Here is a 144,179-nt window from a genome sequence, read left to right as displayed (position 1 = left end):
CTCAAGTATAGGTCGAACGAGTGTTTTGTAAGCCACCTCCTTTGTTGAATGACTACATTTTCTAAGGACTCTCCCAATGAATCTCAACCTGGTACCCGCCTTACCAACAATTAATTTTATATGATTATTCCACTTCAAATCGTTCCGCACGCATACTCCCAGATATTTTACAGAAGTAACTGCTACCAGTGTTCGTTCCGCTATCATATAATCATACAATAAAGGATCCTTCTTTCTATGTATTCGCAATACATTACATTTGTCTATGTTAAGGGTCAGTTGCCACTCCCTGCACCAAGTGCCTATCCGCTGCAGATCTTCCTGCATTTCGCTACAACTTTCTAATGCTGCAACTTCTCTGTATACTACTGCATCATCCGCGAAAAGCCGCATGGAACTTCAGACACTATCTACTAGGTCATTTATATATATTGTTAAAAGCAATGGTCCCATAACACTCCCCTGTGACACGCCAGAGGTTACTTTAGCGTCTGTAGACGTCTCTCCATTGATAACAACATGCTGTGTTCTGTTTGCTAAAAACTCTTCAATCCAGCCACACAGCTGGTCTGATATTCCGTAGGCTCTTACTTTGTTTATCAGGCGACAGTGCGGAACTGTATCGAACGCCTTCCGGAAGTCAAGAAAAATAGCATCTACCTGGGAGCCTGTATCTAATATTTTGTGGGTCTCATGAACAAATAAAGCGAGTTGGGTCTCACACGATCGCTGTTTCCGGAATCCATGTTGATTCCTACATAGTAGATTCTGGGTTTCCAAAAACGACATGATACTCGAGCAAAAAACATGTTCTAAAATTCTACAACATATCGACGTCAGAGATATAGGTCTATAGTTTTGCCCATCTGCTCGACGACCCTTCTTGAAGACTGGGACTACTTGCGCTTTTTTCCAATCATTTGGAACCTTCCGTTCCTCTAGAGACTTGCGGTACACGGCTGTTAGAAGGGGGACAAGTTCCTTCGCGTACTCTGTGTAGAATCGAATTGGTATCCCGTCAGGTCCAGTGGACTTTCCTCTGTTGAGTGATTGCAGTTGCTTTTCTATTCCTTGGACACTTATTTCGATGTCAGCCATTTTTTCGTTTGTGCGAGGATTTAGAGAAGGAACTGCAGTGCGGTCTTCCTCTGTGAAACAGCTTTGGAAAAAGCTGTTTAGTATTTCAGCTTTACGCGTGTCATCCTCTGTTTCAATGCCATCATCATCCCGGAGTGTCTGGATATGCTGTTTCGAGCCACTTACTGATTTAACGTAAGACCAGAACTTCCGAGGATTTTCTGTCAAGTCGGTACATAGAATTTTACTTTCAAATTCACTAAACGCTTCACGCATAGCCCTCCTTACGCTAACTTTGACATCGTTTAGCTTCTGTTTGTCTGAGAGGTTTTGGCTGCGTTTAAACTTGGAGTGAAGCTCTCTTTGCTTTCGCAGTAGTTTCCTAACTTTGTTGTTGTACCACGGTGGGTTTTTCCCGTCCCTCACAGTTTTACTCGGCACGTACCTGTCTAAAACGCATTTTACTATTGCCTTGAACTGTTTCCATAAACACTCAACGTTGTCAGTGTCGGAACAGAAATTTTCGTTTTGATCTGTTAGGTAGTCTGAAATCTGGCTTCTATTACTCTTGCTAAACAGATAAACCTTCCTCCCTTTTTTATATTCCGATTAACTTCCATATTCAGGAATGCTGCAAAGGTCTTATGATCACTGATTCCCTGTTCTGCACTTACAGAGTCGAAAAGTTCGGGTCTGTTTGTTATCAGCAGGTCCAAGATATTATCTCCACGAGTCGGTTCTCTGTTTAACTGCTCGAGGTAATTTTCGGATAGTGCACTCAGTATAATGTCATTCGATGCTCTGTCCCTACCACCCGTCCTAAACATCTGGGTGTCCCAGTCTATATCTGGTAAATTGAAATCTTCACATAAGACTATATTATGCTGAGAAAATTTATGTGAAATGTATTCCAAATCTTCTCTCAATTGTTCTGCCACTAATGCTGCTGAGTCGGGAGGTCGGTAAAAGGAGCCAATTTTTAACCTAGCTCAGTTGTTGAGTGTAACCTCCACAAATAATAATTCACAGGAACTATCCACTTCTACTTCACTACAGGATAAACTACTACTAACAGCGACGAACACTCCACCACCGGTGGTGTAGCTACGATCTTCTAGAAGTGGTTGCCTGGACAGAATTGACATCCGTCTGCTCTCGGACTGGTTATATTACCATTTTGTATTTCCACAGATGGCCGACGTGCGTGACTGCCACTCACGTGACGTTTTTACCGCAGCATGTGGTCCATGGTATCTGACATCGACACGTCTTCGTCCATACGTAAAACGTGTATTAGTAGAACAGAATTATTCTGAAGGTATTCTTCAAAAATTGGAAGGTATACCCAATTTTACATCAATGTTCTATTATTCACAGTGCTTTAAAAAGTGGATAGTTACGTATACGTAACTCTAATATCTGTTAATATTTTCTGTTCAAAATTTTCTCTCAAAGAATAGACAGATGCTGTGCGACTCCATCCTTAATGAAGATTGAAGTGGGTGTTTTACGTACGAGATGCGACGATAAAGTAATGAGACGGATGTGTAAAAAGAGTTATTTACCGTTTTAGTCAAGTTTAGAGTTGTCTCCTTCAAAGTAGCTCCCTTCTGATTGCACACACTTTTTCCAGTGCTTCTGCCATTAACATTTCTGGAAGTCATCTTCTGTAATATCCTCCAAGACCCTCGTCACAGCTTTTTGGACATCTTGTGTTGTTTGAAAATGGCGTCGCTTGACCGCCGTTTTGACTCTTGGAAATAGAAAAAGGTCGCAAGGAGCGATAACTAGCGAATAAACTGGCTGTGGTAGTACTGAAATTTGTTTTGAGGTTTAAAATTGCTATACTGACAGACCAGTATGGGATGGCGCATTATCATGATGGAAGATCATCAGTTATTATTAGACGAACAGTTTCTCGATTGATGTCCAGTTCTTCTGCAATCATTTTCACGGATAATATTCTGTCAGATCGTACGAGTTCACGCACCCTGGCCAAGTTGACATCCATCTTTGAGGTTGATGGTCGTCCACTGCGGTCTTAATCTTCAACATTCGTTCTGCCTTCACTAAACATTTTATGCCAACGAAAACTTGAGCTCTTGACATAACATCCTCTACAAAAGCCTTCTGCAGCTTACCATAAGTTGTCATCACATTTTCACCCAATTTAACACAAAAAGAAATGGCATACCGTTGCGCAGTATTATGCGGTTTTATTTCCAAGGCGAGAGACACAAACATGTGTTAACTTATTACAGCACAACTCACGACTGAGCAGCTGCATCGATGTGCCGCTTGGATTAGAAGCAGCTTATAGACCAAGGTCAAAGATAATGTGCCTACGCAAGCCTGCAGGGTTGCCACATCTTGCAAAGAAAATCAGTCTCATTACTTTATTTTTCGCACCTCTTATATGTCTGATAACCAACATGGGGAACTACACACAGGAATGAATGTTTAGAGCAGTAAGGGTGAAAAACTTCCGCTACATCCATCTTGCCACCTACTGCTCTGTCTTTTTACCGTACACATTAGTGTGAGTTTTATTATTACTGTATTTCTGGGCCATTTATCAAAATGTGCATACCTGACTCCGTATTCACCACTTATTTAAGCAGAATTGTCATCATGCTTGGTCTACGCTACCTCATTGCATGTATGTGGATACCTGTTTGTTGCGCGGAATTGACCTCTAGATGTCATGAGACGAGGATCCTCCCCTTAAAAGGAAACGGGGAGTGTCGATTGTCAGAAGAGAAGCAGCCACAGCGGAATGGGTTGGTCAGGACAGCTCAGTGACTTCGAATGGGGGCTAGTCATTGGATGTCACCTCAGTAACGAGCCCATCTGAAACACTCCAACCCGTGTGAAATTAACCGACTGTTGGTGATGCCTCTGTGAAGTAGAAACGCAAAGGAACAACCACAGCAATACCCACACCTTATCTGCAGATGGACAGAGACCCTCGAAGATTGCGGATGGAGGTTGGAAGAAAACGAATGAAATCAGCGGAAGATGTCACTCGCAGCTCCAAAGCGCTTTCAGGAGACAAGTTAGCATAATGTCTGTGCATAGGGTGTCAAAAAGAAAGGGGTACAGTGATCGAGGAGTAAATGCTAAATGACACTTGAGCTGGTGTAGAGAGAGACGCCACTTGACAATAGATGACTGGAAACGAATGATCTGGAGTGATAAATCACACTTTGGCCTTTGGCAATCCGGTAGAAGGCTTTGGGTTTGGCGAATGACTGGAGAATTACATGTACCGTCATGTGAATTGCTAACAGTGAGGTATCGAGAAGGCTGTGGGGTGTTATAGGGGTGTATTTAGCGGTTATGGTACGTCCCTCATTGTGCTTCAGAAAACGCTTGATGAGGAAGCATATGAACAAATTTTGCAGCATTGTGTACTGTGTACAGTAGAGGAACAGGTAGGCGACGATAACTGTATCATGTCGTTAAGCAGCATCTTGAGGCAACGCTTTGTGAACAATAACGTTCTTGAAATGGACTTACGTGCCCTTAGTCTCGAGCTGGAACCAGTGGAACACCTCTGGTATGAGGTAGAATATCGACTTCGCTCCAGACCGCAACGCACATTATCACTACCTCCTCGGGTTTTGGTTGCTGAGGAAGACTGGGCCGCCATTTCTCCACAAACATCCAGATATGTTATACGAAGTGTCGCCTTCAGAGCTCATGCCCTCATAAAGGTTAATGGTGGATACGCCCATACTGTCATGTCGAAGCCACACTGAAATTCAAATCCGAAAGCAGGATCATCAACGATGTTCAACTGGAGTGATGAGTTACTGAAAGCACATTTAAAGTACAAGCAGAATCGAACTGATCTCGTGGACACAGAATGCAGCGCTCTGTGTAGAATATCCCACAAGCTGGCAATTACACAAACATAATAGTTATCAGGATATACTTAAGATATCTCAAGAACCTTCCAGAAATGAAGAAGCCACTAAATAACAAATAATTGCTGTTGATCGGGTTTCAACTGGCAACCTGCAGAAAGTCAAGCAGCGAAGCTATCCACTCCGGTGCACTTCATATACAACAACTTGCTACTGTATTAACATCCACGAGTAGGTCTCCAGATACATTTGATCAAATAGTGTACACCACTGAGATTGTGAAGATATGATCACATCACGCCTGCGGTACACTGTCCAGTCATATTAATGCAACCACCTGTCGAAAGCCTGAATAATCACCTTTAGCAGCACGGATCGCTGTGAGACCGGCAGGAAAAGTCTTGAGGTTCTGGAAGGTACAGTCAGGGAAGTGAAGCCATGCAGAGTCCAGAGCCATGGTCAGCTGCGCTAGGTTTCTCGGTTGAGCATCCGTGGTGCGAACTGCCCGACCGAGGTGGTCCCACAGATACTCGACTGGGTTTAAATCTGCGGAGTCAAGTGGCCAAGGGAGTATTCCTTGTATTCTTCGAAACATGCACTTATACTGCGAGCTGTGTGACACGTTGTCCTGCTGGAAGATAACATTGTGCCGAAGAGAAACCAACTGCATGTAGGGGTATAGATCTTCCATTATGATAGATGCATACTTCTGATGATCCATTGTGTCTTTCAGAATGACGAGATCACCCAGGGAATGCTACGAAAACATTCCCCAGACCGTAACGCAAAGAAAGGCATTTGCTTACAAACGTGTCACATTATGCACACCAACGGCCTATCTATCTGATAGAGCGTAAAACGAGTTTCATCTGGAAAAACTCGCCACTCAGCGGGCGAAAAGTTGCGGCGCTGGCGTACAAATTCCAGCCTTCGTCGCCAAAGAATAGCAGTCAGAAAGGGTGCATGAACCAGGTGCTTGCTGCATAGACTGCGCTACAACGGTCTCTCAACGGTCCTTGGGGAGACACTGATGGTTGTCCCCTTGGTTCATGGGAGTGGTAAGCTGCTCGGAAATTGCACGTCTGTTCGCCTGTACGCATCTCTGCAGCCGTCGTTCACTCTTGTCATGGACCATGATGCACCACAATAGCCTCGGCACCGGTTTTGGTTAGCTCGTGGAACGTATACATTAACCATGGAGACACGCGAACAGTTTACAAACTTAGATGTTCCGAACATGGTTTCTCCCTTGGCCCGAAAGCCAATGATCATGCCTTTTTGGACATCAGGTAAATCGCCCCATTTGCGCATTAGTCTTTTCCACATCCCACTAACTGGCTTTGCGTACCCTTCACTGCTAGTAACTAGACTGCTGTTACTTACCGGTGGAGGACTTGATGCTTTATTCACAGTCAGGGCAGGTTGTAGGGTAATGGTTGCCCCTTCCAAGCCACATAGCTTGGTAGAGAATATCGCTTTTCCCAGAAGATCTGTAAGAAAAGAGGTATTTCGTTATAGGAAAACTACAGTGAAGGGCCAAAGAAACTGGTGTACACCTGCCTAATATTGTGTTCAAAAGTGCCGCAACAGGACGTGGCACGCACTCGACTAGTGTCTGAAGTAGTGATGGAGGTAACTGACACCATGAATCCCGCAGGGCTGCCCCTAAACCTATGGGGAAGAAATCTCTTATTAACAGCTCGTTCAAGGCATTCCAGATATGATCAGTAATGTTCATGTCTGGAGAGTCTGGTGTCATCTGTGAGAGTCGTAACTAGACGTATTAGGAGTCCCATATCACTCCAACAGCACACGCCCCACACCAGTACACCAGTACAGAGCCACCACCAGCTTGAACAGTCCTCTGGTGACATGCAGGACCCATGGATTCATGAGGTTGTCTCCATACCTGTACACGTCCATCCGCTCGATACAATTTGAAGCGAGAGTCGTTCGACCAAGCAACACGTTTCCAGTCATCAACAGTTCAATGTCGGTGTTGACGGGCCCAGGCGAGGCGTAGAGCTTTGTGTCGTGTAGTCATCAAGGGTTCATAAGTGGTCCTTCGGCTCCGAAAGCTCATATCGATAATGTTTCGTTGAGTGGTTCGCACGCTGACATTTGTTGATGGCCCTGCAATTTGCGCAAGTTTGCACTTCCGTCACGTTGAACGATTCTCTTCAATCGTTGTTGTTCCCATTGTTGCAGGATCTCTCTATGGCCGCAGCCATGTCAGAAATTTAATGTTTTACCGAATTCCTGATATTCACGGTACCCTCGTGAACTGTCGCACAGGAAAATCCCCACTTCATCGCTACCTCGGAGGTGCCGTGTCCCATCGCTCGTGCGCCGACTATAACACCACATTCAGACTTACTCAAATCTTCATAATCTACCATTGTGGCAGCAGTAACCGATCTAACAACTGTGCCAAACACTTGTTGTCGTATATAGACGTTGCCGACCGCAGTCCCGTATTCTGCCTGTTTACACATCTCTGTATTTGAAGAGGCATACCTATACGAGTTTCTTTGGCGCCTCAGTGCATACGCCATTTTATGTTGATAATAGGAGGGCCATTCGAAATGTAAGTAAGGTCCAATCGATCGCCAAATGGCAACCACTGTGAAATTCAAAAATGTTTTATTTGAAGCAGTTTTTGAATTTGACAGTGGTTTCCATTTCGCGACCGATCGGACCTTACTTTTCGAATGCCCTCGTAGCTGTCGTGCGGCCTGAAAACGATGCCAAGTCGTATTCTAACAACTTTCCACTGCCGACAAGGGTAACCGCTTGCTGGCGCCACGCAAAGTCCAGCGAGCGCCGCCTCATGTGTTCAGGCAGGGAACGCGTCTGAGGGAGCAGGCGAAACGCAATTAGAGGCCGCCTGGGAGCGGCTGGCCGGACGCCGGCACTTCACACGGCCCCCTCTGTGCCCCATATCCCACAGGCAGTGTCTTGAATACGTTCTCACCACACTTGTTTGACCTTTTGCAGGGAATACATCAAGAAGACTTGTTAATAATTTCGTCAACTCCACAACAGCTACCGAACAGCCCTACCAGTTCCATCTCACGTACCGTCGTGTACTATAAAGGCGTGGTTTTTAATGGCATTTTTTGCCAGGAATGGAAATACTTGCTGCTCGTGCTTCGTAAGTCCCTCAACGTAAATTTCTTGGTCGCAAATCAGTGAGCCTCAATCAGAACAAGAGACCTTCAAATGTAGGGATCAGGTTTACCAATTATCAAGTTCCAAGGACTTCAGAATGAAAGTTACACATGTTTACCCACGCTAAGAATGATAGATAACTTTATCAGTACCCCTTCGTATGGATGTCATTTATTATATTTTGTTTGCTTTGGAATCAAGGTAGCAGCTTAGTTTTCTGCTACCCTTCATCATACTTCTATTCTGATCTTTGAGAAAGAATTCTTTGGGAAAAATTGTCTTATTTGTATTTCACACCAGAATCTCTCTTCTTTTCTTAATACGCATCATGAATAAGCTCTGTAATGTTTGCAAGTGTGGGTAATTTATTGTGGATATCCTAAAGATTTGCTCAGTTTAATGTGGACTTCGATGTTCAGTTTTTGTGCCAGGTCTGATGTTGAACACATGTTTTCAGCACGATCGTTAGTTGAATTCAGAAGTTGGTTCCATGGTTATTAGTTGATTAACGCATATATATGTCTTGCGAAATGACTATTTGAACAAATTTCTATTGTTTTCCGCGAAGTATGAGTGTTACATTTGTACCAAGTTCCCCGTTTACTAACGAATTATCTCTAACTTTTGTTTTCTATTTTGATCATTCTAATCATGATTCCATTTTCGTGTGCAACCATATACATTCAACTTGTACTTCTGTGTAGTATCAAACACAAGGTGTGTTTTGAGTACAGCTGTTGCCAGAGAGAAGAACGTATCCAAATTTGTGCATTTTTATGGCTTGGAGCAGAAACTAAGGTCCACTCACAAAGGACCCACATATATGAATCATGCTCAACTCATTGAATTAAATTCATACAAAATGGTTCAAATGGCTCTGAGCACTATGGGACTCAACTGCTGAGGTCATAAGTCCCCTAGAACTTAGAACTACTTAAACCTAACTAACTTAAGGACATCACACACATCCATGCCCGAGGCAGGATTCGAACCTGCGACCGTAGCGGTCGCGCGGTTCCGGACTGTAGTGCCTAGAACCGCTCGGCCACTACAGCCAGCTAAATACATACAAAAAAATGGTTCCATAGCTTGGCATTTTTTGGAGTTATTGAGCTTTGTTTTAAAAATTTGCTGACCGCGCGGGATTCGCCGAGCGGTGTGAGGCGCTGCAGTCGTGGACTGTGCGGCTGGTCCCGACGGAGGTTCGAGTCCTCACTGGGCCATGAGTGTGTGTGTTTGTCCTTAGGATAATTTAGGTTAAGTAGTGTGTAAGCTTAGGGACTGATGACCTTAGCAGCTAAGTCCCATAAGATTTCACACACACACACATTAAATTTGCTACCCTTGAATCTCTATGCTTTGGAATCCCTCATGCTCCCCACCTCCCCGCCCTCACTCGTGTGATGGTAGTGCATGCTACTTTGAATACTCTGAACACTTCCTCCCAAAGTTTTCTATCGTGTGAATGGCTGTGTTTCACGATACTCAGAGTTAATTCCTTTCGTTCATACCCACTCTCCCTATTTCTTCAACGAGGATTACAGACTGATGCTAAAGATAACGTTTTATTGATGTTAATCCTCCATGTGAATTAAGTGTTTTTCGTGCTGTGAGAGTGAGGGCTGAGAAATATCCATTTTATGGAATTCTAATCACTCTTACTCTCAACCCCATAGTCCGTCATTTCCTTGCAAAATCATTACCAAGAAAGAACATTCCGCTGGTAAATGCTTTTTAAAAATCTAAGGGAATATTTACTCTGTATCACTGTGCCGAAATCTTAACATTAATTCCTTTACCGTTTTTAGGTAATCTACAGTGTTACAAAAAAAAAATTACCCGCTTTTCGCATGAAATTGCGTTCACAATATGATTCAGAAAAAAGTGGTATTTCCCTCCAAATTCTAAGAGTCATACATCTAAAAGTTGATGGTAAATGGTGAAAGAGCTTTCCCGAGTAAAAATTATTCAATAAAAACTACAATACATAACGAAAATGAAATTCAAGGAGTTGCAGACTTCTCAAGGCCACTGCTCAAAACGAGTGGTGCTTTCTCAGAACAGAATACACGTTCCTGCCGACACAGTTGTGCTGTGGTATGGATGACAGGTACATCACTGTGCGGGAGTGAGATGGAAACGTACTCCAAAGGATGCGGGACGGTACAATTCTTGTGAGAAAAACTTCTAAAGTAGACACAGATTCACCGTGAAGTTCCGGCGGTATTTAGACTAAATGGAATGTTGTGTCCCGCATTAGTGAGAAGGTGCGAACAGTTTGGCCTAGGTCGCAGAGACGTGGGCGATGCTGAATCACCATAGAACAAAGATATGGCACTACGCGATGTCCACGTTATCCCCAAGCTAAGAGAACATCTGGGAGAAAGAAATTTTCCTACGATGTAGAAGTTTCCACAGCTCTTCTCGAATACCTTCGCAACCAAATAGCAGACATTTGTTGTCGAAGAATTACACGATTAGTAGAATGTTCCTACCATTCTTTTTTTACAGGGACATAGCACTTTGAGGCTTAGTGCAGCATTCAAACACGTTACTTGGCTTGCCATGATAACGTGTAAGTTACTTTTTGAAGTCTTCGTCTCGCAACATAATTTACAACTCACCTCTGGTCACAAAATACTTGATATTTTACTAGCGTACTGTGTCGACAATGACCAGGTTTTTTGGTAACTTGGAGTACAGCTTTTCGACATTGTAGTGATAATGATGACTGGGTTTCATTCGAGTGCGGGTGTATTTTCATAGTCACTGAGTAGGTGGAGCCTAGTGGAGGCGGTCAGCGTTTATTGAAGGGATGATACGACGAACGAAATGAGTATGAGGTGCGAGATATATGTAGAGTATGAGTGGAGAAGAGGAAACGCGATGAGAGAGAGGTTATTAATTAGCGTTACGGCTGAATATTTGGTAATAAGAAGTTAGTAAAGAAATGGTTTCCTGATTTAAAAATTAAAAATTGTCTGTTAATTGTAACAAGGAACAATAGTTACACGTAAAGGTTTCGTGTTCTTCGAGAGGAACACTCCATACTGACGCTAACTAGAACATTAATCTAACAATAGCTACGATTAAGGGTGCGAACTGGAACTGTTAGAGCTGAAATAATTCTCGAAAACTATATTTACATATTTTGCTCGTTTTGAATTATTTAATATAAACTATGTGCATACTAATATCCATCTGAATTAAAATGAATAATAATGATACTGTATTTAAATCGAAACAGCGACGAGTTTATCTGTACGTGAGTCCTACCCCTCCCCCTCACCACAGCAAACTAAACAGTTTCTGATTACCTTAATTAAACTCCGCGACCAGTGATATTCATTGAATATAAATTGGAGGGTGGGTGGAAGCTTACAGTACGTGCATGCCTTTATGCCAATACGAAGCACATATTCGACTCTCTCTCTCTCTCTCACTCACTCTCTCTCTCTCTCTCTCTCTCTCTCTCTCTCTCTTCCTCCTCACACATTAATTTTGCCACACAACTCACGTTCTGTCACTTCGCTACTTGATGTGCCCCGAAAGTGTGCATCTGGGGTCGTATACGTTATGCGGGGGAAATAAATTATGACAGAATGTTGGAACCAGCTTTGATTCCATAAGGTAGCGATGTGCAGAGTGACAAAAAAAAATGGCTCTGAGCACTCAACTTCTGTGGTCATCAGTCCCCTAGAACTTAGAACTAATTAAACCTAACTAACCTAAGGACATCACACACATCCATGCCCGAGGCAGGATTCGAACCTGCGACCGTAGCAGCAGCGCGGCTCCGGACTGGAGCGCCTAGAACCGCACAACCACCGCGGCCGGCTGCACAGTGACAGTAGATTAATCAAGGAAGTACAGTAACACAGCAATCAGTCGCAGTCCCACTGGTTTTTTGTTATTCTTCCAGATTTCGGCTGCAACTATTCATCTTCAGTGCACTAAATCGAAACAGAGACGAGTTTATCTTTGTATGAGTGCAGTGAAGATGGCTATTGATAATAGAAATCTGGATATGTAAAAATAATAAAAAAAACAGCCCGAATGCAACTGAATGCTGTGTTCCTACCCTTTCTTAAGAGTAGGAGAGGAAAAAAAATGAACTGTGCGGAAAAACAAAGTAACTGTCAAATCTGCGCAGTGAGAGATAATCGTCTCGTCGTTTCTTTTCTGTCAGTGTTAGGATAAACTCACATCACACCTTTGTAAGGCTATACAGAAGCGACTCTGCGTGTCATATTTCGACAAATCCTTTGGTAGATTTCGCCGATATGTGGCATCAGATGTCTACGCACAGGTCACTCATTTCCCGTAAATTACGTGCGGGTGTGATTTACTGGCGCCAAACTGTCGTCCAATAGCGTCCCAGATGTGTTCCTTCTGTTTCATATCAGACGAATTTGATGACCCACGTACCATTTGGAGCTCACCATCATGCTCCTTAAACGACTTTAGCGTGATTCTGGCCCCTTGACACAATTATTCTGTTGGAAGATGCTATCGCCGCCGTTCGTGAAGGGATCCAAATGGTTCCCAAATATGTTCACGTATTTTACATCAGTCATGGAGCGTTTCGTTACTACTAATGGTCACAGGGAAGCCAAACTGAATGTACCCCATAGTGGAATACTGCCCCTCAAGATGTGTATCCATTGCGCTGTGCTTATTTCGACCAATGACGGCATATCCCGACAGAAGAAGAGAGACTCATCCACCCAGGCTGTCTGCTGTGAAGGTATATGTATAACAATGTGCGCAGAACAGTGTTTTCTGAAACGCTTGTGCTCTGATCAGTTCTGCCACACACCACCACCATTTCTGATTTACAGAACCTCCAACGCCATGTGGCGTATTCGTATTTTCACTCTACTTCAACCACTTTCAACAGGTGTTAGCAGGCGAACAAACGAACAGCAGCCCTGTTACCGAGATGCTCGCTCGCAGGAGCGGGGCTGTAATAAGCTACCCTTTGTCAAAGTTGCATATGTCAGTAGCTTTTCCCATTTGTGACCGTATCGATGATAGTTTGATTCTCATTTATCTCTGTTGTGCTTATACAGGTTGTCTTAGGAGGAAAGGTACGTGCTTTGAGAGTAACAGTGCTAGTGATTCTGAACTAAAAACATCATATGGACGTATGTTCGTATTCCGAATGGCTTCCGAGACAGAAAACATTTACTATTATTTTTGTGCGTTCTTCTTGAATAATTCGAAAACTGCACATTTCAGCGAAAGCGTGTCGCACTAGAAAATAAAATTTCTACAAAAATGTCTTATTAACTTTTTCTCTAGGACTAATAGTCTGAGCGAATGGAGAGCGAGAATATTGACACTCTCGCTTCTATGTGCTCCAGCTTAGGTAGTTTTTGTGTCAGTTTGATGCAGTTTTCCGACCTGATAGGCCACAAGCATCCTATATCGAATTGTTCATCTCGACTTACTTTACACTAACGCGGTACGTTGCAAAGAATGACAATGCCTGAACAATACAGAAAATAAATAACAATGTGCATTAACTTGTATTATATATTGGAAACCATTCGAAATAGGGCGTATGTCCACACGAAATGTTCTGTTCAGAATCGCTAATACTATCACCCCTCAAAGTACGATATGTAATTTTCATGGTGACTCACGCTGTATACTTTCCTTATCGCCTCAGGTACCGACAAAGCCGCCATGTGACGTTCATTCTCGCGGTGCGCAGTATTTTCTAATGACGCCAGACAAATATCCTGTTACTATGTTATCTACACTAATAATAAAACTGTAAAACTGTTGTGTCTTTCTGTTTCTTTGGACAATGTAACCTCAAAAACTACTATAAGAATTTTCAGAGGATATCACACGTACCGTCGCTGTAGCTTGGGGCAACGTAGTTTTTCATTAAAATCGGAACAGGGCGAAAAAGTTATGGTAATTTAGTTTTATCTAAAATAGTCTGCGCATCTTAGAAGCTCACCACGGCTGGATGGAGCTGTTAGCTTTTTAACTCAGTGACAGATGAATTTTCAAAAGCTAAGTTCAGAGATAGAATTAAGCGCCGCGATCTTGTATGTACGGATACAAACGAACAGCGAATTTACTTGGTTATGATATACCGATTGTCTGATTTCGCTTTGTGTACTAAAAACATGCTTCCCTTCTGTCGATAGGTTTAATTTATATTTTTTGCTAGGAGAAACGAATTTATTAAATTTTTTGCTTTGTGATTTAGGTGGCTACTCATTACATTTTCATTTCGTTTTGTGTATGAATAACAAAACCTTGGAAACGTTCGATCCTTTATGAATGCACCGGAACGGCTAAAACACTGAGGAGTATGAGGTCCCAAGAATCCAATGAACATCGTGAGGCGAGACTTGCTGTGGCTTGAAAACATCAGGTTTGAACTCATTGTTTGGGAAGTCCTTCCGAAAGCGAGGTGCGCCTAAACATTGATAGCTCCTCAGAACCCTTTACTCACAGAGGCTTAAGTTTACTTCTCTCCAGTGTAACCTCACAGAAGCGGAAATATTGACGGGAAGTGAGGCAGGCAAGCGAGTTTTCGTACAATGAATCCCGCTTATTCCTAACAATTTACAATTTTGCTTTAAACCTGTACAATTCCCGGTGAGTGAATATTAAGACATGACAGAGCACAGGGCCAGACACAGCATGTTGCGGGTGTGGAGCTTATTGTCAGTTTTTTGTCGTATGGCCAGCACTATGTGTTAGTGAAGAAAACAATCTCTTCGTTTATGTCCTCAATCACACTTCAATAGTTGCACGAATATACAAACAAGCCTTATCAGTCAATAACAAATCTTAGGAACAGCTATAAATGAATAACAAGGCATCTCTGGGTTTCTCAGCTAGTGTTACATAGTAGTATATGTGTATCTAGTGGTACGGACTTTGAATAAAACAAATATAAAAAAAAACTCACTATCTTGCAGTGTGGTGCAGCAGATTGTCTTATTGGTACATAGGGAAGCACTGTACCATGTTATGATTAAAACATTGCTCAGATGTTTATGCACACGAGCAAATGAAGTGGAATAATCACGACTGCCTTTTACACTTCATACTGTTCCTCTTTCTGAATAAGACAGAGAAAATAATAAGCGGTGAAACCCTGTGAATGAACGTACACTTGCTTTTTCTTGACACTCACTAATAAACGGTAATACTGGTCTGCTGAAGAAGGGCCCTAGGTACCTGAAAGCGGTCAAGCAATAAAATTTATTTTGTGGACGGGTTGCTGAGTTTTCTTTTCAAGAAAGGCAGAAAGTATATATAACATTCGCTCGGAATTTATATGATATATTGTGGAAACAGCAACCAAACGATTATTCAAGTTAGTGTGAAGAATTCATTGGAATGGAAGCATGTAAATGCGAGAACTATCGGACAGTCACCTTATCAGCTCATACAGTTTAGTTGCTTATAAAACTAATAATACTCGAATGGAATAAATGAAGGTTTATTAGATGGGTGTGTTTGGCTTGAGGAAGGGTAAAGAAACCAAAGACGAAATGCTGTCGTTGCTCTTCATAAATGACGCTAGAAAATCAAAACATCTTGATAGGATGCGTAGTTCTAGAAACAGTGCTCGTCAACTTAAGATGAAATTTTCAGAAATGACAGATTTAAGCAAAAGGGAAAGATCGGTGATACGCAATATATGCAAGAAGTGAGATCATCTATCAATCAGAATGAAAGACTATGACAGATATGATAGAATTGGAAAGAGCGTAAGATAAAAATTGCTGCTTTCTCCTGATGAGATTGCTATTTTTTAGATTAGATTAGATTAGATGAAAACTTGTTCCATAGATCATGAATACGACGCTTCTTAATGATGTGGAACGTGTCAGGTTAATAAAAGGTGTGCCTCTGAGCAATATGCGACTTAACTTCTGAGGTCATCAGTCGCCTAGAACTTAGAACTAATTAAACCTAACTAACCTAAGGACATCACACACATCCATGCCCGAGGCGGGATTCGAACCTGCGACCGTAGCGATCGCTCGGTTCCAAACTGTAGCGCCTAGAACCGCATGGCCACTCCGGCCGGCTAATAAAAGGTGTCTATACAAGATATTACACTATACAAAATATTACATGACGCTTAATATTTTTAATTTTTTGGGGGGGGGTGGGGGGGGGGGGGGGGGGAATTACCCACTTACTACATCCAAAAATTCATCTAATGATTAGAAGGAGTTGCCATTCAAAAATTCTTTTAATTTCCTTTTATATTCTATATGGCTATGTTTCAGAATTTTGATGCTATTAGGAACGTGACCAAAGAATTTTGTGGCAGCATAATTTACTCCCTTCGGAGCCAAAGTTAGATTTAACCTTGAGTAGTGAAGATCATCCTTTCTCCTAGTGTAGTAGCCATTCTCAGTGAAAGTGAATAATAAGTACTCACTAAAGATGCAGAGTAAACTAAAGAAAGACAACAAATGAGGAGCAACAGAAATGAGACCAGCAGTTAACTTACAATCCTGGTACTACGGATTAGGTGAAACGAATGAATTTTAATCACGTGGAAGCTAAATAACGCATGACTCTCATGGCGGATGTCCATCGTTCGGGCGATTCGAATTCGCGTGTCTGCTTGGTGGCCGCCGCACTTGGGGGCGCTGATCAGCAGCTGGCTGTCTTCGAGGCTGCCGAGTGAGCGAGCTCTATGGCGGACACGCGGTGCACGGCCGAGGCGAGGAGCTGTCTGCCGGCCCGGTGACTTGGTGTGAGTGAGGCCCTCCTGCTCAGAGCGACTCAGGCATAACAGGGCAAAGTGTTAATGATTGGTGTCCATGGCCTCACAGTTGCACTGCAGGTTTTTCACATTCGTTTCCTCATAATTTACTTGTATTCTCCGTTCCATAGGAGGTTATTATAACAGTGTACGCGGTCGCTGAAGCAAAAGGCAGATATCTGGTTACTGAATGATTCTGGGCGTTTACACCATTGGTCGACTGCTTGTTGTGTCACTCCTGTCTACATAACGGCAGGAAACTATGATCCATATCAGTTGCTTAAATGGACTTTGTGCGCAGCAGACGACTCTGTTTGCCTGTCGCCCATCGCTTGCCACACCATTGTAAATTCAAAGTCAATTATTGTCGATCTGCTTTATTGAACTAAAACTACTAATGTTATTAGCTTGAATTGGTGTGCAGTATTCCGCGAACGCAGCATCCTTAGGCACCCTATAAGCGACTAGTGGGCAGGACCCCACAATGTGCACCTTTAACAGGTGCGGAACGAATTCAGCGTCGTTTGTGTCTGATGCCACGTGCTATCACGGGAGTGCAGCCCATGTCAGCTGTTCCAGCGTTGTCGCATGGTATTGCTGTTATTCTGTTTGCCTGACTTGATATCAATAGCAAGCGTCGGACCGCTAACTGTCTCCCTCTCTGTGCTCATTGCAAACAGCGTCCTGCAGCTGACGTTTTACACTCCCGTTGGGTGGGACGTGATTACAGATTTATGCATGCATATATCGCCTAAGACTGCATTGGCGATTATTTTTCATCCATTTTTTTACACTGCTATACTCGAGAGCAAAGCGAAGGATTGAGCCGCTAGAGTCAGTGCCTGTGAAAGTATTACACACCGTATGCATCGCAGTGAAATACACCAGGAGAGGTATTGGCAGATTGTCTCATTGAGTCTGAGCAAAAGACTATCGATTTGGTAAATTGCGATATGGCACAAACGACGTGGTCTTTTCATAGTAGTTGACTATGTGTATTTATTTGAAACTACGAGTATAAAAGATTTACTTGCACCTAAAAGGGCTGCCGCCTAAATTAAATGTGGTGGACCACGCTCCCTTAGGCGAGTTTACTATTTATTTATCTGGCATAAGTGGTATACATGCAAATCTTGTTAAGGTGGCCTATTTCAACTACTTATTTCTCGTAAAGCAGAACTTAAATAGCGTAGCACGCAATGAGCCGATGCTTTTGCATGTAGAAAACATACTCCGTAACCCTGTACCGCTAAGGTGGTGCACCTGGGCACCCGTAGTTCTGTGCGATGTTGTCCTGTGATGTTTGACGACCATAGGTTCGTTAACTGTTGAACGTGGTATAAACTGTTATGGTCTGTTAAACGTGGTGTAATTAGTTACGATGGGGGAGTTCTCAATGACTAGAATACATTGAATGTAGTTGGAATTTTCTTGAATCTGAATGTTTTCAGCTAGCAACCTGTTAAAGAAAAGTAGTGTTGATACTGATAATTTAAATTGAATTTTTATCGTTACATGATTGTAGTTAACTTTTGAAGTAATAGAAGAATTTAGAGTCAATTTTACAATTTTTATTGGATGAGAATCTGTTTTTGTAAAAGACTAAATAAATTTGTTAATACTGCATTCATGGAATTTCAAAAGTAAAATATTTTCAAAATATCGTTGACACTATGCCTATGGTTTTGTTGTGTTGTGTATCGTATTTGAGGTGTGGTAACGTGTTAGTGGATTTTCTTAACTAACTTCAGATACAGGAAGTCGTCGGCGGCTCAGTATTAGAGGTTCGATGGTGCCGACGTAGCCACCTATGCTGGTGGTTACGAAGGAATTTACTGTCGCAGATGAATTCCTTAATAAATGATATTCAGCTAAAGCTCGTCAATTGCTGAAATCCCAGTCCCCCACTCACAGGAGAAGCGCGGAGAATATAGAAAATAGATAAATGCAGATAAAGAGAGTTCCTTGCTAAAAGACACCTACCAGTATCAAACATAAGCCTTAATTTAAGAAAGAAATATCAGGAAATCTACATCTGAGACATAATTTAGTATTCCATAATGGGCACCGAACACTATGAGACGAGAAGTTTGTTGAGGTACATCTACATTTACATGATTACTGTGCAATTTACTATTAAGTGCCTGTAAGAGGGTTTATCGAAAGAGCTTTAAGCTACTTCTCTACTACATATATACTAAGATGGTATCTGTTCTTTCCGACAGGACTCGAACCCGGGATCTCCTGCTTACATGGCAGACGCTCTATCCATCTGAGCCACCGAGGACACAAAGGACATCGCGACTGCAGGGATTTATCTCTGGCACGCCTCCCGCGAAACCCTCATTCTCAACTTATTGTCCCGCACTACATTCGTAGTGCCCCCGCCCATTATACTCATTACTCGCGGCGCGTTGCCGATTCCCGTAAGAGGTCGGGCACTGTTTGTACATTCGCACAGAAGAAGAAGATGGTCAGGAGATCCCGGATTCGAGTCCCGGTCGGGGCACACAGTTTCATCTGTCCCCGTTGACGTATGTCAACGCCTGCAAGCAGCTAAGGGTGTTCATTTCATTGTAATTTCATTCTAAGGAGCTGCATGGTCACCGATGGTATCTGTTCTTTCGGTCTTCTTAGTACATATATATAGTTAAGGCTCACCGGCCACTTGACCATCTTCATCTTCTGTGCGAATGCACAGTGCCCGACCTCTTACGGGAATCCTCTGTGTCCTCGGTGGCTCAGATGAATAGCCGGCACGGTAGCTCAGCGTGTTCGGTCAGAGGGTTAGTTACCCTCTGTAATAAAGAAACTGAGTGAACGGATCAACAAAGAACCTGCACGTGTGTCATCGGACGTCCGCAACGAACAAGTCCAAAGAGCAACATAGAACAAAATGAGACTTAAAAAAAAAAAAAAAAAAAAAAGATGGATAGGGCGTCTGCCATGTAAGCAGAAGATCCCGGGTTCGAGTCCCGGTCGGGACACACATTTTCATCTGTCCCCGTTGACGTATGTCAACGCCTGCAAGCAGGTAAGGATCTTCATTTCATTGTAATTTTACTTCTCTACTGTTCCGCTCTCGAAGAGCGTGCGGAGAAAATTAACACTTAAGTTTTTCCATACGAGATCTGATTTCTCTTATTTTATTACAATGATCATTCCTCCGTACCTAGGTGGGTGCCAACAAAATACTTTCACATTCTGAGGAGAAAACTGGTGATTGAAATTTCATGAGAAGATCCTGCCGCAGAACAAAACGCTCTTGTTTTAATGACTGCCACTCCAATTGACCTATCATTATGTGGCACTCTCTCCCCTATTTCACGATAGTTCAAAACGTGATTCCCCTCTTTGAACTTCTTCGATGTCCTCCGACAGTACTATACCATTCCATAAGAGGCCAGACAAGTATAGTGTAAGCAGTCTTTTTAGTACACCTGTTAATCTAAGTTTCCTGCCAATAAATCGCAATCTTTGGTTTGCTTTCCCCACATCATTTACTATGCGATAGTTCCAATTAAAGTTATCTCCAATTATTTAGTTGAGTGTACAGCGAATACAATTGTGTGATTTATTGTCTAATAGAAATTTAGTGGATCGTTTTTAGTGCTCATGTGAATGACTCCACACTTTTCATGATTTAGAGCCAATTTTTGCGTCATTCAGAGATCTTGTCTCAATCATTCTACAGTTGGTTTTGTCGTCTGATGACATTTTATGACGGTAAATGACAGCATCATCTGCAAATAATCTAGGAAGCCTGCTCAGATTGTCTCATAAACCATTCATGTAGATCAGGAACAACAGAGGGCCTATAACACTTCCTTATGGAACGAAAGATATTACTTCTGTTTTATCCGATGACTTTCCGTCAGTTAATATGAACTATAAGCTTTCTGATATGAAATCGCGAATCCAGTCACACAACTAAGACGACACTCCCTAGGCGTGCAATTTAATTCGAAGTCGCTAGTGAGGAACGTTGTAAAAAACTTTCTGGAAAATAAAAGTATGGAATACATTTGACGTCCCCTGTCTATAGCACTCATTACTTCGTGAGAATAGAGAGCTAACTGTGTTTCAGAAGAACGATATTTTCTGAATCCGTGTAGGCTATTTGTCAGTAAATCGTTTTCTTCGAGGTGATTCATAATATTCGAGCACAGTACATATTCCAAAATCCTACTTCAAATCGACGTTAGCGATATGGGTATGTAATTCAGCGGATTACTCCTATATCCTTTCTTCGCTGTTGGTGTGAGGTGAGCAACTTTCCAGTCTCTGCTTACGGATCTTTCTACGAGAGGGCGGCTGATAAGTAGGGAGTTATTGTATTACCTTATACTGAAAGGAACCTGACTGGTACACATTTTGGTCAGGAGGCCTTGCCTTTCTTGTTTTAAGCTGCTTCACTACACCAATAATATCTCCTGCTGCCGGCCGCCTAAGTTCTAGGGGACTGATGACCTCAGATGTTAAATCCCACAGTGCTCAGAGCCATTTGAACCAATATCTCCTGCTAAATTATTCGTGTTGACAGTTGTTCTTGATTAGAATTATTTAATATTTACTTCGACGTCTTTTATTAAAGAATTTCGGGAAACGCGCATTGAAGGTATTACATGTATGTATGTACTAAACTGCAGACCTAGAAAGACCGTAGCACTCAGTGGTTCACAACCCCACAACAGGCCACAGCAGTCCACCCACCCCACCGCTGCCCCACACCGAGCCCAGGGTTATTGTGCGGTTCGGCCCCACGTGCTGCTGGGGTGAGTCTCACAAGGCTGGAAAGCGGAGAAGTATTGGGAGCTATACACTAAGTCCAAGTAAGCATTTGATACGGACCACGACAATCTGATAGCGTAGCACTAATCCCATTACAGACTGTGCGGATCTGAGCGGCCGATCTGAGCAGCCGAGGGTAGCAGGAGCGGATTTTATATTCACTTCTTCCAGGTGTCGCTCTTGGCACGGCGCAGTCCAATTCCGCGCACCATTAGCCGACGTTTCCTCACCACCTTCTCTGCTCTTACATTCCACATGTTCGTTCCAGCGCTTGAGGTTACACCAGAACATTCCTCCTCCCCCAAAGCGACGGAGCGTCGTCATGTATGGAGTGTGACTACGGCAGGGCTGTAAGCTGTGGCTGCAGGGGACATCAAACTTCCGGCCGTATCCCGCCATCTGGCCTGCGCTTTGGCGGAAAAGTCCCCCGGAAAACGACCAGGAGGGTAAGCGTCCACCTCCTGCTGCCACGAACCAGGTGAAGAAGACGGTGACTGCTGCTGTGTGGGCGGGTCCAGCTCCATCGGTAGGACCGAGATGAGGCGGAGGAGGTGAAGGCTCCGTCTGCATGGGGTCGTCCCGCGGTGTCGTTTTGACACCCTCTGGCGGCTGATGCGGCCGCGCTGTCCTCTAAGCCCGAGAATCTGGGAGAGAGACCATCATGTACGTGTCAGAGATGAAGTTGATTTTGATGGCTGCAAACTATCTGGACCTGAAAGAAGATACATGCAAGCGTCAAGTCGACGGACTATCTCGCCTCGAGGTTGGAGCAGGTGGAACAGTGTGCGATGGCGGGGGCCATGAAGCAATTGCGTCGGAGATGGTCCATCTTGTTGGTGCGAACGATACGAGGCGAGAAACAGTTGCAGTGCTTGATCCCTGGTGTGTGAGGAGCGAAGTTTGGCCATCTGCTGCTTGAATGTTCGCCGTTTCACTGTGGATGGAACGGTGCACTTGTTAGATGCCGTATGCCATTGCGTTCACAGAATGTTTCAAATTCATTTGACGTGAACTGAGGTCCGTTGTCTGGCGCTATTACTTCAGGTAAACCTTCTAGGCAAAATATCGATGACAACGCCTGAATTGTGCTACACGACGATGTCGAGTTCATTGGCACAGCAAAAGGAAACTTGCTATATGAGTCAACCACAATCAGCCAACGGGTGTTCCAAAAAGGTTCCACAAAGTCCATGTGCTCACGTTGCCACGGCTATTGCGACTACTGTAAGTTGGCTGTTTAGGTTCTTATATTGGTAACGCCACCGCCACGTAGCGCTCTGAATGAAAATCACTGGCTGTGCTGTGTGCAGTCTGTGGCTGGGTGGCATTTTTGGAATTTGCTATTGTAGTGTTGGGCACTTGGCTGTTAACAGTCGTAGCGTTGCGCAGTTGGAGGTGAGCCGCCAGAAGTGGTGGATGTGGGGAGTGAGATGGCGGAGTTTGGAGAGTGGATGATCTGGACAGAGACAGTAAATTTGTAAGACTGGATGTCATGAACTGATATATATATATATATATATATATATATATATATATATATATATATATATATATAATGACTTTTGAACACTATTAAGGTAAATACATTGTTTGTTCTCTATCAAAATCTTTCATTTGCTAACTATGCCTATCAGTAGTTAGTGCCTTCAGTAGTTAGAATCATTTATTCAGCTGGCAGTATTGGCGCTCGCTGTATTGCAGTAGTTCGAGTAACGAAGATTTTTGTGAGGTAGGTATTCGTGAAAGGTATAGATTATTGTTAGTCATGGCCATTCTTTTCTAGGGATTACTGAAAGTCAGATTGCGTTGCGCTAAAAATATTATGTGTCACTTTAGTGAATGTCTGAGTACGTTCAGTTTTGCTCAGCTGTTTGAAAATCAAATAACATAAGATGTTTATCACCACAGAAATTCATTAATTTTTCTACGGGGACGTTACATATGGCCATCTGCTGCTTGAATGTTCGCTGTTTGACTGTGGATGGAACTGTACACTAGTTAGATGCCGTATGCTATGCGTTCACAGAATGATTCAAACTCATCTGACGTGAACTGAGTTCCGTTGTCTCACGCTATTACTTCAGGTAAACCTTCTAGGCAAAATATCGATGACAACGCCTGAATTGTGCTGCGTGACGATGTCAAGTTCATTGACACAGCAAAAGGAATCTTGCTATATGAGCCAACGGGTGTTCCAAAAAGGTTCCACAAAGTCTATGTGCTCACGTTGCCACGGCTATTGCGACTACTATATCGTCCAAGTAGTTTGAACAGTTTGGCACTTGTGCAGTCTGCTGTTCCAATACCGATGGAAAATAGCAGGTGCGGAAGCATTGCCATACGGCAAATGCAAATATTTAAACAAGCCCAAATTATTTACTACACACTTTTTGAGATTCTACATCGAGCGGTGTTTGAAGATATGCATCGCACATATCAGATTTAGAAAAGTAGCGCCCAGCGCCTAATTTGTCGATCAGGTCCTCTGGGCGTGGCAACGGATAAGTATTAATGACAGTTTGTGGGTTGACTGTAGACTTAAAGTCAACACAGAGGCGAATGCGACATGAATGTTTGGGGAACAAAACCAGTGGACTTGCCCACTGACTAGCGGATATGGGCGCAATAACTCCGGTATCTTGCAATTCTTTAAATTCAGCAGCGACTTTGTTCCGTAATGCAATGGGAATAGTTGGTGGCCCGGCAAAATTTTGGCTGAGCACTGTCTTTCAGAGTAATACGTGGAAGAAAATTTTTAGCCTCTCCTAAACTTCCAGAAAAGAGTTCCGGGAATTCTTTTAGCAAGCTAGGAATACTGTTGTTTGACACAAACAATCCTGTTGGAAGAACATCCGCAACTGATCATTGTACCAGATGTTGGAATTACCACTTCTGTTGTAAATTTCTTTTATTATCACTGATAAGCCCATCCTAGTACAAGTCCACTGCGGCGCTCGGGGGGCCACAGCACAGTTGCGACACCTGAGGATAGGTTTACGAGAGCCCGAAACCGATCGTAATAATAAAAGAAATTTACAACTGAAGCGGTATTTACAACCGCTGGTACTGTAGTTTGCACTGAGTCCAGACATTGACAAAACATTGTCCTGATTGCTAAAGCCAAACAATTCAAAAAAGTCAAGTCCAAATATGTTCTCACACTCGCGTGATTTTATCATTGTAAATGTCACTGTTCGCGTAAGAGAGCAATACACGACAGGCAAAGTACATGTTCCAAGAACGGGAATGTCTTGTCCATTATAGACCGTCAGTTGTGTGCTAGCTGTAGATAGGCGTGGGGAGTTTGACAGTTCATATGTGCGACGATTAGCAGTGTCACAGAGGCACCCGTGTCCAGCTGAAATTTCCCATATTTCCCACAAATAAGTAAATGAACGAAAAGTTTGTTTGACAGGCGTAACATTGACGAAACCACATTCTTGCTAGTTGCAGACTTGGATAACACTGCGTTAATGACAAGGGCATTGTGACCAGATTTTTGTGTGTGGGCCGAATTCTGATGTTTGTTCCGTTGCAAACATACGGATTGCACATGTCTTGTCCTAACACAAGCATAACTCTGAGCTTGTCGGGAGGGGCAGTCTTGGCGTTTGTGCCTTGTGTAACAGCGAGCGGAAGACTTAATTCTGTTCGCCTGGGTAGCCACCTGTTTAGCGAACTACTTTCGCGGCGTGGAAGATGGTTTACCAGGCGTGGCTAGCGCACGCCACCAGTGCGAATGGGGCTGTCACACCTAAGGGACTCAACCTGACAAACAGCTAGGTGCTCAAATGTATGAGCCGACAAGGCACCGGAATCGCACTGATCTAATATTTGCACTACCTGCTGAAATAATGGATTGGACTGCTTCAAAATTTGTTGTCTGATTTTAACACTGGTTCATTGTACACAATCACATCACGCATTATAATTTCGGAATATAAATCACCGCAAGCACATTTGAATTTGCATTTCCCTGTCATACCTTGCAAATCCGTAACCCACTCGCGGTAAGTTTGTCCTGACCGTTTTTTGCAATTGAAGAAGTGATACCTAGCTGCCACCACATTCACTTGTTGGTCATAATAATTTATTGATTGGCGACTACATGGAGTGCTGTGTGCACAACGACCATATATGTTAAATTAAAAGGAAGGTCAGCTTCGGCCGTAATATTGATGGTTTATTGATAGCAAAATCGATTTCAATCACATAGTGATCATCTTCAGTGCTGTGGTGTACAAATTAAACTCATAGGCACTGGTATGAAGTTATTATCAGTAAGCAAAACTGAGAAACGAACACCTATAGGTGAATGTAAACAGCGGGCACGCAGCGTTGCCGAGTAGCTGCTGCACCGTATTGAGCAGGGTAGAAATCTTATTCAACTGAAACAGCTGCATTAGCTGTGTGGCATCTAACTCTTGCGGCTGCGGCGCCTGAGTAGTGGGAGGGAGAGGTGTGTGTGTGTGTGTGTGTGTGTGTGTGTGTGTGTGTGTGTGTGTGTGTGGGTGGGTGGGGGGCGAGGGGGGGCTCATGTTGGAAAACTCAAATGTATCAAATATACAAGTCAAGCAATGCAAAGAACGACAAAATCAAAGAAATTATCTGCAATGCCCACCTGAAAATATTGATTAGCAAAAACGACAAGAAACTGTTAAAGCAATATACGCATCTACAAAGTAAAGACAAGAGAGAATTAAGGCGACTGTACAAATTCAGAAGTCCGTGGCTGGCAGGAGGCACGTAGTTTGCTTCTAACACGTCATCGCCATTTGTGGGGTCTTGCCCATTCGTTGCTTGTAGGGTGCCTAAAGGATGTTGTGTTCTCAGAAGGCTATACAACAGTTCAAACAAATAACACTAATAGTTTTATTTCTCGAAAGCAAATTGAAAATACTTAACTTGAATTACAGCAAATGTCGCTAGAGGAGACATGAAAACAGCGAAGTTCTTGCTATACACAAAGTCCAAGTAAGCAGTTGATACTGATCACGACAATCTGATAGCGAAGCACTAATCCCGTTGCAGACTGGATCAATCTGAGCGGCAGAGGCTAGCAGGAGCAGAGTTTATATTCACTTCTTCCAGGTGTCGCTCTTAGCGCAGCGCGATCCAAATTCCGTGCATCACTGGCCGACGTTTCCTCACCGCATCCTCTGCTCTTGCGTTCCGCATGTTCGTTCCGGCGCTTGTGGTTGCGCCGCAACAGCCCCACCAGATACTGCAGCAGCAGTAGCAGGCAGAACGGGCTGCAGTTGCGCTGCAGGTGCTTTGACAGGTTGACAATCCTACGGAGTTCTATAGTGTTGCTTGTGGTTGGATCATGAAGTGCCACCAAGATGCTACATTCCTCTTCTTTACTAAGGAGATGATAGAGCCATTTCCCTGCGTAGAAGTAGGGTGTGCCATAGATGCGGCATTCCTTTTCTCCAAGGAGGAGAATAAGTCTTACTGGCTGCGTAAGAGACAACAATGGAAGATGTTGCACCTCCACACGGAAAAGAAGGAGGTGACATCTGAGAGGAGCGAATCTCAGAAATAACAGGAATCTGTCAAGGTCGTCAAGAAGAAAAGTGGAGTACGCGCCAAATTTGGCCTGCCCTGGCAAGACCAGTCTTGCAGCGAAACTTCCAGGACCGGAGAATTGGAGTACCGGTGTACCTGAACCAGAGGTCTGGAGAGGGAGCCTTGAGGGGAAGAGCCTGGCACGTTGCGGAGAGTAGAAGGCGCTAGCTGACTCAAGGACGACCATGAAAGCAGACCTCCATGACCTGGAACCAGGTCAGAACTGCACAAAATAGAGTCAAGGGAAAGGCATGTTGTGCATTTCGAAGTGGCATATTGGAGGAGGAACTCAGTGCATGAGATTTCCGTGAATCACACGCCGAAAAGATGCAACCGGGAGAAAGAAGCAGGACCCCGAAGATGAGGGTCTTACGGCAACAGGCAGAAAGAATGATGGAACGAAGGCCTCGCAATCAGAGGGGACAAAGTGTGGTTATCTAAGGCGATAGAAGACGGAGTACTGCCACCATTTGACGAAGTAGGTGATCGGAGGCAAAGCCGATGATATGGGAAGCCCCAGGAAGAGCCCAATGCTGGAGGATGGCGCTGAGGCCAGTAACAGGCATAAGGGCAGGATGTGTGGGCCAGAGGCGCTGGAGCTGGCGACACTGGACCTGGTGACGCTGGTGCCAGATGTGCTGGAGTAGGTGTCGCTAGAGCAGATTAATACTGTGTGATTGTCTAGTACCACGTGGCCTCGCGTTGGTGATGGCAACAGCAACACGATGTCCAGCAGGTGTTGGGCCTCCAGATAATGCAACGGCTGCCGCAGGCAGGATGTACTGCAAATGAATGTCCGTCTCTTGACACAGAGACAACCTGCAGCCGTCTTCTGTTTGGGATGTGGCTGAATCATGAAGTGAAACAAGGACTGCCGTAAACAGGAAAAGAAGATCGCAAACGTTTGAGACTTGACGTTAGGGGATGATCCTAAAAATGTAGTGGACTAATAACAATATAGTTTGGTTCCACGACTAGGTGCAAGTGTTCCATTTGGACGCCACTTCGGTGATTTTTGTATCCCTAAGCTGCGCCATTTATCCACACAGGAAAAGAGGTTCACAGTTTAATGTGGAATACTAACCATGTGTCTTTCCCGGCAACTTCTCACACCAGAACTCTAGATTAAAGGCAGTATAAGTGACTACCATAGTGAGCTGATGAGATAAGAAATGAGGAGGAAGTAAGTATGCGGAAAACACTAGAATGGAAAAGGTACAGTGTGACAGGACATCTAGTAGCACTAGTACTAGTAACATTAAGTAGCATTATTCATCTGTAGCTCACTTTGAGAAGGACATTGCTCAACGTGATTCGTATGTACATGCATTTACCTACTTATAGGTCTAGTTTGACAAGAATGTGTTGTAATTAACGGAAACAACCGAAAACTTAAATCAAGATGGACGGATGAAGATCTGAGACTACACCCTCCTGAATAAACGGCGATTCTGTTTAAGACTGTGTAGCTCGTTTCGTTTATCCCTAGTCTACAACGTTGTTTTACAGAGTCATTTGATAATGTAAAAGGATAGTGCTACACTCTTCATTGATTTCTCACTCCCAGTCACGCAAAGTAACACTGCACACACTATCAGCTGATGTCACGACCATAGCGACGACACATGATCTTGTGTATCGGAACTTTACATTTGCTAACCTGAAGGAACTGAGGCAACATCCTTCTATGACGAGTTAGATGTTAGGCTCATAAAGAGGATGAGTTAGTATTTTACATAGGATAGTTTTGGGAGGAAGGTTCTCCAGAAAAGAAAAAAATATAAGGAAAAGCATTTTGCGAAAGAGTTACGTAAAACAATATATGTTTTGTTATCGTTGTTATTCTTTATATGTGCTACAGTTCTTACCTAACAGTTACTCTGTATTATCTAAATAAGCATTCTGAGTACAGAATGTAATGCTTAACAGGTATTTCTTAACTGCCTTTTAAATAAGTTTACTTCAATAATCTCTGCACTCTCCTTGGTCAATTTATTGTACAGTTAAGATATCAGCGAATATTGTGAGACCATAGTTTCTCTTGGCATGTACAATTTTCAAACAACTTACGGGAATTCAGCCAGGTAGTAATAACTACCCGGCTGAATTCCCGTAAGTTGTTTGAAAATCAGCGAATGAGTAGGGGAAGCACAGACTGAAATACATCCAATAAGTAACTGACGAGGCTGGATGCCATTGCTTCGCTGAGATGAAGCGACTGGCACAGCAGGTCGTGTCGAACCAACCAGAAGACTGGTCCTCAACCACCCTCCCCCACCGCCACCACCACAACCACCACCAACACCAACACCAATCTCTATGTGAATCTCGTGAGTTCTGAGGTGCATCACAGGGCTCCCAAGAACAAACTTCCCTTGACAGTGGTGTAGTATGGGAATGAATGAGAAATCTAGCAAACACCGAGTGATTTGGAACATATTTTTACTGGTAATAGTGTAGAATGATATTTCTAGCGCGCTGATAGGTCCATGAATAATTTTTTATCAAAAGAATTGTTGTTTGGATACTGCACCATAATGTCAGATATGTCTTAATTTTCTGTTAATATATGAACATTGTACATTTTCATATTCAGGGTTCAACTGCAACATCGGTTACAATCAAACTAAAACATGTTAAGTTATGAATACAAGTGAGTGGATCACTTCCCTAGATCCACAACAAAGCTATAGAAAATGTGGCTAATATTATACGTACCGTTCTTAACTTGGGTTGGAGCATAGGCTGTAAAATACATTGCCACTGATTGCGACAGATTATGAAGTCAGCTATTGATAGTTTTGCAAAAGATCCGTCATCAGTTATCAGGTAAGGTTTAAGATACTGAAAAGAGCATGGTTGTACTCGATTTGTTGATAATCAGAAAGGCAAACTTTTGAACAATAAACTTTTAAGCGATGTTCGTCTCTCTGCAGTAGCTTACGGGAAACTAAATGATGCAGAACAGGATACATAGTATTGTCAACCATATTCCCTTACAAAAGAATCAGTACCAAATTATTCGTTTGTTTTTTAATTGATGTTCGTTCATAAGCTCTTACTAGATGCTACAGTTTTTCAGTGTAGATTTTTTAACAGCTATAGTTGGTGAGTTATAGCCTTAATTCACTGCAGAATGAAGTACAACATACACAGTTCTCGCACAAAATAACATTTGCGGCTACTCTAGAACTTTTACAATAGCAGCGCAAGCTGGCTAATAATTTTAAACTTGAGACCTTTATCCGAGAGCCATAAATGTTTTTCTTCGCGCTCCCCCGGGGCATCAACAATTTACTGCTCTGCACTTAACCGCCGCCTCCAGCGCCAGGACAAGAACTTCTAGAGGGCAGACAATACCGGCTTGCATGCAGTGTTTTCGCACTAACCTTGTGTGGTGGCAGGATGTGCGCGACTCGATGTTTCTCTTTATTTCCCTAGGCGCTCGTAAGAGCGTGGAGGTGCTATAAAGGTACAGCGGAGTTACGCACGTGAATGTTCGATTGTTCACCATACGACTTCAGAGCCACTTAGTGCGTCAAAAGATAGTCAATGTGTCACAAGTTATGGTACATCTGCGCCGGGAACATTTATGCTCGTATCAGCAGAAAAAAAGCATTCAGAATGATTAAAATGGTTATCGGAAAGTAATTAGTGATTTTCATAATAATCTAGAGAGATGTTCCAGTTACCTTTGTACTGAGGCACATACCCTACGGCGATGCGTTTGTAAGCTTGAAAATCAGCATTTCATGTTTCTAATTTACAATTTAATATAAGATTAGCTGAAAAAACTACTTACTACTCAGACCAATTGAGTATGATCCAATTTTAACTTTGTGTACTTCTTCCACAAAATTTGGTTTCATAAATAATAACACAGAGTAATACATGGAATTTCATTGAGCTAAATTCAGCAAGAAGTATTCACTTTTGCAGTTTTGAGGGTATGTGTCATGCAAAAGTGGAATTATGATGTAAATAAATATTTACTTCATTATTGAAGGAAAAAATTCATAATGTATGTATCGAAATTGAGGAGGGACGCAATCATGATTACGGCAGATATAAAAATATCTTCTTAACAGTACACTAAATACTAAATATCGCAAGTAGCAAACTCAGTGACGCAGGAATTAACTGTGCAGGTTATTAATGATGGAATTTGTAATGGAATACAAAATACGAACACTAAAGTGTGCTGAAAGGTTATGAGTTTCTTCGGGCATCATCACCTGAAACAACTTCGGTCTTTGATTATGTTCGATAATATCTCGTACTAATGGTTCTCAATAAGAAAAATGGCTTGATGCATCTCTCTCTGCTCGTCTGTCTGCCTGTCTGCATTTGGACTTCTCACTGTATTCAAGCGTTGGTTACCTTCTACAGTTTTTAGCCCCCAGTTACCAAACTGACAATTCCTGTATGCCTTAGGATGTGTCTCATCAACTGGTACCTTCTTTTCCTCAAGTGGTGGCACAAATTGTTTTTAACCCAACTTCTATTTCTCCTCGCTGTCCGTAATATTATCTTTGTTTGTTTCCTCTGTACAGCCCGTCCATATATCCTTTCCTCCTCCTATACTCCCTCCTATGCCTCGTACGATCTTGTTATTTGAGCCCTCTTCTATCTTTGCGTTTCTCCTCAAACTATTCTTCCCCTAATAGTTTGCACTTTCTTTCAACTTCATTTTTGAGATGTCTATTTACTGCTTTTCGTTGTTCATTTCCAGCATTTTACATCACCGCTTTTCTTCAGTAACGTTCGATATCTTATGAACTTTCCAAGGACTTGAAATGGGCTTCGATTTTTTGCCTGTTTCACCCTCTACTGCCTTCACCGCTTCATCATCGAATTCTATCCATTCGTCTTCCACGTCTTTCATTGTGTTCGTTGCCCCCCCTTCAGTTAATCGTTGCCTAACGCTCTCTTTGAATTTGACTACAACCAGCGGTCTTACAATTTTTTCGGGTCCTATATTTTTAATATCTGCTACGTAAGTTCACCAGAAAAAAATTTGTATTTCACAAGCAATAAATTATATCTGAGTCCACGAAGCCAACTGGAAACGTTCACAAATTAATATCTGGTACAACCACTGTCTTCCCATTAAATAGCCTGTCTGAAACATTGCGGTATTCCGGTATTCCTTCTTCTTTGATTATGAAACCAAATGTTAATAGCGATGATGTTGTGTCTCTGCAAAATTCGGACAGTCAGTTTCCTCTTTCGTTCCTTTCTTCTGTTTTATATAATCATTAATTCTTTCAATATCATCACGGCGCTTCTCTCGATTATACTATGACTGCAGGCTGAATTTAGTGTGAACATTCAAAGTGAAACAATCAGAGAGGATTCTCTTTCTAATGGCCTTACAGTTAGCTACCTATTCCCATCATTTGCTTCCAGTACTTGTCTAGGTTCCTCTAACTATGAATAAATGGCAAAGACTTGCTACTCCCCAATGAAACTACACCTGCTACATATCCTGCAACTACCAGCCGGGTCTCACTGGAGTTCCCATTAGTTTTCACACTACATTTGTTTCGTTGAGAGCATTTAGCGCTCATCTCCCCCACTCACACACCTGCAATTTACGTACTTCTCATAGTCAAATTTTATAGTATTTTAAACAAATATTATTTTTAAACAAAAATTCTGTTACATGCTACAAGGACAAATCTAACTTGCCCTACAAGAAGAACGAAGGCTTTATAAGATTTCGTAGTTTACCTTTCCTCAGCTACAGAATGAGAGATGTAAACCACTACAGCACTCTCTGTTATAGCTATCTACAAATGAAACAATAATTCACAAAAAATAGAAGAAAGATAATTTCTCAACATTGTGAAATCCCCTTACTTAATATGGGAAAGGAAAAGGACACATGAAAGGAAGCCCCACGATGATCGCATCATTTTTGCTTTGATAGTTCACATTTATTTACACAACGCATCGCACTAATAAACGGAATACAAATTGCTGCAGATTTCAATGCTGGACATCAGCAGGTGTCAGCGTGCGTACCATTCAACTAAACTTCATCGATATACGTTATCTGAGCCGAAGGCCTACTCTTTTACCATGATGACTGCACGACACGAAGCTTTACGCCTCGCCTGGGCCCGTCAACACCGATAATGGACTGTTGATGACTGGAAACATGTTGCTTGGTCGAACCAGTCTCGTTTCAAATTGTATCGAGTGGATGGACATGTACGGCTGTCGATACACCAACATGAATCCATGGAGACCCTGCCTGTCAGCAGGAGACTGTTCAAGCGGGTGGAGGCCCTGTAATGATGTGGGGTGTGTGGAGTTGGAGGGATATGGGACCACTGATATGTCTAGATACATCTCCGACGGGTGGCACGTAGGCAAGCATCCTGTCTGATCACCTGCAGCTATTCATGCCCATTGTGTATTTCGACGGACTTGCTTAATTCCAGCAGGACAATGCGACACCCAAACGTCCAGAATTGCTACACAGTGGCTCCAGGAACACTCTTCTGAGTTTAAACAGTTCCGCTGGCCACCAAACTCTCCTGACGTGAACATATTGAGCATATCTGGGATGCCTTGCAACGTGCTATTCTGAAGAGATCTCCACCACCTCGTACTCTTAGGGACAGCCCTGCAGGATTCATGGCGTCATTTCCCTACAGCACTACTTCCGACATTAGTCGAGTCCATGCCAAGTCGTGTTGCGGCACTTCTGCGTGCTCGAGGGGCCCTGTACGATATTAGCCGGGTGTACCAGTTTCTTTGGCTCTTCAGTGTATTTCAGAACGATCTAAAACACAGTTTGAAGAGGATGTGTTAGTTCGATAAAGTTCCTTAAAATAATTAAAAGGTTAAATAATAAAGCCAAGAAAACATCCCAAGGCGTTAAAAACGACCACGTAATACATCATATTTACTGAGAGGTTACGAACAGTGTAATAGCACTAAATACCGTATTTCATTAAATCCTTGGGTAACGACAAAGGCCATGCCGGCTCACAAGAAAAAAATGCCGATTTGAAAACCACCAGATTTAAGGTACTAGACAGCTTGTGACCTAAACAAGTAACAACCAGGTAAACATCAAGTAGCACTTATAATAGCAAGCAGCCAGAGTTACACCTGCTGAGCAAACATTAACCATTAAATGGACCTAATTGAAATGGACCAGTTGTGGTTAGCAGTAATCACAAGGGACGAAATTGTTTTTGAGATCTACAGAGGGAGAATAACAGAGGCGGGCATATCTCAGCGCGAGCGATACTAATCATTACCGCACCAAAAAGTAGTCCTTCCTCAAATTCAGCCCAGTGCAAAAACCAGCATCCAAACGTTCACAGCGTGGACATAAAAAGGCAATTCAGCTGAAGCACACTGAAGTGCGTGGTGAAAACTTCGATGCAGCCACTAACACTACACTCGCAACCAACCGGTCTCTGCACAAACAGTCACAAGGCCCACACAGCCGACGGCCCGGCAACCGTCCGTGCTGCCCTCTCACCACGTACCCAGACACTCCCCCCTCTCGACACTCTCCTGCCTGGACGCCAGCGCTAACACACGGGAAGCTAAGGCCAATTCCGTTCACCTAGCAGGGTGCCAGCAAATGAAAGGGAAGAAAATATGAAATGAAGCCGCCACGGTTCTTATTGGTCTATTTTTGGACAACATGGTTGTGGAGATGAAGCAACGATTAGTATGATTAATCAATTATTCAAAAACAGTCTTAATCGCATTTATTATTATTATACCGCCAACCGGTTTCAACCCGACGTAGGGGTCATCTTCTGGGCGTTTACACCATTGGTCGACTGCTGGTGGTGTCACTTCTGTCTACATAACGGCAGGAAACTATCATAGTTCCCTGCCGTTATGTAGACAGGAGTGACACCGCCAGCAGTCGACCAATAGTGTAAACGCCCAGAAGATGACCCCTACGTCGGATTGAAACCGGTTGGCGGTATAATAATAATAAATGCGATTAAGACCGTTTTTGAATAATTAATTTCTTATTGGTCAAGCCAGTACGAAAATTCAAAAGAAAGATGTCTTCGACACATAGTGCACCACCGGTTTCGGAGAAACAAGCCTGTGTCAACAAGTGTACTAAGATGAGTAGTGTAGATAATAATCACAGTGCTGGAAGGTTGATCACTCCAAGGAAAATCCTTGATAACGGCTTAACTGGCTGCAGTCGTTTTGTTCACAGCATACTCATCATTTAGATGTAGAAGAATGGGTAACATTTTGTCACCGAGAATGTTATTGTAAATATCTTGGTTTATGTTTATGGCAATCTGAATGAGTGCGTCCACACACAACTGGTTAGATATCTCTGTGAGCTGCGGTTGAACTCGACCCTGGTGTCGTTTGAAAAGAGGCAAAATTGCTTCTTGTTCGACCCACAGTACACGCCTTCAGTCCCTTACCCTCCAGTGTCTGTATTGTTTCCTCTAAGATATGTAGCTTTAGATTTCGCAAAGTGCAATAGCATGTTTGTTGCCACCAGTTCTCTTTACGATGTTCCCTCGGAAATTGGTTGTGATTGATAGCGGAAATACTTGTAGGTTTTGAAGCCGATTTTCATTAACAGAGTGTAACACTCGTCCCTGTTCCCCGTCGGTTAGGACTGCTACTTATGCTTATTGCGTGGCTTGAGCGACAGCGTTCCTTTTAGACACTGGATAATCCACACTAATGCATCAACTAATCTGACAACTTCAATCATAGTGCGGTTATGGATAGTTTCAAGCACTTTAGTTCCTTTGCGTCGTTTTGAAACATGTCCACATAGATACATTTTATTGTGCTGTTGCCATACAAGTGACTGACACATACATCACTCCATTTTCGTGGTTTACATCAGGGGTGGAGGTCACATGAACACCTGGTGCCAGGTCTACAGCATCTACAGAGCTCCAGAGCAATGTGTGTGGTTTTTCAATTTGGTTGAAACATATTTAGTTTTGAAGGGAAAATCTTCTACGATATTAGGCCATGTCATTCTCATCAATTTCTTGTATTCGATTAGAATAAGCTGAAGAGGAAAACGACATAGGCTTACATCCTAGAAAACTTTACCATTTATGACAATGGCCATGGAAGCTTGCTAACTGCATTGTATGCATCCATGCAAGGATGACCAAGTGAAACATATTGACAGTTATACAAGCATATCCTGGCAGGGTCGCCAAATGAAACACATTTAACTTTTTCTATACGTTTGGATAGCATTGTCAAGTACAAATTTTAGCTCTGTAGTGAAACAAAGAGAGTGAGTGGATGGAGTAAGTGTTTAAACTGAATATTTAGTGTGATAAATGCGTGAATGAAGTGAAAATATGGTGTAATAAAGTCCTCATAGAAATAGCTTATACAGTGTACATGTTTTTGTCTCCTTTATAAATGTGGAAATAGATTAATGAATAAAAGAATTTAATAGTATCTGACTATTTTTTTCGAGTGCACTCCAGGAGTTATATATCCAAAAACACTTATTGATTACTAGCTGGAATTGACTGCATGGTCACCTGTACGCAGTGATACTGTATAATGTGACTATATGTGGAGCTGGGCATTGGGTAAGTACATTAACCGAATGTGGTTTATGGTAGCTTCATGTGTCTGTAGCTATGAACACAGCTTTTGTTTAGGAACGATTACACATGTGTGTATCTGTAATACGTTTGATCCTGTTGAACTCCGCAGTTGACACCCATGCTAATGATTAATAAAAAACACATTGCCAATTAAAAGGTGTTCAACAACCGAAACCAGTTGGAACACAATAAACGTGTAGTGGTACTGGTGAGATGATTTTTTATTAATTATTAACACTATGTTAACCACCTCTGCTAAATGCTTAGATTGGGGAGAGCTGCACACATAATCAAAGGAAGGTGGATAACGTGATCAAAAACTAGTTTGATCCTTGCTCGGCCATCATTAACACAAATGAGACGAAAATGACCGTTCCTCCGATCCGATTACTAGTGAGTTATAGGTGGCATTTAATACCTTTATTCTCTGTATCATATTACAAATGTGACACTGGTAACACAGGCAGTTACGAGCTCACACTGTAACACCTCAATCACGTCAGTACGTTCAAGGAAGACTAAAATAACATTCATCATTTAGTTGTGCGATAGCAAATCGTAATGTTTGGAGTCCAATCTACATTAAAAGAACATAAGGATTTAAACAAAGAAATTATTCAGCTGAGATACTTAATAGACTGCGGATGATGAAAATGTGGACAAAGACATTATAAAAGATGTCGAATACTGTCACGTGAAAAATTGCAGAGATTCTTAATAACTTACACTAATTTGAAAATTACTGTTTAAGGAAGCTATCACAGCAGTTCGCAATTGATAAGGCACGACGACCCATATTCCGATCCACTCAATTCGCTTTACGATTCAGAGTGCCACAATTGTACAAAGGATCTCAATAAGGATCAACGTTTTAAATAAGAACAAATAGAAAGCTCACCTTAAAAGCAGCATTCTTCACTTTAAGGCACTGGACCTAACAAAATACTGTTACCCAATTACTTGGAATCCTTGTAAAGAGTTCATTTTTTTTACCAAGGTTCCATATACGTGATTGCGTGATTGCCGAAGTCGCCAGATAAAACTGTTGTCTGCCTACTATGTAGTTGAAAGATAATAGCAGCGTAGCCTTCGAGTCAGAGGCTCATTTTGCTTTGCCGAATCCGTTTCGTGTTATTAATATCGATGGAATTATGAAACGCTGCACACAGGAGAGCAATCACGTCTCTGTGTGCGTAATATTTTTACCAGTGAGCTTATATTAGAGACGTTGACGGAGATCCGTAAGCGATAATACACCCTTAATCGACCGTCACGAGGTGACCTGGAGACACAGTGACGTTATGCAAGTAATAGGGTAGCTTAGGATTCGTGGAAAGGACGTTTGCTAGGCATGAGGGGCTTAATGATGAAACTGATGCCGGGATAACTATGGAACCCGCAGAAAGGCTGTAAGCCCCCTCACTTCCAGGAAATGCCCCGTGCGGCCCGGTCCCTATGAGTTTGGACAGAACGGGCTGTGACAAAGACCAGAGTTGGAGCAGCTGTCGAGCCACTGCGGCAAGCCCTGCCGATCACAGAGGAACTAATTATAGCCGCTGGCGGCGAACCGCATTAATGAAGACAGGATATTGTCGGCGGTCGGATGTCTCCCATGGGGGCGGGAAGCGGGGGCGGCGCCATCCGCTGCGGCAGCCACATGGCTGGAGTAAATCCGCTAATCGTTCTCACCTCTGATGATGACCCAAGCAGTGAGGCGCAAAAGACTGTAAATTTACCAACGACGGCTCTGCAATGTACTTAACAGATAGACAATAGCACGTAGAAGAGTCAACCCTTGAACGATTTTTTCAACAGAAAGGACAAGCAAGATGAACGTGTAAAGGTTCCATGTATGTCGAAGTCCTGGTTTGTGTGTATGTGAGGGAGGGAGGGCGAGGAGAAATCGTGAATAATGGTCAGTGGGAGAGCTATCCGTCGCCGTCAGTGAAAACCACCTCCTAGAATCTACAGATACCTGGAGAGCCATTCTTCCCCCTCTCCGAATTCTCTTCTTTTTCTTGTGGCTTTGTCCCACAATTTCGCAGGATCGGAATGTTTAAGGTCGAATTTGGCATGGTTAATTTAAGAGGTTACAGAAGAATGCTGAAGATTAGATGTGTAGATCACATAACTAATGATGAAGTATAGAATAGAATTGCGGAGAAGAGGAGTTTGTGGCACAACTTGACGAGAAGAAGGGACCGGTTGGTAGGACATGTTCTGAGGCATCAAGGGATCACAAATTTAGCATTGGAGGGCAGCGTGGAGGGTAAAAATCGTAGGGGGAGACCAAAAGATGAATACACTAAGTAGATTCAGAAGGATGTAGGTTGCAGTAGGTACTGGGAGATGAGGAAACTTCCACAGGATAGGGTAGCTTGGAGAGCTGCATCAAACCAGTCTCAGGACTGAAGAGCACAACAACAACAATTTAAGAGGTGGCCTCATGTATTTCCTGTCGGCACCACAATGCAGGCAACACAACACCCAGTCCCTGAGCGGAGAAAATATGCAACCCATCCGGGAATTGAACCCGGGCTCTTTACATGACAGCTCGTCGCGCTGAGCTCTCAGCTATCGTTCGCCCTCTCTGAAGTGAGTTGCAGAAATGAGTAGAAGGGCTTATCCCAAAGAGACAGACAACATCATGACGACAGTGAACCAAACTGAACAACCCACTCCCATGCTATTTTGTCCAAAACTGGCATGGTGAGACGGTGGCTGTGTACAATTAATGTAGGCTAATTCTTACAGAGAAGGAAACAGCAACCAGCCACTATTAATACTGCTATTTATTTAGTTAAATAGCGCCGTTACCGGTTTCGAACTGGCAAGTTCATCATCAGACGGCTGTTGACATGATTTTAAGGATACACTTTACATTATCGTCCGTTTTCGATTTTTGTTATTCCACTGTGGGGAAGTATTTTTGGTGTGTTGTTGCCCTACGGTAGAAAAAGTGTTAGAAGCGCCCTATGTGAAAATAACTAACCTCCAAACGATGAAATACAGCGTAAATAAATATGTGAGGTTAAGTGGTTATGATACTTAGGTCGAAATTTCCGCGCGATTTTGTTGCGAAGTTGCAGGATTGTATTTTTCGCATATTCCTAAACATATCCAGTCCAATGTTTTACTTTGCGAAAACAAATGGGAGTGGTATTGGACAGTGGTAGATTAAGTGTCAAGTAACTACAAAAGAACATGAAGTTGATAGTGTTTGGCATTTACAGAGAAAAAATAACTTACTTCTGGTTATAGTGGACTATGACTTCAGTACTGACCATAATACTTACGTAAAAATACTCCACACTCATATGAGCGATTGTATGTCACTGAGAATAAGGAGCTTCAGCTGTGTACGGCTCGTTCGATCTCTCAGCCAGCATCTCCTCTCGCACCTCTGTTACGCGTCTGACCTAACCAAGCAGAAGCCACACCAATAAGAGCAGGTTAGTGATCGTTCATAATCACCAAGCAGGCAGGCGGCACCATGAGCCCCACCACAGGTCACTGGCCCCACGGACTTCTTGCTTCCACGGCCCATGTGACAGCAAGTAGTTCTGCTGTATCCTAGCGCCGGCAGTGTATTTAGGGGGGCGCAGAGCCGCTCTAGGTAGACATTTCGTCGTGCTGTCTGGGCGAGGTACCTACTACACCCACAGTTCACCATTCAGAGCTCTCGCAGGAAAACTTAGGAACCCTTTACGCCAAGCCGTTCGCCAGCCACTGCCGACCTGCCAATGACTATCTCAGACATCGCAGATACGTGAACTCCACACCGCAGACCGCAACGGAGTTTGATATTGGCCATCGCCCTTACCTTACAGAGCACTGTTCTACCTTCAAGTGAATCCAAGACATTTGACTTTGTCCATCGCTACGGCCGTCTTCTCACTCATGAACTTGCTTGAATTCAGTGTTTACCACGAACTACTGCAAGAAGTTCCTGCAATTAACTTTCTCCAAGAAGAAGCTTTAATTCAGGTACATAATAGTAAATCAGTTCAACACTGTTTGCCGGGGTATGTTCTCTTTGCATCTCAGCCGACTCAGATGCAAGAGATATAGTCTGAAAAAAGCTTACAATCAGTCTCAATGTGGTTTAATACAACATTTACTTAGTGTAAAATGTATCCCATAGAGAAGAATTCCGGAATTGTTTATAAATATAAACTTTTGCTTCGGAAAACAGAGTCCACATAGTATTTAGCATATGATTGAGTTCCTACTTGAATTTGAAGTAAGTGAAATAAGTTGCTTGTCAGATGGAAGAAATACAGAAACTACAACTCAGGGGTCACGTACAGTAACACCTAACTCAACCAGCCAGGAGAAAATGCAACGACATTCTTGGCTGATCGTACGTTTGTGAAATTAATCCAAGAGACACTACATAGCTAAATTGCTTTCTCCTGAATCAGTTTATCGTGTACTCATTATGTGCATATTAGTTTTGCAAAGTGACTATCCATGCAGAAAAGGATACCAACATCGTACCGCAGAGTAACTTACTGTTAGCACTGTTTACTTTACGTGTAGTGATCCCACACTACATTTGAAGTTAAAATTTAATACTAATAACTATATGCTCACAGGAAATCACAGACTTCCATGTCTGTAACCCATGTTGTATAATATGAAAGTATACTTAATTTAAAATATAACAGAAAACAGCAAAAAGAAAATACCGGAGTAATGTGGAATGGAGCTGTAAAACATGAATCATACAAAATCATACAAAAAAGACATAACTAACTATATCTTCCATCCTGCAACGAAGTTTTCAGTTATAGCAAAAATTTAAAATCTAACCCTCCTGACGCCGGCCGGAGTGGCCGTGCGGTTCTAGGCGCTACAGTTTGGAACCGAGCGACCGCTACGGTCGCAGGTTCGAATCCTGCCTCGGGCATGGATGTGTGTGATGTCCTTAGGTTAGTTAGGTTTAATTAGTTCTAAGCTCTAGGCGACTGATGACCTCAGAAGTTAAGTCGCATAGTGCTCAGAGCCATTTAACCCTCCTGACGTTTCACAAATGTTAAATTGCAAACTATTGTCAAGATTCCCCATCGTCCTAAAATTATGGGAACATCATATGGCTTAAACATATGGCAAGGAGGACGTCGATGAAGCAATTTTTAGTAAACGATATAACAAATATATCAATGTGCGTAAAACACAACGCAGTTACGAGATATATTTGAAAATCAGTTCAACAATTTTGATCTTTTTTCCAGATATGTGCGGGTGCCCTGAGAACACATTAGGAATGATTCCGAAAAGAAATTGAGAAATTGTTTAGTTTAACGAGTCCGAAAGCAAGCGGTTGTGTAGCTTACATAACTAAACACTAACTCTCTCGTTTCCAGAACGAGCGGATGACTACACAAAATACGCAGCTAATAGTACGGCGTGGCATCACAGGGGATGCTGTTGTAATGTACTACAGCCTCTGTAAGTACTTTTTCTCTCTTTAGTCTGTGCACTTCCAACAGTTCTAAAACATCAACGTATCTGAGTTTCATGAGCAGATGTGTTTATTATTTTAAATTATTTGCAGTCGTTTTCAAACCAACTATGGCTTTTACATGAACGTGACCATCTTATACTTACCACAGTATACTGTGCTACAATGCCCGAAGATGAAGCTATATCTACTTCTAAACCGACAGCAAACAAATAATTTAAAAAAATACATCTGATTGGAAGAAAAAAAGTACGGGGGCGTGCTAAAAAGTAATTCCTCCAAACTTTTTACGTGAAAACATTTAAAGCTTTTTAAAACAAACCTTATTAACGTTCTCCATACGTATTCTTCACGTCTACATATTTATGTCTCAACATAGGGACCCTGGTGACGAACACATTTCTCTCAACTTGAGACCAGTTTGTTGATACCGTCACCGTAGAACGTTTGACTTGTCGATGGAGCCACAACCTCACCTCTGCACCGCTTCTTCACTATCAAAGTGAAGTTCTAGAAGGTGTTTTCATGTTTTGAAAACAGATGAAAATCGGATGGGGCCAAGTCGGGACTGTATGGGCGTTGATCAATGACAGTGATCCTATGGAGTTGGATTGCTGCAGACGTTCAAAATTGTTCAAATGTGTGTGAAATATTAAGGGACTTAACTGCTAAGGTCATCAGTCCCTAAGCCTACACACTACTTAACCTAAATTACCCTAAGGACAAACACACACACCCATGCCCGAGGGAGGACTCGAACCTCCGCCGGGACCAGCAGCACAGTCCATGACTGCACTGCCTTAGACCACTCGGCTGCTGCAGATGTAACAGCGCCTGCGTGAGATGTGACATTGTCATGCTGAAGGAGACGGTGTGTCTTGTGTGGACGAAGTTTTAAAATTCAAAAATCGATGTCAGCACGCTGTATTTTACGAATCGACATATTACGTTACACAAAGCCATGCTACACGCTACAGTACGGTGCCCACTAGCGGCAGGTCGCTGCAAGTATGAAGACGTGAATAGTTCAGATGTAGATTTTTAATAACATTTATTTTATTAAAAAAGTCCTAAGAGCTATCACATAAAAAACTGGAAGCATTACTTTTCAGCACGCCCTCGTATACGAAGTACAAGGTCTAGTGTTATAAGTGGGATGATTCTGGAACCTGTGTATACACTGCTGGCCATTAAAACTGCAACACCATGAGGACGACATGCAATAGAAATCAAATCGGCATTAAATAGACTATATCCTTGTGTGTGCGAATAATGAATACTTCCGCGTTACCGCCCAAAGTATGTAGTGGTAACGCCATCTACACTCTGAATGTAAAGAAAGACTAGAAAGGGGGATTCTCAATCAGAAATATTGGGTTGTTGCAAAGTTCGTAGCGTTGTTTCATAAGTTTAATAAAAGATACACGTACAAATGACGGAGATTTTAGTCATTAATTAGTATATTCTCCTTCACTATCTACAACAGTCTACCAACGCTGGGGAAAGTTTTCGATTCCGCAATCGTAGAAATCACTTAGTTTTGAGGCGAAGAACACGTCGAGCCGTGTTCGGACCACATTTTCATGGGGAAAGGAATTTTCTTGAAGGTTGCTGGATAGAGAGCGGAAAAGGTGAAAATATGAGGGTACAAGATCAGGTGAATAAGATGGCTGCAGTATGAGTTCCCATCTCAACTCATGTATAGTGTTCATAATCAATCTTACAGAATGCGGGTGGGCGTTGTCGTGGAGCAGCGTCACTTCACGCTGTCTTCGTCGTCGTTGTTCTTGGATCGAAATTGCAAGACGTCCCAGTTGCTGACAGTAAATATCGACAGTGATGGTTACACCTAGGGGAAGCAATGCGTAGTACATCACACCGTCCCTGTTCAACCAGACGCATGCCGTTATCTTTTATGGATGCACACAGTTGTTGGTACAGTCAGCTGACTGTTGTCCAACGAGAACGTATGCCCGTGATAGCTATTACGTGACCAGTTAAAGGCACTGCTATATCTGTAACACGAAGGTTACTGGATTGGAGCAGTTTTGGCATGAATATGTCGTAGCGTAACGTCGAAACTGGTTGCCTAGAAATAAACCAATATAACGGCGATTGGTATTGTTTTTATTGAACATTGAACAGCCGTAGTCCCATACTCCACCAGAAGACGGAGTTACATTCATTATGTCGGAAATGCTCCGATTTCTCCAAATGCACTCCAATTTCTTGCGCTCACAGCTCCATTCGCTATCTCCAAATGATAAAAATGCCAGTATATAAATTCAAATAGCATCAGTGAATTACAAAGAAAATATGAGAATCGATAAATATGCCCATACCAACCGGAATATCAACATGCAAAACAAAAACTCTACAAACTTATGCACCAACCAATAGAATCTGAATGTTTGAATTTGTGCCAACACGACTCAGGAGTTACCTTGTATAAATTATTTTTATGTTTTGAGATGAGGAATGGCTGAAACGTTCTGGCAGTTCATAAAAGATTATCGCTATCTTGTTGAGAACAGACATTATAAGAAACGTAGATGTAACAGAATTATAAAGATTACGTTTTCAGTACAGCAGCCACTGTTAAAGTTCTTACAATAGAAGCTTTGTGGCCAAGACAAACACACAAAAATGTATAATAGCAACTAGAGCCACTTCATCTCAATTTGTGTTCACATAATACATTCCAGCGGAAGTTAGTTGTTTGTATCAGAAGACCGTTTTATGCCTCGTGAAATCTCGACCAGTACGAGTCGAAATTAGGTAGCGGGAGGACTGTGGGCCATGGACAGTGTAGTTTATCTTTTCGCCATACTGTTCGCGTCGGTCAGACTCCCACGATTCATGCGAATAGGAAGTCGACGGCTCCAGTACGGCCACAGTCAATGCCATCCAGCACCTGAACGGCCCCACGCGGCTAGCACCAGAGAGGACGGACACGTTGATCACCAGGCCGTGCAGGATGGAACAGCCGCGTCATGAGCCTTGGGTAAGGAAACGCAGTTTGCTTGCAGTATGAAATGTACAGACGTGTGAAATTATTAGACTCAAAACAGAAATGTCCCACACTTTCTCGATTTTTCACTCTCGAATTATTCACCCTCTTGATATTGGAATTTTCACTCAGCGACATCTATGTGGCGACATTTACCTTTGCTATTCTCAGTACTGTGCCAATAACAATGTTGGCAGCACTCCCCAAGCAGTCAATCGTTATTGTTGCGGCAGAGATTGTAAGATTCCGGCTATTTTGAGACAATTTAATTTAGCTGGGACGTACTTAAGGCGCTTTTTATGTTTAATGTTTCATCAAACAATAATTAATGAGTATTTCTACTTGAATTTTAGCTATAAAATATAAATATTTTCATTATTATCAATAATTATTTTGTTTGCCAAATATTTATTGGTTATGGGTCAGAAAAGTTGCTACGACAAAACTGTTAATCGAAGAAAATCAGTGTTGACAGTGAGAAATAATAAACATGTTACAAATTTCACATGAAACTGTAAGCCGCATTTGCCAGGCAGTGAACCATGACTTTAATTTCAATCCTACACGTCTAAGGGGACAGTGGACGCAAAAGCAAGCTGTCCCCTAGAACTCACAGCAAACGTGTCCAGATGGCGAAAAACAACAGAAAAGCTACCAGTCAAGATTCGAAGAAGGCTCTGGGGAACTTTGGGGCCGATGTTTGTACCTCCGCAGTCCACAGAAAGCTTATTAGTGCTGGGCTTCCCGCTCGTTGTCCACGCAGAAAAGCGGAACTTACCTCTGCAGTGAGTGCAAATCGACTTAAAAGGGCTCTCGAAGCTAAAAATCAGTTTGGAGAGGACTGGAGTAAGGTAGATTTAATTGAAACCAATTGAGAATCTGTACGTGAAAATTTCTTTTGAAAGGTGAATATTTGTTTTCAACGAAGTATTGAAGAAAGACATGAATAAATTTTCTTTTTTCCTTCTGTTCATGTAAGCATATAACGTCTGAAATCATGGACTTTTTATGATTGAACGATTTTTTTTTCCTTTCAGGTCTGCTTTTCTGATGAGTTAAAGAAAGTAGCCAGTATGTCCGAAGAAGAGTTTTCTGGTGCTTGTATAGCGCAAATCATCTGTTATGGCGTGGACGGTCATGTCAGCAAAAGTTATTGGCGACTTTAAATTGCGGAAGTCGCTATGAATCAAACTCAGTGTAAGAAAGCTATGGAAAAAACGCTTTTACCTCAAGTGAAGGAATGGTTTCCAGAAGATGACTTTGTGTTTATGCACTATGTTGCATCTTGCCATAAAGTGAAATCAGTTGCACAATCATTAGCTGAAAACAATGTCAAAACTTTGCCATAGCCTGGAAATAGACTTGAAACTTATAGAGAAGTTGTGGGCAATTGTTTAGCGCAAGTTGAGGAAGATAAACACTACAATGAGATTGCAGCTCACGAAGAAACTGATCCAAGTACGGCATCATAATAAAAACGTCAAAAATCCATGCTCAAGACTCATAGGAACAAAACCAAGATGTGCTGAATTCCTCATTTAACGACACACACACAAAGTACTAATTTATTACAAAATATACGTTGCCGTGTTGGAAGTGCGATTTGGAAGCTAGAGAGATCTACAGACGTTAAGTAAGGGTCACTAATCGTTTTTTCCACCAACCTGTCGTCTTCTAAAGTTGTGTTCCCAGCGCAGAAGACAGCTCGTCGGTCGTGGGATATTCTTCGACGGAGGCTGCTTGCTGTCATCTCGAACTTAAACCTGTGTTTGTGCTTTTTTTTATGGGATGCCACTTGCCAAGGTTAGTCTCTGTACCTACAGAGGGCAAGACCTGTAGTACTGAGAATGATGGTAGGCGACAAGTCTCATTAATGTATCCTGGTTGTTTATATTTTAATATATCACTTATTACACTGTTTCCTACAACACGCGACATGGCTATCTTAATAGTACGGTAAATTTTCTGACTGCTTCCGATATAGAGTACGACATGTCCGTCCGAAACAGGGATACGTTCGGCTCTGAAGAATACCCGAAACGGGGTGACTAGCGTAGCCGAAGTACTTTGTCTCTCAGGCGCGCCGAAGGGGCCCGGAAGCGTCCGAAGCACTTCGCTCGTAATATCATTACTCTTATGCTTCTCAAAACTAGTGAAATTTAATAAAAATACGGTAGGCTCGTAGGGTAACCATGAGAGATTGTCATACTGAGCCGGCCAGGGTGGCCGAGCAGTTCTAGACGCTACAGTCAGGAACCGCACGACCGCAACGGTTGCAGGTTCGAATCCTGCCTCAGGCATGGATGTGTGTGATGTCCTTAGGTTATTTAGGTTTAAGTAGTTCTAAGTTCTAGGGGACTGATGACCTCAGAAGTTAAGTCCCATAGTGCTCAGAGCCATTTAAACCATTTGTCATGTAACCTCCCCGCAAGAGTATGACAATCAAAATGTGAACCAAGCTTAAACTCCCCACAAAAATTAAGGAATGATAATTGACCATGAACCAACAACAATATTATTTAGATAATGAACCATGAACTGAATGTAACATCTCAACACAAATAATTAAACCTGATAAATCTTATAAGGGCAGCAACGCTGACCTTCGGCCCTGTGAAATAATTAAACCTAAAATTCTTACCTCAGTAAAACGGCATCTACATCTGCTCTTATTTTTCGGCACAGCTCCGTGCAATGCTGGCCTATATTTAATTTTGATTCTTGGAGGAAATGCATAGGAAATATTCTTTAAATTGAAATGAATCTTTTCCTTTAAATGAGGTACTTTATAAAAGGTTTTTATTGGGGCATCATCTTTTGAACAAATTAATTACAATTAACACACGTTATTAGCTGAGCGCAATGCTGCTTCATTACCTTTTACAATAATACACATCGTCCACCACAATCCTGACCAGATTCGGAAGAACAGCACGCCGTCGAAGCATGGCGACGCCCGCTCAGTACAACCGTCCACTCGCTACAACTACTGCCGACTGACTGCTACTACTCCCCAACTGACTACTCTCCCTGCCCACTCGCCACACACTACTGAACTCTCGCGCGGTCAAGCGCAGACTAGCAACGATAAATAACTCTCTGGTCAGAGATTCTGTCATGCCTCGCCATCGCTGGTAATGAATCCATACGTGTTTCATAACCCTCCACTGGGGGTGGGGAGTGGGGGCAAAAATTTGGCAGCGTTGGTGAGTCATTTGGACTTGACATGAGCAACAAATTTTTTCTTAACTAACTAACTTTACAATCACAGAATATACAGATCTATAGGTGTAGAACATGAAGTAAATATAGTGCACATGCAATGAGTACAGAACATATCAGGTAATGACAAAATATATATACATGAGTACAGAACATATCAGCAAATCACAAAAAATGTATATGCGATGAGTAGAAATCATGTTAACAAAATGATAAAAGTGCACATGCACTGTAGTTCAGAATATATTTGCAAATCACAAAAATGCGTAGACCATAAATACAAATCATGATAACAAAATGATTTTTTTTACTATGTCACAAGAATTAGGATAGGAAAGGGAAGGATTGCGTCATGGTTGTAGCACTTTAGGTTGCACGCAGCTGCACTGAATGTCCATATCTTTCTACAGAAGCACAACACCAAGTGAGGCAATCTAAATTTCTTTTCCCAGGAGTATTAATCAGCGTAGCCAAGACACTGAAATGCCGTAGTAATATTCCATGATATACTTTTGGTAATACATTAGGTACACCAAACAGTGGGACCATAATGGCATCTTCATCGCTCATGGTGGTGGACAGCATGTCGTGTCAACACCACGTTCTTGTCTGTTACAACAACGTAGAATTAGTGCAAAAACCAAATATAGTGCTCCATGATCATGAGGATATACAGGACAAACGGATATTGCAGTAATTCCAGGTAATTAGATTAGAAGGTGAAGGACATTAAGTCACAGACTAGTCTTCATTGAGAATTACACTAGTAATGGGTGGCACTCATTGCCCAGTTGTTGAACATTTCTGTACCATGTATGTAGTATTACAGAATAATGTTCATGAGTAACTTTACAGAGAACATTGGCACTCATTGCCTAATTGCAAACCATCAGAAGTCATTTACAGAGAACATTGGCACCTATTGTCTAATTACAAGCCATCAGAAGTCATCATAGTATTACAGAATAATGTTTACATAATAGTATTCATGAATTGTTTTTACAGAGAACATTGGCACTCATTGCCTAATTGCAAATCTTCAGAAGTCATTTACAGAGAACATTAGCACTCATTGACTAATTACAAACCATCAGAAGTCATCATAGTATTACAGAATAATGTTTACATAATAATGTTCATGAATTGTTTTTACAGAGTACATTGGCACTCATTGCCTAATTACAAACCATCAGAAGTCATTTACAGAGAACATTAGCACTCATTGACTAATTACAAACTATCAGAAGTCATTTACTATTACAGAATAATGCACATAATTAATCTAATTAAAGTAATGATTGCCATTCATTTTTTTTTTTTTTGCTAGCAATGCATTGCGTTAGGTAATTACTGGGGAATGACAATATTTGATTTTAAATTATTGCTTCAAATGAAGATGTGTAACGTCATTCGTCATGAGTCAGCTGTAGCAAGATTATGAAACAAGTAGAGTATATGTAATCACATTCATAAATGACATGGGTTTAATGAACAACTGCTTATAGCACATTAATTTCATAAATAATTTATCCTGCAAAATATACAAAAATGGATTATTAAACTGAAAGAAGAAACGCATTTTATGCTGAAAAGTAGTGAATTTCTAATTAACAGGTAGTGAAATGTGTATAAAAAATATGTGTGTTCCCTAGCTGTCTTTTCCAAAACCTTCAGTCACCCTACTACGCAGTATAACACATACTGTCAAAACGAACTGCAACAAATACTTAAATAACTACATAGCATAAATACATAAACTTCAACATCATCCTCATCTGTAAAGAAAAAACTTCATTATCCATCACTTCATTATCCATATTATCATAACTCCATTATTATCATCACCTGTAAAGAAAAACTTCATTATCCATAGTATCATACTCTTCATCGTTATTCATCACCATTCATTATCACCTGCAAAAAAAATGACTTCATTATTCATTACACAATTATTCCTTATTTCTAGCATATTTCATCACTAAAACTAAGATGTGAAGTTCTGTCTGACAGCCTGCATCAATCGCTTCGTATTCTGAAAGAAAAAATTAGTTAAGACTGCTAGTCTACGATGTGTATAGTATATTCATGTTAATGCTTGTTAATCTTTATCCATTTACTCTTCCTCATGAGGTATTGCATCTTCTTTCGTTTATTCCGTAGGTGAAATTCCCATTTCTGTTTAATTTATTTCCTTTACACGTTATTTCTTTCTGAAAATGATGAACAAAGATTAAAGTCTTGCATTTAAATCATATACCCATTAAATGAAAACTGGTTTAAAGTAACATAATTGAGCATACAGCATAGCATGACAGAAAAAAACGTAATATGTCAAAAAAAACGTAGACAGTGGTCAGATGCAAAAATGCACACAGAATATCATAATGCAGCAGCAAAAAATGTAAAATACTCACGATGTTGAGATATCATAGGGCAAAAATGTCAAAGTCAACTGGTGTGTGTTATATCTTAACTATTTCATAGTGCATACAAACAAAACATGAAAACAATCGTACATACATAAAAAATGGAAAATATGCACGGTCTGACGTGTAACGACAAGAAAAGCGACCTGCTAACCTTACCTTGCCGGGAACTTGCCAAGAAAAAATATGACAATCGTCTGTAAGTAGTCACATAAATATAATTGCATAAGTGGTCATAAAATGTGTAAGTTCATCTGGAAAAATATGCACGGTCTGATGTGTAACGACAAGAAAAGCGACCTGCTAACCTTACCTTGCAAGACACTTGCCAAGATAAATTCGATAATCATCAGCAAGTGTTCATGTGAATATAATTGCATAAGTGGTCACAAAAATTAGGAAATGGCATTACAGTGTGATAAATCATAAAGTATCTTCATTCAATAAAAGGTTTGACGTTCGACACGTGGTGGTTACCTTTGGTTTTTCTAGTTCTCAAAGTTTCGACGTGTACTACATTGGGGTGAGGAATGCTGCGAATCCGATATGGACCAGCATATAGAAGTTCAAATTTACTGCACCTACCTTTTATTTTCTTGGATAAATAGTGTATACGTACTAATATCTTCTGTCCAACGTGAAAGTCACGGCGTGTACAAACCTGTTTTTGTTGTCTTCTCCGGCGCTCTGCGGCACGTTTGATGTTGTTCAGCGCAATGTCAATTATTTCATGGTGTCGTAGTTGACGAGATGTAGGAAAGTTTACTAATTCTTTAATTTTGTTAGGTGGTTCAACATTTTTCAGTATAAGAGACGGAGATAGCATAGTGGATTCATTTGGTATGGAATTAATTACATCCTGGAATGAGTGTATGTGTGTGTCCCAATCAATATGTCTTTTATGGCAGTATATTCTACACAGTTTACCAATTTCTTTCATTAATCGTTCACAAGGGTTCGAAGAAGCATGGTACCTGGATATATAGATCGGAGAAATGTTTCTAGCTCGTAACATACGTGTCCATATAGCAGATCGAAACTGTGATCCATTGTCGGAAATTACGTTCAACACATGCCCTACATGAAATAGAAAATGTTTTACAAATGCTTTCGAAACAGTTTTAGCAGTAGCTTTGCGTAACGGAGTGAAGGTAACGAATTTTGAAGTGAGTTCAACAGCGACAAGGATGTAGCAAAAACCTCTATTAGTTATGGGAATCGGACCAAAAATGTCTACAGCGGCCATATGTCTCAATATTTCAGGTTCAATGGGATATAATGGAGGAATATGTGAAGTCGTGTCTGACTTAGCTTTCTGGCAGATTTCACATGACGCTAAAACTCTTCGTATACGTTTCTCCATGTTGGCAAAATAACAGTTCTGTCTCAGTATAAGAAAACATTTTCTAGCTCCGTAATGTGCGTAACTTAAATGAGTATACCAGATTAATTTGTTAACCAGTTCGTCAGGAATGCATAATAACCAATTGTTGCTGTCAGGATGAGAGCGGCGAAACAGAATGTCATTGCGTACAGTGTAATGGTTTCTAATCGTAACATTATTTCTATCTTGCCAAAGGTGTTTAATCTCTTTCCACACGTTGTCTTTACTCTGCTCTTGTGCTATGTCTTGTAATGACGACGAAATGAAATTTTCAAATGCAACTTGTTGAATGTACATGCGATGTCTTGCTGATTGTTGCCGAGAGAACGAGATAGTGCGTCTGCTACAACATTTTGTGTGCCGCGAATGTGAACAATTGTGAAATTAAATTCCTGCAAATAAAGTTTCCATCTGCTCAATCTGTAGTGAGTAAATTTAGCCGAAGGTAAAAATTGTATCGCTCTGTGGTCTGTGTAAACGGTGGAATGTCTTCTATAAAGAAAATGCCGAAATCTCGTAAAAGCCCAAACAACACATAATGTTTCCAGTTCTGTAACAGAATAATTTCGTTCAGCAGGTGACAGAATGCGACTTGCAAATGCGATGTTTTTAATTACTGTTGAGCCATCTACTTCAATTTTCTGAAAGATATGTACGCCTAAAGCGGTGTTAGAACGGTCGGTGGCAATGGAAAAATTTTTAGTAAGATCTGGGTGCGATAAAAGTGGTGCATTCAACAAAGCATGTTTCAAATAATATTCTCTTGAACAAGATTCTGTGTATCTGAAGTATTGCTTACGTTACTGGAATGTGCAACCTGTACTTTATCTAGTCAAATTCCATCTGACGTGTCATTATTTTCGGGAGGATGCTTTGGCATTTCAACTATTTGTACTATCCTATTATTTCTTCCTGACGTATTACGTTCTGGATGATACCTATTGTCTGGTTCATTCATGATAATGTGTTGTTGCTGATGTGCTTGCTGCTGATAAGATCGACTGTTATTAAATGTACGCTGAAAATTGTGCTCATTATTTTTAGGTCTGTCGTGATAATCATTTCTATACGGTGCATTGCGATAGGAATTGAAGTACTGTGTTTTCTGCACGTAGTTATTTCGTTGTTGCACTGCGTTACTATTTGTTGGAGCTGAGACTATACGTGCACGCGGCGAAACATTAAAGTTTGGTTGACCTTGCACATTACATTGTTACTTAGGTATGCTAACCGGCTGGCTTTGATGCTGTTGCGGTGAAAAACCTGCATTGTTACCAAAATGTGTTTCCTCTTGCTGATAATTTTTTTTTTACACATACTGATGATTATAATTTTTGCCTGTTATTAAAGTTCTAGTGGTTGTCGTTCCTGGAGCGCCTAATGAAAAATTGCCACTTTCGGTAAAAACTTGTCGTATCAGGTTTTCTTTACTCATTTCTTAATACTAGGTAGAGCAATAGTTAAAGAGCTGTTTTGATAGATATAAAGGATAGTAGAAGAAAAGGCAGCAGTGCAGAAAACTAAAGATGAAACAGCACTACTACAGCTCAGGGCCCTGTGCACGCTACGGCACATACTCATTAAAGCGTAATGAATCCTCTGAGGTTTATTACGCGCTGCAAATAAATTTCAGCTTTTGTGTTACAGGCAATGCCGGTGAAAATTCAGAAATAAATGGCTGTATCCATGCTAATTGTTGTTTCTTCATTACAGGCAATGCTATTGAAAGTACAAAAATAAATTGTCGTATACAGTTCAAATCGTGTATCTGTGCTCTGTCATTATTAAATTCCTTAGATTTTCTTACGGATAAAAATTGCTCGTAACCAACGTTATCGTCTCTGAATTTGTGAACACGTTCAAGTTTGTGTGAGAATCTGTTTGTCTGTGTCATTTCGGATTTCAAGTTGCGTAGCTTTTCAGATTTTAAGTCGTGTAGCTTTTCGGATTTTAAGTCGCGTAGTCTCTGTAAATTGCTTAAGTTACACTGGCTGTGTGAGTGCGACAAACGTTCAGAATGTGCCGCACGCTGTGACGCGTTAGCAACTGAAACATTTTTCATTTCTGTTACTTTAATACATTCGTCAATTTGGCTGATCTGTTGTTCAAATTTCTTATCGTTTTCCGTAACCAGCGTGTGTGACAGTTTTGGTGACTTTAAATTAAACTCGTCGTGTACCTGTGTTGCGTTTGCTGAACATTGTTCAGTGACTGCATTAATTTCGTCTTTATATGATTCTGTTGTGCCTACACGTGTACTACTTAATTCTTGTGCAACAGTTCCAACTTCTTCATTACTGTTATTAGCACAAGCCTTAATATCCTCACGTAATTGTTCTTTCGTATCGTGACGTTGCACGGTAACAGCCGTAATCTGTTCACTAACTTGTTTGCTCTGTTCGTTAAGGTTTTCTTGTTTTTCATTCGTCAGTTTGAAACTTTCATTAATTTGTTCATTAAGTTGTTTATAATGGTTGTCGAAGATTTCATTAAGTTGTTTGTAATGGTTATCTAGCATTTCATTCCGCTGCTTGAAATTTTCATTAAGTAGTTGTTTGAAATTCTCGTTTTGTTTCTTCATGAATTGTAAAATAAATGCGACAGCTTGATCCACAGTAACATTACCGGCTCTATTCTCTGTGCTGTTTGATGGCGTACCTGCAATTGCCACGTTTTGTGTGACCATTTGGTCATTCTGTAATTTACAAAGAGGTTTGCCAATCGGATGTGTATTGTTGGTCACTACCTCGGAATTAAATAAATCCGACGCATTCTGATTACACTCTTCGTTTTCATTAGACAAATTTGTCTGTTCATTACGTAAATTTTGCAAACCGGTTGTGTTGAGCTGGGCAGCGCTCATTGCAACAGAACGCCCCGCGTCATCAATTGTCATTAAATTAACAGAGGACACAATTGAATTCGTCTGTTCATCACTAGTATCAAAATCAACATTAGTGGTCGGTACACACTGATTGTCCGTAAATGGAGGATTGTCGTCATTACACTGCGTGTCGCAAGTACTATCGGTCAAGTTGTTTAAGTCGGTTATTTCACTCATTATACCTCGCGATGTACTATTAACAGTCTTTCGCGGAATTTTTACACAAATCACAATTATTCACAAATAGAACAAAGACAATGCAAAATCCAACAAACACTACATGTATGCCATACAGAAAATATCGTCGCCGTCCAAGACAGACAATATATAAAACAATTGAAGACGTCGAAATGACAACATCTGCCGCTGACAAGAAGAAAAATACCATAAAATCTGTCGCTGCACACTCTCTACTAGATGGACCTGCTTTCTTCTGTGGATGTAGACTGAATTTCAGTATTGATCTGAATGATACATTTTCTCATGGTAATGGCTGGCTAACCGTTGCAATCGTACGAGGTGGTACAGGCGTACCCAATGTATCGGGACTGGAAAGCTTCATCGACCGTGACGTCATAGCCTACCGCACATTTCACATATGTGAAAATGCAAATAAAGACTTTGGCAAATCAACATACATGTCACCCTCACCCTTTTCCTTGTATACACGTAATAGACGTAAAATATCTGTAAATGAAACTGTATTTATATGGATTAAAGGTAAAGGAACATGTGAATATGTAAAATTTGTTGGAGACTGTACTTTGTATTTTCATAAATAAATTGATCTCTCAGCAGGGAAGTGAAGCCGATTAAACATCTGCAACGGCAAAGGCATCCTGGGCCTGAGGTCTCAGCAAATGACAGTAATCAGAAAATAGAAAAGCCTGTGCAAGAGAGCACAATAACAAGCTCTCTAGAAACCCCAGTGGTTAGACTACCACCAATAGATCCGGTTCGGATATATCCTAACTTAGAGTTCACCATGCAATTGGCGAGATTGGAGCAGCCGGCTACCTTGACCACTGCCTTACGACATGTGGTCCGTGTAGGGCACGAATATGGAAGAAGAGTCACCTTCTCGGTAATGGAGGCTGTAGATAGAATACAGCTTAAGTCAGTGAATCTCCCCACTGACTTCGGAGCCCTGCGAGACTTACTAAAGAAAGTGTTCGAGAGACGTGGAGAAAAGTTTGACTTAAACGACATTTACGAACAGTCAGTTCTGGCTAATGGACGTATCACGTATGACTGGAACAAGACTTGGCCGGACGATCACATACATACATACTTTCCGTAGATGACGAAAATCACCATTGGCCAACTTAACACACACAACAGTCGACTTGTAATGCAGGAGCTGCGAAGGGAAGTGGAGGAGATGAGGCTGGATGTGCTCTGTCTACAGGAGCCGTACTCCCTGGACGGAAAGATTACATTTACAGCCGCCACGTGGCAGGTAATCAGCCAAGGAGACAATCCGAAAGCGACAATAATTATTACAAACAAAGCCCTGAAAGTGACCACATTATCACAGTACACCAATAGTCACTGCAACGTCGTGGAGCTGCTATCTCCCCGTGAATCGATCGTATTGATCAACATGTACTTTCAGTACGGAGACAACATTGAAACGCATCTCGACCATCTGACAACAGTAACCACGGCGTTGCGGGGACGAAGGATGATAATTACGGCTGACATAAATGCAAAATCCCCCCTGTGGCACAGCGGCACAAGGGACACCAATGGAGAGAAAGTAGAGGACTTTATTATGGCATCACAGCTAGTGATAGCCAATAAACCTGGTAATCCTCCAACCTATGCGGCGGGAGGAGGACCGGGTACGAATATTGATATAACCTTAGCCACCCCCAATGCAATTAATACAATACAAGAGTGGAAAGTGGAAGAAAACGCCACTACAAGCGATCATAATTTAATTACGTTCATTGTAGGTGGAAGGGGGTCTTGCTGGGCCACGGGGTGGGAGATGCAGTTTAATTACAGAAGGGCTGAATGGGAACGACTAGCCAGGGAGTGCGTCATTCCTGCCTTGCCAGAGGGTGAAGCAGACTTTGACATTGACGTAAACGACCGAGCAGAAGAACTGACTAATGCTATAACCAGCGCGGTGAAAGCTGCTGTACCAACCAGGAGGAAGGCCATTGCAGCCTCTCCATCACCATGGTTGCCCGAATTAGAGAATATGCGCCGGTCTGTTAGAAGGCTGAGAAGGTATTACCAGCGCAGTGTCGTCTGGCCAGAACGGCAGAGATGGCTGATGCAGTATCGGGAAGCTAAACTTCGTTTTCAGAAAGAACTCCAGGCTGTTAGGATACAAAGCTGGGAAAATTTCGTCCAGAGCCAATTGGCATTGGACCCCTGGGGTACACCGTATAAATTAGTACGAGAAAAGATCCGCTCTCCACTGGAATTAACAACAGTCAGGCATGGGGACGGGATGACGGAATCTTGGCAGGAAACTGCTGAGGTCCTCCTCCGGTCCCTGCTGCCTGACGATAGCGCAGATGGAGAATCTGTACAGCAACAACAACTAAGACGAGACAATCTAAATGAATACATTAACAATACGGCAGTCTACCCTTTCTCGGAGGAAGATGTGGCTGCCTACATAAAATCACTTAAAAGAGGCAAAGCTCCCGGGCCAGACGGCATTGTAGCTGAGGTGGTGCAGTTCCTAGCTCCCCAGCTAACTGCACCACTCACTCACTTATATAATGTCTGATACAGCAAAAAATTCCAAGGGTGTGGAAGTCCGCAAACGTAGTCATCATTCGGAAAGGACCAGATAAAGATCCTACAAACGTAAAATCCTATAGACCAATCTGTCTAATCAACATACTAGGGAAAATATCAGAAAAGCTACTTGCTGACAGACTGGCTGCACATAGAATGCTGCGTGGGGTGAGCGACAGGCAATTCGGCTTCAGGCCTGGGCGATCGACATCTGATGCGATCGCCCTGGCTGCTGAGGTTTGTGGCTCTACCCCACACAAGTACGTGGTGGGCATTATGGTTGACATCAGTGGCGCCTTCGACAACTTGTGGTGGCCTTCGCTCTTCTCCTGCCTGCGGGAGAAGGAGTGTCCAGGGCCGCTATATGGTTGTCTGAGGAGCTATTGTGAGGAACGGGAGGTCTGGCTATCATCCTCTAGCAAGAGAATTGGAAAAGTTATAACAAAGGGTTGTCCTCAGGGTTCCGTGCTAGGGCCCCTATTTTGGGACATCCATATGGAGCCTTTATTAGACACACTACAACAAAGTGAAGAAGTGCTAGAGGTGATAGCCTATGCGGATGACTTCCTCCTGCTGGTCGGCGGCCGTAGCCGCGAAGACATCGAACCTAAAATAGAGAGTGCTTTAAACAAGCTACAACTATGGTGCCAAAACACCAAAATGACGGTGTCACCAAGCAAGTCCACCTACTTACTATTGAAGGGACAACTAATCCGCAACCCAACTGTACGAATCAACCGCTCGCCGGTTCTTCGGAGACGTGACGCACGATATTTGGGCATCATCATTGATGAGAAGTGGAACTTTGGAAAGCACATTGAAACCGTAACCCAGAAAGCACTACAAACACTGAATAACCTCATATCAATAGGACACAGAAGATTTCACCTTCCATCACATCTGATAAAACTCTATCATAACAGTATATTAACATCGATAGTGGGTTACGGTTCGGGGATCTGGGCACACAGGCTCACGAGGGTGGTGCCCGCCATGACAGTGAGAAGGGTTCAAAGGAGCATGATTCTGAGATCGGTAGGTGCTTATAGAACAACAACAGGGGGAGCACTACTAGTCATAATGGGGCTTTGCCCCATGGACATTAAAATTAGGGAGCAAACTGCATGGTTCTGGATCAAAAAGGAAAATATAACAAAAATAGAGGAGATCTTAGGTATTGGGGTAAGGGACAAGGGAGAAATTCGGCAAAGAGGAGTACAATTATGGCAAGAACTTTGGGATGCGGATGAAACAGGGCGAAGGACACATGAGTTGATACCAAGTATTAGGGAACGGATAAAAATGAAGCACTTTGAACCCACCAGGGGGCTAATCCATTTTCTCACTGGGCATGGACCCTACCCGCCATACCTATGCCGGTTTTGGAAAAGGGCCACACCTGCGTGTGAATGTGGTGAACCGGAGGGCACTCCCGATCATGTGATTTACGAGTGCCCCCTCTTCAATGATGTTGCCTCTACATTACGGGACCAACTACCTAATCATGACACCTATAACCTAATAAGACAAGAAGACACCTTCCATATAATAAATAAACTTGCCAACGAGGTATCACAGAAGGTGTTAAGGGAATACATGAGGGAACAAGACTAAATAGCACCGATTATGACCAATGCTCCCTACTCCCATTCCGCCTGCGCGGGGATAGGCCGACCCTTAGTCTGGAATCCGCCACGCGCGGGATTAGGGGGGGTGGGGAATATGACTAACCCGAAATTGACAATACACTGGAGATGACGTAGATTTAGAATTAGTTAGTAGGAATTAGATTAGAAATTTAGATTTTAGAATCCTGCAGCGATTTACAACCTGGCCAGCCCAGTGTCAGGGGCACGCCCATCGGGATTAGCTCGATGGGCAAGGCAATACAGTAGGTTTGTACACTGCTGACACACTTGTGACGCTGCAGGAAGTAGAATGTAGGTTAGCTAAAAACTTAGAGATTAGAATAAACTATATAACTGCCCATTCAAACTAACTTATAGCTGTAGCTCACAACTAAAAATAAAATAGAATTAGCTGCTAATTGTAACTAACAGTAGCAAGTAAGACCCACTAATCAAATAAGGAGGTGGGTTGGATGTGTAATTATTATTTGATGGTTAATAAAGAATTTATTTTAAAAAAAAAAAAAAAAAACACTACACAACAAAGAGCAACAAATTGCCGATGATCTGTGGAAAAAAGATTGACAAATTAGAAAAAGCGTTGCGCCAAATTCTAATTATTTTTAAGTGGATAAGAGCAGATATATGACTACTTCTCAGAAGATTCTCAAAGAAATACGATCCTGATCCGGATGTCGCCAAGTGTAACCTCCCCGCAAGAATATGAGAATCAAAATGTGAACCAAGCTTAAACTCCCCACAAAAATTAAGGAATGATAATTGACCATGAACCAACAACAATATTATTTAGATAATGAACCATGAACTGAATGTAACATCTCAACACAAATAATTAAACCTGATAAATCTTATAAGGGCAGCAACGCTGACCTTCGGCCCTGTGAAATAATTAAACCTAAAATTCTTACCACAGTAAAACTGCATCTATATCTGCTCTTATTTTTCGGCACAGCTCCGTGCAATGCTGGCCTATATTTAATTTTGATTCTTGGAGGAAATGCATAGGAAATATTCTTTAAATTGAAATGAATCTTTTTCTTTAAATGAGTTACTTTATAAAAGGTTATTATTGGGGCATCATTTTTTGAACAAATTAATTACAATTAACATACGTTATTAGCTGAGCGCAATGCTGCTTCATTACCTTTTACAATAATACACATCGTCCACCACAATCCTGACCAGATTCGGAAGAACAGCACGCCGTCGACGCATGCCGACGCCCGCTCAGTACAACCGTCCACTCGCTACAACTACCTCCGACTGACTGCTACTACTCTCCAACTGACTACTCTCCCTGCCCACTCACCACACACTACTGAACTCTCGCGCGGTCAAGCGCAGACTAGCAACGATAAATAACTCTCTGGTCAGAGATTCTGTCATGCCTCGCCATCGCTGGTAATGAATACATACGTGTTTCAGTCATACTGAAAACTGGGTTAAATACAATGAAAAGTACACAAATAATTAATAAGAGAAGTTAGCGTTTTAGCGCCTAACACCCGAATGTGTCGACCAATCAGAAACAAGTTCAATACAACTGGCGGACTCTCCCACTGGAATAGTACATACTGTACCATCTGCTGCTTGTACCTCGCTCCAGTTTCGTACCATATGCTACTTCGTGTGTATCGAAATGGAGCAAGGTGAGCTTCTAGGAAGATAAAATACTGGCGGCCACAGTCAAGAATATCACAGAACTCTCATTAATGCTAAACAATAATGTGTTCATTTTAACAAAAAAAGCCTTGAGTCTAATAATTTTCACACCTCTGTGTTAACGTGGATTATACGATGGGGTCTGTCAGACAATGGACTGTCGGCACGCCACCCACAGTTGATTCGATATTAGAGAGATGGGCGCCTACAGTGGTGCGTCGAACGACAAAACTGGACGCAAGAGTGGCACAATGTCGTCTTTACAGACGAATCCTGCTTCTGTGTGCAGCATCACGATGGATTTAACAGTGTGTGGAGGCTTCGAGAGAAACGAACGGCGCCCAGTTGCTTTCGTCTTCGTCGTAGGGGCTTAGCATTGGCGTGATGATGCAATGTGCCACTGGGTGCACAACATGTTCGTCTGTGGTTCGAACAGTCTCTAATTTGTACAGCTGTTGTTACATTCCTCGCGTAATTTTTTTGGAAATTTATGGTAAGGTCTTATGGGACCAAACTACTGAGATCATCGGTCCATAAGCTTACGGATTACTTAATCTAAACTTACACTAAGGACAACACACGCACCCATTCCCCAAGCGAGGACTCGAACCTCCGACGGGGGTAATCCGCGCGGACCGTGATAAGGCGCCCTAGACCGAGCGGCTAGACCCTGCGACCACTCCTTACGTGCTAAGGCCGATGGCGTCCTGCATATTAGAGATTTCTATGATAATTCTATCAACTAATAACATAAGACTTTGTGCTCCCTTGCAGTCTTGACCTATCTCCGTACAGAAGTTGTTCGAATTTTGCCTTGACCAGCACGTCCTCTTACTCACGAGAAAACATCCTTCAACAGAGTGGCATGTGGTCACTCGCCGGGCATTAAGTTTCACTAAATGTGGCATGGAATGACGTGATTGTATCTGCCATAAAAGCTCAACTGGGTATGAGTCATTCCAGTTGCCATAAGCAGAAGTTCTGTGTACTAAATTCTGCGTCCTGTATGCTCCCACACCACCCAAAGACTAAAACATCTGTTCTTTCTGTTGTATAATATAAACAAAATCACTGAAATTTCGTTATTTTTGGTTGCAGTTTTAATGACCAGCAGCGTGTCTAACAGTAATGTGAATAATTCTTACCTCTACTAACACCAAGTCAATGAAAATAAATCCGGTCTCTGTTGTGATACAGCTGGTGAGTACAAATAAAAGGAACTTGCAATCAAATACAAATTAATTAGTAAAGTTCCCAGAAAAATTGCTCGAGCCCAATAAAATTAAAATAGTGATAGACAAATGAGGGTTATTGTATTCGGCAAATGTCTATACATTTTTAATATTTCTGAGGAGAATAATAGGCTTTAAGATCGAAAAAGAAAGAATGAAACTGGAAAAAGACCGGTCTATTTGGACGAGTAATATTATAATACAGTTAAGAAGTAATTTGATTCTTCATGTAATATCTCGTTACGACGTAAAGAAGAACACTAAGTTAACATTTTATGCCAAAATCAAACTATTTTATTAGAGGGGCTATTCCGTGTTTGAAAAATACCCATAAAATTTCTAGTTAATCACATAGTTATTTGGGAAATAATGCGAGGAGCTCAGTGTGGCTCAGTGGATAACGCAAATATTACAAATGGACGCCACTTGAAGGACATATGTGCCCGTAATCAACTCCCGGCATCGAATGAAGAAAGGAGGGACCTAAAGATCAACGTTTCTGGTGAATCTTCACAAAACTGAGAGGTGAAGGCCACACTAAAGACTGAAAAAAATCTGTGGTCTGACCAGGATTCGACCCCGTGACCTTTCATTAACCAGAAATGGAAGTGAAACATCCGGTTTGTACGTACAAGTAACACAGAGGAAAAACAGAAGAATTAAGATTTAATATAGACCGACGACGGGATTGTAGCACCTGTCTTTCTAAGAGAAGAAATTCCCAGGCCTACATGTTTACTTAATTACTCGACGGAAAAATATCAACTAAAGCTGCACTGTTGCCTTTAGTTTATTTTTCATAATGCGCGTAGGATGCGTAACGAGAAAATGATGATGTCAGGTAAATTTTTGTCCTTTTTTACATCAGGAAATGTGTAGTGCTGCTAGCCAATGTGAATTAGACCAAAAACGTCAGTGTCAGACACAGGAATATCTGCAGAATGTAAGTACACACGACACTTCCAGATTTAAGCATAAATGAGACAAATATATTTTGTAAGAAAAAACCACACTTTAGTGCAACGATTTGTATTAAGATTTGGAAGCAAAGCAGAACTGTAAGTATGCTTCGTTTCTGACCATTGACGATCTTCCAAATTACTAAAAGGGGATGCAAATGGTATAAGGAGCATACTATTCAATCTTTAGTACTTAAATAAGTAATTTAAGATTCTTTAACAATTCTAGCTGTTGACCAGTTCAAAACATGAGTAGACTAGACATAGAAGACCATGGCTTATCTAATAAGAAAATGTTCCTTACTGATACTTATTTTAATGTATATTACAGTGTCTTGAGGTCTCTCCTGCGTTTCCTCCCTCCTGTTTCAAATGATAAGAGCTGAGTCGTATATGGATAACCATTATGAAACATGCGCTCAGTATTCGACAATATTTACCTACCTCTGGCAGCAGCAAAAAGAAAACGTAGTTATGATGGTGACGTGGTGATATACTGACGGAAAAAAAACCACCAAGAAATAAATAAGATAGAGTAATGACATTTCGAAAATACATTTGCGTAGGTAACGTATTTAAGTGATTATCGTTGCAAGATCACAGGTTAAAGGAAGCGCGAGAGAAGCCACTGCAAATGGAAAATGCTGGTGAATTAATAATCGGTGTAACCACCAGCACATTGAAACCGTCAGCATTTTGAATGCAAGCTTGCAAACTTGAATGCATTATGTTGTACAGGTGTTGGATGTCAGTTTGTGGGATGGAGTGCCATGCTTGTTGCACCTGGTCGGTCAATAAAGGAACGGTTATTATGGCGGTAGATGACACTGGATTGTCGTTCGATGATGTCTCATACGTGCTCAATTGGGAACAGATCTGGTAACCACTGCACGTGATCAAGTTATGGAAAATTCTTCCTTTTTTCTACGGATGTTGTCTGAATAAACCCATTAACCAAAAAAAATCTGCCTAGACCATGGACTACTGATAGTGAATTCACTAAGCGATGCGAGGATACACCTGGAAGCTCGTCATTGAACATGTCCGTGAAGGATCTACTCTGTCATTTGCATGGATGTAGCTGACATTACTTATAGTTGGATGCATATAATGTGGGCATTGAAAATGTACGTCGTTTACTCGTATAAAGTTGGGAAGGAGGTTGGCCGCATGCAGCACTGACAAGACGAAGACACCCGCGGTAGACTGAAGCAAGAATGGCACATGGCTTGCCAACTGTATCGTGGCCATCCTTGGCTTAGGTTACTGTTTCCAGAGTGATCCTTGTACTGTGCAGTGGAGTGTGTGCTGATGAAGCAAGAGTTCGAATTCGAGTCCTAGGCGGGCTGACAGTTTAAAGGTGGCAGGTTTTCGAAACAGCCCACTCTCTTGTTCATTTTCATCACTTTAGTCGAGCCAAGAGCGATTGTATCGTGCAGAATGTTAGACGCAGCGAATAACCTTTTGCGGTGTCAGGCTATGAATTTCTTTGCATTAAGGAAGCAGTAAAACATCGACAACTGCACGATGCGCACATACATCGTCAAACTCGGAAAAAGAGAGAGAGAGAGAGTATATATATATATATATATATATATATATATATATATATATATATATATGTGTGTGTGTGTGTGTGTGTGTGTGTGTGTGTGTGAGAGAGAGAGAGAGAGAGAGAGAGAGAGAGAGAGGGGGAAGTGGCAGGGAGGGAGGAAGGAAAAGAGCGAGAGATGAGGAAGTCCACCGGGATCCGTGCAGTAAAGCTGTTTGTTACGTCCTCCCCATGAAGCACGTTTTACGGCGTCGTTCGGTGACGGCCGAAGTGTCCTGTCCAGAGACCACCCCGTGATCAAAGACCCAAAGCTATCCAAGCAGCACAATACAGTTGATGAAAACTGTGCTTCACGATTTCTGAAAAACAACAAAGCAAATATCAGGTTAAAAGGTATTTGACAACTTCGATTTAAAACGTGTTTGATTGCTAAACAAAAGTAAAATCTTTATCAGCTGCGTACGAGGAAGGGGAAATTGGTGCGTAAAATAAGACACTTAAGCTCTGCGACGTTGAAAATCATGGTAGAACATTCTAAATATTAACTCTGGCTCAGAGGTAAACTCGTTACAGTAAATCGAGTGACCGTGCGTGCTGGTTGTCATAGCAGAGCAAGCGTTGGAAAATATATTCATTCGCACAGTTGAGTTCAAACCAGTATGTCCAGTACGATTCCAACTATCAGTAACGCAAATCTACAAAGCAAAAGTTCTGAAATTCAGGCAGAACAAATTATTTGAAAAAGAGGTCGGTAACACGTGACCTTTTATGATTATGAATCATCCCTCAAACTCAATTTTTACTGTAGCGCCAAATTAGATTTAAATGCTGCAGATAGTTGCCATTAAACGTATTACCAAAGGCGATTTCTAGAGAAGCAGAATAGGTTGAAAATTTAATACTTGCGAATTTGGTTCTGACGAAGGTGAGGAAGCATTTAGGATGTGTTAGCTGGAAGGTGAAAAAGTAGGTGGGCAATGTTCATTCATGGTGATGTCGCCATGCATGTGAAATTAATTCACACGCAACGTATTCCATCTACAGAGGCCTCGGAAGGCCCAGCGGAACCGACTGACCGCCATGTCACCCTCATGGGATAGGCAACACTGGATATGTATATGGAGGGACATGTGTGCCGACCGCTCTCCCAGCCGTTGTCACTTTCAGCTACTTCTCAGTCAGGTGGCTCCCCAACTAACACCACGACGCTGAGTGCACAACGATAATTGTTATACAATTCCCTCCTTTTACAAGCAATTTGAGTTTCTTTCCTGTAATTTTCCTACTTCCTATTTTATGTTTCTCGGTAGTGATAAGGTATCTAGCTACATTCACGAGAGAAAAATAAGTAGATGTTTAATATTGCCTTCAGTAGTGAGAGCGTAGTTGACATTGGCCTGCCAGAACAATGTTCGTTATATTTCAGTTAGTACCTGGCTGGGGGTAAAGGGTGCATTGAAATTAAAAGATACAATACATAGGAGCAGACACACACACACACACACACACACACACACACACACACAGTTCACAGATGATTTGGTAACTTCGCTTTAATGTAGCTACTCATCCAAAGGAGTACTTTATCAAGGACCTAACCTATCTGAGCATAATGCACAACTAATGGAAATAAACAATACCGCATCTTACAGCAGTGAAAGTTCTTAGTGAGAATAAGACACAATGTTTTAAGAGCAAATTGAAAGACGTGGTATGGGCTGAGGTACGAGGAGTGTTTTTTTAAATAAGTACCGTTTTGAAATTAAAAAAAGACGTGCAAATATATCTCAATAATTTTATTTTTACATGAAAACCTGTACCTTAATCTAATTTTCTATGTAATTTCCGTCAATATTGAGGCACTTGTCATAACGTTGTACCAGTTTTTGAATACCCTCCTAATAGAAGTCTGCCGCCTGACTTGTTAACAACTGCATCACCAATGTTTTGACTTCGTCATCGTCTTGAAGGCGCTGACCACCCAGGTGTTTCTTCAAGTGCAGGAACAGATGGTAGTCACTGGGAGCAAGAGCGGGGCTGTACGGAAGATCATCTAGTGTTTCCTATCGAAAAGATGTGATGAGATCTTTGGTCTGATTTGCCACATGCGGACGCGCACTTGCTCAACTCCCATGGACTGTTGCTTTGATTCTGGTGCGACGTAGGCCACCCATGTTTTATCGTCCGTAACAATTTGGCTTAAAAAATCATCACCCACCGTCGTTGTGATATCGCTCAAGGAAAGTCAATGCACTGTCTAAAAGTTTGGTTTTGTGCACATCCGTCAACATTTTCGGTACCCAACGTGCGCACAATTTTCGATAATTCAAGTGCTAGGTCACAATGCCATACAAAACACTACGAGAAACATTAAGAAAGTCATCCCGCAAGGATGAAATCGTAAAGAATCTGTTTTCTCTCACCTTATTGTCCACTTCCTGCACCAAACTTTCGTTAACGACCGAAGGACGCCCACACCATTGTTCATCATGCACATTTGTGCGGCCATCTTTAAATACTCTCACCAACTTTCTTACCATTCCATCACTCATAATGTTTTCTCCGTAAACCATACAGATCTCAAGATGAATATCGATCGCTTTTAGGCCTTTAGCACTAATAAATCTTATAATAGCCCGTCGGCGGGAATCACGATTGTCGGAGGAATCTTAAACACTCGGTACACAACGTAAACAAGGAAGAATCAGACTAATGGCGTCAGTGCGTAGATTAAGGTACAAGCTTTCATCTAAAAATAAAATTATTGAGATATCTTAGCACGTCATTTTTTAATTTTAAAACCGTACTTACTTTAAAAACACGCCTCGTATGTATAAAAAGTGATGCTGATATCAAATTCGTTTTATTCCTTAGTAAATTTGTGACAGTATTTGAAAGGTGCTTTCCCAAAATGTTGCTCAGAAAAGCCATTACAAAAAAGAACAAGTAATCCACGGATAACTAAAGAAATTGAATATTATGTAAGAGGAACAGGGTGTAATGACCTGATCGAGAGAGATTGCCAGGTAAAGAAAGAAAAATCATCTAATAGTAATGTCAGCCGTAAGCTTCTAGCTTAGGTTGAGGCGTACAGTACACCCGCATTCTTCAGTCCATTAAAAAGTCATACTCATTTCACGTGGTGTGACTGCGAAATGTCCGCCTCGATAGCTGGGTGGTAGCCGGCACGGTAGCTCAGCGTGTTCTGTAATAAAAAAAACTGTGTGAATGGATCAATGACGAACTTGAACGGGTGTCATTGGACGTCCACCCCGAACAAATGCAACATATTGTATCGAACGAAATGACAAAAGAAAAAAAAAAAATGGTCAACGCGACGGTATGCCATGCAAAGGGGCCCTGGTTCGATTCCCGGCTGGGTCTGAGATTTTCTCCGCTCAGGGACTGGGTGTTGTGGCTTCATCATCATCATCTCATCCCCATCGACCCGCAAGTCGCCGAAGTGGCGTCAACTCAAAAGACTTCCACCAGGCGACCGGTCTACCCGACGGGAGGCACTAGCCACACGACATTTCGTTGCGAAATTGATGTAAAAAGCGACGCAGTCACATACCATTTCCAAGCAAAGAGACCGAAATACCGTATGTAAATCCCTCAAACGTCAAACAAGGCAGAGTTGTAGCAAGTAGCACAGTTCCTGGCAGAAAGGGTTCCAGGTCGAGCAGCATCGGATGACCTGCAGCGTACAGTACAACCTATGTAAGCGAGCATTGTCTTCAGTTAAACTTGTACACTAAGATGGACTTGCAAAGTTCGGTAGTTTGTACATCTCGATTAGAGTTATTGGTTTCCGTCGTACATTTGTCTACATGTACCTATGTCTATGTGTCACTTCCATTGTGACGTATATTTGAACAATAGAATTTGGAACTCCCATGCTTCGTGACCTGTAATACCATACGTTGCTGCGTATACACGAACCTTAACAAAATTATAGGCCGAGGTGGCCATTTGTTCTGGTAAAAGGTTGGAGAATTTACCAAACGTCATCTAAATTTTATAAACTAGTATCTGCACTCTCCTGCACGTTAATTGCATAGATGTGAAGAGGCAATAAAAAGCAGACCAATTAGCCAGTCAAGAGTGTCATTTCCCTTTCAACCTCCTTGGTCTAATATCTGAGTCGTTCTGTATTGTCTTCAGCCACAAAGACCTTAAAAATCTCAGCCTGAACTCGTCGGGGTTTCACTCCTATAAACAGCCGCTCTTGTTCCATGAAACGGATGACCACAAATCCCACGACATCTCTGACATCAAAGTGAGCTTTCAAGTAAGAATAATGTGATCCGTGTCAGGAAACGACAAGGAAATTTGTATAGAGATCAGAATAAGTCAAAATACGATACTATTTGCATACTACGAATACACTGTTATATTTTAAGGAAGTCATTAAACTGTCAAGAAGTGTGTCCTGACAAATTAATAAACTATATGAGACATTGTGAAATGAGCGACGGGCCAGTTAGTCAGTGGTCAACATACCATAACAAATTAACTACACTAAAGCGGCAAAGAAACTGGTATAGGCATGCGTATTCAAATACATAGAGAATACGGCGCTGGGGTCGGCAATGCTTGTTTAAGACAAATGTGTGGTGCAGTTGTTCGATCGGTTACTGCTGCTACAAGGCAGATTATCAAGATTTAAGTCAGTTTGAACGTGGTGTTACAGTCGGCGCACGAGCGATGGGACACAGCATCTCCGAGGTAGCGATGAGTGGAAATTTTCCCGTACGACCAGTTCACGAGCGTACCGTGAATATCAGGAATCTGGTAAAACATGAAATCTGTGACATCGCTGCGCCCTGAAAAAGATCCTCCAAGAATGGGAACAACAACGACTGAAGAGAATCGTTCGACGTGACAGAGGTGCAACCCTTCCGCATATTGCTGCAGATTTTAATGCTGGACCATAAGCAGGTGTCACCCTGCGAGTTATTCAACGAAACATCATCGACATGGGCTTTTGGAGCCGAAGGCCCAATCGTGTACCCTTGGTGACTGCGCGACGCAAAGCCATACGCCTCGCCCGGGCATGTCAACTCCGACTTTGGACTATTGATGACTGGAACCATGTTGTCAGGTCGGACGAGTCTCGTTTCAGATTGTATTGAGAGGATGGACGTGTACGGGCATGGAGACAACTTCATGAATCCGTGGACCCTGCATGGTGTGGGGCGTGTGCAGTTGGAGTGATATGGGATCCCGGATACTTCTCGATAAGGCTCTGACAGGTGACACGTACGTAAGCATCCTGTCTGATCACCTGCATCCATTCATATCCATTGTTTTTTTTTTTGTTTTCGTTTTAGGGCGCAAAACTGCTATGGTCATTAGCGCCCGGTCCGTGACTTAGGAAACAGTAAAAAACCGAAAATGGAAACCAGCAGCAATGGGAACGAAACTCAAAAAATTGGAGAATCTAAAAGCAGAAGGAAGGCTTAAAAACCCACTACAGAAAGGGGTTGGTTGTCCCCAAAAAAGGCTTCAAATGACTGACGTCATTTCACTGGCACTAATAAACTCGAGAACGCGATCGGCCGAGCGCGTGTCATCTGCTAAAATTGACTATATATCGGCGACAACTGTAGACGGGCGCATAACGGAGTAAAATAGGGGCACTCAATTAAAAGGTGTCTTACCGTCCACAGCTGAGAGCAGTGGGGACAGAGTGGGGGAGGATCGCCGTTTAAAAGAAGTCGATGGCTAAAAAGACAGTGTCCTATCCGGAGTCGAGTTAAAATTACCTCCTCCCGACGACGCGTTCGGGAGGAAGAGGTCCAAGCACAAGAAAGAGCTTTCACGTCCCGCAATTTATAATGGTGAAGTGTCGACCAATGTGCGTGCCATAAAAGAACAACACGACGACATAAAACGCTCCGTAGATCGGCGAAGGGAATCAATTGAATAGCTGGCCGAGGAAGAGAGACTGCAGCCTTGGCCGCTATATCGGCCGCCTCATTTCCACAAATACCAACGTGTCCCGGGAGCCAGAGGAACACCACCGAGACGCCCCCCGGGTGGAGCAAGCGCAGACAGTCCTGAATCCGGTGGACCAGAGGGTGGACAGGGTAAAGAGCTTGGAGACTGAGGAGAGAGCTGAGAGAATCTGAGGAGATAACATACTGTATCCGCTGATGGCGGCGGATGTAGTGGACAGCCTGGAGAACAGCGTGAAGCTCTGCAGTATAAACCGAACACTGGTCGGGAAGCCGAAATTGATTTGGGGTGTCGCCAACAATATAGGCACTCCCTACACCAAACGATGTTTTTGAGCCATCGGTGTAAATAAATGTGGCTTCCGTCATTTGTGCACATAGAGCAGAAAATGCCCGACGATAAACAAGTGAAGGGGTACCATCCTTGGGTAACTGACAAAGGTCACGGAGCGGGCAGATCCGGGGACGGAGCCAAGGTGGTGCTGTACCCCAAGTTGTCAAGAAGGTTTTAGGAAACCGGAAGGAAAGAGAATGGAGCAGTTGACGGAAGCGGACTCCTGGTGGTAGTAGGGAGGAGGGGCGGCCTGCATGCCCTACATCAAAGGAGGCGTCGAAAAAAAGTCATGGGCTGGATTAGCAGGCATGGAAGACAGATGGCTAGCATAATGACTCAGAAGGACTGCTCGCCGATTGGACAGCGGAGGTTCAGCAGTCTCAGCATAAAGGCTTTCCACAGGGCTGGTGTAAAAAGCTCCAGACACTAAACGTAATCCACGGTGGTGGATAGAGTCGAGACGACGAAGAATAGACGGCCGAGCAGAGGAGTAAACTATGCTTCCATAGTCCAATTTCTTGGTTTTTATCATCCTGTATTAAAACATTTCCTTTTATCAATAGTTCAATTTATAAACAATATTTGGTGAGTAGAATAAAATTTCCAATGGTAAACTTAACTGCTTTTTCGACGTTATTTTACCAGCTAACTAAAAATAGGAAAGCCTTGAACCCCTTCCACTAAATTTAGTTATATTAAGATTCTTTTACAGGGAGTGCAGTGGAGCTGGCGTTGAAATCATTAAGTATTTGGTTATATCATCGCTAGTCTCACTGAATTCTTCTGAACTCTACATGTCATGTGTGGTCTGGCGTCTCCTTACCAACAACAGGTCCCAGGTTCAAACTAGTCAATTCCCAAAAAAAAAACAAAAAAAAAAAAAAACGCTCAGAGCGTCGTTGCGCGAAAGTGGTAGGGAGACATGACATAGAACAACAGACACCACGCAGAATGTTAGAGACGTACAAAAAGAAGGGACTTGTCATTGCGTCACAAACTTGAAGCCGAAGTGTTCCATCTGAAATAGCCCAAAGCATTAGGTTCATCGCAGTGATACCTCCATGATGCTACGCGGTGACACTTCCAGGTCACATCACTGTGACGTTCCCGTATCCGGTTTCGACCGTGTTGAGTACTTTGTTCGTACGCAGACGTAGTTGTTGCTGGCTTGTGTCGTTTCCGGGTGCACTAATTGATCAGATCTTAATATAAAGTTTAAAAAAGGAATCAGATTTCATACGTAAGTGAAGCCGTTCAAGCAGTATCTTCGTTTGTGTACATCAATTATGATTGTGCTGTTTACTTTTATTGCAGTGGTTTTATTTCTGTCATTTAGTTTCAGATTTCGCTTGTTTTACTCAGTGTCCGTTCTTTCTTTCCTTTCCGGTGTATTTCATTGCTTCCCAAACCGCTAACACTTCGACATCCGTACCACACTGTATCAACGGTCTCATCCCTACACAACACACAGCTACGTAAGCTCGCTGACTTTTGATGCAGCATCCCATGTCCTAAATTCCTCCCACTGATAATTATTCATTGTTCATATTTCCTACCTATTTAAAACAGTTTGTGGATAGAACAATCAGAAACAGCGGTCACGTGTGTGTGCATTTTTTGTGTATGATTGGGTGAATGTGCGTGCGTGCGTGTGTGTGTGTGTGTGTGTGTGTGTGTGTGTGTGTGTGTGTGTGTGTGTGACCTTTACTTCTTTTCTGAAGAAGGCTTTGACCGAAAATTTACGTCAACACTCTTTTCGTCGTGCCTGGCTGCAGTTCGATGTGTGAGTAGCAGTCTGTTCGCTTCACAGTATAGTTATTCCCTCATAAACTTTGTTGTAAATAATCCATTTCACTTCAACAGGAACAGTGATGTACATAATTACATTACCAGAAGACAGAAAATGATATTCATATGCCACTTTCAGGTTGTTTGTTGCAAAACAGTGGTTCAGAATGCTGCAGCCAAAGTTACATGAAATATGAGATGTGGTATTCCAGCAGTGGACTGACACGTGTCACAACTATTACCATTTTGGTCAACAAAGTGACTCGTATGTATAGAAGTTGTAAATTCAGTTCCGTCAAGACAGGTGTGTTGTTAGCTTAAGTAAGTCTTGTGATATTCAGTCCGAATACTGCTTTGATGCAACTCTACGTTCAGCTCTATCCAGTGCAGACCTTTTCATCTCCAAATAAATACTGCAACCAACGTCCTTCCGAAATGGCTCTGAGCACTATGGGACTTAACATCTGAGGTCATCAGTCCCCTAGAACTTAGAACTACTTAAACCTAACTAACCTAAGGACATCACACACATCCATGCCCGAGGCAGGATTCGAACCTGCGACCGTAGCGGTCGCGCAGTTCCAGTCTGAAGCGCCTTTAACCGCGTGGCCACACTGGCCGGCCGTCCTTCCGACTCTGCTTACTGTAATCATCTCTTGATCTCCCTCCATGACTTTTACTCTCCACTAATACTTAACTGGTAATCCCTTGACGTTCCTTCCTCTAATCAAGTTGTACTAAAAATTTCCTGTCTTCCCAATTCTATTCAATACCTCGTCCTTTGTTACGCGATCTACCCATCTAGTCTTCAGCATTCTTCTGCAGCACCACATTTGAAAAGATTCTATTCTCTTCTTGTCTAAACTATTTATCGTCCATGTTTCACTTCCACACATGGCTACACTCCAGATAAATATGTTTGGAAAAGACTTCCTAAAACTTAAGTTTCTATTCGATTTTAACAAATTTGTCATCTTCAAAAGCTCTTTTCTTGGCATTTCTAGCCTACATTTCATATCCTCACTACTTCGGCCTTCATTAGTTAATTTGGTGCCAAAATATCAAAACTCTGTTACTACTTTAGGTGTTTCATTTTCTAATATAATTCCTCAGCACCGCCGGATTTGATTCAACTAATTTCATTATACTTTTTTTTGCTTTTGTTGATGTTCATCTTACATTCTCCTGTCAAGATGCTGCCCATTCCTTTCACCTGTCCTTCGAAGTCTTTGCTGTCTCTGACAGAATTACATTGCCACCGGGAAACCTGTTAGATTTTAATTCTTCTCCCAGAACTTAAATTTCGTCTCCTAATTTTTCTTTGGTTCCCATTACTGCTTGCTCAGTGTACAAGGTGACAAACATCGGCTATAGGCTACATTACTATCCCACTTCCTTCTTAACCAATACTTCCCTTTCATGCCCCTCGAATCTGATAACTGCTGTCTGTTTTCTCTACAAATTGTAAAGAGCTTTTCTCTCCCTGTGTTTTACCTTACTACCTTCACTATTTCAAAGAGCATGCTCTATTCAAGAAGATATAAAATTCAGATAAATCTTTAATTACTGAGTTCACTACAGTATTGTTCGACGTTTTTGTAGTGCAAGATATAAGTTATCTACATTAAAATTACTTTATTCTAAGAATCGCCGTAGCCAATTAAAGGGGCCTGAATGTCAGACTGTCTGTAACAGATAAGATTTTTGGTGAGAATGGGCCAGATGAAACTGATGAAACAGCAAATGACGGGATACTGTTTGGAAGATATTACGTCGTGTGGAAAGTTTCTGTATAAATAAGAAACTGTGACTTTCGCTTGACTAATGCGGAAATCAATTGTCCTATCCATTTCTCAAACGATGTGCTAAGCCGTCACCACCTTCACCCGACAGAAGTCTCTATCGGGATAAAAGGTAGCGATCTGGAGCTCATCGGAGCACCATTTATCTCTCCGTCGCGAAAGAATCGGGGAGAGAAGTTGGGCGCGGTAAATCATCTGTCAGAGCGCGCTCAATTCCGCATTCGGTTCGCGCAGGGGACCGGATTCCAGGATTCCTGCTATCTGGTCGAGCATCTGGCCCGCGAGGGCGGCCTGAATAAAACTCGAGGGCACCTCTGTGGAAGGGAGGCATTCCATTTCATATCGCTGCCGATATCGCCACTGGCCGCGCGTGACTTGAATTTCCGTCGCCAGGATATCGAAGCTTTTAGGGAACAGTATTTGCTTGGCTTCTGAGGTGGCTTCATCTAAAGCTGGCTTCCCAGAAACTAAGAAGACCCTATAGGTTTCGAGAGTCAGACTACTATAGGAACGATTTGCAGTATTTTTCCCAGTGCGGCAGGAAACTACAAACGCACGAAGCTCCAATATCCTTTTGCGCAGTAAACACAAATCCGTTTAACTTCATTCAATTAATTTTATTTGAATCAGATAGGTGGACATACGCGTGATATCGCAGAAAAAGCAAATGGCTGATGTGTATTAAAATGGATAGATAGCTTGCAGGTTTTAGCAGCCATCAAATTAAAAATTTTAATTAAATGCAATAAATAACATTTTGTTTCGATAACAAGCATATGGTTTTGACTGGGCACATTATATTACAATCGTATTTTTTTATTCGTTTATCGAATAGTGCCTTGTGTAGCGTTTCAGAAAGAGTTTAGTTGCTGGACGAAATCAGTCTGTTACAATATTGTTTAATGGCCAGTAACAGCATGTTTCTTATACTTGGTCCTGATTCTGCAGCAAATCTTTTGCGAATGGTTTTCCAACATACTTTATACTTGTGTTTACATCTTGGGTCCTCTGAAATACCTCTCCCCAATCTCCCACCTCAAGTAGGCCAGCTCTACGGCATATGCTCCTCTTTATGGGTCATTGATTTATGACGTCTTTCTTTGTATATTTCTGATCAGAGCCAATAAAGATATATAATAAGTTTGTGAACATTGTCTATTGCTACACTAACATTTTATACCGTTATCGGCAGCTAATAACCATTTTCAGATCTATTTCTTCTTCTTCTTCTTCATTTATTAGGCAAATCGTCTGTTACGCTATTCCATATCTTGTATGGCCTTCTTACATTACTTCTTCCGGCCCTTACCGTGAGTCTTTCTCCACCCATACCGCTTTCGATTTTCATTTTCTCCCATTTTTATTTACATTTTCGTTTAGGTTCTATATTCCTAAATCTTTCCGTGTAACATCATTTCTTTTACAGGTAAACAGCACTACATCTTCTGTCATAAATTTGGAACTCTATATTACGCTACCGGTTTCGATGTTACATAACATCGTCATCACAACTGCGTGTATTTATTGTAGGAGCCACAATAAGATATCCGAATTCCGTAAATCTCTGAGTGAAACGCCGTCATCACTCTTTGAATCTACCGACAAGTTCTCAGAAGATGCACGGAATGATCAAAGTCAGAGATCTGCAGGGACTGTTCATTTTATTCTGACTCCTACAATGACTACATGCAATTGGATTTTATGCAGTCTACTTTTATCAAGTGGCCTGATGATGTTACATTGAAACCGTTAGCCTTATAATAAGTTCATAATTTACGCCTGAAGATACACTGCTGTTTACTTCAAATGGACCAACTGACATCCCAACCATCATTTTCTACAAAGACGGCCATACAAAGATTTTATTTTACTGTCATCTCTTGTACAGCCATCTATTCTTAGAAACTTCCTTTCTTCAGTCTGTATTCCACTTACATGGTGTCTTGTAGTCCCCATTGCTTATACGTATAACCTAGTGAGCCCCACGTGCCAATCCTGACATATTTGGAGCTATGTGGCAGCATGTGTTTCCTTTCTGTTTATTATACGAAGAAGTAAAACTTCTCACGATCGCTGACACTATTTTAATGAATATGTGATCATTCGATTTCCTTCGACGTAGTTTCGTCAGTCTAACACGGTTCTGAATAACCATGTGATCCAAGGTAATTATGTTAATATTCCTTTTTCTGTATTATAAGACGTTGTGGAAATTTTGTGCCAAGGAAGCAAACAGCTTCCTAACCTCTACTTGAGGAATTTCTTCCTGTGACTGAAACCAATTGTTAATATACCAGAATTGTTGGCTAAGGGCTGGTATGGAAGTATACATCTTCTCATTACATCCGATACGTGTCCAACAAGTGCCAAAAACTGGACTGGGTAGGCCCGTCAAAGATCCGTACGTTCCTCGAAGTGTTTGTGATGGGAAGTTCTGTGTAAAATCGAGGTCGTGCATTATCCTGCTAGAATACGCCATTTGGCACCTTTGTCAGTAAAGGCATGGTACCGGGTTTACCATTCTTGCCACATACTGGCAAGTTTTCTGCCTCCAACCAAGACCAACCAAAGCAGCCATATTGTCATTCCCACACTGTGGTTGCAAGAGTTCGAGAGAGATATCCATTACGATAATCGCTTCTCGTTATGACTTTCCTGTCAGGTCGTCTACAGGCATGTTGGCACAGGTCTGATCGGCAAAAACAGAAGCGAAACGTAAGGACGAATAACAAGACGCTATTTTTATTCCACTCATTAAATCAATAGACCATAAACAGTGTGCTCGATATTCAACCTTAAATATGGAATAAATAAATGAAATACGATACTCATTGGTGACCAAACAGAACGCTAATCAACGTGCAAACTGACTCTGGCTCTGCACTTTTCTGTAGATAAAGCATGACAACTCGAGATCACAATGCAGCTTCCAGTAATCTAGTTCCTTCAGTGTGTGATGTCATTTTGTTTGCAACCTTTGCCTGGATTTCAGCTCTTGTCGTCCATTTACAGTAGCGATAATGTGCATGTGCAATTCCTCTGGGCATGCTGTGTTGAAATCTCCACCTGAAAATTCCAGTAAAGATATACAAGGGCAGCAGCTATCACGTACACACCCATCTTTTAATCCGTTTTCAAATAATGGTGAATTTTAAATAAAAATACGCCAGAGGATTGTAAATAATAGAATATCGTAATCATTAAAATTCTGTTGTACCGCGTCACTGTGAAAAAAATAATTGCAAACTGTAGAACTGATGTTTCCACTGTATTACAACGGCCTTCCTCAGGATAAGGAGAACGGTGCTTTCACGTATCCTAGGCAACTGGTGTCAAAGCGTCATATTCATGAAATTTTACTAGCCCTAGAATAGAATGAACTAGTCATGATTAAAGGGTGAGAGTAGGAAGGAAGCTATTCGTGGACTCTCCAGATTGTCGGTGATTAGTGAAAGTTTCGCATATCAGCGTCTGATTTCGGGTCAGCATGTTTCCTGCGTGGTGTGCCCGGAAGTGCACTGACAGTTCCTTCACAGCGGTTTCTTTAAGACGTCGCGTCCGTGCCCGATGAATCTTCTGCCGCACGACCGATCACTGCCCACTCCAAAGGGTTATAGAAAGTGAGGTGATGTAATTCAAGTAGGGAATGGGATTGAGATGACGAGGAGGGCGATTTGGTCGTCGGTTAAGATATGTGCATTATAATTCTGACGGAATCATAAAAGCAGGTATTTAACTCGTGAACAGATAATAATGATTTTCAAGTTAGGCCCTGAACCCTGCAGTCTGTGGGCATTGCCATATACGCGTGAAGGATCGGGAACCCATCGGACGAAGCATCGCATACGTACGTACCTCCAGGGCGTCGCTCCAAGTACGAGGGCTGTCCAGAAAGTAAGTTACGATTGATCGCGAAATGAAAATCACAGTGAAAATCAGAAATGTTTCATCTGTAACAGTTAGCTACACCTTTCAGCTACTTCTCTACGTAGTCACCGTTCAGACTCATTCGTCGTAGCTTTGTACCAACTTTCCAATACCCTCATCATAGAAGGTAGCCGCCAGTGCTTTCCTCCAATTCTCTACGCTGGCCTAAAGCTCGTTGTCTGTGCAAAAATGTTGTCTTCATAGCCAGCGATTCGTTTGAGCAGAGATGAAACTCAGTGGGAGACAATTACGGGCTGTATTGTGGGTAACCAAACATTTCCAATTGAAACGATGCAGGAGCATCTTCATTGCCCCTGCAGAATGAGGCTGAGAATTGTCTTGAAGAAGAAACCGCACGACAGTTATATAATGTTGGTTGCATAGCTTCAGGGGAAAATTCTCACCAGGCCCTCGTACTTGGCGGGAGACACTATTTTCTTTACGCGCTCATTAAGAGCTCAGGAATGAAAAGAGCGACATAATTCTACCTAGAGTCATGCTAGAGACACTATCCAACACATCTCTGCAAAGCTTTATCGGATTTTCATAGTCGTTTCCATTTCGCGACCGATCGCAACTTACTTTCTGGACAGCCCTCGTACTTCGGCTACCGCGTCAATCTCGTGCAGACGGCGGGGCAAGCGCCACCAGAGGTCCTTCACGTTGGAGATCTACTTCCCTCCGCCGCGTCACGCGCTCGGAACCGAAACAGGTGCACAGGTGTACATCCGTCATCGACTGTTTTCAGTGGTGTAGTTCCACTCCTCGGAAATTTTCCCCTTACACTTCAAGAATGGCTTTGAGCACTACGGGACTTAACATCTGAGGTCATCAGTCCCCTAGGACTTAGAACTACTTAAACCTAACTAACCTAAGGACATCACACACATCCATGCCCGAGGCAGGATTCGAACCTGCTACCGTGGCAGTCGCGCGGTTCCGGACTGAAGCGCCTAGAACCGCTCGGCCACAGCGGCCGGCCCCCCGACACTCAAGGCCAACTTATGTGCTGCCTTATCTTAGTCCTTCAGAGTCCGGTATGAGCCCCCACCGCCGGACTTCGGACCTCTCCAATATCGCCCAAGAGAAGTATCTTCTAGTACACTCTACTTTCTTCCCGTGGGAACCGACGTTGGATTCGGCTCTGCATCCCTTCGTCTTATTTCACCTTGTTGTTTTCCCGGCGTACGCCTGGTAGAATACTGATAGAGCTTTGTACTAAATTTTGTGAGAAGATGTTTTTGTTTTGTGCATGTCCTGTTGCTTTGTTAATAAACCGTTCTCTTGCTGATCTGGACTTTCTCTTACACATCTCACTGCGTGAGATATAGCAGGGAGATGCCCAACCAGGCGAACGTATCAGTAGTTTCTGGTGGGCTGGAGAAATTCCTATTCCGCTTGTTAAATATGTGTTTTCATGTCTCTGCGAGGCTCCGTCTTCGTGTTGAGATTCACTTTCGTTTTCAATTCCAAATGGTGTTTTGGTTCCTATACAAGAGTCGATTAGTTACGGAGGCGGATAGTTCTCTGCTTTGTGACACTGTTTCAGTAACAGCACCAAATTAGATTTCTAGGTGATCTTTAGTATTCGTACCTCTTTTAACACAGCCCACAAATCTGCAGTGCATGCAAAGGAACAGCTTTCGGTGAATCGGAAGATGTCACTCATTTCTTGTGCGTATTCGGGATTTCGTGTGGCCAAAGATGCCACTTAAACAGTGTGAAAGTGAAACGGCCAGCGAGCTGAGCCCAATCTGTGATCACCGGTGAAGTGGGATGTTTTAGGCTCACTAACGGTTTCAGTGAAAGCGAGTCGACAAAGGGGCACCGACACCGGCTCGTGGAGACACTCGTAGGGGCATTTGGGTCGTGGATGACGCCAGTGATTGATGTCGCCGCCGCCGCTGTCGGAGTACCTGGAACGATCAGTCGCTTGGCCGGGAGAGCGAGTATAAATATTACTACTTTGGTCATTACCTGCCTTCTGTTAGTTTAGTTAAAGGAATCAATTCAAGAATGAATTCATAGAGAAATTAACCTCTTTTTAGAAAGGATTTTTGAAAGCCCACATGGCCGTCAGGCACTAATCAGTTTTGATATTTATTTCATAAATGGTTTGCCTTGCAGTATTTTGTCTGAGCTCAATTAATATTGTTATGGTTGATTTACCGCCACGTATATCATAACTATACGACAATTTGTTACGTGGAAAAGTGTAGTGTAACTGCAAATTCCAGGAGACGCATTTATTGGAAAAATCGAGATTTTGGATACCACGTGGGTGTTAGTGAGCCCCAAATCCTTTGTATTGTCTGGTAGTGACTGATGAGACCAGAATCGGTGTGGGATTTACGAGATAAGAATGCTCTCTCATGTTATGTTGTAAGTTTCTAGTATTTAAGTCAGCCTCGGGGTCTTTTATTATGTTAATTGTGGGAAACCGGGATTTCCACGGAGAATGTGTGTAGAGTGCGACGGCATCTTATAGTACAGTATTACATGTACATTATATGTTATGTAATTCCTGTTGTTAATTCGTTTCTTTGGCTAGGAAATCTAGTTTTGGTTAGAGGTTTCCCTTGAGCCTGAATTCTTTGTCCTGCGGCGAACTGTGTGCAAGTTGTGTGAACATCTGTGGCTTTAATTTAAAATATTTGGAATATAAAATTTGCTGCTTGCGAACTATACTCTTTACTCTCCCTCTTGTGCGTTTTTTATTCTGGTTTGAAGATTTGTTCGGTAATTGTTCATCAGCAACTGCCTATGCCCGCTACTTCAACTAATTTTTTTTTATTTAAACAGAGTTCCTGTCCAATTGATAGGCTATTATATCCAGTAAAAGGTGATCTGCAGTAGAATCTGCGAAAGTTTTTGTGACTACCTGATTAGGAAAAAGTCAGTCAGTTGCACGATTACTGGTTACAAAGCATAGTACAACATTCTTCCATCTTTCTGATCCGGTATCAAATGTGCTGCAAAGAAGACAGCAGGTAAGTGGCAGTTGTCCACTATCCCCATCCCCAGGGCTGCCAGAATGTTTAAGGCTTGGCAAGTTACAGCACAATACAGCATAAAGTAGGATTGTCATTTATGCTATTAGAAACGTTATATGTGTGTATGTTTTTTTAAATAACAGTAAATTAATTCGGTTCGGTTTAAATATTCACTACAGTCGTTTGGAATTTCGTAGTCCGTTGCGTTGTTACGTTCATTATCAGCCCGTTAAGTCTGTGAGTTCAAGATTAATCACATGTGCTTTAATATTATAGTTTAATCAGTAGCTTTAAACTCCAAATTAAACTTTCTAATTAGAGTAACCTTGATGCGATCCTTCATGACAGACACATTGTACCTAGTATGTTGTAGGACACCTAAACTACTGCCCGGGTGTCACTGAAGACTTTACTTCTGAGTGTAACAAAACTCATTTGGGAGGGGTAAGGGGTTGGAGGGACACACATTGCCAGTGACTCTGAGGCACTTCAGCAGTCACCTTCAACGCTACACTATGATCATCTCCTGGTGACAAAAAAATTAGTACAGTCTTTGCTGCTATGATTTAGTTCTACACGATACAAATGTGGAGAACTCCAGACACATTCGGTTGTTGTTGACGGCAATTCTTCACACACTCTATACAAAAAAGAGAAAAAAAAACGCTACGCCACAAAGGAGTTATCCGAATGGGACGGAAATCGGTACATGTACATGTATAGACAAACAAAACAAGGGATTACAGTTCCAGAAAAATTGGATGATTTGTTGAAGAGAAAACGGTTCACAAATTGAGCAAGTCAGTAACACGTTGGTCCACCTCTGCCTCTTATGCAAGCAATTATTGAGTTTGGTATTGATTGACAATTTGTTGGATTTCGTCCTGAGGGATATCATGCCAAATTCTGTTCAATCTTCTCGTTAGATCGTCAAAATCCTGAGACTGTTGGAGGGCTTTGCCCATAATGCTACTAACTTTCTCAACTGGAGAGAGATCCGGTGACCTCCTGGGCAAAAGTAGGGATGGGCAAGCACGAAAACCACGAAACAATCGGTAGAAGCTCTCGCTGTGTGCGGGCGGGCATTTTGTTGCTGAAATCGAAGCCCAGGATGGCTTGCCAAAGGGGTCCTGCTATGAAAATAAACGCCACCAATGACCATCACCCGTTTTCCGGGCTGTATGGCGAGCGACAGTAAGGTTGGTATCCGTCAGCTGTCCAGGGAGGTTTCAGAAACGTCTTTGCTGGTCATCAGGGCTCAGTGCGAAGAGGGACTCACTGAGGACAATTCTGCCTCACTCAATAACATTCCAGGTAGAAAACTGCCCCCCCCCCTCCCCCGACAGCAAAAATACACATATTCCGAGTCAGAATATAGGTAATGAGCTAACGATAGGCGGCAAGGTCTGAGATTTCTGTCGTAGACTTACTGCATTGTATGACAAACAGGTCCAAAAATTTCTATCAAAGAGAGCTTTGCTCCATGGCTGACCAGAGAACTACACCAGAAAAGGAAAGAAAGAGACCCTGTTCGTGGAATTTTCAAGCGAAATAAAGCACATGAACTATTCGAAGTGTACAAGAAGACGGAGAACAAAAGAAAAGCAAAAATGTGCAGAGTCGTGACCGCTCTTTTGAATGTATCAGTGAATTCCGCAGTGCTTCAGGAAAACTTGCAGAGCTTAGGTACACGAGAGACAAAATCTGCAGTTGTTTTTCAACCCTCTGCTGAGTAATTGAGGCGTTGTGTGCCACGAGGCCGCCGGTGTACACAAAAGAGCCCGTCATCGATACCATGCGCCTTCCTGCGGCCACATGCTCCTCTCCGTAGAACACTGCATCTTTGGATGGCATGTTTGTAACAAAGTCACCTGTGGCTTCCTTGTGTAACATATACTGTGGATCAACGTAGCCTGTAAATGCGCCGGCGGCTGTGGCCGAGCGGTTCTTGGCGTTTCAGTCCGGAACCGAACGACTGCTACGGCCGCAGGTTCGAATCCTGCCTCGGGCATGGATGTGTGTGATGTCCTTAGGTTAGTTAGGTTTAAGTAGCTCTAAGTTCTACACGACTGATGACCTCAGAAGTTAAGTCTCATAGTGCTCAGAGCCATTTGAACCATTTGAACCATCGACTCTGGCCCTGGACGGGGGTGCCTGAGTACTCAGTGTCCTGGTGATTGCAGCGAGTTAACACTGTTTCCTGCCGAGTTGACCGTTGCTATCGTCTCATTTAGTGGGAAAGGAGTAGCTCTCGTCGCGTGCAACCTCTTTACGACCTCCATTAGTCAATTGTGGTGTCCTAAATACACCAAGATGTATTGAACAAGTTGTTAGCAGCCACGAGCAGCAGGGCAGTATTCTCTGGAGTCCTGAAGCTATTGGCCTCCTTGGCATTTCTTTGAAATTATCTATGAAGAGTGTGTAGTTACTACTGTGCTTTGTTAACTCTGCCCTGTGCGAGCTAGCCAGGAATCCAGTTTCTTATGCCTTTCGGTGATCCCTCAGTTTGGAAGTTTCTGTGTGTGCCAAGCTAGTATTTTGGAATTTTAGTTATACTTGAAATAGTGGTTTGTTATTATTGAGTTTTGATACTACTTTTTGGAATTTCTGTTTGTTGTACATCTCATGGCCTTTCCTGGGGCGAGTTATTGCATTTGGTTTGTAAGTAAAGTTGTGTGCACTCGGCCTAAAGGTACGCGCATGTGGGTCGTGTATGTGTGCAAGCTTGTATTTGGACACTCTCTTACTCAGTGTTGAGGAGCCCTTCGGGGAATGTGTGTACGGTTTAACCGGCCATGTGCCATTTGGTGCTTATCCCAACTGCATTACCTATTAGTCCCCAAGAGGCCCCAGTGAAGGTATACCTCGATTTTTTAAATCTTGTTTGAATTATTACGTAATTATTCCTTTAAATGACCTTGGAGATTAGTTCTTGGTATTGCTGGCAAAGTTAACTTGCAATGTTATGAGCGAGCCACTCCCACACTGAACTTCTAGTAGTTGAATTTTCCATTGTCCACTTATGTATGACTGTGTGTGTTAATTTAATATCAAACCTGTTTTGCTGTTTGGTACATGTCGACAGCCTTGTACCGGCAGCGGTCGACGCGTTGCTGTTCTGCTCCTCTGGGGGAGGGACGCGTTTCCATTCTGCTTCGGTGGCTTTCTTGTCATTGCACTAGGCCTAACTGTTGGCCGGTCACACATGGTTCTGACGATTTCCCGTTCCAGCCTCAAGTTGAGGGGTTCGTTGTTATTCTTTTGGTATCGTGCCACTGAAGGGGTGTCGCCGGATTAGGAAGTAAATAACTGAGTTATTGTAAGACACTTGTAGGTGGGTGATGAGAGTCTTTGGGCAAACTGAGCACTTAATCTTGTTTTAGGGTCCCGGTAATTTATTTAAGTACATAACGTGATTTCTGTGGAAGAGTCTTGTGGCCAATCAGTGAAGTACTACTGCTGCTTCGGTTTTAGGTGTGGTTGGCCTTTGGGTAGCTTGGCCGTGTCTTGGGTATATCAGAGCAGAAAAACCAATGTATGTATGAATTTTAATGTTTTTTTTATTCAATGTTTGTTGAACTTCTATTAAAGTCCTGTCAGTTTTGATCCATTTGTGGGGACAGCATGCGGCCTCAGGTTTATTTATTTGTTTGTATTCGGTCCTCCACTGTGTTGCAAAGTTGACTTTTGTGTACTGTTTTTAATTTTACGTATAATTCAAATGTCCTTATACACTGTGAATATAATTTAAAAGTCTTAAACATTCGTAAGAATCTTGGTAACTGTCAGTTGACTACTCATGATTGAATTGGTATTAAATAAAAATACTTGTTTGACAATGATAAATAAGTCAACTGTCAGTTGTGACCAGGAACGCCTCTTCTTCTCAGGATACTCACATAACGGTGGTTCACCAACATAGAAATCTGATTCTTTAAACACCCTCACTAATACTTCGTCAGGGAAACGAGTCGTACTGTGACGTTTATATTGCCTTACCATCCCACTGGTGGACGCTACGGGATCTAAATAAGCTACTACCAATTATGCTTGAATTATATGTTAAGCAAATCTCAGTGTTTATACCAAAATGAAAATTGGTAGTCAACATTTTAATGGATACTGGGTGACGTTAAAATTTCTTGAGAATTATTAATAAAAACTTTTGTTGAAGTGTAAGTTGCAAAAAAGAATATTCAAAACCATAACGAGATATTCGTTCAGATTTTCCACACACCGTCGTTAACTGAAACAAGAAATACAGGTTCGTGAATAGTAATGTTCAAGACTCGCAAGAAGAGGAGGTATATTTGGAAAAGGCCTTAAGAGACGGGAAGACTCAAGCTATATTACATCATGGTCACACTGATTCCGAAATCAGGTACTGGAGCTTGTTACAATTCAATATTGATGAAGAGTAGACTGAGGTTTACAAGAATCATCCAAAGGAATCAGTGTGGAAGGATGAAGGCTTCTGAAGTACTGTGCAGTGACGAGACGCTTCCAAAGTTCGCGGAGGATGTGGATACGGCGATAAGGGATACCAGAGCGGGCAGTTGAGCTGAAGAGGAGTGGACAGTTCCAAAAAGGGGAATCACAGATTTTGTACAGACAAACATAGGTATAAGGACGGTTAATGCGAGGAAATCTTGGGTAACAGAAGAAATACCATACTTGATCAACGAAAGAAGAACGTACAAAAACATACAGGGAAGACAGGTATTCAACAATGTAAGCCCATTAGAAATGGAATGAACTGGAATTTCAGGGAAGCCAAGGCGAAATGGCTGCAGGAAAGACGGTAAGAAATCAAAAAAACAAATGATCGTGGGGAGGACTGACTAGGCATGTAGAAAAGTCAACACAACTTTCGGTGAAATTACAATCGAGAGTGGTAACGTTAAGAGTGAATGGGAACCCCACTGTCAATCGCAGTTGCCTACTCTGTAATTTGTATAAAGATGTGCTACACTCTACACTCACATTGTAACCCCTTATGAGCACAAGACAGATTTTTTTCTATATTTAATATCTTGCACGTTGCTACAATTTACGTGTCAGTTGATAACTGATCTGTGTTTAGTGATTCTACCAGCTAACATTTCACATGAAATGTATATATTCATACATTATTTATGTATATTATTTGCATTACAAAAATTATTAAATACAATGCCTGCAAGGTTCCTCCGTGGTTTTCAGATTTTATTGTACCTAATTGATGTTCAGTGTGTAATTTCCTGTTGGTTACATTTTTCTATAGTCATCTACGCGCTTTATGAGTTGCCAACGAAATCTAATGAGGGCAGCTTTTTTCCTCACCACTATTGATTATTTGTCCGTTCGGTTGGCACATGTATGAGCTGCTTTCAGTTGCCGGCCGGAGTGGCCGAGCGGTTCTAGGCGCTACAGTCTGAAACCGCGTGACCGCTACGGTCGCAGGTTCGAATCCTGCCTCGGGCATGGTTGTGTGTGAAGTCCTTAGGTTGGTTAGGTTTAAGTAGTTCTTAGTTCTAGGGGACTGATGACCTTAGAAGTTAAGTCTCATAGTGCTCAGAGCCATTTGCTTTCAGTTCCTTATTTGCTCACAGCTCTACAGCTGTGTGGCTCATTCTTGTAGGAAGTATTGACGCAAAACGTGACCACAGTGCATGAAATTGTTCTGTGGCATACATATTGTAATTTTTCTTTTTATTTTTAACACGGATAATGACATGCCGAAAAGAGTGAGTAAATTATATTGCGACAAAGACTTTCCGCAAATCATCAAGTGCCAATTCTGAATGGTCGTCTACCTCATAGATTGAAGCATTTATCAAGCGAAGATAGGGAAATAGCGAAATTAAGGAACGCTGCTACGTCAGAAGTACAATAACCCATGGCCAAAGAAGCAAGGACTATATAAAAAGCAGAATGTCACAGCTCAAGAAGGCATACCTGACCGAGAGAAGTTAACAGATAACAATCTGGCCTTAATTTGAGCAAGACATTTTTGAGAATGTGTGTTCGGAGCACAGTATTGTATGGTAGTGAATAGATAATCATGGGCATTGGGAAAACCGGAAAGAAAAGAATCGAAGCGTTTGAGATGTAGTGTTATGATAAATGTTGAAAATTACGTGGGGTGAGAAGGGATTAGGAGGTTTTCACCATAGTCGGTAAAGAAAGGAACGTATGGAATATACACACAAGAAGAAGAAACAGAATGGTAGGGTATATGTTAGTACATCGGGGAAGAACCCTTATGGAACTAGAGGGGGCGGGGCTGTAGCGTGTAGAAACTCCAGGGCAAGACAGAGTTTGGAACTAAGATTTGCGAGCATCTCTTCAGAGGCAATAAGTAACGGAAGAATGACGTACGTCTAATAACGTGGTCGGTACCACTATTCCAGTTCTCGCAGACATGTTCTTTTTTCTGTTATTAATGGTGCGTATCCTACTCAGCTTAATTCGACAGTTTTCCATGAATGATAACCCAGTATCATCAGTTGGCTGTAGGCCAATAAGCATACTATCCACAGTTAGTAAGGCCTTATGGTTCACTAACAACTGACGGATTATGTTACAACCTGTAACATCCGTGACAAATATCATCGAGGCTGTCAAAATACCAGAGCACTGATATGACATTTGTCAATATGACAGTAACCTAATTAACTGATTATATTACAGTTTCAACTAACATATTAATTTTGGATATTATGTTATTGTTGTTGACCATGTGATGCAGATCCAAAGATATTGATCGAGTTATTACACTCGCTGTCCGTTTTTAATCCACTTACTGAACTGCAATTTCACAACATAAGAAATTACTATATCCCGAGTATGTCCTTCCGAAGGTTATATCATACAGTTGAAAATGGTGACACAGCGAAAATACATAGTAGTGGAACTACAAAAGGAAATACGTTCTTAGCTAGGTAACTATAGCCAGTGGGACACGTGACTATCATTCAGAAAATTTATTTACACTCTGAACCTGTTGAATTCACTATCTAAGGGTAATGTTTGTTTTAGCTTATTATAATATTTCGAGGTGAGTACCAAATAACAACCTCACAATTAAAATTTCTGACAGATTAAAACTGTGTACCGGGCCGAGATTGGAACTCCAGTTTTAATCTGTCAGGAAGTTTCATATCAACACTCACTTCACTGTAGAGAGAAAATGTCGTTCCAGGATCACGGTTAATCATTGAGAGTGTCTTTAAAGATACGTATTTTTCAGTGCTTAATTGCCATTACGTCGGGAAACTCTTGTCAGCACTGCAAGTATTGTGTTTCTTTACCACAACCTAAAAAAATTTAAGAAATTATTAGATTGCAAATAATCTTTTTGTTGCTTTCGCAGAGGAGGTTTCTCCATATAGTTTATTTTACTCATATTAGGGTCACTTACTGACCCGAAAGGGCACATTTATTTTTGCTGTTGCATCGGTTGAACAACGACTTGTTCCTTGGGACAACACATACGTGAATGGTATCTACAGAGTTGCGACCGTCCTGCCATACGCGGCGGGTAGACACCTACTTGTCGCCATTAAATTAACATGCAGACGAGAAACCGCATCCCCCCCCCCCCCTCCCTCCCTGATTCGGGATCAGCTATGCATGGTCTGTGTGGATCGTGCGATCGTGGCGATCACCACTGACGCACGGTTCGCTTGATGTGGTGCAGGCCGGCGTCCCTCGATGATCCATGGAAACCTGTCGCGCAGTCGGCGACTGTGATGACAATACGTTCTGCGAAATACTAGAGTGATGGCTGGGGCCAGATGTGATTTACACAGAGCTCTCTGTCGACCCGGCCTTGTCACCCGGTCTGCGATAACCTCTGCACCGGTCCAGTGAAGGACGATGTTGGCAACGCCAGGATTAATGCCCACTCGTAACGCCAGTCGCCCATTTTGAATCGAGCTCGAGTATATTTCGAAGCGTAGTTAGACACAGATTATATGCGTATAATGTTCTGAGAATTTCCTCAAATGTCAAGTATCAGTTAATTCTCGTGTTATGAGTACGTACGAGGTGTGGTTGTAAAATAACAGGACTGATGCTGTCACAGAGAAAGAACACATGTGACAGTGTCTGTGAATCGTTCAGCCATCTCAGTCAAATGCGACATCTCTGGTGTCTGTAGATAAATAAGTGTTACGGATGTTGCTTTGTTTTTCCAGAGAAATGAGAAGTGTAATCGTAGAGAAACGAATTGTCGTGAAGTTTCACATGAAAAGTGGAAAGAACCGGTACTGAAGTTTGTGTATTACGAAGTCTGTGTATCAGGTACACGAGTTTTTTAGTGGTTCAAGTGCTTCCAAGATGACCGAGACGAAGCTGCAGGTGACTCACGCCCGGGACGCCATTCAACATCAAAAACGTACGAAAATATCGAAAAAGTAAGTAATAGGATTCGATCTGACACTCGGTTGAATATTCTATCGAGTGCTGAAGCTGTAGGAATTGGCAAAGAATTCGTAAGGCAAATTTTACGCAACCAGTTAAACACGGGAAAAGTGTGTGTGAAACTAGTCCCGAAAATTCTCATGATCTAACAAAAAGAAGCTCATAAAATGTTTGTACTGACATTTTGAATGCCGCTGATAATGATTTCAATTTCTTGGAGTGATACCATGACACGAAATTCGTTCACTTAGGGCCCAAAAACTAACCGCCGATAAAGGCACTGGATGGACGCAATTTCACCGAGAGCGCAAAAGTTGGTATGAGCAAATTAAGATTCAGAAAGATGATGCCTTTTTCTCGATATTCCAGGAGTTGCATGTCTTCACTCGGTTCCCGAATGTCGAACCATCAAGCAACTTTCATCTATTCCCCAAGGTCAAATCTGTGTTAAAAGGAGCAAGATTTCTATCCGTTGAAGTAGTTAAAGGAAAAGCGGCATGCGGAGCTTGTCAATGGAAAACTCGCATAGGGTTTTGTAGGGATAGAAGAGGGGAGTATACAGAGGGGCACAGAATCTGAGTATGTAGGTTTTTGATATAAAATATCGCGTTATTTTATAGCCGCACATAGTGCGGTGGTGGCTTTCATAAGAAGCATTATTTTTACAGTGTGCATCGTAATTAAAAGCTATAATAGAGTCGGTTAAAACTATGCAATATGCGAAGTAAAAACGTTCTAGAAAACTAGTAGTTTATAAGTTAATTGCAAATGTTTGCATAGATAGTACCGGTCTGTAAAACTTCAGGACCAAAGTAACTTTCGTTTGCCAATTAACATAGCTCGATTCTTCGACCGTTAATAGAGATAACTGCTACAGTATAGTATAGAAGATAACTGAAAGTAATGCTGAATGAGACGGACAGAAATGACACCTTCAGCCGGCCGAAGTGGCCGTGCGGTTAAAGGCGCTGCAGTCTGGAACCGCAAGACCGCTACGGTCGCAGGTTCGAATCCTGCCTCGGGCATGGATGTTTGTGATGTCCTTAGGTTAGTTAGGTTTAACTAGTTCTAAGTTCTAGGGGACTAATGACCTCAGCAGTTGAGTCCCATAGTGCTCAGAGCCATTTGAACCAATGACACATTCACTTAAGGATAATAATTACACTGAAACAACAGCGATTCATGACGGTCCCCTGGAAACTGCAAACGGCGGGGAATTGTTCTTAATAGGGTGTGTGATCAGCTCTTACAGCCATGTAAGCTCCGCAGCGTCCTCTTTTGCTGGCCACAAGACTGGTAAGGAGTCATTGAGCTAGGACGTTCCATTCTTCCAGCAGCGTGGTTGGCTGCTGGTCGTCGTGCGGATGGATGTGCCGCAGTAGGTCTCCCCATCTCATCCCACAGGTTCTGGATGGGATTTAAACTGGTGAACTTGCCAAATATCATCTCGAACCAAGAATTCCTACACACCCCCTGTTCGATGCGGTTGCTCATTGTCGTCCATAAAGCCGAAGTCAAGTCACAGTGCACCCTTGAAAAGATGTAAGTGGGGATAGATTACAGTGTCACAATAAGTTTGTCTGGTGACTGTACCGTGATCAGAGACTTGGAAGTCAGCAACAGTATGCCCCTCCACACCACAATATCTGGTAAGGAAACAAGCATGTCCGAGAACATTCCTGGGTGCATTACGTGTTCCCGCATCTCGCCATATGTGGGAACGTGACGCACCTGCCAATACTAATATGATTCTTTTGATGTTTCAGGTATAATGTTGTATGGGTGCACTGACCTCCAAAGCTGTGAGTGCACCCCCTCACTGGTCGGTGTTATTGCGAGGCTCTACGCCCTGTGGGTTCATTCTTTTGAAAAGGATGGGGCCCCTCCACGCCCACGCCAACGTGGTGACAAACCAAAAGTTCTACTGTCACCTGGGTATTACATGTTAGTTTTCAAATCGTGAGTCACAGGAAGCGGCCTGTGATGTTGTCCTTGTGACTCGGTAAGATTACTCATAGACATGGTCCATCAGGAGACAGAAAGTGGACAAAACCGATCGAAGGGTAGCTGTTTGGCAGGGCAGAGAGAAAAAGGTGCCAAGGAAAGCGCCTAGGGAAAAAAACCTCTGCGACAGTAGGACGGGTAGTAAGGGCAGTAGCGGCTTGCTAGCTGCGGCAGTGCATACCAGGTTATGTTAGCGCGAGGTATCGCGCATCGTTGCCTTTGTCGTTGCGGGTGCTCGTTGTAGGGCCTGCTGCAGCTGCTGCGTCCCTGTAACAGTTAAAGGTCGTCATAAATTAGTGGTCATAGATCAGCTCAAAGTGTAGGGGGGTGTGTGTGGCTGGTTTGCGTGCTGCGTACAGTACGCTTTCCCTGCGATTGCCTGTTTTTAGGCGGATCGAGCGTCGAAGGTTGCCATTAGTAGCTGTGTTGCAGGGGCCCGCCAGTACTGCCGTGTTAGCGTGCTATGGACCACAGATGTTTAGTTTCTTGCTAATAGAGTCTTTGGTCTATTATGTTTCCATCTATGGTTGTGGTCGTAGTTACCCAAAGAAAGCATAAACGGGTTACGCGAGTGTCTCGTATTTCTGTACAGTCGTGTGGAGAGTTTTTGGAATATCTGCAAGATGGTATCTAGCCGATATTCCCGGTGAAGATCCGCGGTGCGTGTGTAGCGCGGAGCTTTGCTTATGATTCTGAGTAGTTTGTTCCGTATGAGCTGCAGATGGCGAAGGCGTGTGGGCGTAGCGTATCCCTAGGGAGCAGCATACGTCATCAGAGGTCTGATAAGTGTGGTGTACATGGGCCTGGACACCCTCCTATTCAGTGTGCTACGACTTTTAAGCATAGGGCAGAGTTGTTTGTGTTTCATGTTTGCTTTGTTGGTCACGTGTTGAATGTGGTCCCCTCAGAGTAGTTTCCGTTGCAGCCAGAGACCGGGATATTTGACCTTCTCACAGAAACGTATTGGGCGTGCATGTTGTGTTATTGGGTTGCAGTGTTAATGTTTGTGTAGTAGATTCGGTCTTCTAGTGAACAGAACGGCTTTGCACTTGTCGACGCTTACTCTAACACGTCATTCGGCCCTGACTTCATTTTTATTGATGACAACTCTCTACCGCACTGAATAGTGAGACTGAGCAGCTGTTGGAAAGAGAGGATATCCGACGAATGGAGTGACCTTCGTCTTCCCCCGACTTAAATTCCACGGAGAACTTGTATGATGACTTGGGGAGAGATGTTTGCAGCACGTCCACATACAACGAGCATCCAGAAGTTGTCAGTCACACTGGTGGAGTGGAGTGCCCTCATCACAAGAACTCCTTACAGATCTTGTGGCCAGCATGCGAGCATGCACTCCTGTCTTTGGTGATTCCACCCTCTGTTAAGAACCATGTCGCGCCTTTTGTAATACTCTAGGGTCCATCGTGAATTGTGATGACTTCAACGTGAATACTGTCTTTGAATAAGAGTGTATTTTCTGATTGTCTCATAGAGTATTTCATAGTTATCTTCTACCCTATATTTTAGCAGTTCTTTCTACTTATGGCTCAGTTTCTATCGAGCTTTTTTCCTTGGCATTCGGCCTTACATTTTGTGCCCAGTGTATTTAAAATGTCAACTTTTCATTTGCACTTGTACTACCAATTATTTTTTCGGAATGAAAGACATTAATGTAAGATTATTTTAATGAATGTCATGGTCAAAAGTTATAATATGAAAACAAAAATTCCCACTGTTTCATATACCATCTAAAGGAGGGCTGGGAGATGTAGGGTCATTCGCAAGTACCTCTGAGGTTTCACAAGACAACTGTGCAAATCTACAAGTCATACAGAAAACAATAATGATGTAAGCTGAAGCAGTGGATTAAAATTTGTACCAGCCACAGGATCCGAACGCAGGTCTCTTGCTTACTAGACAGGTGTGCTAACCATGGTGCCACACTGGCGCTGTGGATATCACACCTGCACAGATTATCCTAGTATATCTCACTCCCCAATACAAATTCCAATTCGCGTCTCATCCCACGGCTATTTCCCGTCTAAACTCCAATGAGTATTGCCAATGCTCTCCAATATTGTAGCAGCATCTCAGTAATGAGTGAAATGGTGTTTATCATGCCAGATTTAGGTGATATTTAATCATATACAGTTGTTCCTAAGACATATTTGGTCTCACCTTTATGTATGGTGATGATTTAAGCTGATGTCATAAAATAAGATTGATATCAGTGCCGAAATTGGAACCAGGGCCACCTTTACAACGGGAAAGCAACGGGCTGAGGTGTGAACTGGAATCTGTATCCAGGGGGGAGACATACTAGAGCGATTTGCATGGGTGAGGTTTCTGACGTGGCTGTGTGATTCAACTATTTGTGCATCCTACTAGCAAGCAGTAAACCTGGGTCCGAGTCCCAGTGCTGGAGCAACTTTAATTCATTGCCTGAATTTACATTTTTGTTGCAAATAAAGGTGAGACTCAATACGTGTCAGGAACATCAACTGTATATGATTAATACAGATTCAGATCAGTGGATAGAGCACATCACGAAATTTTAAAATCAGATTACAGGTGCTGATTATGGTGAACATTTGTGACGTAGTAAACATCAAACTCACGTGCAGTTCATTGACACGAATTGTCCGGGAAGGCTCAACAGGAGCCAGATTTGCAGATATGTTCATTGGGTTGTTTACCTGCAGACACAAACGAATTCGGTACGACATTACGGAGTGACAAAGAGGGCTTGCAATGAAACTTTTCAGTTCCTACAGGTGCAAGCTGTAATTATAAGAATTCTGCAAAACGTTGGGAAGCTCTGACATTGAGTTTAGTGTACAGATGGTCAGGCCATCAGGACTTGTGAGTGGGTGTCCAGAGCTGACGTTGAATGAATGAGCATGAGATTAAGTAAAATAAGTGAACCCTTTCCCTATTAAGCGCAAACTTCTTCGTATCGCATGCTGTGGTACTGCTTCTAAAATAAAGGAAATATACTTCAATATATGGAAATAATGAGCAACCAAACGCGAAAAGAAATTTTATTTCCATAACCAGCTTTAGAAACTTAGTGCCCTTCTTCAGAAGAATATAGACATTGTATTATCTGGAGGTGTCCACAATAAGATGAATGCAATGTATTACTGTGGTCCTGTGGTTCAAAAAGCCTCCACAAGAAGTCTTCTCTACTCAAGGTCTGGATCACAAGAGAGAGAAGTGAGTGTCTTCTACTCTGCAGAACCCTCCAGCTTCCATGCACATGATCTACCTCCCACCCACGCTATTGGCTAGACTGATGGCGTGAATTTGTTAGAGACTTCAGTAGAATGAAGGCGCCTCTTGTCAGCAGCTTTAACGGGACAGACTTGCCTCAGTTCTGAAAAGCAGGCAGCTTGTGTCACGTAAGCGCAGCCAAAGTTGCTCTTGAAAAAAAAAACATACGAAGACTTGACTGCGGCCATTGAAACAATTTTTTTAAACCAATTCTCTAAATATTCCTTGACTAGCTGCACATTGTACAACAGCAGCAGCATGCAGCGAACTCCCACTGTTTCTCTGGTAAACTACTGAGGGACACGTATGTCTCAATGGCAATGAAAGAGATATGTCGCCATCTAAGTTTGCTCTAAATTCACCTACGCCCTTGTGCAATTTGGGAAAGGTGGTTCACTACCGCTCATTAATCTCAATACACCCAATATATGACATCTACTTCTCTGTAGATGAGGTCTAATACAGTGGGTACGGTTGAGGGAAGCAAAAGAATAGTACAACCGGTGTACACATGTCATGATTTTTGTTTGTGTTCATCGAGATACAATAGTATCCAACAAACAATGTTGTATACATAAACGTTGTGTACCTATCTGATATGCTTGTTTACCTATCTGCAGGCGGACCCCGCATTTGGTGCGCCTGTGTTGTTCCCTGTAGTGATGTGATGTCCGCAGCGAACGGCGAGCGTTCCTACGATACATAACACGTGGTTCCTGCACTCAGTTTCTTCGTGACATTGAAGTGTGCACATCGCTAGTATGGCTCCACGAGTGGAGATATCCATAGAAAAACGTGCTGCAATTGCAGCACTTAGCCAGGCAGGTTTATCTATACGCCAAATTGCGAAACAGTGCAGTGTGTTAATATGGGGAGTGCAATGCACCCTTCACTGCCAGGAGAAAACAGGTAGCAATAAGGACATACCACGGCCAGGAGTACCTCGTAAAACAACTAAAAGTGATGATAATTATATCAGAATTACCAGTAAGAGAAACAGATTCAAGACAGTACCACAAATTTGTGCATAACTGGTAGAAATGAAAACAATATCTGTTGCAAAAGTAAAAAGGAGACTGACTGAAGCCGGCTTGAAAGGATGTGTCACAACAGAAAAGCCCTACTAAGGCCCATAAATGAACAGAAGAGACCTGAATTGCCTACAAAACATCGCATTGGACAGTGGAAGAGTGGACGAAGGTGTTATTCCCCAATGAATCGAAGTTCGAGATGTTTTGGAACCAGAAGAGGAATATTTGTTCGCCAATTTGCAGGGGAAAGGGTAGCCCTGCAGTGTGTTATACCTACAGTAAAACACGGTGGAGGTTCTATTATGGTTTGGGGATGCTTTGCCGGAGATAGAGTTGGCGACATTGTGAAAATAAAAGGATGTATGGATTAGAAGCAGTACCACAGCATACTATACGAAGAAGATTGCGCTTAATAGGGAAAGGGTTCACCTTACAACAGCATAATGACCCAAAACATCAGTCGGCGTACTGTAAGAACTACATTGCATCAAAGGAAAAACAGAAAGTACTGAATGAATTGGTATCGCTGTCCCAAAGCCCCCATCGCAATCCCATTGAAATCGTCTGGGATGAAGTGGTCAGACATATCAGGGAAGTTAATATTTACAGCAAGGAACATATCTGGAATATTGTTAAGGATGTGTGGAATCATATAGTTTCAGGATACCTACAAAAACTGATTGACTCATGCCTCGAGTTTGTGAGGCAGTCATTACATCCAAAGAAGAATACTTTGATGAAAGTAAAATATAATGATTCTGATTGTATTATATATGTGGAAGGTAATAAAATTATCTTTTGTGAGAAATTACGTTCGATTTCTGTTGTAAATCTGAAATACCAGGGTGTATTAAAATTAATACGCGGCCACATGCATGATATGGCACCGGACTCGAAACCGGATATCTCTCTTAACACGATCCGGCACAAATTTTCATTGTGGTCATTCCATTCTACAGCTGATGGTAGTCATTATTCGCAATTCCGAGTACATTTAATGTACTAAGAATGTAGGGTAGTTCCAGTTCATCATCTGAGGGAAGCTATATAAACTGTTGACAACCTTACTGAAACAACAATGATGTGTTTACTGGAACGGCCGTTTTCTGCAGTAGCTTCTATATATCATTTTCTTTTAAATCTGCAAAGAGTTCCAACAGGCGTATTTCGCTTATATTGACAAACCATTTTTGATAATGATTCTGTAAATACTGCATGCACAACAGTTTCTTGTATTTTGATTACAGAAATTGAAGACAAGTTTACCGACGAATATGGTTTTCCATTTCCTTAAAATAACTCCTTCGTAGTACGAGTTGTTGTCGAAATAGCTTGATGTAACTTTAAGCACCCCATTCAATTACGTAAAATGTAGCTTAAGATTTCTTTCTGGAAATTTTACTCTATATTAAGCACAAAAACACAGTATTCAATGTATAAAATTTGTATGGACACTTTCGTGAACTTCAGCAAAATGAGTGAAAAATCTTACAAGCTTTACCTACAATGCAGTTAACATTGAAATTTCTCATCCGATACCAGCAGAGTTATCAATCATGTGAAAAAATAACATCATTAACATAAAACATCATCGGAACATATCTTAGAAAAATGCAGTATTTAAAAGTACATACCTGAAAAAATTATCCCTAAATTTTCACCCAAGCCATAAAACTAATACCAATGAAGATATTTAATTTGTCAAATTCTGTATGTTTCCTATTTGCAACAGTATATTTACAACACTTGCACATTAGTGTTGGTTTGTGAATAAAACCATTTCATTTCAGTTCCTGTAAGTATAATCTCACGTTGCATTGGAAATGAACCGCTTATTTGTGAGAGGCCACAACTTAGAAAAGTAAGGCTTTGAGAAATGAGAAAAAAACTTAGTAAATCTTTCAGCTCTTAGTGAGCGAAACATTACATTCATTAAAAGATTTATCCAGGTGCGCAGGATGTTTCAGTGGGAAAAAATGGTTCCAATGGCTCTGAGCACTATGGGACTTAACATCTGGGGTCATCAGTCCCCTAGAACTTAGAACTACTTAAACCTAACTAACCTAAGGACATTACATAATTCGAACCTGCGACCGTAGCGGTCGCGCGGTTCCAGACTGTAGCGCCTAGAGCCGCTTTTCAGTGGGAAGGTTTCGTACATAAAAAATTCAGTGTATTTATAAAAAACATTAAAATTTGAAAATTTTCTTGACTTACAACTTAACATAAATAAATCCACATTTTAGAAAAAAAGGACTGAAACATATTAGATACCCATTAAAAATTCTTTACTTTCACTTTCTTTAGAGTAAACTAACGGCATAAGGTACACATAATGTCATTTAACGAATTACAGTAACTTGTTGTTGTTGTTGTAGTCTTCAGTCGTGAGACTGGTTTGATGCAGCTCTACATGCTACTCTATCCTGTGCAAGTTTCTTCATCTCCCAGTACCTACTGCAACCTACATCCTTCTGAATCTGCTTAGTGTATTCATGTCTTGGTCTCCCTCTACGATTTTTACCCTCCATGCTGCCCTCCAATGCTAAATTTGTGATCCCTTGATGCCTCAAAACATGTCCTGCCAACCGATCCCTTCTTCTAGTCAAGTTGTGCCACAAACTTCTCTTCTCCCCAATCCGATTCAATACCTCCTCATTAGTTACGTGATCTACCCACCTTATCTTCAGCATTCTTCTGTAGCACCACATTTCGAAAGCTTCTATTCTCTTCTTGTCCAAACTAGATATCGTCCATGTTTCACTTCCATACATGGCTACACTCCATACAAATACTTTCAGGAACTACTTCCTGACACTTAAATCTATACTCGATGTTAACAAATTTCTCTTCTTCAGAAACGATTTCCTTGCCATTGCCAGTCTACATTTTATATCCTCTCTACTTCGACCATCATCAGTTATTTTACTCCCTAAATAGCAAAACTCCTTTACTACTTTAAGTGTCTCATTTCCTAATATAATTCCCTCAGCATCACCCTATTTAATTTGACTACATTCCATTATCCTCGTTTTGCTTTTGTTGATGTTCATCTTATATCCTCCTTTCAAGACACTGTCCATTCCATTCAACTGCTCTTCCAAGTCCTTTGCTGTCTCTGACAGAATTACAATGTCATCGGCGAACCTCAAAGTTTTTACTTCTTCTCCATGAATTTTGATACCTACTCTGAATTTTTCTTTTGTTTCCTTTACTGCTTGCTCAATATACAGATTGAATAACATCGTGGAGAGGCTACAACCCTGTCTCACTCCTTTCCCAACCACTGCTTCCCTTCCATGCCCCTCGACTCTTATAACTGCCATCTGATTTCTGTACAAATTGTGAATAGCCTTTCGCTCCCTGTATTTTATACCTGCCACCTTCAGAATTTGAAAGAGAGTATTCCAGTTAACATTGTCAAAAGCTTTCTCTAAGTCTACAAATGCTAGAAACGTAGGTTTGCCTTTCCTTAACCTTTCTTCTAAGATAAGTCGTAAGGTTAGAATTGCCTCACGAGTTCCAACATTTCTACGGAATCCAAACTCATCTTCCCCGAGGTCCGCTTCTACCAGTTTTTCCATTCGTCTGTAAAGAATTCGCGTTAGTATTTTGCAGCTGTGACTTATTAAACTGATAGTTCGGTAATTTTCACATCTGTCAACACCTGCTTTCTTTGGGATTGGAATTATTATATTCTTCTTGAAGTCTGAGGCTATTTCGCCTGTCTCATACATCTTGCTCACCAGATGGTAGAGTTTTGTCATGACTGGCTCTCCCAAGGCCATCAGTAGATCTAATGGAATGTTGTCTACTCCCGGGGACTTGTTTCGACTCAGGTCTTTCAGTGCTCTGTCAAACTCTTCACGCAGTATCTTATCTCCCATTTCGTCTTCATCTACATCCTCCTCCATTTCCATAATATTGTCCTCAAGTACTTCGCCCTTGTATAAACCCTCTATATACTCCTTCCACCTTTCTGCCTTCCCTTCTTTGCTTAGAACTGGGTTGCCATCTGTGCTCTTGATATTCATACAAGTGGTTCTCTTCTCTCCAAAGGTCTCTTTAATTTTCCTGTAGGCAGTATCTATCTTACCCCTAGTGAGACAAGCCTCTACATCCTTACATTTGTCCTCTAGCCATCCCTGCTTAGCCATTTTGCACTTCCTGTCTATCTCATTTTTGAGACGTTTGTATTCCTTTTTGCCTGCTTCATTTACTGCATTTTTATATTTTCTCCTTTCATCAATAAAATTCAATATTTCTTCTGTTACCCAAGGATTTCTATTAGCCCTCGCCTTTTTGCCTACTTGATCGTCTGCTGCCTTCACTACTTGATCTCTCAGAGCTACCCATTCTTCCCCCATTCCTGTCAATTGTTCCCTTATGCTCTCCCTGAAACTCTCTACAACCTCTGGTTCTTTCAGTTTATCCAGGTCCCATCTCCTTAGATTCCCACCTTTTTGCAGTTTCTTCAGTTTCAATCTGCAGTTCATAACCAATAGATTGTGGTCAGAATCCACATCTGCCCCTGGAAATGTCTTACAATTTAAAACCTGGTTCCTAAATCTCTGCCGGCCGCGGTGGTCTAGCGGTTCTAGGCGCTCAGTCCGGAACCGCGCGACTGCTACGGTCGCAGGTTCGAATCCTGCCTCGGGCGTGGATGTGTGTGATGTCCTTAGGTTAGTTAGGTTTAAGTAGTTCTAAGTCTAGGGGACTGATGACCTCAGATGTTAAGTCCCATAGTGCTCAGAGCCATTTTTTTTCCTAAATCTCTGTCTTACCATTATATAATCTATCTGATACCTTTTAGTATCTCCAGGATTCTTCCAGGTATACAACCTTCTTTTATGATTCTTGAACCAAGTGTTAGCTATGATTAAGTTATGCTCTGTGCAAAATTCTACAAGGCGGCTTCCTCTTTCATTTCTTACACCCAATCCATATTCACCTACTATGTGTCCTTCTCTCCCTTTTCCTACTGACGAATTCCAGTCACCCATGACTATTAAATTTTCGTCTCTCTTCACTACCTGAATAATTTACAGTAACTTATGAAACATAATTAACCTGAAAGATCTTGATGTTCTCTCTATGTAGTTCATGGCTCTAGATACGATCTGAATTTTATCTTGGATGGTGAGAAGTTTTCGTCATCAAATACTCTTTCAGTTAGCATTACACATGAAACATTCATGTGGAACTCGTGCCTTAGTACAAAAGTGTGCTTTCTTAAACTCTGTGTGTTGTGAAGCACTAACTATGCCTTTAATGCCTTGGTTGTACTCAAACTGTCAGAAATCAGCACTGCTAAAATCTTGTTCTTGGGATCGCGGAAATGCACTATATTTAGATTTTTCCGATAAGCATCTTCACTTGTATAGTTTTGTCCATCATGTTTTTAAATTTAGTATATCCTCCGATGTAGTCATGGGAACATTTAATTTACAGGGAATTTCAGCAGAGCATTCACAAACTTCTAACGATTGGTAGTATCTATCTACTGAATATTCGCATACAAGACCAAAACCACGCCAACACTATAAGAACGAGTAACCGCGGATTGGAAAGTGATAATCAGTTTTGACAAAAATCTGTGAGGGATAGAAAGAATCTTGTCATTCAATGGTTCATGTTTTTCTCACTTTAGGAATCGCTTAAAAGAAGAAGTCCGTTCAAATACCTGAAAAAGAACGAACGTATTGCATTTGAGCTTTTCTTCCCTCGGCCTTCGTGGTACAAAAAGAACCAGAATTGCATTGCTGAGATTATGTACTGAAAATGGGAAAACCGAAAGCTACAACTTTTGAACACGAATTCATGGAAGGTATAAGATCCGCATTTAATCAGGCGAGAGACTCATAATATTATCCTTGTTTTTATGTAGCTGTTTAATGTATAGTACATTGTTGCAAAACATTTTATCTTTCTTTCGTGTACTGTTGACTCAGCAGCTGATAAATGTTTTTCAGTATCTTATAAAGAAGGACACGTCAATTTAACTGTTCCCAAACGCCACAAGTATCAACTTGTAATTTACCAGTACGTATATCAAAGAATCTGTGAATATCCTGTAATAGAATAAATACTGCAGCGATGAATCTGGAAACTTTTCGTTAAAAAGACAATATATTTTTGCAATGTTGAGAGCTGTACGGAAATATTTAATTTCCCTTGAAGCGTAGTTACTGGTGCTTGCGGGAAAGGAGCGTATGTACTAATTAATTTGTTCCACAAATTCTGTTTGGACTGAGCTCCTGTTGGCCCCATTTGTCGCATTTCACCCACCAACGATAAAGTTCGTAGTCACCTCATCCTATTTTCAACTACTGTTTACAACTGAAGAAAAGCATTTTTGTAAAATGTCAGCCTGTTGTCTCCACTCAGTTCATGGTACTTGTACTTTTTCGTTAATTTGTGAAGGGACATATATGGGCTGATTTAAGATGTCACATTAAAAAACATAAAAAAGACCAAGCTTTTCGTACCATTCCAAGCGTCAGACATAGCTTCCACCAAACGATACGCCTACAATTAAAGAAGCGATTTCCACCTGAAAGTCATTTGCACTAAAACTGAATCGCATATTCTCTCACAAATAAGCAATTCAATGATACGGTGAATGCTAAGTTTCCTTTGCTTACGCCAACATTGTTAGTGTAGACGAAGAGACAGCACTTTATGACCCGAAGGAGAGGAAATAATTGGGGAAGCAGAAATTTCTAGAAAACGTATTTAATATTTGTCTATTGTTTCGTGTCACCAGCGGTTTGCTCGTTAGAACTTCTGAATAGCTTTACTGTATAAAAATGGTGCCCGCAGGTTTGCCTGTCAAAAGGAGAGAACCATTTTTTCCATAGGCCTATAGGCCCATGTGATTTACAAAGTTTGATGACATTGTTATTTGCTCACCATTTTTTCCATTTTGTACACTGCACTGTCAGTACCTGGGTATGAATACCTGGTCGGCATTAAATTAAAGAGCCAAAGCAACTGGTATAGGTATGCGTATTCAAATACAGAGATACGTAAACAGGCAGAATACGGCGCTGCGGTCGGCGACGCGTATATAAGACAACAAGTGTCTGGCGCTGTTGTTAGATCGGTTACTGCTGCTAGTTGATGTTTCACTGCCATAAAATGCTGTGCTACAAACGTACATTCTCTGAAATGTCTTCCTCCAATTAAGGTCTATATTTGATACGAGTAGACTCCTCTTGCCCGGGAATGTCCTTTCTGGGGCAGTTCCAGTCTTCTTTTGATACCCTCCTTGTTCTATCCGTCACAGGTTATTTTTCTGCCTAAGTATCAGAATTCCTTAACCTCGTCTACTTTGTGATCCTCTGTTCTGATGTTAGGTTTCTCTCTGTCCTCATTTCTGCTACAGATCATTCCCATAGTATTTTCGATTTACTTTCAGTCCATATTCTGTACTTATCAGACTGTTTCTTCCATTCAGCAGATCCAGCAATTTTTCTTATGTTTCACTAAAGAGATAAATGTCACCAGAGAATCTTACCATTGACAACCTTTCACCTTGAATTTTAATTCCATTTGCGAACCTTTCTTTTATTTCCGTCATTGCTTCTTCAATGTATAGATTGAATGTAGTCTACAACCATGTCTTACACCCTTTTTAAACCTAGCACCAAGAACGGTCTTCTATTTTTATTGTATCCTCTTGGTTCGTGTAGATATTGTATATTACCCGTCTTCCCCTACAGCTTACCCATATTTTTCTGAAAATTTCGAACATCTTGCAAGATTTGCCACTGTCGAACGCTTTATCCGTGTCGACAAATCCTATGAACGTGACTTGAGTTTTCTTTAGTCTCGCTTCCATTATCAGCCGAAACGTCAGAATTGCTATCTGGTGCCTTTACTTTGCCTAAAGCTAAACCGATCGTCATAACTCACATTCTCAATTTTCTTTTCCATTCTTCTGTATGTTACTCTTGTCAGCAACTTGGATGCATGAGCTATCAAGCTGCTTGTGCTACCAATTCCCGTACTTGTCAGCTCTTGAAATTTTCGGAATTTTGTGGATGCTATTCTTCCGAAAGTAAGCTGGTATATCGCCAGACTCATTCCGTGTACCAACGTGAATAGTCGCCTTGTTGCCACTTCTCGCAATTATTTTACAAATTCTTATGGGATGTTACCTATCACTTCTGCCTACATCATTTTAAGTCATTCAAATCTCTTTTATTTTCTGGTCCTAATACTGGACCTTCTATCTCCTCTATATCGGCTGATGCTTCTTCTTCTATTACGACAAGTCTCTCCCCTCAAAGAGGCTTTCATTATACTGTCTGACAATCCGCTGTCTTATCTGCACTTAACAGTGGGGTTCCCATTATACTCTTAATGTTACCACCCTTACTTTTAATTTTACCACAGGTTGTTTTGACTTTCTTGTATGCTGACTCAGTCCTTCTGACGAAGATTTCTTTTTCCATTTCTTCATATTTTTCATGCAACCATTTATCCTTAGCTTCCCTGCACTTCTGATTTACTTCATTCCCAAGTGACTTGTATTTCTGTATTCCTGTATTTTCCTGAACATTTTTGTACTTCCTTCTACCATCGATCAGATGAAGTACTTCTGCTGTTACCCGACGGTTCTTCACAGCTACGGCTTTTGTACCTAAGATTTTTTCTCCAAATTCTGTGGCTGCGCTTTTTAGGGATCTCCATTCCTCTTTAACTGAATTGCCTACTGAACTCTTCCTTATCGCAGGATCTGCAGCCTTAACGACTTCGTATCTCTTCATTTCTTGTTACCTCCGTATCCCACTTTTTTGAGCATTGGTTGTTCCTGTGTAGTCTTAAACTTCAGCCTACTAAATAGTGAGCTTAGTGTATGTCTGCTTTCGGGTACCTATTACAATCCGGTATCTCTGTTTGATCACGATGTAGTCCAACTGAAATCTTCCCGTATCCCTCAGCGTTTTCCAAGGATACCTCCTCCTCCCCCTGTGAATCTTCTACAGAATTCGCAATTACTAACCGAAATTTATTACAGAACTCAATTAGTCTTTTCCTCTCTAATTCCTAGTACCAAGCGCATATTCTTCCGTAATCTATTTATCTACTCCTTCCCCAACAAGCGCATTGCAGTCACCTATGTCCATTAGATTTCCATCTCCCTTTACTTGCTGAATTACCAATTCTGTATCCTCATATATTTTGTCTGTCATCTTCGGCTTACATCGTCGGCATGTTTACGTGAACAATCGTTGTCGGTGTCGGTTTGCTGTAGACTCTTATGGTAAAGCTCCATCACCGAACTGTTTACACTAACTCACTCTCTACGTTACTTTCCTATCCATAACGAATCCTACTTTAATTACACCATTTTGTGCTGCTGTTGATATTACCCTATACTCGTATGACCAGAAATCCTTGACTTCTTTTCATTTCACTTCAATGATCTATAACTAGACTGTTCTTAGTATTTCCCTGTTTAGATTTTCTAGCTTCTCTACCATGTTCAAACTTCTGTCACTCCATGCCTCGGCTTGTTGAACGTTATCGTTTCGTTGATTATTCTCTCACCTCCTTCTAGCAGTCCCCTCCCGGCGATCTTAATGGGGACCTAATTCGGAATCTTTTTCCAATGGAGAAATCATCATACCACTTTTTCAGTTACAAGCCGCATGCCCTGTGAAAACACGTTGCGTGTCTATAATGCTTTTGTTTCCATTGCCTTCTGCATCCTCATACCGTTATTGATGACTCTTCCACCTTCACGGCCGTTTCCCACCCGAAGAGCAAGTGAATGCCCTGAACCTCTGTCCGCTCCTCCGTTCTCTTTGGCAAGACCGTTTGCCGTGCGACGGTGTCTTGCATGCCGGAAGACTTCGGTACAAGAAAATGATCGATACTAATCTTTGAAACAGCACTACATTTTTAATTTTGACACAAATATCTTTTTTTTCAGTTGCTCACTATATTACACTGAGTGGCTCGTTCACATCATTTGACGACACATGAGGGCGTTCTGAAATGTAACGCCTCTACATTTTATATCTCAAAACTCATGAAGCTTTTAACAGTGACATTAACATTTTTCATCTTTATTCTTTATGCCTACATATTTATTTCTCAAGATACCCAATCTGGTGACGAACGCATTTCTTCCAACGAGAGACCATTTTGTTAATACGGTCTCTGCAAAATGTTTGTGTTTCTTGATGGAGCCACAGTCTCGCCTCTGCTTGCACTGCTTCATCACTAGATAGATAAGTTCTCGATTAAACTGTTATATAACATTATTATTATTACTAGTCGTAAATAATCTGAAGATGCGCTAACTGCACGAAATGTATCATTATTCATAAAAGAATTACAACAGAGACTGTTTTGTACTTTGAAACGTTGAACCACTGTTGCTGCATCAGGTCCAAATGGAGTGGAGATACTTCCAAGAAACGGAAATTCATCTCTCAATGTCAAGACATAAAAACACCGAGCCATAGTTACCAAGATAGTTGGCTTCACAGGTCCACACTAGCAACAGCTACCAGAAGCATTAACCAAATGGACTCATTTTAAAAAATTTTACGTGTGTATCATGTTAACAGTGTGTTAATATTTTGCCCGATTAATTATTTATTCCAGTGACAAACCTCATAGAATTTACTCGAATGAAAACTGATTGCCTGTTATTAACATCTTCATTAGAAGAATTATTTGTATAGGTAAGACAAAGTGTCAAAGTCCAGCTATAATTTCAAAAAATCATAGTTTAAAACTACTAGAGGCCGAGAATCGCGATTTGCTGTAAAACGTTTCGCAATTCTCAAAGGATTTTATCTTTGTCCTTTGTTACACTTTGACCTGAAGTTTATTAATAGAGTGAGAGACCAGCAGAAGGCGTAATATGTCATGTGGTATGCAGAATTCGAGATAGTGACGAAGGTTCTGCGGAGTTATCGACGCCAATATGGGAAGGCACGACTGGAAAGAGCTACCTGTCTCTTTCAAAGAGACAGGTAGCGTGATAACCTTTCCTGGAAGCAGCAGTCCCCAAGTGTCTCGAAGACTTGCTGGCGGAATACAAGCAGCATTTCAGTGAAGACCATGAAAGCCAGTACATCGTGTGCCATACCACCCGCCCATCAAGTGTCACATAAGCTGTTACACTTTATTGCGGGCAAAGTGTAAATAGTCCAAGCATTGCAGCCAAACGACTGTCAAACGCCCTCTAAATCACGCAGGGCTAACAGGTAATTAGGATTGTGGAAAGGGCCAAGGGAGTTGCCGTCGGATTCATTTCACAATTGTAATTTATTATCATTTAGTTCACAAATACACTTTTGAAAGAATTAAATTTGCTTCGTGGCTGAAGGCTTCCAAACAGATGCTTTAGAATAAGTTCAATTTTTAAAAGACGTGACACACAGTTGAATTTACGAATAAGATAAATCGTATACATATATGAGATCAGTATGCGGAGCGGTTGAAGGCCGCCGGATTAAATCTTATGCTATGATGATTACTGAAGGGAGAAAGCCACAACTTTGAGAACATGTTTCCAAGGTTGAAGGCCCACAACTAACCTTGCCAAATTAAAAATATAAAATACAGTTAAATTACAACAACATTAACACTGCCAAAAGATAATCAAGGGAATGAAGGAGTCTCGCCCGCATCTCGTGGTCGTGCGGTAGCGTTCTCGCTTCCCACGCCCGGGTTCCCGGGTTCGATTCCCGGCGGGGTCAGGGATTTTCTCTGCCTCGTGATGGCTGGGTGTTGTGTGCTGTCCTTAGGTTAGTTAGGTTTAAGTAGTTCTAAGTTCTAGGGGACTTATGACCACAGCAGTTGAGTCCCATAGTGCTCAGAGCCATTTGAACCATTTTTTTTTGAAGGAGTCTCCAGTGGATTGGTCTGCCCTCATTCAGTTAGGTGAGACAGATGGTGAGTCCAGCTACACTTAATTCGTGCGAACCCAACCAAGGGATAGTCACGGACCGACCGACCAACCGTTTGCTTGACGAGAATTCAAGGCCCCCCCAAAAAAATTACAAGTATCACTATCCCCAAATAAACGTGCGTGTGAATTGAGCTGCCAAAACTACATACCGTGTTGGGCAGCAACAACAGGTGAGGAAAAGACACTGCCTAAAAACTACGTTAGCAGCCAGGGCAGGTGACCAGAACACTAATGGCCATAAGGCATAAAATTCCACTGGTTCACTTAACTACGAAACAAGATAATACGGTTAACTTCACCCAAAATGAACACTTCCTGAATTTACGTTAGCAGCCAGGGCAGGTAACGGCCACAAGGCAGAAAATTCCGCTGATGCACTTGACTATGGGTAAATTTATTTGATCAATTCCACCTGACGGCGGCTATCTAGAACACTTCACTAGTTGTTGCTCACAGGAAAACCTCCACAACAGAACCGCCGGAACCAACAACGTAATGCTCAAAACCACTCAACCTTCACGTTCTGAGGGGTCGGCGTTCGACGATGCTCGTACCGATTGGACAGATCCAGACAGACTCCGACACTGCGCAGAGACCACCAGCGGGCCCAGTCGACTATGCCGCATGGAGATTTCCTCGGACCAGCTGGCCACCAACAATCCACCAAAAGTCAGACCCGACTTAAGTGATGCGCGGCGGCAACGGTCGGGCGGGCGATGTCCAAGCAGGGCTCACTGATGCTGCGGGCGGGCAACTGGTGGCTCAGGCTGCGCTCCAGACGCGTTGCAACTGACTGCCAGGGCCCAACGCACGACCTGAACTGCCGCCGTGAACTCTCCTCCTCGCACGTTCCTACTGACTCCTCAACAGATCACAACCGGGAAGTAATAGCAGCCGAGCAAAGATCCTATCAGAGGGGATATATCGATACGCGCTACTTGCGCCGATGACGGTCAGGCAAACAGCAACTCAGAAATGCCAGTAACTTAAATCAAAATGGGAGATGGAAATACTTTAAAACAGGTTATAAAATACCAAATGGTGCGACGGCGAGCCACGCTCGGCTCAGAATGTTCTGTGGCGTATCCACTCACACGTTCCAAGCTGGCCTCCACAGACAATGACTCCTTGAAAATGCAGGGTTCCACATTTTTGGGTATGTGAATCGTCGCAACGTCACGATTTGGTATTCAAAAAATCCTTGATAGCTGTAAGCTTAATGTTTAGTGTGGCTTTGTGGAGGATAGGGGGACTGACCCCTTTTTTTCGCAGAGGAAACCTGTAACGGGAAATGTTTATCGTGTGAGGGTAAAGGTATAGATTCTATACTTGACGGATCGAACCTACCTTACGCTTCATTGCTACAGCGCACTTGCATCGCTGATAAGGATGCCCTCTAGTTATACAGGGGATGGGTTGGCGCCTGGTGACTGTTTGGCTCAAAAAGTGAGTTAGTATGTAGGGAAAGTGGCTATGGTTAAGATAATGATTTTGAAGTTTGATGGATTAATTTTGTGTCGAGAAAGTTTTTATGTAAGTACTGTAAGGAATGGGCTATTAACTCATAAAGTTCGTGAGAAATGGGTGACTGTAATTGCAGAGTGAGTGCTATCAAAAGAAGTAGGAACGGTATACTTGAAGTTGAAGTAACGTAAATTAACTGTGTTGCAGCCTCTTTATCGTTATTAGAATATTATGGAGGGGCCTGAGTTACAGAACAGAGTGGGAAAACACACTAAGGTGACAAAAGTAGTGGGATACCTCCTAACATCGTGTCGGACATGTTTTTTACCGGCGTAGTGCAGCATCCCGACGTATTATGGACTCAACAAGTCCTCTTCCGAAATATTGGGCCACGCTGCCTATGTAGCCTTCCATAACTGTGAAAGTGTTGCCGGTGCAGGATTTCGTGCACGAACTGATCTCTCGATGATGTCTCATAAACGTTCGATTGAATTCGTGGCGGGCGATATGGGTGGCCAGATCATTCGCTCGCACTGTAGAGAATGTTCAAAGAAATAGCGAATAGCTGTGGCGGATGACATGGTGCACTGCCATCCATAAAAATTACAACGTTGTTTCTGAACATGAAGTTCATGAATGGCTGAAATTAGTCTCCAAGTAGCTGAACAAAATCATTTCCAGTCAATGATCAATTCAGTTGGACTACAGGATCCAGACCATTCCATGTAAACACAGCCCACACCAGTATGGAGGCACCACCATCTTGCAAACTACCTTGGTGACAACTTCTGTCCATGGCTTCAGGGCGTCCGCGCCACGCTGAAACCCTATAATCAGCTCTTACCAACTGAAATCTCAACTCATCTGACCAGACTACAGTCTTCCAGTCGTTTAGAGTCCAACTGATATAGTAAAGAGTCCAAGAGAGGCTCTATAGGTTATAACACCCCAATTACAGAAACCATAAAAACAACCCTTTGTTGTAAAAGAAGAAGGAAAATTAGTCATCTTCACAGTGACGGCAGCTACTGACGACAAAATTTACACTTCTGGTAATTTGACCAACAGGAATGTCACGTGAATAATAATTTATCATGAAACAGAGACTGAATGAAAGAATATGATAGGACACGCAAATAAAAAAAAAAAAAAAAAAAAAAAAACAGAGAAAGAATTACAAAATAATTAGTAACGAAAGTTAAGGCCCGGATGCTAAATTGGGCAAAGATAACATTTACCATAGAAGAGAGTTGTAGCCGCGTCGAAAAGGAAGTTCGATGAGACTACAATGTGACTCGGAAATGGAAATGTTAGCTTCAGTTGCAATCTAGTCTCTCTCTAGAAGTATTGCGATAGTAGCATGCATGTAAGCGCTACTAGATTGTTTTAAGATAATCGGAAGTTTGAAAGTTTTGCGATATAGACTGAGTATTATTCAGAAGTCATACTAAAGCAAAGTCATCTTTACCGTAAGCAAGATAACGGGATACGGAAATTCGCGACGAAATTAAATCGTGTGAGATTTGTGATGGGACTTAGCTTTCGTGGTACTGAATAAGCACGAACGTTCAAGGATATTGAAAAAGAAAGATCACCGACAGAAAAACAATTATTAGTCTCGAGTAGGTAACAGACAAACGCAAACACTAAGAACGTATAACTGCGCCGAGTTGTCAGAAGTTGTCGTCAACGACTGGATTACTGATGCAAACGAAGAAATTCCCTGAGTGAGAAATCGGTGTGCGTGCTCAGCGTAAGGACAATTAATTACAAGGAACAACAAAATTGGATTCAAAATTTAATTCTTCGTGTCGCCTACATAATTGAATAGACATTATCATGTGTATTAGTGAAAATTAATTGACTATTAGAATATTATGAAGTGAAAAGTGAATTCATGGTTATTTAACAACGAATAGTTATCGATTTGCCCCAAGATTACGACGCATTCTGAACATTGCTTAAGTATCTCTGGAATTACGTCGTGTAGTTATTGAAAACGCGACGTAGCGACGTCTTGACGACGGAATAACAATTTATTAACTTAACATCCTCGCAATTCCATAATGTGGCCACGACTTGGGTGATGAATTGAAGATTCAGGACTTTAGATTATTAATATTCAACATCAGTTATCTAACCGGGAGTAATAAAAAGAAGAACTAAAGTTAGCCAGTTCGCGCAAGCTGAAAGTCTGTCGCGGACTCACAGGAAAAGAAAACTGGTGGTCTTCATTTCAGGTGAAGGGAGTCATCGAGTGGTGGAATTGCCGCGTTTATCAGTGAAGAAGCAAGAGCGGCTTACACATTCTGACGCGCTGCCTATCGAAATATTGACATTAATCACGAAAGACGGTATCTGAAATATGACCAAACTACGCGAGGAGTTTGTGCTTGTCTACTAGTTACAGGGTGACGTCGTCGTGAGCGGCGGACGCGGTTCCACGTCATACCGACTTGGACAAACATCAACACTGAGTCGCCACAAGGCGATGTTGTGCTGTTAGCGAAGGCACCTGCGTCGGTCGTCTGCTGCAATACTTTATTAACGCCAAATTTCTCCGCACTATCCCAACGGATACGTTCGCCGCACGACCTAAACTGATTCTTGAGGTTATTTGGCGCAGTGTCGCTTGGCTGTAATCACTGACAAACTCTGCGAAAACGCCGCTACTCCCACTCCGTTGTCTGTGATGAGGAGTAACGCCTTAACTCTGGTATTCTCTGCGTACGCTTGACACTGTGGATCTCGGAATATTGAATTCCCTGCCCATTTCCGGAATGCAATGTCCCAAGCGTTGAAAGTGTTTATTCCCGTCGTGCGGTATGAATCACGTCGGAAGCCTTTTCACATGTATCACCTGAATACAAATGACGACTCCCCCAATACACTGCCCTTTTTATAGATTGTGTATTCAGTGCTACCAACATCTATATATGTGCATATCGCTACCCGATATACCGGGTGATCAAAAAGTCACTATAAATTTGAAAACTGAATAAATCGCAGAATAATGTAGATAGAGAGGTACAAATTGACACACATCCTTGGAATGACACGGGGTTTTATTTGAACAAAAAAAAAGTTCAAAAAATGTCCGACAGATGGCGCTTCATCTGATCAGTATAGCAATAATTAGCATAATAAAGTAAGACAAAGCAAAGATGATGTTTTTCACAGGAAATGCTCAATATGTTTACCATCGTTCCTCAACAATAGCTGTAGTCGAGGAATAATACTGCGATCAGCACTGCAAAGCATGTCTGGAGCTATGATGAGGCATTGGCGTCGGATGTTGTCTTTCAGCATCCCTAGATATGTCGGTCGATCACGATACGCTAGCGACTTCAGGTAACCCCAAAGCCAATAATCGCACGGACTGAGCACATGATCATCACCAAACGACGCGCGTAAGAGATCTATCACGCGTCTAGCAATATGGGGTGGAGCCCCATCCTGCATAAACTTCCAGCAGGTGTTTACCAGCCAGGCTGGGGATGATGCGATTCTGTAACACGATTGTCATGCGCAGTCACTGACGTTTTGCTATCCAGCGCCATCTGTCGAACTTTGTTTTTTTTCGGTTCTAATAAAACCCCATGTCATTCCAAGCATGTGTGTCAATTTTTACCTCTCTATCTACATTATTCCGTGGTTTATTAAGTTTTCAAATTTATACTGACTTTTTGATCACCCGGTATGTTAACTGTTATAGCGATTACTTTTGAAATAATAAAAAGGTAACTTACATTTTTCCTTCAGTGACTTTCTTGGCTGCCCGTTATGCATACAGTTAAAAAATGGTGGTTGTCCATTAATCCCCACTTCTTCAAAAAATCGTTATTTTACTGGCAGTTTCTTTTGTCACGTAAGGTGTCTTAAACAATAGTGCTAAGAATATTAGGGTTCATGAGACCAATGTTTGTGGTGAAACGGTTAATGGAGCTAGTTGGCGGTAGGAACACGGTGGCTGTTAACGGCCCAGCGTGAGGCGGCGGAGCAGAAAGCGCGGCGTCTGTTCCGCCAGCAGTGCATCACTCTCCGTCTGGCGAGCAATTTCACCAAAAGCCGTCCATTAGCCTGTCAGCCCGGGCGCGAACTAATAGGTCGGTTAGCGTGCGCGCACGGATACACGAGCTGACAGGAACATACGGCCACCACACTTGCGACGCCGGCGACTAGGAGGGGCACGTCCTCTCCTTGTACTAGGTGTCACCGTGCAAAGCGCTCTCCAAACCTGGAAAGGCTGGCATCAACATCAGCCGTACGCTCCTGAAACGGGGAGGGAAAGAAGTCACAGCGTGTACTGTAGTACTTTTACAAGTGGAGAGGTCACACACTATGGTTCTATACGCAAAATCCATGCATAGAACAGTATATATATTGACTGGGACTTTATTTGCAACATTTGTCGCACACTGTCACTGCAACAACATTTATCCACAGTGAAGTGCACTGCGGGATAAGAAAAGTGAAGCAGGCAAAAAGGGAGGAAGAAATGAGAAGGTGTGTGATGGTATTTCAGTGATGACAAAATTAAGTCAAATTTACAAAAACCTTGGCAGTCTGAGTTCACTGCACATGAAACAGAGGACTGGGAAGGGAAGGGAAGGGAAGGGAAGGGAAGGGAAGGGAAGGGAAGGGAAAGTGCGGGTGGGAAACTAGTGACTTACAGCAGCACACGGCATTGTGGAAATAGAATGGCGAAAGTTAAAAGTTTGTAGATGACAAGGGCTCGAACTCGGATTTACCTCTTCTTAAGAGCGGTTGCATTAACCGCTTCACACATCTGGACACGGTCGTCAGCGACCCAAATGGTCAAAACATCGCACGCTGCAGTGTAGCGTCCCCCTACAGGCAAATTATTGATTCCCCTAGGACATTAGTGCATCAGCAATGAAGCAAGTGTACCGTGTTCCTTGGACAGATGCCAACAATGACCGAAAGGTAATTAATTTAAGAATCACAGAATTAAGGGAATTTTACAGTAGATGTAGGTATTAGATGGTCTGAGCAAGTTGAGATCTATTCATTGAACAACATGACAGGGGCTTACATGCTGTGTTATGGACATGTGATCGAATATGAGTCAACCACTAAAAGATAAGTTCAAATTATGTAAAACAACAGGAATTGGCTGTATGTGCAGGTATTACAATGAAGAGCCAAACAAACTTGTACACCTCCCTAATGTCGTGTAGGGCCCCTGCGCGAACGCAGACATGTCGCAACACGACTTGGCATGGACGCAACTAAAGTCTAAAGTAGTGCTGGAGGTGGAGTACGAGGGGGTGGAGATCTCTTCTGAACGGCACGTTGCAAGGCATCCCAGATACGCTCAGTAACGTTCATGTCTGGGGTGGTTGGTGGCTCGCGGAAGAGTTAAACTCAGAAGCGTGTTACTGGAGCCACTCTGTGGCAGTCCTGGACGCGTGGGGTGCCGCATGGTCCTGCTGGTATTGCCGAAGTCATTCGGAATGCACAATGGACATGAATGGATGCTGGTGATCAGATAGGACGCTTACGTACGTGTCACCAGCATTGAAATCTGGGGCAGTTTGCGGAAGGGTTGTACTTCTGCCACGTTGAACGAATCTCTTCAGTCGTCGTTGGTCCTGTTTTGCAGTATCTTTTCCTGGCCGCAGTGTTGTCCGAGATTTGATGTTTTACCGTATTCCTGGTATTCACGGTACACTCCATGATCGTACTGGAAAATCCCCACTTCATCACTGTCTCTGAGATACTGTGTCCCATCGCTCGTACTCCGACTATAATACTACATTCAAACTCACTTAAATCTTGATAACCTGCCATGTTAGCAGCAGTATCCTACGTCACAACTGCGCCAGATACTTGTTGTCTTGTAACGCCGGAAATGCATATACTCCTATTTCCATCTATTGTACTATTATTTTTTTTCCTTGTTTTGTTACCTCAAGATATGACATTTCTGTCTCTTTATATATTGTAATTGTTTTACTGTTTGTATATATATATTTATGCACTCATGTCGATGTATAATTGGTTTGTTTCGTAAATATTATTTGTATTTTTACGCTGGGTCTTGCCTAGGGAAAACTGCTATCGAACGATTACGTCGATAGGTCGTGTGACGAATCAAAGTGTGTAGGATCTTTGGTAGTGTTAACTCTGCCGCGTGGAGCGCGGGCAGAACGGGGAGAGTCTGGCGGGAGTAGCGAGTGGAGCAGGTGTTGTGTGACGCTCCCGCGAGTTGCCGCGCTTTCGGGGTTTGGCAGCATGTAATTGCGCTCGACTCGCGATGATGGTTTCTGACATGGTGTCGCGGACGGGAAGCATTAGCTGGCGCACATCAAGAGCCCGTTTCGCCTGGTGACCGTGTCGAGAAGAAGGCGCGCCAACATCCAGCTTCTGCAACAGCGACGGCCGACAATGAGTAACTGTCGCCACCTCCTCGATCGACGGCTTCAAACCTTCAATCAAGCAACAAGGAAGACTAAAAGCACGTAAAGTTTCAGAACTGTATGGCAGACCTCAGCTTTTCAAATTGTTCCATTTGCCTCGCAAAATTACAGCAACTTAGCATGAACCTTTGTTGCTCATTGTCCCAATTGCATTGCCAAGCAGGGTCCCTTCCTTTTCCGAAATGAACCCGAGTGTCGTTGAAATTCAAACGCCAGCATTAAAATAATATAATTAGATTTCACTGCTTTAATTTCAAAGTTCAGTAGCTGGCTACAATATTTAGGTTACACGAGCACAAATTTAGAGTGCGAGTTTTGTTAGCATATTTTAGCTTACCTGTGACTGCAGCTCAGCTTGGTACGTACTAAATTTTACTATTGTTAATAGTTCAGAATCATTTAATTCAAGTTCAAAGTTAAATCTCTTGTTTCTAAATTGCGTAGAGTCAAGTTGCTTTTGAAATGATTGTTGAGGTAGTCCAAGACTAACCGTATTTTACTGGATTTCGATGTGCTTCAGAAAGAAAGCTCACTATTAACTTCAGTCACTAAATTAACTTTCAGTTTTCTGGTTTTATTAATTCTTTTGCTAAATTAAGTCAGAGTGTAGCGAAATTTATTACTTCTGACAAACTTTCAGTTTTCACACTACACGTGTCAACCTTCAGTTGCCACGCTTCTAGTGTTAATTATATGTGTAATAACCTTTCTTTTTCAGTTACTATAGTAATTGTCCTTAGGACTGGCGACCGTGATTTCCCCCAAATCTCAAATATCTAATTACCGCTAGTTAATTGTTAACGTAACGGCCGCACATTTACTTTCTTTATTAACTTTACCCCTTTTCAAAATTGATTTCCACCAGTTTCATTTGCATTTTTCCTTTCATTTAGATGTAACCCTTTCCTCCCTCTTTACCGATAGATTAACTTCGGTGACGATTGCTTTTCCCAAATTTCCATTAGGTACACGCGGTTTAATTTCTCACTGTCATTAAGGTCGGTAAGTGAGGGGGAGGTTACACGTGGCGACCTGGTGACAGGACAATCTTCAAATTTGAGGTTGTTCTGGACACGAATTTTGCATTGTGCAAATCTCGTAACAAAGTACTGGTTACCAAATGGTCGATACGTCAGCGAGAATATTCGTGTGAGGAATCCTAATTAGAGTTGAGATTTGGCAGTTACATTGAAAATTATTAAAATGAGTGAAGGCAACAATTGCCAAAATTTGGTAGACTTGGATACGGAACAATCGGTCGAACAGTGGGAAACGCGCACCGCGGTACCCATTGTTCAGGGGCAGGCGGCTAGCATGAAAGACGCTCCCGCGAGTTGCCGCGTCTCGTCCCACAGGAAGATAGTATTTGTGAAGTGATTGAAAGTTCTGGCCCTAACCGGCAGACTTTACCAGAAATAGTTGATGTTAATGGGCAGCACGAGCAAGATTCGTCGTGTTTCGTCCCGCAGGAGTTAGATGTTGAAGGAGTAACGGAAAGTTCTGGCCCTAACCGGCAGACTTTACCGAAAGTTATAGTGGTAGAAGTAGCCGACCCATCCGACGCAAACCTCCAGTTTAAACATTGCGAGAGTATTAAGGAGAAAGATTACGAAAATTTTAGTGATAGCCGGACACGATTGGTAGAAAAGCACATAGATTACAGCGTGTATGAGGTTAGAGCTGACATTATACAGTCAGACGATAGCAGTGTGGGTTGCGCAGATCTAGAGGAAGTAATTGCAGATACTACTGGGCACATTCCTCCAGGTAGATTGGCAGATGAGATCAATCTGACCAAAGAGGAATCAACGAAGGTGACAATTAGTGAATCGATAGCAAAGCAACACTCACTAGATGACGAGTTACAGGAAAAGGTTTCGGTATTGGAGGCGAAGCTACAGACTAAGCCTCAGGACAGGCGTGTTGAAATTAAAACTGTATGTGAACAGAGGCTGAAAAAGCCGCCAGATAAACCGGATTTGGGATCAAAGCCGGATGGTTTTTTCTGGAATGACCTGGATATAGACGAGGATTTACTGTGGGAAAATAAAGAAACAGTCGAGGACAAGTGTAGACAGATAGTAGTGTCTGTTAATATGCACGACCTACAACTAAACGTGTTGATTGACACCGGTGCAGAATTGAGTGCTGTATCTGGGAAAATATTTGAGTTACTGAAAGACAGACCTGGCATCGTAGTTATGCCAGTAACAGGAGTGAAAATTATCGGTGCTACTGGGAAGGCCAGTAAACCGGTCACAAAACAGATTTTTGTCAACTTCGAGATATGTGGGGCACGATTTGAACAAGAGTTTGTCGTCGTGCCAGACTTAACTACGGAAGTAATTATCGGGTTAGATTGGCTATTAAAGTACCGTGCAGTGATTAACTGCGAAAGCAAAACGTTGACATGTACGTCCCAAGATAAAACAATAGTAGTTAGTTTTGACGAGGCAGGAGACGGTGTGCATAGGCAATACCAGCCTATACACATTGTTAACTGGCCGGATGGTATTGACGTAGGTATGAATCTGAACTACTGTAATATGAAGAATCTCGGCATTGACAATAATGTAGAAAGTGAATTGGAAAGTATTGTAGAAGGTGTGTCAAACGTAACACACGAACAAAGACGAGGCCGACTTTCCCGTACCTACTGCCATCACAACCATAGGGCATGGGGCAAATATGAAGCAGAATTTAAGAGAATTATGAACACCTTGAGACATGAATCTACGGGATTTTCTCCAGAGGAAATCCTGTTGGATGACAGAAGTAAAAGTTTAGTGGAAGTGATAATCAAATTCCCTCCACGGATTGACATTAGTATTGGTGTGAAAAAAGATCGTTTGCGAGAAGTAACGAAGCTAAAAGCTGATGCTCGCATACGTCGTCATGACGCTAAAGCGCGTTTTGCTAAGTTTGCGATCGGAGACTTAGTACTTGTGAAAGCTCATGAGAAATCGAGCGAGATAGACAATGAAATCTCTAAATTTAAGTTTGTTTATAATGGACCATATAAAGTCATTGGTATACCTCACACAAATGCTTATTGCTTAGAGTATCCAAGCTCTGGAAAGCTATTAGGTATTCGAAATATAGTAGATTTGAAATTGTACCAACCTAGGATCGATTAATACCACACAATGGGTAATTTGTACAATATGTAAATATAGAGTGTAAGATTTAAGGTTTGCTAGATTGCCATGCTTTTGACTGACCAAGGTCATTAAAGAAGTTGTAATTAATAAGTAATTAATTTTGATTAATCAATTTAATTTTAATCAATTTAATCATGATCTAATCAACTGAAAAATCCAAGCTGCTAGTTTAAGTTTTCAGCTGAGTCACAGTAGATTAAGGAATGTAAATATGGTTTTGTAAATAGCTGTAAGATTTCATAAATATGAGATTTACTAGTCATTGCCGATGTACTTAGACGCTGCTTTAAGTTTCAGGCTAGTACATGTGTGATGATGGACAGTGTTGAGTTATCCACTGTGATAGTGTTTATGGACTCCTTGAGATTACTCGGGAGTGAGTTTTTCCGAAAGAATTCAGTGGAACGGACGTTCTGGAAATGCCGTCACAAGGGCGAGTGAGATCAAGCGTGCCGCACACGCGGGCGCAACAATACTGGCGAGGCGAGCCGCTGTCGGCTCTTGTGCCGCTTTTGGCTCTTGTGCCGCTGTCGGCATTCTTTGTACTTGCGAGTACGAAAGGCGGAATAGTTTTTCTTCCCGGACAGCTGATGTGAAAGAATTCTGCTGTCAATATTTATGTTTTTTTCGATCTACTGAATATTATTTTCTTGTTTAGCGTTAAGTGGAATCTCATGACGAGATATTAATTATGAAAAGGTTATGTAAAAATGTGTATTCTATGTAATTAATTATTAATTTGCGTATTTTGATCTACCTGTTTTTATGACCATGTACTCTGATTAATTTTGCAAATAGTATTCCATTTCTCATAGTGTTACGAATATTTATGATTTTGGAATAGCTAAACCATTTTCTATATCTTCTATGAATTTTAATATGTTGTCAACCTGTTTTATTTTGTGCAAGATGACAGAGTGGAATAAGATTAGGAGTGTCCCCACTCAATTATTATGCTCTAAAAATTGATTTATGATTAATTAGACGAATGCTAAATTTTGTTGATGTTTTGAGCATATGCATTTCCGCTGTTTCTTTTTTGGGACATTTTCTGAGTCTGTTTACGTTACACGAACATCCTCAGACAATGTGGGGCACGTGTAACGCCGGAAATGCATATACTCCTATTTCCATCTATTGTACTATTTTTTTTTTCCTTGTTTTGTTACCTCAAGATATGACATTTCTGTCTCTTTATATATTGTAATTGTTTTACTGTTTGTATATATATATTTATGCACTCATGTCGATGTATAATTGGTTTGTTTCGTAAATATTATTTGTATTTTTACGCTGGGTCTTGCCTAGGGAAAACTGCTATCGAACGATTACGTCGATAGGTCGTGTGACGAATCAAAGTGTGTAGGATCTTTGGTAGTGTTAACTCTGCCGCGTGGAGCGCGGGCAGAACGGGGAGAGTCTGGCGGGAGTAGCGAGTGGAGCAGGTGTTGTGTGACGCTCCCGCGAGTTGCCGCGCTTTCGGGGTTTGGCAGCATGTAATTGCGCTCGACTCGCGATGATGGTTTCTGACATGGTGTCGCGGACGGGAAGCATTAGCTGGCGCACATCAAGAGCCCGTTTCGCCTGGTGACCGTGTCGAGAAGAAGGCGCGCCAACATCCAGCTTCTGCAACAGCGACGGCCGACAATGAGTAACTGTCGCCACCTCCTCGATCGACGGCTTCAAACCTTCAATCAAGCAACAAGGAAGACTAAAAGCACGTAAAGTTTCAGAACTGTATGGCAGACCTCAGCTTTTCAAATTGTTCCATTTGCCTCGCAAAATTACAGCAACTTAGCATGAACCTTTGTTGCTCATTGTCCCAATTGCATTGCCAAGCAGGGTCCCTTCCTTTTCCGAAATGAACCCGAGTGTCGTTGAAATTCAAACGCCAGCATTAAAATAATATAATTAGATTTCACTGCTTTAATTTCAAAGTTCAGTAGCTGGCTACAATATTTAGGTTACACGAGCACAAATTTAGAGTGCGAGTTTTGTTAGCATATTTTAGCTTACCTGTGACTGCAGCTCAGCTTGGTACGTACTAAATTTTACTATTGTTAATAGTTCAGAATCATTTAATTCAAGTTCAAAGTTAAATCTCTTGTTTCTAAATTGCGTAGAGTCAAGTTGCTTTTGAAATGATTGTTGAGGTAGTCCAAGACTAACCGTATTTTACTGGATTTCGATGTGCTTCAGAAAGAAAGCTCACTATTAACTTCAGTCACTAAATTAACTTTCAGTTTTCTGGTTTTATTAATTCTTTTGCTAAATTAAGTCAGAGTGTAGCGAAATTTATTACTTCCGACAAACTTTCAGTTTTCACACTACACGTGTCAACCTTCAGTTGCCACGCTTCTAGTGTTAATTATATGTGTAATAACCTTTCTTTTTCAGTTACTATAGTAATTGTCCTTAGGACTGGCGACCGTGATTTCCCCCAAATCTCAAATATCTAATTACCGCTAGTTAATTGTTAACGTAACGGCCGCACATTTACTTTCTTTATTAACTTTACCCCTTTTCAAAATTGATTTCCACCAGTTTCATTTGCATTTTTCCTTTCATTTAGATGTAACCCTTTCCTCCCTCTTTACCGATAGATTAACTTCGGTGACGATTGCTTTTCCCAAATTTCCATTAGGTACACGCGGTTTAATTTCTCACTGTCATTAAGGTCGGTAAGTGAGGGGGAGGTTACAGTCTTACATAGGCGTTCCCGTCATCAGCGCCGTATTCGCCCTGTTTACATATCTCTGTATTTGAATACGCATACCTGTACAGGTTTCTTTGGCGCTTCATTGTAGATAAGCTCAGGAAGTTGAGTTTTAGTAATTAAGCAGTGCAACAGGGTTCTAACTGTCTGATGACAGATGATCGAATGTGAATGAACTATAAATTAAGTTAAACATTAGACTTCACAAATGTACAAAAGTTATCAATATGTACTGGTATTAGATAGACTCAGAGAGGTGAGTTTGATTCTATAAAGAATATTATATTAACATTTACGCCATTTGATGGGTATGTGACTGAACTTGAGTGAGACTAACAAAACTAGATGAAATTCCAGATTTCAGAGGTGGAGAAGAATGAGCTGTGTATGTAGACGTTAGACAAACTCAGATAGTTTAGTTCTATTGACTGAGCAACCGTACAGGGGCCTACACACCATGTAAAGCACAATTAAACGAATGTGAGGGAACAACGGAAGACTAAGTTAAATTCCAGTCCTCAAAAGGGACACCTTTAATCTTAAACACTCGGAACCACACATAACCAAGGGTATGGCTGTGGCTGTGCCCTCTTGTAATGTGTTGTGGTTTCTGGCTGAATAAGCAGAGGGATGGTATGATAGGTGAGTGGCCGATTTCCTCTCACTGCAACACAAGATGCACATGTGGTTAAGATACACTTTATTACGGGAACCAATTGAGTTCTTAACTTAAATTATGTCCTATTTGAAGTTCTGTGGTTAACAGCAATCAAATAGTATGTACTAATTCTTGAATCTTGTCTGTGTCCATATCACAACTATATACAATGACTATCGTTCGCTCACAACTAGCTAAGGTGCGAGACGACCACTATCACTGTGGAAGACTAGAGCACAGTGCGACAAATTGAGGTGCAATGCAAACTGAGTCCCGATGCGACGTACTGAGGACCTGAGATTGAGAGACTGAGACGGCTCGCTCGGCGGCGGCCTAGATTCACGCTGCCCAGGGGGCGTTATCGGCGAGTAGTCTGGGGGCGTGTCTCGGTCTTCTCTTGTCATAGGCGCGCCTAGATCACCGCCTGCTATACAGTGTTACCTAGTGCCGACGGGTGTGCATACGCCAGCACAAAAACAATAGTGGTCTGTTTCATTTGCATGCAAAACTCCGCACTTCGCTGCTATACCATCAGATGGTGGCATTTGGCATCTGCACGGACAATTGCTGGGGTTGCGCGAGTGTTACAGCTGCAGTACGAATGTCTCTTGGAGTATTCGCCCACCAGTTACTGTGTAAACTGTGTTTTGTGATATCATGAAGAGAATTAATTCTACGAGTATGGTCCAGGTATTAGGAACAAATCTGCGACGTGTTGAATTTGGAAATCAAATCACGGTCGAGGAAAGAGAGTTCCTGGATATGTAATATGATATTTCAGAAATATAATGAATATGGCACAGAAATATATGATGTTACGCTGGAGAGATATACTGATTTTGAAAGATAGGAAGAACCTGAGCCTGAAGGAGGCCGTACAAACAGTAAACGATGTTCATCTTCAGAGCAACAGGGACAATCCAGTCAAAGCAAGTACGAGCTTTCTCCTTCCAAACGGTCGAGGCCAACTGTATTAGAAGATATTGATGACACCGTACTACAGAATATTGATGAAGACTATTACAGTCGTGGCTTCGATTTCCATTACAAACTATGAGGCACTATAAGTGCATTAAAAATAAACGAAACTGCAGATTAATTCTAAATTCTGTGCGTAACAAAATGCGACTAGGAGCTCGTTTCAAGGGAAAAAGATTGCCCCAATTACAAACTATAAAAAAAAAAACACGTAATACCGAAATTTGATGGTGAAGGTCATATGTTCAAAATTGGAATCTGCAAATGTCGGCGCTAAAAGCGACTAAAACGTTAGGCTTGGACAATTTCGAAGCTTCTCTATCTTTTATCGATTATCTTAAGGCTGAATATGACATGTCATCCAGCCATATTACTGCATTTGTCACGTGTAAGGACATGGAACACGATAATAATATACGTTAGAAGGCACCAGAGGAAATGGATGTTTATATGACAAATCAGCGTGTCGAGAAAAGAAAATTTTGAAACAATGAACAGAGTCAATTTCTGTATGAAATCATCATTAACACTGTCTCATAGAGGAGAGAAAACTACAGCTAGTGTGTCGCAATCTGCCCATAGCTTACAGCTACACGATAGAGCTTTGTCGACGACAGGCAGACTAGTAAAGAAGTTATACTTCTGTTTTGAAGAGGCACCAGGCACTTTCTGCCAAAATATTTCAAAGAAATTTGAAACAACTTGCCCACGAAACATTCATGTGTACAAGCAAATGTGGAAAGTTGACTAAAGAATACAAGAGACATTTCCTAACTTCAGTTCTTGGCGAACATGTGACCATGTGCTTCCTGGCAGGTCATACGGGTCATACTGTTCAAGTTGCAAATTTTCCAATCAAAGATGTTACGCTGAATATATTGTCACCAAAAACAACAAATATTGCCAGCCTCGTGATGTTTACTTCTTTCCACAATATAAGCGCTATATCAGAAGGATTGCTGATGTAACACTACAATGTGCCAAACCACAAGTGAAGGTACGTGGTAGTTATTTCGTCATTAAACTTGACTCTGAGTTTTCTACTCCGAAGTATACACCTATCTGGGAATACGCTTGGCGAAAGGCAGGTTATGACACCGACATTCCAACAGCATCTCTTGAAACTATGAGTATGGCTTCGATACTGAACTGCCTGAAAGCGAAAGTGAATTTAAATGTAAAAACGTGGCTATAGTGACGTTTGCTCATTATTCCCTTCTACTTTGTTTTAACCACTACACGGAAGTCCCGCATCTGCATCGCGAGGACTAATACAAGCGTTACCAAGTGCGTTAGGCATGCGTGTTTTGCGCTATTATGATTACTTTAAGCAGAGGGTTTTTGACACTATTTGATTTAAAATGTAATTGACATGAATCACAGTAGAGCAGCGATTAGCAGTCTAACAACACTTTATTTCATAGCCACAGAACATACAACATGTCAAACATACACTGTCCTAAGAGTAAACAAACAGTCTCTCACTTGCCCGAATTACATCACTCTGTGGCATCCTCTCTACCCTGGTCGGCCTCCAAAGGTAGGGCCAGCTGCACAGGACGACTAATGATGTGACCTTCTGGTGTCCGGAATATTATCGTCCTTACCCTGCCGTCTCTTCCTGGTAGTACCTTTTCTATCCTGGCCTTCTTCCACATATGTCGCGGACGAAGGTCCTCTTGGATCAGCACGATGTCGCCAGGGCGAAAGGGGATGACTCGTCCTGATGGGCGTTTAACTTAGTGGTAGTTCCGGAGCTCCAGTCGGTATTCTTTAATCCAACGGTCCCAAAAACTGTCGCAGAGTTGCTGTCTCAGTCGGAATTCCTTTCTTAAATCCGTGTTCGCTGAAGGCTCTGGTCCCGTCGGAATAGTCGTAATTTTTTCTCCCGTCAAAAAAAAAAAAAAAAAACGGGACGGTGTGAGTGCATCACAATCATCTCCTGGTGTGATGGGCTTCAATACTGATCAAGGTGGTGTTCAGTTGTTCCTCAGTGAGCTTTGCGAGTCCCAATACCCTTCGTAGGCAACGCTTTATAGTTCCCACCATTCTTTCCCACCATCCTCCCCACCAAGCCGCCCGGGAGACAATGAATTTCCAAGTAATACCGTGGTGGGCGAGGAACTGATAAGTCTTTGTGGTTGTTAATGCCTTCCAAAGTTTGGCTAATTCCATATTCGTGGCGTGGAATGCTTTCGCGTTATCTGTATATGTCGTGTGGGGTAGTCGGCGTCTTCCGGCGAATCGCTGAAGTGCCATAAGAAACTTGTCTGTTGACAAGTCTGTATAGAGTTCGAGGTGTACAGCTCGTGTGGTAGCACATGTGAAAAGAGTGATGTATGACTTGTGCGTTTCCTTTCCCACTTTGATGAACAGTCGGGCAGCAAAGTCTATTCCGGTTACAGCAGATGGTTTGGTGGGCGAAACTCGTTCAGGTGGCAGCGGTGCTTCGATCTGTTGCCCTCGTGGATTCTTCAAGATCTTGCATGCGAGGCATGAGAGTAGGATTCTTTTGATGGCCTGACGAGCTCTAAGGATCCAAAATTCGGTTTGCAGTTCGGATAGTACAGAACGAACACCAAAATGATAGAGGCGGATGTGTGTCTCTCGAATAACCAATTGTGTGAAGTGGTGGGAACTGTCAAGGAGTACAGGATGTTTTTGTCCCTTATTTAGGCTAGTGCACTGCAGTCGACCTCCTAGACGTATCAGTCCATCTTCTAAGAAAGGATTGTATGGTGCGATTTTTGACTCTTTTGGCAATGGTAGGTTATTCTGAAGTGCATTTAATTCGCTGGGGAAGGAATCTCTCTGGCCCACTCGAATCCAATACTTTTTGGCAGCTGATAATTCGGTGGCTGTAAGTTCTCATGAAGATTTATTCTTCTGACGAATGTTGTGTAGGAAGCGGAGAGTCCATGCTGTGATACGAATGAACTTCCAGTATGAGCTGAATTTAAATAAGTCCAGAAGGCTGGTTGGCGTAGATGTCGACAAGACTTGGCTCTGGGTTTTTTTCCTCTTTTCTTCGGGAGGAAGTCGTACCATCGTTGGAGTATCCTTTGGCCAGCATTCAGGAGGGCGTGTAAGCCAAGGCGGCCCATGCCACCAAATATCCAGAGAATTCATTTGGTAGCCGAGGAGTCCACATGAGAGGTGGTCGGCAGGATTATCTGGTCCTGAGCAGTGTTTCCATTGCGTGGGAGTCGTGTGTGTTTGTATCTCAGTTGCACGATTTCAAACGAAGGTCTTCCATCTGTTAGTATCACAGCGAATCCAACATAGTATTATTTTAGAATCCGTCCACAATATCGCATGGGCAACGTTAAAGTCTGTTGCGCTGCAAAAGCAACACAATAGTCTGGTCCCAACTACTGCCGCTAAAAGTTCGAGTTGAGGCAATGTCACCTTAGAAGCAAGTCTGTTCTTGCTACAGACTAAATGGGTTATGACGTCATCATCTAAGACAGTACGAATGTACAAAGCTGCTCCATATGCCTTTTCTGAGGCGTCACAGAATACGTGCAGCTGAGAGTCTCTTCCATGAGCTGTAGCCATCCATCTAGGGACGCGCATATGTGACAATGAAGGTAAGCCAGACATCCAAGTGCGCCATCGTGCCCCTAAGTCCCACGGCATAAGTTCATCCCAGCCGATTTCTCGCCACCATGTCTCCAGGAATACCAATTTTCCAACAAGATAAACATGGGAAAACAGTCCGAGCGGGTCATAGAATTTAGCCGTACATTGTAAAAGAGTCGTTTGGTGGCTGGCTCTTCTGACAACCTTCTGATGATTTCGCCCTGCGGTGTTCCAGTCTACGCCTAAAACTTGAGTCTGGGTGTTGAGTTCTTGCCCTTCTGCCATCCAGATAGTGTGGAGTTGTTCACAGTTGGTAGCCCATTTTGATAAGGGGAGACTGATCAATTTCATTAGGGTTACAATTTCATAGTATATAGTTATCCCCACATTATCACCTTCTACTGAGATCACAAAGTCGTCCATGTATGCAGTCTTGTTTATAAGTGACGTTACGGTGGGAAATGCTGTCATACACTTGTCGGCAAGTTCTCTTAGTGTTGCAGAAAGTAAAAATGGGCTGCAGGTCAGGCCGAATGGGAGTCTGTTAAAACGGTATTCTGTCAGTTCGTCCGTCGTTTGAAGATTTCCTGTTTGATCTTGGCTAATATTGATCCAGAAGAATCTGGTCAAGTCTTTGTGCTTTTCGTTCAAGGTTAACTGAAGGAAAGCTTGTGTGATGTCCGCAACGATAGCCATAGAATATAGTCTGAAACGCAGTAAAATTTCCAGAATCTCTGGTAATAGGTTCGGTCCTACTTCTAATACCCCATTCAGAGAAGGTGCATTGTTTTCGTGAGTTGAGGCGTCAAAGACTATTCTCCACTTAGTGGTTCCGTATTTCTCCTTCCTCACTGCATGATGAGTGACATAAAATAGCTCTTTTCCTGAGAGTGGGGTGGGAGAGACCTCTACTTGCCCCTTCGTAATGTGGTCTAGCGTAAGATCGAAATACATTTGCTTAAAGGTCTCTTGACGTTGCTTGAATCGTTTTTCCGCGATCGGTTTGTTGCTCGAAAGCACTATATATTGTCTTTTGGGAAGTGTAACCACTGCTCGATAATCCTTTATGGAGAAAGATGCTCTAAACTCTTGAAGAAGTCTCGTATCCTCATTGCTCACAGGTAGATCCTGATCAGCAGTAATCCCTATAGTTTCCAAGTCCCAAAAGCGTCTGAAATCATTGTCGGAGTGCAGAGGAGATCGGTCAGTCTGAGCAAAATTTACCACGGTTGCATGCACACAGGCTTGTGACTTGTTACCTCTAAGTATCCAGCCAAACAGAGAAGGAACTAACAGTAAGGTTTCAGAGATGCGTATGGGCGAATTGTGCTTCACTATCTTCCAGTAAAAATCGCCTCCTACAGGAATCTCCACGGGAAGATCTGTTGAATCGGTTTTCGGATCTGCTAGCGTAATCTTACGGGCATCTGGTATGCTCTTTATATGTTGTGGAACCGAAGGCTGGTGAGAAATAACGTGAGTACTTTCGAAGGCAGTAAGTGGCACTGAAGAATTCCGCCAAAGCCCCTTCATATTAAACTGAACAAGCCTGCGGTGGCGTGGGCGTGTGGGGTTTGATTCAAAGGAACAAACGGTTAGTTCTTGTCGGTCTACCGTTTGCAGTTTCAGATCATCAATCAGCGATTTTGCTAAGAAGCTGGACTGACTGCCTGCGCCCAGTAGACATCTACATCTACATCTACATCTACATTGATACTCCGCAAGCCACCCAACGGTGTGTGGCGGAGGGCACTCTACGTGCCACTGTCATTACCTCCCTTTCCTGTTCCAGTCGCGTATGGTTCGCGGGAAGAACGACTGCCTGAAAGCCTCCGTGCGCGCTCTAATCTCTCTAATTTTACATTCGTGATCTCCTCGGGAAGTATAAGTAGGGGGAAGCAATATATTCGATACCTCATCCAGAAACGCACCCTCTCGAAACCTGGCGAGCAAGCTACACCGCGATGCAGAGCGCCTCTCTTGCAGAGTCTGCCACTTGAGTTTATTAAACATCTCCGTAACGCTATCACGGTTACCAAATAACCCGGTGACGAAACGCGCCGCTCTTCTTTGGATCTTCTCTATCTCCTCCGTCAACCCGACCTGGTACGGATCCCACACTGATGAGCAATACTCAAGTATAGGTCGAACGAGTGTTTTGTAAGCCACCTCCTTTGTTGATGGACTACATTTTCTAAGCACTCTCCCAATGAATCTCAACCTGGTACCCGCCTTACCAACAATTAATTTTATATGATCATTCCACTTCAAATCGTTCCGTACGCATACTCCCAGATATTTTACAGAAGTAACTGCTACCAGTGTTTGTTCCGCTATCATATAATCATACAATAAAGGATCCTTCTTTCTATGTATTCGCAATACATTACATTTGTCTATGTTAAGGGTCAGTTGCCACTCCCTGCACCAAGTGCCTATCCGCTGCAGATCTTCCTGTATTTCGCTACAATTTTCTAATGCAGCAACTTCTCTGTATACTACAGCATCATCCGCGAAAAGCCGCATGGAACTTCCGACACTATCTACTAAGTCATTTATATATATTGTGAAAAGCAATGGTCCCATAACACTCCCCTGTGGCACGCCAGAGGTTACTTTAACGTCTGTAGACGTCTCTCCATTGATAACAACATGCTGTGTTCTGTTTGCTAAAAACTCTTCAATCCAGCCACACAGCTGGTCTGATATTCCGTAGGCTCTTACTTTGTTTATCAGGCGACAGTGCGGAACTGTATCGAACGCCTTCCGGAAGTCAAGAAAAATAGCATCTACCTGGGAGCCTGTATCTAATATTTTCTGGGTGTCATGAACAAATAAGGCGAGTTGGGTCTCACACGATCGCTGTTTCCGGAATCCATGTTGATTCCTACATAGTAGATTCTGGGTTTCCAGAAATGACATGATACGCGAGCAAAAAACATGTTCTAAAATTCTACAAGAGATCGACGTAAGAGATATAGGTCTATAGTTTTGCGCATCTGCTCGACGACCCTTCTTGAAGACTGGGACTATCTGTGCTCTTTTCCAATCATTTGGAACCCTCCGTTCCTCTAGAGACTTGCGGTACACGGCTGTTAGAAGGGGGGCAAGTTCTTTCGCGTACTCTGTGTAGAATCGAATTGGTATCCCGTCAGGTCCAGTGGACTTTCCTCTATTGAGTGATTCCAGTTGCTTTTCTATTCCTTGGACACTTATTTCGATGTCAGCCATTTTTTCGTTTGTGCGAGGATTTAGAGAAGGAACTGCAGTGCGGTCTTCCTCTGTGAAACAGCTTTGGAAAAAGGTGTTTAGTATTTCAGCTTTACGCGTGTCATCCTCTGTTTCAATGCCATCATCATCCCGTAGTGTCTGGATATGCTGTTTCGAGCCATTTACTGATTTAACGTAAGACCAGAACTTCCTAGGATTTTCTGTCAAGTCGGTACATAGAATTTTACTTTCGAATTCAATGAACGCTTCACGCATAGCCCTCCTTACGCTAACTTTGACATCGTTTAGCTTCTGTTTGTCTGAGAGGTTTTGGCTGCGTTTAGACTTGGAGTGGAGCTCTCTTTGCTTTCGCAGTAGTTTCCTAACTTTGTTGTTGTACCACGGTGGGTTTTTCCCGTCCCTCACAGTTTTACTCGGCACGTACCTGTCTAAAACGCATTTTACGATTGCCTTGAACTTTTTCCATAAACACTCAACATTGTCAGTGTCGGAACAGAAATTTTCGTTTTGATCTGTTAGGTAGTCTGAAATCTGCCTTCTATTACTCTTGCTAAACAGATAAACCTTCCTCCCTTTTTTTATATTCCTATTAACTTCCATATTCAGGGATGATGCAATGGCCTTATGATCACTGATTCCCTGTTCTGTACATACAGAGTCGAAAAGTTGTTTGTTATCAGTAGGTCCAATATGTTATCTCCACGAGTCGGTTCTCTGTTTAATTCAAAATGGTTCAAATGGCTCTGAGCACTATGGGACTTAACATCTATGGTCATCAGTCCCCTAGAACTTAGAACTACTTAAACCTAACTAACCTAAGGACATCACACAACACCCAGCCATCACGAGGCAGAGAAAATCCCTGACCCCGCCGGGAATCGAACCCGGGAACCCGGGCGTGGGAAGCGAGAACGCTACCGCACTACCACGAGATGCGGGCTCTCTGTTTAATTGCTCGAGGTAATTTTCGGATAGTGCACTCAGTATAATGTCACTCGATGCTCTGTCCCTACCACCCGTCCTAAACATCTGAGTGTCCCAGTCTATATCTGGTAAACTGAAATCTCCACCTAAGACTATAACATGCTGAGAAAATTTATGTGCAATGTATTCCAAATTTTCTCTCAGTTGTTCTGCCACTAATGCTGCTGAGTCGGGAGGACGGTAAAAGGAGCCAATTATTAACCTACTTCGGTTGTTTAGTGTAACCTCCACCCATAATAATTCACAGGAACTATCCACTTCTACTTCACTACAGGATAAACTACTACTAACAGCGATGAACACTCCACCACCAGTTGCATGCAATCTATCCTTTCTAAACACCGTCTGTACCTTTGTAAAAATTTCGGCAGAATTTATCTCTGGCTTAAGCCAGCTTTCTGTACCTATAACGATTTCAGCTTCGGTGCTTTCTATCAGCGCTTGAAGTTCCGGTACTTTACCAACGCAGCTTCGACAGTTGACAATTACAATACCGATTGCTGCTTGGTCCCCGCATGTCCTGACTTTGCCCCGCACCCGTTGAGGCTGTTGCCCTTTCTGTACTTGCCCAAGGCCATCTAACCTAAAAAACCGCCCAGCCCACGCCACACAACCCCTGCTACCCGTGTAGCCGCTTGTTGCGTGTAGTGGACTCCTGACCTATCCAGCGGAACCCGAAACCCCACCACCCTATGGCGCAAGTCGAGGAATCTGCAGCCCACACGGTCGCAGAACCGTCTCAGCCTCTGATTCAGACCCTCCACTCGGCTCTGTACCAAAGGTCCACAGTCAGTCCTGTCGACGATGCTGCAGATGGTGAGCTCTGCTTTCATCCCGCTAGCGAGACTGGCAGTCTTCACCAAATCAGATAGCCGCCGGAAGCCAGAGAGGATTTCCTCCGATCCATAGCGACACACATCATTGGTGCCGACATGAGCGACCACCTGCAGATGGGTGCACCCTGTACCCTTCATGGCATCCGGAAGGACCCTTTCCACATCTGGAATGACTCCCCCCGGTATGCACACGGAGTGCACATTGGTTTTCTTCCCCTTTCTTGCTGCCATTTCCCTAAGGGGCCCCATTACGCGCCTGACGTTGGAGCTCCCAACTACCAGTAAGCCCACCCTCTGCGACTGCCCGGATCTTGCAGACTGAGGGGCAACCTCTGGAACAGGACAAGCAGCCATGTCAGGCCGAAGATCAGTATCAGCCTGAGACAGAGCCTGAAACCGGTTCGTCAGACAAACTGGAGAGGCTTTCCGTTCAGCCCTCCGGAATGTCTTTCGCCCCCTGCCACACCTTGAAACGACCTCCCACTCTACCACAGGTGACAGATCAGCCTCAATGCGGGCAGTATCCCGGGCAACCACAGTCTTAGTCCGATCAGGGGATGCGTGGGACGAGCTGGCCGTCCCCGACAAACCCCCATCCGGACCCCCACAGTGATGCCCATTGGCAACAGCCTCAAGCTGTGTGACCGAAGCCAACACTGCCTGAAGCTGGGAGCGAAGGGATGCCAACTCAGCCTGCATCCGAACACAGCAGTTGCAGTCCCTATCCATGCTAAAAACTGTTTTGCAAAGAACGTCTGAACTAATCTACAGAGAGCGCAAACAAATCGACAAAATTTAAACGGTTATTAAAATACAAGATTGCCTAGTAAATGCAGTAATGCTGCTACTTGCGCACTGCTGACACTGCTCAGCGGCGGAAGGAGACTAAGCGAAATTACACTATTCAGGTACTAAAACACGATGCTACACTCTCAAATACTATAATACGCCCGAAATTTATGAATTAAACAATGCAAGTACCAAAAACACGCAAAGAAATTAAGAATTAAACTATGTAACAAACGAGTGAGCTAGGAGTATACGACTTGCTGCTCAGCTGCTTATCCAACGGCGGCAGGGAGCACACTGACTGCGACCAACCGACACTGGCCGTTCAAAACAAAACAGTAGACAAACGACTACGCGAATTTACACTATTCAGGTACTAAAACGCGATGCTACAACTCTCAAATACTATAATACGCCCGAAATTTATGAATTAAACAATGCAAGTACCAAAAACACGCAAAGAAATTAAGAATTAAACTATGTAACAAACGAGTGAGCTAGGAGTATACGACTTGCTGCTCAGCTGCTTATCCAACAGCGGCAGGGAGCACACTGACTGCGACCAACCGACACTGGCCGTTCAAAACAAAACAGTAGACAAACGACTACGCGAATTTACACTATTCAGGTACTAAAACGCGATGCTACAACTCTCAAATACTATAATACGCCCGAAATTTATGAATTAAACAATGCAAGTACCAAAAACACGCAAAGAAATTAAGAATTAAACTATGTAACAAACGAGTGAGCTAGGAGTATACGACTTGCTGCTCAGCTGCTTATCCAACGGCGGCAGGGAGCACACTGACTGCGACCAACCGACACTGGCCGTTCAAAACAAAACAGTAGACAAACGACTACGCGAATTTACACTATTCAGGTACTAAAACGCGATGCTACAACTCTCAAATACTATAATACGCCCGAAATTTATGAATTAAACAATGCAAGTACCAAAAACACGCAAAGAAATTAAGAATTAAACTATGTAACAAACGAGTGAGCTAGGAGTATACGACTTGCTGCTCAGCTGCTTATCCAACGGCGGCAGGGAGCACACTGACTGCGACCAACCGACACTGGCCGTTCAAAACAAAACAGTAGACAAACGACTACGCGAATTTACACTATTCAGGTACTAAAACGCGATGCTACAACTCTCAAATACTATAATACGCCCGAAATTTATGAATTAAACAATGCAAGTACCAAAAACACGCAAAGAAATTAAGAATTAAACTATGTAACAAACGAGTGAGCTAGGAGTATACGACTTGCTGCTCAGCTGCTTATCCAACGGCGGCAGGGAGACATCGCGTTGTCCTGCTCAATCCTGTAGGTCCTGAGACGCATACTTGAGCTGTCTGAAGGTATGTGTATCCGTGGGGAAAGACAGATACCTTTCCCACGGAAGTAACGTATGTCTGACCCGCAGGACTCCTAATATCCTCTCGTTCCTCACAAATGGACTTATGATGCAGTCTTTTACAGTTAACACGGAGCCTTTTCTTTCTTTTTGCAATTTGACACTTTGTGCGCACATTGAAGACAAAGAAAGCATCTGTTTGCTAGTTTCAATTTATCTATTCGATCATTAACGCGTACGATCTTCTTACAGTCTTGCGCCCAATGACCGCAAGATTCGCCAAAGACGCAAAATGGTTCCTTTACGCTGGTGTCCTTTTCGGAGTCGATCTTTTTGATTTCGCGTGTACATGAAGTGTGGACGCTGTGGGAAGGTTACTAGAAGTGCTGGAAAATTCACCGCGTATCTTCTGCATGGTAAGCGCCCCGTCGACTTCCTCGTTCAGAAACTCCATCAATTGCAGAATGTCCCCTTTCGGACATTCCCGTACGCTTGGCGTGAATTTTCCAGCGGCGGCATATGTCATCCGGAAAAGGGCGTAAAATTTTGGGCGCGAGGACTAGACCGTATCTGTTCACGTCTTCCCCAAGTGCCCGGAGAGCTTGAATACGTCGCTGGCATTCAATGAATGTTGAATTAAGTTCCTCTGGGTTGGACAGCTGAATTGGTTTTATGGCTCCGCAATAACCTAAGTGGGCTTGAATTATTCGATCCTTGTTGCCATAACGCGCTCGGAGAACCCTCTTCGTTTCTGCGTACGTCTCGGCCGTCACCGCAATACCGTCCACTAAATGCTTTGGTTCTCCCGAGAGATAGCCGCGAAGAAAGATGTGTTTATTAATTGTAGTTACCGTCGGATCGTTGTCATCCGACTGCTCAAACTGCTCCCAGAAACGTGCCCAAATCTCGATATTGCCTGAAAAAGACTCAAGCTTGATCGGCGGAAGTTTAACTGAAGCTGTGGGAACACTCATTGTTACAGATTGTACCGGCGGATTGTTGGGAATATTTATGTCTGCTACCGATTTTGCAAGCTGTTAATCTATTTCGTGGGACAGTCGAGAAATTGTGAGATTCTCGGTGTCTACACAATCTTCGCATTTAAGAACATCCTCTTCGTATTCGTCATCGTCTAACAACTCGTGAATATCCTTATCTAATTTAACGAGGTGGTTCAGAACGCTTCCCAATCTGTCATTGTAATATTTATAATCCGCGATTTCCGATGTGTCTGACAACCTTGCAACTCCCGCTACGAGTCGCGTTATGTTTGCTCTTTCTCTCTCATACGTTTGCTCTTTAGAGACTGTAATTGTGCTTCTGGTTTGTGGTCTGGCATGTCCATTCCGTCCGATTACTCCAAGCGATCAGCTGGTCCTCAACGACCTATATAAACAACATAGACTGGCTATTGCACCGCCATCTTTGAAGCAAATTGAAAACTAAGCCGCCATGTCTTGTAACGTTTAGGTGCAGCCAACACGTCGTCTGCTAATACTGAATGTTGTTATCGTTTACTGCGCATGGCGTAAAAAAAAGCCAATCTGCACTGACAATCTGATTTCTCTACTGTAAAACATACAGTGATGAAAGCTAAAAGAAATGAAACACACTTCTGACATCGATTAATTGAAAAGTTTATTTTGAAATGTTGCAGTTCATTTCGCTGCAATGCCATATAGATTAGGACAAAAACAATTTTAAATAGTTCAGTAGGTCCCAAAACGATCAATTGATACAGCAGGACCTTTCATTGTCCCTTAAACAATGTAAGTTTGTATATATTTGCCGAATATGTTTCCATCTTTCTTCCATTAGCCTGGTTTTCGCACAAATTGTTTAACCTACAATTAAAATACTATTTTAACAACATCCTGACTAGAAAAGAGTAATGTGACTCTTCTCCAAATTCAGCTGGCATCATTAGATGGTCAAAATCGAGTAAATAAATTCGGCCTGTCACCCAACAATCTGAACAATTCCACACACAACTACAGAAGGAAGTTATTTTTTCATATTAAGGTTTGGGAGTCCTTGAGAACCCTTTCTGCCACTGTTAACAATTTGAATACACCCATTGGAGCAATATAAAAACTATTTTTGATGCATTTTATTGCAATGAAACCTGTTTTCCATCAGTTTCTTCCAATTTACGGAGGTACTGCTGCAGTAAATTAAGTTTCACACTTGCTGTTAAACCATTAAGAAAACAATAGCCAACAGGTATTTTCCAACTCCTATTAATCCCAGTGACCATAAACACTAGTGCCTCTTTTGCTATTTGGCTATAATCTCTTTCCTCACATCCTTTCCCTATCATAGCCCCAGACCTTATTACCATCCCATATTAAGTCTTTTTTAAGAGCCAGCTCATCGAAGTGCAGCTAAAATAGGTCCTGAACTACGTTGAACCCCACCTGCTAATTTTTTAAGCTTTATTCTGTAAATCCAGGACTGCCATTTACTGTAGTTGCCCACCTGCGGAGTGTTCGGGGATGGGGTAATTTAACAAACTTCCTCAAATAATTATAAGCTTTGGAGGAGTAAAAATTGAGTGTAAGGGCGAACTGTCTTATTTCTTTAGGATATTCAGGAATTGAACATTTGTTTTGCATTGCAAAAAGTGCTTCAGAATATCACTATTTTTGTCACATCCTATCACTTCAGAAACACAGTCTTGAAGTCTCTTATTTAGGCCTACAACCACTGTTTTATATTTCACAATTTCTTTCTTATTTCTTGAAACACTTTGCCTTGCATGTTTCGCTTGCTTCCTCAGCTTCTCGGACCTTATCTGTAGTGCCTCATAATTCTGTTTAATTTTTTTGGGGCTAGGCAAACAATAAGAATGATCTGTATGATCATTCTGATTCACTCTTTCACCTACAAAAATGAAGTATTATCATTAAGCTTTATTTTTCTTTAAACATACATTGATTAATAGTAAAATTCACACATAACCCATATAGCAAATAAATAACAGGAAAACTATTTTACCTGGTTCATTTGATAAGGTAGCTGATTCTTCACTGACAAGCCGTTTCCTTGGTTGTCTCTATACTATAGTTGTTTCCTGCAGATGGTCAGGAAACGTAAATATTGTCGGTACTGCGTTTGCCAGAAGTCGCCTTTTCTCGTTTGTACTATACATGTATCTATCTTCAAAGTGAAATGAGCATATGTAGCTACATTGAGTTGGCTGCCACTTATCTCGCCTCATATTGACTACCCACCGACTTAACAGCTCTTTCTTTTTCAGAGGAAATCTAAAAATAAAGAGACGTGTGTACAGTAGCTTATTTACATTTTGTATACAGCTTAAACACGAAAATAATACACAAGACGTTAAGTACAACACGCACTTAGATACTCACCTGAAATATGATATTCCACTTGTTTTATCACTTCTATTAGCGCAATTGTACGCTGCACATACACTGGGCACGATTCGCGATCGGTTAATAAGACTTTTAAAACAAATTACAACCGGAAAACAGTGATTTTCTAACGCCAGTACTATACACCAAATATAAATATACTGACATGTAGACGATTCAAAAAATGGCGGCCGGTGTTGCTTTTTGCTGCCGCTGGGAGCGCTGTTACCTCACAGATAGCCACTCTATGTAGTTTATATACCTCCTCGCTGGTCCTAGTAAGGCGTTATCTTTGGATCGCTAGTCGAAGTAGATCAATTGATGGTCGGTAGATGGCAGCACTAACCATAAACAACCAACAGGCATAGCGTAGGATCCGATAATTCGTTAAAGCGCTAATCGAACAGCTACAATAGCAGTACAGAGCGGCAATAATGCTACCAGTTGCATTTACAAATGGAACTACAAAACATGTCGCGTGATAATTCAGTTGAACCTAGCTCTGTATACAGGCTGTTGTCGTCGAAGAGCTTGTTGCGTGGTGGGACAAATCGCTGCAGTACGCCCCCTCGTGGTATTTCCGCGTGACGTGCGTCCAGAATTTGTGTTTCACAATGGCAATCGTGGAAATTGTCTCCCGGGTTTCGGCACCAAATTCTTATGTCGTGAATCACAGTAGAGCAGCGATTAGCAGTCTAACAACACTTTATTTCATAGCCACAGAACATACAATACAACATGTCAAAGATACACTGTCCTAAGAGTAAACAAACAGTCTCTCACTTTCCCGAAGTACATCACTCTGTGACAGTAATGATACAGCGGTGTCGTTGTGTTACGAATAGTTTCCCTCCCGTGGTACTGATACGTTGTTACTATGTTTCTCTCTATTAAAATGTGACTTGTGGTAGACTGCAATGTTTTGCATCGAAATGACATGGACGACGGTTTATTTATGATGGGTATTATCCTAAGCATGCTTTCCTGCAGTTCAGAACTTTCGAGATAAAATGTGTCCCTTGTCGGGAATGAATAAAAATTAGCCTTGTGCGTCTGCTTTAAACGAACTCAGAAAGTTAAGTCCTAATCATTGGGCTGTGTTACGGGGGCCTACACAGTGCCTGGTAGACATGTGATAACATGAGCGTACCTAATGACAAGAAGAAGCTAAACATTTATTTCAAAATTACGTAATAATATAACTTTTACCGACATTAATTAAAACATTTATTAAAGACGTCAGCTCATTCGACTTGATCCATCCACCGTTAAGCTTGCCCTATTAGAGCTCTGTTTGGGAGAGAGGAGTATTCCAAAGAACCTCACCGTGCCCTCGCTATCCTAGTGAGATCGCTCTGGCCAAGTCGGCCGTCTGTGCAGACGCTAGTAGCACGAAGGTTGGCAAACCTGAGTTAGCAGAATATGAATTACCTCACCAACAACAAGATACATTCTAATCATCATGCATTCAGATTCACACTCAGGATTAAGTTAAAGGGATTACTTCTCATAGCCTTCATAAAAAATTAAAAGTAAAGAAACAAAAGACTTTTCCTTTCTTGAAGTTAGCAAGAGACAGAGACAAAACAATAAAAAGATTGATTATTCTGAAAGAGATCTCACAAGTCCCTTTAATCACCCCTTTCCTCCGGGAAAGAAAACTGCCAGTCGCCTTTCAATTGAAGGCATTTTGTGTAAAATGTATTTTCATTGTAATTGCACCAACAGGGATTCGCAACTGTATAAAACGTAGTCAGTACGTAAGTGTTTGAAAATAAGACCAGTGTAAATGAACATATGTGTGGGGGACCTAAATTATTGACTTTCTAATCATCACTACATGTAAACGTAGGAGAACATTGTACCTCTCAAACGGACACGTAAATTGCATACAGTACATTATAAGGAGTGGACCGACATACAAATAGAAGTGGAGTTCTCTTGGCCTCAATAGCTTAAATGGATACGTTATACAAAGTTGTATTTCAGTAAGCAGAATAGTATATACAAAGTAAGGTATGGAAATTACGTAAGTCCCATAACTGAAAAAAGTAATAAAACAGATTGACTATGACCATTGATATGTTATAAAGCTAAGACATGACAACAAAGCAATAATAAACATAGACAATAGTAAGTTACGAACTAAACTATCTTGTGTTTACATCTACATAATTTATAAAAGTGGATGAACATATGTATGTTTGTGTACATCTCCACCTAAACTATTGCATCAATTTCATCCTAATTTGGTGCACGCATCATTTACTGTCCGGAAAGATTCACTGTGGGGATAAGAACCGCCCACCTTTCAAAGGGGTAGGAGCCGAGGGTGAGGAAGCAATGTTAGCTCACCACGCGAGAATACACATTAGTTACTTATTCAGTATTTGAGAATGAGAAAACTTAGAGATTTCCAACAAACTTTACACACAATTTCAAACCTTTACTAAACTTTTTCTCGCTGAAAACCCTCATAAAATGGCGAAAAGGAACAAAGTTTACCGCTTACTATGTTTCCGCTGTTCAAGTAATAAAACTGCCACATGAAGCATGACGTTTTAATTTATTACTTCTTTACTATCAAGCTGTACCACGTTTTACATGTTCGCAGATAGTATCCACATATGCCGCTAAATGTAGCTATGAAACATAAATCAGTGTACGACACGTAGTTCAGGTGACATGTCATCGAATATTGAGATGCGAGAAGAAACTGCCGCATCATTCATGACTGCAAAATTATGTCACTATACAGCACATAGTTCAGTAGATAAGACGTCATAAACAGTAAGTTGCTTTAAAATGCAACTGCAGGGCAAAATTCGCTAGACATACAGGTGAAACATGTGTACAAATACGTATGAGATACGATAAATATGTGTGAAATATATTTGACATGTGCTTATGCGAGGAAAGCCAAGGGTAAAAAGGTACTGAGGTGAATGTGATAACGTGTACAGACAAGGGTGGACGAAGAGACAGACAGACGGTGAAGGGGAAGGAGGAGATACGCACATATATCAGGAGGAAATGGGAGGAGACAGGGGAGGGCGAAATGGAAAGCAAAGAGGGGAGAGAAGGAGATGGACAGAGGTAGGAAAGAGGAAAAAATGGACTGATGCAGGGGGAGGAAGTGGCAGGCAGGCGGATGAGGGAGGAGGAGGAGAATAGTCAGAGGGAGAGGAGGGAATGGACAGAAAAAGGGAAGAGGAGGAGATGGACAGAGAGAGGGGTGAGAAGGAGATGGATACAAGAAGGAAAGGGAATGAGATGAACAGGGAGAGGGGAAAGGATATAGACAGCGAGAGAGCGAAGGAGGAAATGGACGGAGACAGTGGGTTACAGGTGGTCAGTAATTAGGTTCACGCAGTTGTGGTGCTTTCGATTACTATCGCAGGTCCCATGGAAGCCCAGGTGAATGTGACCCAAAAACATAGTACTGCTGCCACTGGGCTATGTCTGTGGTGCGTTGCATGTTTCAAGCAGCCGTTTGCCGGGATGACGGTGTATCTGGATACGACAATCGACATGGTTTAACAATAAAAGGGATTAATCCGACCAGGCGACACGATTCCCATCATGTGCTGTCCAATCTCGATGATCGTGTGCCTACTGTAATCATAGTGATGATGTTGTTGGGTCATCATGAGAACACTTAGGAGTCCTCTGCTGAGGGGCACCATGTTCACACTGTGCTCTAAAACACTTGCGCCTGCGTCAGCACTGTTCTCTGCCGTCAGAGCTGCCTCAGACCGCCGCCTAGCCCGCTTTAGAGAGCGGGAAAACCTCTGATCGGTATGTTTTGCGATGAGATATGGACTTCTAACTTCTTGTCAGCTACTCGTGTTTCAGCACTCAACAACCGCTATTCATAGACGCTTACGGACAGCCCACTAGCTTCACCGTTTCCGAAATGCTCGCTCCCAGACACTAGGCCACAACAAACTAGCTTTTGTCAAAGCCGCTTAACGAGGCGTATTTCCGCATTTTCGCCCAAGGGCGTACCCAGGATCTGAACTAGAGGAGGGGGGGGGGGGGGGGGGAAGCGGGGGCAGGTCGTACTAGTCTCAGGAAACAAGGACTCGAGACAACATACAGCATTTCTTATTAAATATAACAGTAAACCAGTGAAAAACTGCTTTTAATAAACATTTTAAATACAAGAATGCACTTGTACAATCCGAGAAAACATGCAGCATTTCTTATTAAATAAAACTGCGAATATCTTCTAGGGGGGGGGGGGGGCAGCTGCCATCAGCACCAGCATACAACATTGCGGTAGGCACTTGTCATAATGTTTTGGCTCATCAATGTAAGTTTGGTATAATAAATTTGTAATGTCAGTGCCATCAAAAAAATTCTCTCCTTGTGTAGCACACAATCGCCATTGTAATGTATAATGCTTTGTAAAATTCGATCGGCTGTGGGCAGCAACTGGTATGTCATGGACTTGCATACAGGATGACGGAGGCCTCTGGACGCCGTCTACTTTCTGCTGACCGCCAGCCACCGCCAGCCTGGGCGCAGAACTGTGAGTGATTTATGTAACTGTACTCTATCTATGGAAGCACAAATCTTCGCCCTAGTACGAGGAGAGTGTACAGTAGCGTGCTGGAGGCTGTTGACAGCTTATTACTGCCACTAGATGGGGTAGGACTCCGTGACGGTGATTGCAGTTGTTTTGAAACTTAAAATGTCGTGTAGAAGGACGGAAGTGAACGCCGTTCTCATAGAAAAAACCGTACTTTCTCGCCATATGTATAAGTATTTGCCGCGTTTTTTGTGGCTACGACTTGACTTGTCAGTAGGTGTAACTGTCTTTCACTCTCTGCTTTCAATGGTACATGGCTTCCGCGTACAAGTTCACGTGCTTGAGAGCTCTGTGGTAGATGACCACGTTACAACTGCTATCTGTTCCACACACGATTTTGTGGACAAATTTAGTAGCATCGTACGCGAATCTATTTTTACCGGCTACATAGCCTGCACACAAGTGACCACGCAGGAGGATGAATGTGCATCTCCTAATTTTTCAGTTTCCATCCAGAATATATATATATATATATATATATATATATATATATATATATATATATATATATATATATATATATGTGTGTGTGTGTGTGTGTGTGTGTGTGTGTGTCTTGAGGGGGAGGGGTAGGGTGTAGGTCATTGGTGCTTCTCACTACCTGTTCCAGCATTTCTCTCACATTACCTACTGATCAGATTTGGCTGGAGCAACTCTCTGGTTCCTCTCAGTCCCAGCATTTCTTTCTCACTTCGTCTTCCCCCTGGTTGTATCCTCCTTGTGTGCAGAGATCCAAACCTAGAGCTAGGAGAAGCAGTATGCAATGACATCCGAGTGCATAGCAGCGAAAAAAATTTGAACTTCCACCATTTTATACATAGGGCAGTTGGCGCTTACGAGACTGGGGTGAGTGCAGGTGCGGGTGTGACTGTGGTTGTGAATGTCGATGTTCATGTGGGTGTGGGCTTCATTGTGGGCGTGAGTATCGATGTGGTGATGAGGGTGGGGGAAACCCATTACGACGACGTCATCGATGATGTAATAGGATTGGAATCCTTTGTTGCGCCTCAGTGCCCCTCACATATCATCTTACTGTGCATCTTCCAATAATTCATCACATATATTATTCTCATCTTGTACTGCAGCATCCACATTCTCTTTCACAGCATCCTCTCTTACTCTCCTAGACCTTGAAACACGTATGTAACATAGCAGCGATGGCGAGGCATTGTAGCATCTGTGACCAGAGAGTATGCGCTTGACCGCGCGAGTGTTGCGAGCGGTTCTCAGTCTGTCAGTCAGTCGTTGCGAGTCTGTAACTCGGTTTAGTTGAGAGCAGTACTCTGTCAGTAGTCGTCGCGTGCTGTACGCTAGTAGTCGTCATGCAGAGCAGTACTCTGTCTGTAGTCGTGGCAGTCGGTAGCTCGGTTTAGTTGCGAGCGGTCGGTCAGTAGTAGCAGCCCAGTGCGGTTGTGCGATGTAGGCGGTCGGCAACACTGGTCAAGATGCTGAATGAGGTATACTGTTAATTAATATAATCATTAGATAATGTAAA

This window comes from Schistocerca serialis, chromosome 4, assembly GCF_023864345.2.
Source record: "Schistocerca serialis cubense isolate TAMUIC-IGC-003099 chromosome 4, iqSchSeri2.2, whole genome shotgun sequence".
Classification (NCBI taxonomy): domain Eukaryota; kingdom Metazoa; phylum Arthropoda; class Insecta; order Orthoptera; family Acrididae; genus Schistocerca; species Schistocerca serialis.
This window is presented reverse-complemented; position numbering follows the sequence as displayed.